The sequence below is a fragment of the Acomys minous genome (genome assembly GCF_964271855.1).
Source record: "Acomys minous genome assembly, chromosome: 8".
Lineage (NCBI taxonomy): Eukaryota > Metazoa > Chordata > Mammalia > Rodentia > Muridae > Acomys > Acomys minous.
The window spans coordinates 120,569,547-120,713,725 of NC_140489.1; the positions used below are offsets into that span (position 1 = coordinate 120,569,547).

Consider the following 144,179-nt stretch of genomic DNA (forward strand, 5'->3'; position numbering starts at 1 on the left):
AGACTCCTGTAGCAACTTGTATTCTACTTACTTTTTTTGAGATGAAGATTCTATCCACCAAAGATCAATTCTAAAGCAAGGTTTTTAACTGAAGCAGGAGCTCAGTAGGTAGTTCCTGGCTGCCCTGAAACTCACTCTGTAGCCCAGACTGGCCTTGAACTCATAGAGAGCCACCTGTCTCCTGAGTGCTGGGATTAAAGTTGTACACCACCACACCCAGCATGCTCTGTGTGCGTTTTAAATTCTAGCAAAGTCTGAGCAGCTAGTCTTGGGTGACAATATCTACTATTTGTTATTATTGTTATTTGTTCGTTTTCTGTTATATGTGTGTGTGTACATGTATATGTGAGTGTTCATGTATGCAGGGGTCAGAGGTCAACCTCAGGGGTTGTTTCTCTCTTTCTTTTTCTTTTCTTTTCTTTCTTTCTTTCTTTCTTTCTTTCTTTCTTTTTTGTTTTTGAAATAGAGTTTCTCTTTGTCATCTACTTTATATTGAAACTAGGTTCTCTCAGACAGGCATGGCAGTGGCACATGCTTTTAATCCTAGCACTCAGGGAGGCAGAGGCACATGGATCTCTGTGAATTCAAGGACAGACTGGTCTACAAAGCAAGTCCAGGACATCCAGGGCTACAGAGAAAAACCCTGTCTCAAAAAACACAAAACAAAAACAAAAAACAAAAAAAAGAAAGAAAGAAAAAGAAAAGAAAGAAAGAAAAAAGAAGAGGAGCAAAGAAACTCTCACTTGGCCTGGAATTTGCTGATTAAGCTTGGCTGTGAGGCCAGAAAGCCCTAGGGACCCATCTGTGTCCATCTCCCCAGCACTGAGATCACCACTCTTGACTTTTGACATGACTTCTGAGTTGCACTTGAGTCGTTGAGTTTGTGCAATACCCACTGACCTATCTTTCAGGCTTTTTTTTACTTGTTTTCTTGCTCTGTAATGGGTCTTACAATGTTGTCCAGATGAGCCTTACACTTCTGGGACTGCTCTCTTTCAGCACCATGGCACTGGGAGTGCAGGCGTGTGCCACGTGCCTAGCTCACACTCACTGTTTCAGCACACCATTTCTGCTAAAGGTTGTTTTGCTGAAACATGTAGTTTGAGAGTTAGTGTTACTATTGTCACAATCGCATAAACTTGCTCCTCTGTATCTTCATGAAAGGGGTAGCTAAGGCTGAGGAGCCAGATCCCCAAGTGTCCACACACTGTAACTGCCTACACCAAAGAGCAGATGCTAAGAATGTGCTGACAACAAAAAGGAGAATTACAAAGAATTTAGAGCTTTGGCTCTGCCTGCCTTTGAGAAATCTTCCCAGAGGACAAAGGGCACTCAGTTACCTTAAATAAACCTGGAGCCACTGTGAATGTAGGAAGAGAAGGAGCTCTGAACCCACTCACAAACACACAGGATACATATGCACATACGTATGCACTTATATGCAAATATATGTCTGTATTATATAAAATAGAATATTTTGCCAGCTGTGGTGCACATGTCTGCAATTCCAGCACGTGGGTGGTAGAGGCAGGAGGATCAGAGGGTCAAGATTGTCCTTGGCCATATAGTGAGCTCGAGGTCAGCCTGAGATACAAGAAATCCTGCCTTTAGAAAAGAAAAAGAAAGGAAATCTTACACATTTGAAGGAAGGCAACAGGGAGACACTGGGGCGAGCTGAAACTTCATCTGCCCCCACCTCACCACTTTGAAGAATTGAAGAAGGTGCTTCTCTCAAGGAAAGAACACCTAGAAAGATTTACACATGTGGGCCTGGCTTGAACTCTTCTCTCTTTTTCCTTTCTTTGCTTTCACTTGGCAGAACAGGCTTTTGCAAAAAGTAGTTTCCTTCTGGCTACTGTTAGAAAGTTAGAGCCTAGTAGTGGTGGCTCATGCCTTTAATCCCAGCACTAGGAAGCAGGGGCAAGCTGGTCTCTAAATGAGAGAGAATGAGAGAGAGAGAGAGAGAGAGAGAGAGAGAGAGAGAGAGAGAGAGAGAGAGTGAGTTAGACTCTGCAACAACAAAACAAACAAAATAAAACCATGAAAATATGAGATATAAGGGGATCCCTATATCTAAGGCTCAGGGGACATCACAGAAGAGAAGCCAACATGATTTGAAAAAGCCAGAGAACCAGGACACAATGCCTTCTATATATGTGACCCTGTGCCTGCTACAAACATGATACTGTCTCTTTTATATACGTGATGCTGTGCCTTCTATATATGTGACACTGTGCTTTCTATATATGTGACACTGTGCCTTCTATATATGTGATGCTGTGCCTTCTATATACACCAGCTACACCCATGAAATCTTAGCAATATGGTCACCTAATCAAGAGCTTCACAATGGCACCAGTAGACACGCCAACATAAATAGGGGAAATATCATGAGAATCCAATCCTAGATGCAAAGCAACAGGAAATTAATAATGGGAGGAGGAGGAGAGAGGGAGAGAGAGAGGGGACAGAGAGAGAGAGAGAGAGAGAGAGAGAGAGAGAGAGAGAGAGAGAGAGAGAGTTTATCATCTTAGGGCTCATAATTGGAAAATAAATAAAGACACCCAGGGTTTTTTTCTCATCCCAACTTCTGAAGTAGAAGTTTTGTAAGCACAGACTGGCTCATATCTATAGCCCCACAGGAATACGTTGCTCCTTTATAAATATTTATTGTTTGAATAAATAAACTGAAAGATTAATCAACTAAGTCAATAAATAGTGAAGGTTCTACTATTGGAAAGCATAGCTGTGATTGTTGCCTCATGGAAACTGATAGAGAGATCAAGTCTCCGGGCAGGAAGTAGTTGGGGGGTGATATCTAGTGCTTGGAAGGTGAACAGTGAGGTGATGCTGAGCTGCATCTAAAGCCTCTTAAAGAGCCCAGCTTCCTCACAGGTGCATGCCTGCAATTCCAAAACCCAGAGGCTGGGCAGAGCAATCAAGAGTCCAAGGCCAGACTAGGCCACCTAGTGAGGAACTGCCCCCAAATGGAGAAAAGAATTAATAGAAGTTAAGTAATTGCCACTTGCTTACTGCCTTCCAAGTAGACTCTTAGAGGTTAAGCATCGGCAAGATCTACCTATAAAAGTAGCATGCTGTCTTCCTTACGCATAGAAGAAAGACAAAAAACAACTTAAGATTTATTTCATTTGTATTTATGTATATGTATGTGTATTTATACGTGCATATGTGTGCAGTACCTATAGAGGCCAGCAGAGGGAATTTGATACCCTGAAGCTGTAGTTACAGTCAGAGGTGTGATCTGACTGAACGTTGGTCCCTGGAGAAGTCAAAGTGAGGCATTTGCCTTCACTCCCACCTGTGTGACATACACATTTGACTGTCTTTTTGCACAGGCTGCTGAGGCTCAGTGGCATCCATTACATCACTGAGAGTCGATGGAGCTCTAATTGTATTTCTTTTCTTTTCTTTTTTTTTTTGCTGGAATCCTTTTATGTAAAGATGCCCTCGTTTGCCATTTAGTAAGAAGGAGGGACAGCCACAGACTTTTTCCATTTATTAGTTTTCAAGTCAATGAATTAGTTGCCGAGCATCACCCAAAGAAGACCAAATTAAAAGAAACCAACAATAATAAATAAATACATGTAGGCATAGAAATCCTATGTATAACTTCGAACATATATATTTGAATTTAATTGAAAAGTTTAATCAAATCAATCACTAACTTTGAAGCTTAAATTGCAATTGTGTTATCTTTGGCCATTCAGGAGTCCAGGCTGGCCTCATGCTCACTATGTAGCCCAGGCTGGCCTCTTGCATCAGCCTTCTGAGTTTGAGGACCACAGAGGCCTCTTTAGGTTGGTTCATACCAAGCACTGGGTTAGATCTTGCACATCACAAAGATGGAGGGAAAAGAAAGGGCACAAAATAAGATGCTTAGAAGCATCCATCGTAAAACATAAAATAATAAATTTTAATTAAAGTTGTACTTCCAATTCATAGTCAACACTATAGAACACATGTTGGTTTTTAGCCAGAAGGCTAAGGCAAGAGGTTTATGAGTTCAAGAATAGCCTGGGCCTCACAGTAAGACCTTGACTGAGAAGTAACCAAAGACAAGGCAAGGAGATGGCTCAGTGAAGTGTGTTTGCTGTACCAGCCTGAGTTTATGCCTTGGAGCCCACATAGAAAGCTGAATGCAATGTTCTATTCCTATAATCCCAGCACTCCTACAGAGAGGTAGGAGACAGAAACAGGAGAATCAGATGGGAGCTCCTGGGCTAGCTAGCTTGCGCTATGCTAAACCTGGCAGAGTCTTTAAGAGGTCCTACCTCTTGAGATGTGACCCTCTCTTCCCCTTGGGATCATCCTCCCTGAGGATAAAATGGAGGGGGGGAGAGGTGGTTCAGACGTGATGACTTTCAGACACAGCTTCACTGACACAGCTTAACTTTATTCAAGGGAAATGAGAAATCTATGAGACAGGGGTGTCACCTGATAGGCGGCCACAGTGCGCTTTACTTGCATCTGGCAGCATGGTCTTATCATATAGGTGGAGACACAGCACCCACTTGTCCCATGAGAGTGGGAGAGTGTTTGCAGGGAACTGTGTCGAAGGTTATACTCCAGATACCGTTAGGCATCTGTGCCTAGAGACACTCTCCAAATAACATCAGGCAGAGACGAAGATGTCCTTGCTGAGAAAGGAAGGCATGGTGGACTGTGACCTTAAACAGAAGGGTCCTCCAGCACTGAGACGCAAAGAAGAGACCAGTCTTTGAAAGTTGTTCCCTGACTTCCACCTGCCTATGTTGGCACATTAGTGCACACACACATTCAAGCACATGTCCAAAAGCACACTCCCACACCCCCCTACACACACTTACATGCTCGCACATGCATGTGCACATGCCCACATACACAGACCCACACCAACACACATGGGTAAAGCTCTGGCCTCAGTCCCCACCACTGAAAACAAACATACAAACAAATAAGAACAACAAAGCCGGGTGTGGTGGTGCACGCCTTTAATCCCAGCACTCGGGAGGCAGAGGCAGGCAGATCGCTGTGAGTTCGAGGCCAGACTGGTCTACAAAGCAAGTCCAGGACAGTCAAGATAACATAGAGAAACTCTGTCTTGAAAAATCAGAAAGAAAGGAAAAAAGAACATCAAAAATGCCCTGGTTCTGAAGGGCAAAGGTTAAACTACACTGTCAAAGAATTATTGCTTAGCTTTTCTTGGTATATTTATATGTATGTGTGTGTGTGTGTGTGTGTGTGTGTGTGTGTGTGTGTGTGTGTGTTGCAGGCTCACAGACATACACATTTAACTCTGGAGGGGAGCCTTGGCTGGCCAATGTGTGACTGTGTAGAGACTAACCCACCCTAGCTCCCTCTGTCCTCACCACAGGCCTTGCCTGCTGCTGGAGTGGGAACAAAAGTCCCTGTTTCTCCCTTCACTCCCAGCTGCCTTTTCTGCTGTGTTCTCAAGTCCATTGGAGGGCCTTTGCTCACCTTTGCTCCTCACAAGAGCGAGGGAGCAAGGGAGCTGTCAGCTACTGTAGCTGTCAGTGGTCCTCAGCTGCTTGTGTGGCAGGCTTTGCGGGGTGGGGGTGGGGGTCTGGGTGGGGGTCGGGGAATCTAACCTAATCACCTAATTTTGTTGTAAATGGCTTTTGGTTTTGCTACTCAGTGGCTGTATCAGTTGGTATGTGGAGATTTGAAGAGATTAAAAAATTACATCACTGTTGCCAGAGACCCCAGCATCTTCCCAGCCCTAGTGATAAACTTTAGATGTGTGTTCCAAACGCACTAGATAGGAATTTGCCTACCATGCTCAAGCTTGTGGGTGATAGCTATGATACTGAAAAAGAAATACATATCACACCCCACAATGCATGGTCCTCACACCGTCCCACAGACAACAGGCTCCTGATACAGCGTGTGGCGAGCCAGATAGAGCCTGGTAGCCAGACCTCTGCCTAAACTCATAATAGTCAACAGGAGTTCTCAGAAATTAAGCACAACAACATCCTACTGTTTAGGAATTTTAAAATCCAACGTTTTCTTAAAGCGATAATATAATTAAATATTTAAATATAGTTATCTACCCCAGAATATTGCTCATTTAAATTAAAATAGATACAGAAAAAGCTCAAGAATAACCCCAGGCTTATGTCTTACTTGAGGATGAACAAATGATCAAATTTCTTTATCCGTTGTAGTCAAAATTAGATATTAATTTTAAAACAAGTACTTTTAAGAGCAAATTTGAAAATCAGCTCCAAGCAACATCCAATTCAACCAGTTGGTGACTAGTGTTTTGAGAGAGAGACAGAATATTTTAATGCAAATTTGTGCAAATTAACTAGGGAATAATCTCTCTGGCAAAATATTGAACTAATGAATGATTTTTTTTTTAAAGATGCAAGGGAAGTCTCTATAACAGCAAAAAGAACTAACTATAAGGCAAGTTGAAAATAACCAAAGCAAACAGGACATATCATTCATTAATAGAGTGCTTCATTGTCTTGCGGAGCCTGTAATGGAGAAAGGGACCAGGGCAGTCCGTGCACTTGGTAAAATCCAGCTCTTCTTTTTCTGGTTGAAAAGATGATTATAGAAAAGGCCTGCCAGGGATTGGAGGCCGTGCTGATTTATTGGCAATTAAACCTGCAGGATTTCTGCACTCTCCTCAAAACAAAGTCTCTGCAGCTATTCAGCCAGGATGATCACATGGGGGGGAGGGGGGGGCGGGGCAGGCGAGGGCGGGGCTGTCTGCTAAAAGCCAGAGTCTTTCTGTTGGTGTGCGACGACGGATACAATTGACTCGGCTGTGCTTAGAAAATGACTGCCATTTTCTGTGCAGATTCTTGCATCCTCTTCAAACCACCTCAGCCCAGCAAATTACCTTGTTAGTCAATTTAACAAGGCAGAATCAAACCAAGTGACAAATAACTCCGCGTGGAAGTGTAGGAGCGCCTGTAAAATGACAGGCCCGGCCTCCCTTAAATAAAATGAATGAATGGCCAAATTCATATAATCTGTTTCCCCACTTTGGCTTTTTCAAACGATGACTACTTTGAGCTGCCTTAGGAGTTGACACTCACTGAATTCAACAGCTTTTGTCCGTTCCATGTCTAGACAACCCAAATTCCTTAGATTAGCTGCTTAGAATGTGGGCATTCTATACACACTGATGGCCCTGTGGGTTTCCTCACGTCTTACAGAAAGGTGACAGGCAGGTTTACGTGTCACGATTGTGGAATCTTATAGACAACAGGCAAGTAAAGACGCCTATAGCAGCCCTTGCCTGTAGCCCTGGTACTGGGGAGTCTGAGGCTGGAGATTTGCTGTGAGCTCAAGGGCAGCTTGGGCTACATAACAAAAGAGAAGAGAAGAAATGAAAGCAGGAAGGAAAGAGAAGGATGCGAAGCCAAAAAGTAGGTCAGGTGGGATGCAGAAAGTGATGGGCAGCATCCTTGCTTGCCCAAGCCTGCCTGCCAGAACGGATCTACGTATTCCTGAATTAGTTTTCCTTAGAAACAGGACCGTGGCCGCTGTGCGCTGTGTGTGTCCTGCTGGACAGGACCATCTGTCTCAGACACAAGCTTGCTCCCAGCATCCCCCGCTTGCTTCCTTACCCCTCTGCTGGCTGTGTGGCTGCGGTCTCACTGAGCTGTGCATCCATTTACCCGTTATCTAAGCATTTACGGGTGTTTTGGTGCATGGTGGTTACAGCTGTAAGCCCTTTCTCTATAACATGTCTCTGCAGCGCTTAAATGGTTTTATTAATTGACACATTTTTAAATTAAAGCAATACATTTGCTTCTGGAAAACATCAAGGAATCTGAATGCACATGTAAGCCTAACAAATACTATTAAATATTTCACTGTGCATCTTTTTAATTTTTACTTCTATGCTTTTAAGTTGAAATGTTTCAGCCACATAAAATATTAGAGATTAATAAAAAAAAATTCCCTAGGCCCATTACCCAGTTTACAACACTACACAAGTTGATGGAACCCCTTTCGTCATTCTTTCTTCTTTATTTCTTGTGCTCTATGTGTGTGTTTGTGCGCATGCGTGTGTGTGTGTGTGTGTGTGTGTATGTGTGTGTGTGTGTGTGTGTGTGTGTGTGTGTGTGTGTGTCCATGCATGCACATGCACATTCTGCAGGTCTGGCAGTTGAATCTGGGGCCTCATGTATCCAGGCTACGTGCCCTGTTACTGAGCTTTACTCCCAGTCCTGTTTTGTTCAGCTTTTAGACTTAAAATAACTATATAGTCTCCTGCTTTTTTTTAAAGATAGGGTCTCACTCTGGGGCCCAGGCTGGCCAGGAACTCCCTGAAATCTTCCTATTCAGCCTGTTAAGTATAGGAATGAGTCGCCATATTTCCTAATTGTAATTTGCCCTTTTTGGTGATCGGAGAGGTATTAAAATGACTTTTTAAAAAAGTATAGTCTAAGCACAGAGGTTAAATAGGTTATGAAAATGAGAATACATATCTGAGAGTAAGGGGTTCTCAAGAGACTGGTTTGCTATTTGCTTCCGCTCCTTGTCATTTTTGGAATTATTTACTTTGAGTTCGTAGCTCTACTTCATTAAATTTCACTGTTGTAGATATTCTAAAGGGGTCATAATTTATTATTAATTCTTTTCTTAATTAATGTATTAATTCTGCCATGTATTACAGGTAGTTGTTAGAGACATGGCGACTGCCAAGCACAGTACCTCATACCTGTAATCCCTACCCTTGGCGAGCTGAGACAGGGGGATCCCAGCATGTCTGATGCCCAGGATCCTGGGTGGCATATTGAGTTCCAAGCTAGATGCAGGATGAGGTATTACTTCAAAAAGCCAACAAATAAGTAAAACAAAAACTTTCCCTTTGCACACATAAAGGTAAATTTCTTCAGAGTACACAGTTGAGAATAAAACTGACCAGGAAAAATTGTGAATTACTTGAATATTACAAAATGGCCTTTCAGTGTATGAGTTTACACTCTTTTTTTGTTTGTTTTTGTTTTTAACTTTTAGAGACTTTATTTTCCTTCCATTTCCCCTTTGCTCAGGTGTCTGCAGAGCAGCTCAGGGCCACTCAGTGGTGGCTCCAACCCACTCGGTGGCCTGTGCTGTGGGAGCTGCTGACCAGTCCTCAGTGGTTGGCTGGGAGCTCCAGGCCTCGGTAGGAAACTGCTGGATGGGTACAGAGGGCACCTGCACACCCTCAGACCAGTCTGCCACCTCTGGCTGCGCAGCGGTGAACTCAAGAGCTGGCGCAGTCCATTCGCCCTGGAATTCCTCCTTGGTCACAGCCTTCTCAGCAGCAGCCTGCTCCTCCTTCTCAATCTCCTCTGGGTCTCTGTAGATGTAAAGATCAGGCATAACCTCCCATGGGTGCTCACGGGAGATAGTGCCACCCACGCGGAGTACTTCCCGGGCCAGCATCCACCACATCAGACCCACTGAGTGAGCTCCCTTGTTGGTGCATGGGATGGCAATGTCCACATAGCGCAGAGGAGAATCCGTGTTGCACAGAGCGATGGTGAGCAGGTTGACATAAGAAGCCTCTGTGAGGGGCTTGTGATCAGCTCTGGAGTCAGTCACCACTAGAAGCCATGGCTCCCTGAAGGCTGCTTGGATCTGGTTGGTGAAGGTCCCAGGTGTGAAGCGACCAGCAATAGGAGTGGCTCCAGCGGCAGCAGCGAACTTCAGCACAGCTCGCTGGCCAGTGTTCCTGGAGGAGATGACGCTGACGTCAGCAGGGTTCTCAGTGGCAACAATAACAAGAGCTGCAAGCAACAGCTTCTTCCAGGTCCTCTTCAGATCTACGGTGTAGACACCATCACTGGTCCTTTTGTAGATGCACTGCTCCATCTGAAAGTCAAGGTTGGTGTCACCTAAGTGGGTTCCTGAGGCAAGGAATTTGAAGACATCCTCCTCCTTCATCTGCAGGACATCAAGGGCTCCGGACATTGTGTAAGCTTCCCTTTTAAGTTACGATGGGAATCAAGAACAACGCCGTATAGACCCGTCCCTGGGCAGCGCGGAAAGGCTAGTTTATACTCTTATCGGTAATGTTAGTGTAACAGATTTTTAGATAGATGGACAGACAGACAGACAGACAGTCGGACAGATCTAGGGATGCAGCTTAGGCACAAAGGGGCTGGTTGACCTGTGCTCGATCAGCTGTACCGCAAAGGAGGAGGAAGACATAGCCATGCCTGCAGCAACACTCGTTATGTACGGGATATGGGTGTCAGGGCTCAGCGTCCCCAAGTCCAGACGTCCCTGTTATCTTTCCATGGCCCACTTCCATACATTTAGTCCTTCAGACAGTCTTCACCGCCACCCCGTTGTGCTCATCGCCTTCCTTGGCTCTCCTGACCGCCCTTCACATCCCTGGGGTCTCCAGTGTTTCAGAAGGTCGTGTTCTAATTCTAAACCATGTCATCAGAGCCGTCGCCCCGTAGGCGCCTCCCAGAACCCAGCACCACGTGCATGCCGAGTTCATTGCTGATGAAGTGAGACATTTCCTTTCCCTCCCAAAGAGCAGCCAAGTCACGTCCTCATAGCATCTTCCCAGGAGCAGCTCTCCTCACCCATTTGGCAGTTACAGTGCAGATTCACATGTGAGGGCTAAAGTTATGCTTTAAGTTTTAGTTACGGTGCTTAAGAGATCTATAAAATACAAATGCCGCTAACCTGTAAGCCCCACTTGTCCCAGGACAGATAACTTCCTGGAATGCTAAGGGCTGTTCGTTTAAGATGATGAGCAGAGTGTTTTCACTTTTGTAAACAAGGTTGGCTGCTCCAGCTGCTCAGGATGTGCTTCATCGTGTGCAGGCAGGAAGTGCATCATCAGGACATAAGCTTGCCCCCATTGGATGAAGGCAAGTACATCAGGACGTAGGCTTGCCCCCATTGGATGAAGGCAAGTACATCAGGACGTAGGCTTGCCCCCATTGGTTGAAGGCAGGATGTACAGAACCGTGCGGCTTACACAAAACAGTCAGCCAGGTATTTGTTTTGAGACAGCCTCAAGAGGACCAGGCTGTCCTTGAACTTATTTTGTAGCTGAGGCTCACTTCGAACCCCTGATTCTCTTGCCTGCCTAATGTACCACCATGCCCGCCTTTACTTTTTTTCCCCCTAAAAATATTCTTGACACCAGGAAGATGACAGCAGTAAGATCGGTGTTGATGTCACTCTAAGTCGCTCCACATCAAGGTGGCAGAACTGCTTAGAAAGAGAGCCTGCTCGGTCTGAATCCTTCAACTGAAGAAGTTCTGGGAACACTTCAGCCGAGTGCTAAATGATCAAAGCAGGGCTAGCTTAGCTCCCTGCAGGCCTTAGGTGCCTTGAGAAACTAATCATTCACTGCGAAGTGCGAGATTCTGTTTAAATGTGGATTGATCCTTAGCGTGTGCGAGGACCATGCAAATGCCACCACCAGAGAGGCTAACCCGCTCGCGTCCGAGCAATTAATTCATTTCCAATCTTCTTGTATTAATACCACCTTGTTTCCCTTGTGTACACAAAGTGGTGTTTTTTGTTTTTTGTTTTAAATCAACCAAAAACTGTGCTGCTCTGCCAACAGGATTACCGGCTGCAAGACAACCCCCTAGTCAAATGTAAATTGTAGCCATATTAGTATGCTAATGAGCTAAGTGATAAACCGTGGGTCAAATTTTCCTTCCTCAGCTTAAATAGCCCTTGAAAAAGACCACTTTCTAAACGTTTGGGGAACCTAGGAGCAGCGGCAATTAAGGTTTATTATGTGAAAATTATCTGTTCAGCGATATGAAAAATTAATAAAGGGCCAAACTAAAGTGAGACACGGTTCTTCCTAACGAAATACAAATTGTGGAGACATGATGTAAAGGAGGCATATTTATTTACCCATGCTAAATTTGGAGTGAAGTCTTAAGAAATTCTTAAGTTGCGATTTAAAAAAAAAAATGTGGATTCGTTTTGTTTGAAGATTTAAACCAGAGCCAGGAAGGAAAACAGTTCAGAAAAGGTTGAAGGTTGAGCGGTTTGCACCGGAAGTGAACGTGTTTAGAGATCATCCGCTTTCTCTTAAGCACTACGGGAGCTTCCCATCACCTCCCACCTCCAAAGACGCAGCTCAGAGCCTTAAAGCCACTTCAGATTTACTGGCGTCTATCTCCCTGTGTTCCTATGATACATGCCTTAAAACTCCGACATGCAACTGTCAGGATAGCTCAGTGGGTAAGGTGCTGGCCACCACGCCTGAGGAACTGAGTTTGATCCCTGGGACCCAGAGGGTGCAAGTAGAAAATCAACTACCACATCCACAGCATGTTCTCTGACAGCCATTGTGGCGCACGCGCGCGCACACACCCACCCACATACCCACATGTATACATGCATATATGTTTATATTTAACTTAGAGAGAAGTCATTATTTTGAAGCGCTCAGCTCAGCTCAGCTCAGCTCAGCTCCTTGCTCAAAGGTCTGGTTTAAGAAAGTGAGGTAACCAGGTGTGATGGCACACGTCTTTAACCCCGGTACTCTGAAGGCAGAAACAGAAGGATCTCTGTGAGTTCGAGACCAGCCTGGTCTACATAGGCTAATCAGAGCTACATACTGAAACCCTGTCTCAAACAAAAACAAAAACAACCAAACAACAGCAATAAAAACTGGGCTAGAGACAGGTGGCGGGAGAAAGTCCGCAGGGTGGGGGAGAGCTCACGTGGATAGCTAGCTAGCTCTCCCTTCTTTGGTGTTCATGTCCACCTCTGCCCCGGCTGCCACTTCCGCGGGTTTTGTAACAGCTTCTGTTTGGCCTGATCCTTTGTTAGGTGTGAACAGAGATGATAGAATTTACCACCAAAGACAGTCTTGTCAGCCAGGCAGTGTGGCGCACGCCTTTAATTCCAGCAGAGGCAGGCGGATCTCTGTGAGTTGATGGCCAGCTTGGTCTACAAAGTGAGTCCAGGACAGCCAAGGCTACACAGAGAAACTCTGTCTCGAAACACACACACACACACACACACACACACACACACACACACACACACAAACACACACGGAACAAAAAAAAAGACAGCCTTGTCAGCCTTAGCTGCACAACAGTCACCTGGGGGACTTCATAAACAACTGGCTGGCTGGGTCCCATGGCAGACTCTAAATTTAATTAATTTATCAGTGTGGGCTGTTGCCAGGGCATAAGGATTTTTAAAGCTTTGCCGATGACTGTCACGTAGCAGATGCTGAGAACTAGTGTCCTAAGGGGTGCTGTGAGAGTTAGCAAAAGCAGAAGAGAGCCGGAGTGCTAGCTCACACCCATCCCAGCCCTCAGGAGACGGGGCCAGAGGACGCACAGTTTAGTTATGGGCTACATAACTAAAACAGAACACACACACACACACACACACACACACACACACACACACACACCACACCACACACTACACACCATACCACACCACACACACACACACCATACCACACACAAACCACACCACACACTACACACCAAACCACACCACACACAGACACACACACACCATACCACACACACACACACACACACACACACACACACACACACATATATACATACCACACCCATACATGCACATACTACACACACACACGCCACATCATATACACACACATGCACATATACATACACACCATACATATAACACATGCACATACACACAGCACATACACCACATATTACACACACAGCACACCATACCACACACACACACACCACACATACCCCCATACACAGACACGCATACCACACCACATACATACACACATACCAAACCACAGACACAAACACACACACACATACACACCACACATGCCCACACACACACATAACACACCACACACACACACACCACAACAATTACGTACACACACAGACACACACACCGCACACAAACAGAAAGGGAAAGCAGCTGCTAGGAAACAGGATAATGAAAACTAATAATAATAAAGCCTCATTCCCTTCATTCTCCAGCTAGTTTCCTAGTTATGTTCACACTTGCCTTGGCTCCTCGCAGGAAGCGAAAGATCAGAGGGAGACATTTGTTCAAAGATTTAGTTTCTTGTTACACTCATTTTGAAATAGTTTTAAGCTTACGGAAATATTGGGAGAACAATAGAAATAATCCACCTATACCTTTCACCTAAATTCAGGTTACATACATACATTCATACATACATATATACATTATACATACATTATGCATACATACATACATTATATATACAGACAGACAGACAGACATATGTATATAGTTTGCCATCCTTCCCTGTGCCCAATCAGAAGCCAATCCAGGATCCTGTATGCCAGACTCTGGTCCTACTTCTTCAAGTATTTTCTTTGTTTGTTTGTTTGTTTTTTGAGACAGGGTCTCTCTGTGTAGCCCTGGATGTCCTGGACTCACTTTGTAAACCAGGCTGGCCTCAACCTCACAGTGATCTGCCTGCCTCTGCCTCCTGAGTGCTGGAATTAAACCCGTGCGCCACCACACCCGGCCCTTCATCTATTTTCTTATCTGGTGTAATGCTATTTTGCATGACACTGACATTAAAAAATATATTGGCTCTATATCCTGGGCAGTTTTTATAAATATATGATCTAGTAGTTTTTAGTAAACTTATAGTCCATTATAGGCATTATAATCACGCCTCGACATGTCCACATGGCGACTGGAGAAATGGCCCAGTGCGTGACAACACTTGCAGCTTCCCCTGAGGACCCAAGCTCAGTTTTCAGCACTCACGATGGGTGGGTCTCAACCATATCTATCTCCAGGTCCATATCTAATTTCCTCTTCTGGGCTCTGCCAACATCTGCACTCATGTGATCACACACACACACACACACACACACACACACACACACACACACACACACACACTTAAAAATAAACTTAAAAAAAAAAACCCACCAGCCTCCCAATGCTCCTCCTTCCTCTGCTCCCATCCCATCTCCAGCCCTAAGAAGCAGCTGCCACTTCCTATATCTGTAGTTTTTCCATTTCCTCAAGATGCCAAATAAACGGAACTACAACATACTGTCTTTTATGTCTTACTTCTATTTATTTGTTTGTTTTGTTTTTGTTTTATTTTATTTTATTTTTTACTTTTATTTATTTATCTATTTATGTGCATTGGCGTGAACGTGTCAGGTCACCTGGAACTGGAATTAGACAGTTGCGAGCTGCCGTGTGGGGTCCTGGGAATTGAACCCTGGTCCTTTGGAAGATTGGACAGTGCTCTTAACCACCGAGCCATCTCTCCAGCCCTGTGTCTTACTTCTTTACTTAACCTAATATGTAGAGGTTCCTTCACTCGCAGCACATCTTTATAGTCCATCTGTTGTTGCCTAATATTCCCTCGGGAGGCCATAACACATTGGTGGGTGGCCCTCGGTGATCCTTACTGCCTAGCATTTGTGCTCTTGTGGAAGTTTTTCCATTGAGAGTGGGCTGAACTAAGTGCCTTGTCCCCAATGAATAGAATGTGGCAGAGGTCATAGGTGTGGGTGCATGTATGTCATCTCAGTACTTGGAAGTCAAGAAGGTAGTGTTGGGGCGGGGATCACAAATTTGAGACCTGCCTGGACCACACGGTGACACCCTCTGACAAAGGGTGTGTGTGTGTGTGTGTGTGTGTGTGTGTGTGTGTGTGTGTGTATGTGTGTGTGTGTAGTCTAGTCAGTAAAATGCTTGCACAGAAATGATAAAGAGAGAAGGGGGCATCCCTATTACCCACGTAAAAGCAGAGTGTGTCAGGAGGAACCTATAATATGGAGAGATAAAGACAGGAGGATGGCAGTGGGTCTAGCCTAACTGATGGGCCAGTGTGAGACAGTGTAAGGCGGAGGTCCAGCAAGATGGCTCAGTGGGTAGGGGAGCTTGCTGCCAAAGCTGGGCAACCTCAGTCCAGTTCCATCCCCAGGAGCCATGTGGTAAGGGGAGAAAACCGACTACCACAAGCTGTCCTCTGGCCTCCCCAAGTGTGTGCCAACGTAGAAACAATAGAGTGCTGCTCCCGAGATGAGGTCATAAAAAGCTGGGTAGCTGCTGGCCAGCATGGTGGCACACACCATAATCCTGACACTCAGGAGGAAGAGGCAAGAGGATCGTCACAAGTTTGAGACCAGCCTGGTCTGTATAGCACGTTCCAGGACATCTAGAGCTACACAGCAAGAGCCTATGAAAAAGAAAATAGACAAACTCAGTCTGGCTTCTATCTGGGGAGCTCTTCACTCTCATGTGGGATCCTTGGGACATGATATGAGCCATCCCTCAGAGAGTTTCCTGGCAGTAGCCAATGGGACCCTGGGCTTACATGTGCTGGAGCATCAAAGCACATTGGATGAAGCTGCAGCCTTGACCACTACTGTGTCTGTTGCTCAAGAGAGACCAAGCCAGTGGACTAAGCAGAGCAGGCCAGTCCCCATTGCTGTGAGCAGAGGGGGTGCTCTGCTCTGAGCAGTGGGTAAAGGGTGTTCCCTATTTGCTCCACTTCCTAGAAGATGGCCTTCCGATTGGTTCTGGGTTTGGCTCATGTGGATATTGTGACTTTCACATATATGTTTCAGAGGATTTCTGGAGCTGGCTCACCTGGCTGGCACTACCCTCACAGTTCAAATCGCAGCTTTCTCTTTCAACTGCTGGTTTCTATAAAGCATTTTCTTATCGTGTCAAATAAAATTGAATAGCCTATGCCCATTAGTAAAATGTAACATCAGAACACAATATGTTGGATAATCAGCCAAATTAATTAAATTTGACTTACCCAAACATTTAATAACATGTACAGCAGTGCAAACTCATTCTAAGAACATTTTAAAAGGTAAAAGATGGTTCTGGACACTACTCCAACTTCGAAGACATGGTGAACTCCTCAGAGTTGGTGTCAAGGTTAGCAAAGCTGGGGATGGGGAAAAGACTCACCACCTGAGGGTGCTGGCTGCTCTTCCCGAGGACCCAGGCTCAACTCCCAGCACCCACCGCGAGTGGCCCGCACCCTCCTGTGACTCCAGCTCTAGGGAATCCATCTTCTGGCCTCCGTGGGCACATGCACACGTGTGGCAGATGCACACACATATATATAAATAAAAATACATATTGTTAAAGATCAGTAAAACTGTTTGAGCCATCCAATGTATGGCTTAATTCTACTTAAGTAGTTCAATAAAGGAAAGGTACTCCCAACCCACATTGCTTCCTGGGTCTTCAAATCTTCTTCTTCAGATGCTGTTGTTTGTCCTTTTCTTTCTTAAACATTTTAATTATAGTTGTATCATATTGTGTACATGTATGTGTGTGTATGTTTGTGCGTGAGCCATAGGCAGACGTCTGGAGGCCAGAAAACAAGTTGCAGGAGTCAAGTCTCCCCTGCGTGGAGAGGGTGGGGAGCGGGGTGGGGGAGGGGGGGCGGGGGTAGGAAGGTGTATGCGCATGCGTACAATATAGAAGCCAGAGGGCAATTTGTGGGAATCGGTACTTTTCTTTCACTATGTGGGGCTGTAATAGTTTGAATGAGATGCCGCACAAGTCTGTAGCATTTGTCTACTTTATCCCCAGTTGATGGCTGTTTGGGGAGGTTTAAGAAGTGTGGCTTTGCTGAAGGAAGTAAGTCATGGGGCTGAGGGGGAGCTCTGAGCTTTCAACCGATGACCACAGCATTTCCAGTGTACTTACTGTTTCCTGTTCGTAGCGATGTGAGTTCTCGGCTGCCGGCTGCACCTTCGTCCATCTACTGTCGGCTACCTCTGTGCCACCATGACGGACATTAACCCTCGGGATAGTAAGCCCCAAACAACCCTTCCTTCCTTCTGTAAGGTGTTTTCATCACAGTGTTTTATCACAGCGAAAGAAAAATAAGGCCGAGCATAGTGGCTCACGCCTTTAATCCCAGCACTCGGGAGGCAGAGGCAGGCAGATTACTGTGAGTTCAAGGCCAGCCTGGTCTACAAAGTGAGTCCAGGACAGCTAAGCCTACTTAGAGAGACCTTGTCTCCAAAAACAAAAACAAAACAAACAAACAAACAAAAAAACAAAAGAAAGAAAGAAAGAAAGAAAGAAAACAAAGCCCCAGGACTCATATATTTGAATGTTTGGTCCACAGTTGGTAGAAGTGTTTTGGAAGCCTTAGAAGGTATGGCCTCTCTCTCTCTCTGCTTCCTGCCTGAGAATTGGATGTAAAATTTCAGCTTTTACTCTAGTACCATCCCTGCTTGCTGCTGTGCTCCCCGCCATGATGGTCATTGACTCACCCTCTGGAACTCTGAGGCCCAAATTAAACACTTTCTTCTGTAAGGTGCCTTGGCCACGGTGTCTCTTCCCAGTTACTAAGTCAGGTAGGTAGCTGGAGCATTAACCAGCTAAGCTATTGGGTTGGCTCTGCTTTTTGTTTTCAATGGACCTAAGCTTGCTTCCCACATGTATTGCTCTTTCCCTTCCCTTCCCTCCCCTTCCCTTCCCTTCCCTTCCCTTCCCTTCCCTCCCCTCCCCTCCCCTCCCCTCCCCTCCCGTCCTCTTCCCTTCCCTCCCCTCCCCTCCCCTCCCCTCCCCTCCCCTCCCCTCCCCTCCCCTCCCCTCCCCTCCCGTCCTCTTCCCTTCCCTTCCCTTCCCTCCCCTCCCCTCTCTTCCCCTCCCCTCCCCTCCCCTCCCGTCCTTTTCCCTTCCCTTCCCTTCCCTCCCCTCCCCTCTCTTCCCCTCCCCTCCCCTTCCCTCCCCTCCCCTTCCCTTCCCTTCCCTTCCCTTCCCTCCCCTCCCCCCTCCTCTCCCCTTCCCTCCCCTCCCCTCCCTTCTTCCCTTCCCTTCTCTTCCCTCCCCTCCCTTCCCTTCTCTTTCCTTCTTGTTCTTTCCTTTCCCTTCTTTCCTTGCTTCTTTCCATCCTCACATGTATAAAGGTGAATCTAAACTTTCTTCGTACTGAAATGGGTTTGAAACCGCTGGTTCGTATATGTTATTTGAACTTTCAGTGGGCATCCCCCGCAGTTGACCTTATTTCCCCATGCCACATAAGTAGGAAGTTAAAGGAAGTGAAAGAAGGGATCAAGGTTCTGCTTACAGAACAGACAGTTACAAGACATGGCTCAGAAAGCCTGGCTTGCAGCTCGCCGCCACACAAGGTGTTCTTCTGGTTTTGCCAGAATCCAGCTTAGTCTGCAGCCAGTCAAGCCAGAGGCCCAGAACGCTCACAGGGAGCTGCTCAGCACAACACAGACTCGCGGAATGAAAATGGGGAAGCTGGACCTCATCTTTTTTTCTTGTTCTTTGTTAGATCTTTGAACAGAGTTTTATTATGTAACACAAACTGGCCATAACTCACTGTGACCCTCCTGCCCCTGTCTCTCAAATGCCAAGACTTCAGGCATGTGCCACTACACCTAGCTATTGTAGGTTAAGCTTGCCTCTCAATCCTCTTACCTCAACTTTCCCAGTGTTCATATTATAGGCGTGTACTACCATGCCTGGTACTTTAGCTCAAAAATATAATTATCATGATATGTTTCTGTTCTTTTGTGTTGTTGTAGCAGAATACCAGACTGGGTTATTATCTATCTATCTATCTATCATCTATCTACCTATCTATCATCTATCTATCACCTGCCTACCTATCCATACTAGGTTTGAACTCAGGGCATCATGTATACAAGGAAAGCCCTTTATTTCTTACAGTTGGAGAGACTGGGCGTCCAGGCACCGGCTGCAGGTGTCTGATCCGGGGAGGGCCTACTTGAACATCTTCACATGGTGGAATGTATAAGGGTGACATAATCTCAATCCCACTAATGTAGGAGGAGTCCTCTCAGCCTAACCGCCTCCCAGACAGCCAGTCTTTGAAGAGCATCACATCGACAAGGCCTGCATTCTGGAGAGAACACATCCAACCTTGAGCGACACTCATGAAGGGTTTTCTGATGTGAATCAAACCGAGGTCTATTTTTTCTAAAGATTTGTTTATTTATTGTGTATACAGTCTTCTGCCTGCTTGTACAGCTAGCTGCACACCAGAAGAGGACACTATATCTCATTATAGATGGTTGTGAGCCACCATGTGGTTGCTGGGAATTGAACTCAGGACTGTTGGAAGAGCAGCCAGTGTTCTTAACCTCTGAGCTATTTCTCCAGGCCCTGAGGTCTATTTTTATAATAACACCAAATGAGTCCCTCTTGCACATCAAGCACCATTCAAAACCCTCACATGTGCCTCACGATTTAATTTAACCATAGCAAAAGCCATGAGATAAGCACTCCATCACAAGGCCACCACTATACACAGTTCTGGGGGTACCACTCATATAGTGATCTTTTATATTTTATTTTGCTGTTTTAGGCAGTGTCTCAGAATGTAGACAACTCTGGCCTCAATCATTCTTTCTTTTTTTTGGGGGGGGGGGGGAGTGGCAGTATTTTTCAAGACAGTGTTTCTCTTTGTAGCACTGGCTGCCCTGGAACTTACTCTATAGACCAGGCTGGCCTTGAACTCAGAGATCCACCTGCCTCTGCCTGCTGAGTGCTGACACTAAGGGTGTGCACCTCTACCCTTTGTGTCTATAGCTGCACCATGCTGAATGTCCACAATTTTAAGTAGCAGGTCCTTAGGTTTAATAGTTGGTATGGAAGTGAAAGGAGCTCAGCAATAGTCATCCCTGAAGGGCTGGAGAGATGGCTCAGGAGTGAAGTGCACTGAGTGTTCTTCCAGAGGTCCTGAGTTCAATTCCCAGCAACCATATGATGACTCACAACCATCTATAATGTAATCTGATGCCCTCTTCTGGCCCTCAGATGTACATGCAGACAGAGCACTATATACTTAATAAATAAATAAATCTTTAAAAAAAAAGAAATAATCAGTCCTGAGGAACTAGGAGAAGGGCATTTCAAAAGCAGGCCGACCAGGGCCTGCTGAGGTAGTGCTGCTATATTCTTAGCCTTGTAGTGGCTACTTTATAGTTATTTTAAATATTAGTTCATGTTTGTTTTATACTCTTGCTTTGTATAAAAATTTCTCAAAAGGAAAAAGATTTTTCACCTTGAGCTAATGTATCATCTAACATGTTCCAAGATGCCCAGCTACATAAAGCAGCTTTGTTCTAATAGTCTGTGTGTGTGTACATGTGTGCATACCTGGGATCTGAAAGTGCCCCATTCACATATCACTAAACTCTAGGGTTAGAAGAAGCCTGAGACTTTTCTTGTTGTCAGTTGAAGGTCTTCATTTTACAAAGGGAAAAGTGAGAGTTAACTCATAATCTTGGAATCTTCCCACCAAGCTATATCACATTCTTAACACAAAAGACAGTAATCATATTAACAAAAACTATGTACTTCAAAGATTCAATTATTTTAATGTTTATTTTGGTCTTAGAGGATCTGACTGCCTGTGTGCTGAAAATAAATTATGTTATGTAATGTAGCATTTATACACAAGCAGCATTTTATATCATCATTCTGTGATATCAAGAATTTTCAGAAGAGAGCCTTTCGCAATATAAAATGGAATTTTACTGGCAACTACTAAATTTTCTTCCCTGCTTATTAGTTTAAAACCATATATAATAAAGTGAGTTTAATCACTCGTTGGGTCTTCTGGTATGGGAAAAATGTTTCTCCTTTTCTAAACCCATTAAATGTAATTGAAGATTAATAATAAATATTGCATGTTGTAAAAATTGGCTTATTTCACTACTGAAAGGTCTCTCACTGTTTATGATGATGCGGTTTATTACCTAGCAGAAAAAAAAATAGAATAAAAAGTAGAATACCTACAAGCAGAACCAGCCACACAATTTGCAGGGCCCTTGCTTCAAAAGCAGGTAAGAGCCATGTGGGGTGGTATGTGCCTTTAATCCCAACACTCCGGTGGTACAGGCTGGCCAATCTCTATGAGTTTGAGGCCAGCCTGGTCTACAACGGAAACTCCAGGTCAACCAGTGCTACATAGCAAGACCCAATATAAAGACAAACGAAAAAGAGAAACATAGGAAAACAACAGAGAGAGGCCGAATATGATGCACATCATGTGTTGTCCCGGGCATGGGGCAGTTGACACAGGACTCTCAGAAATTTGAGTCCAGCCTAGAAATTTTATTAAGATGCTGTGTGAAGAGAACGTAACCTTGCCTTAGTCTAGGCCCAGGGTTGTAAGGCAGGTAGGTGCCTTTAATAAATCCCTAATAAAGTAGAGTCTTTAATGAATTAAAAAGCAACAAGCCTGCTTCAAAATAATATTTAAGGGTAGCTAGAGAGACTATTCCACTAGGAAAGTGCTTGCCTTTAAGCTTGAGGACTTTGCCTTTGATGGCCAGATCACACGGTAAAAAAAAAAAACAACAACAAAAAAAACCAAAAAAACAAAACAACAACAACAACAACAACAAAAAACCCAGAAAACAGAAAAGAGTGTGGTGTGGCAATCACTATTATGAGAATATTGGTTACATTCTAAGAGTCTGGAACTCTGCCTGGACCTCACAGTCAGAGCTGGTAATAGACCTTAAGATCGCCTAACTTGGGACTGATATCGTACTGTTTGTTTAACCTGCCTTTAGGAGAAGAATGCAACAACCAACTTTATTTGCCTTGGATTTCTCATGTTATCAGCTTTATAAACCTAAACTGATAGGTAGCTTTAATCTTAAATTGTGTAAGCTTCCGTATTCCTGACTCACAACTAATGCATGCATGCATGTATATACGTATGTATGTTATGAAAATAAAGTTGAAAACAGCAAATAGGGTAAAAGCAATCCTATATTATAGAAATTCACCATAAGAATTGAAAGCAGCGTAAGGATGTTGCTTGACAGTGCTGGGTTGTTTGTTATCACTTGCTTGTCAGTTGGAGTCAGTCAAGTTTCAAGCCTTGTAAAACTGTTAAAAGATTTCTGTAAAGTATAATCTGTCACTCCTTCCCCCATGTGACACTTTCTGTGCCTTTCGAGAAATACAGAACACAAGCCTTTTGTTTAGGACACAGACACAAGGAGCATAGGTTGACAAGACATCCTTCAGGCAGGCATAGGGAACATAGATTTAGATCCATACAATAGATGACAGCTAGGCCAGTTGGCGAGAAGGAAGACACCAGGAGAGAAGTAGGGAATTCTTGTGGGAAAGACTGAAAGCTTTGTCACAGGTAAACGCAGTCTTGGCGGGCTTTACCCTTTGGCACCCCATGGATACCTTGTGATAGACTGAGTGGAGCCAACCTGGGCCTGGAATTCAGGAAGCAGACCTGGGGACTCCACCTGGACTATTGTATTTCTAATCGACCCTCAATGGGAGAAGGAGACCCACCCTTAACACGTGACTCAGGCAGGTGGAGAGGAGAGAGCAGCAGCAGGTCCAGACCGGGCTTGAGTGCACGACCAGCACGCAGGCCAGAGACACCTAAGGACCCATCCCGTGGAAAGTTCACCCTTTTTTCCCTTTTGTGTAAGCTAGTTGAGTTGTATAATAAAGTTTAATTGTTAAGAAACAGCCTACAGGCCCGGTGTGGTGGCGCATTGTCCGGAGCCAGCCCAGGGTCATTCAAGGCTAAAAGAATCTACTGGCTGAGGCAAAATTCTGATGCCCCATTCCAAAGCTAAACTTCCTCATTTCAGCCTCTGCATAACTTCCTCATTTCAGCCTCTGCATAACCTCCTCCTTTCGACCTCTGCATAACCTCCTCCTTTCAACCTCTGCAGATGTTGTTTAGCCGGGTTGGCTCGGGACTTTCCAAGAGATAGTTAGCTAAAATAAGATAGGAATTGTTTCAAGATGAACCACAGGATGTCCCCCTGCTGAGACCACCTGGAGGCATTCTCAGACCCCTCCCCTACTGCTTGGCTCCTGCTTCCACCCCATATAAGCTTTTGCTTTTGATTCAATAAACAGACCTTGATAGGAGTTCTACTTGGTCTCGTCTCCTTCTTTCTCGTCCCATCTTTTCAGGTATGGCTCCCCTCGCGACCCCGTAATTACTGGTCCTGCTGGACGGGACAGCGCATGCCTTTAATCCCAGCACTCGGGAGGCAGAGGCAGGCGGATCGCTGTGAGTTCGAGGCCAGCCTGGTCTACAAAGTGAGTCCAGGATGGCCAAGGCTACACAGAGAAACCCTGTCTCGAAAAACCAAAAAAAAAAAAAAAAAAAGAAACAGCCTACAAATTCTAACTCAGGCTCGCCCTGGGTTAAACTACTCCGGGGGACGTGCTTTGCTTTATTTCTTTAATTCAACATGGATGTGTGTTGGTAACCCTGAGTTAATCACTAATGTATCTAAAGCACTGCAGTGTGGTAGTCAATGCCTATCGGTCCAGTGCTAGGGATGTTGAGGCAGGCAGATGTCTGGTGTTCAATATCCAGACAGCTTAACCTACTTATGAATTCCAAGCCAGTGAGAGACTGTATCAAAAAAAGAAAAAAGAAAAAGGTGGGTGGTATCTAAAGAATGACACCTCAAAGTTGTGGTCTGGCCTCTTTGCCATGTCTTTGCACATGTACCCACGTATAATAAACACACATGCATACACACACACACACAAAGTAAATAGAGAGTTGAAAAGGCTAGGACATAGCTGAGAGGCATGTGTGACGCCATGAAATGGGGCCCTGTGATGGCTAATCTTCATTGTTCACTTGACTAGATACAGAATCACCTAGGAGACACATCACTGGGTGTCACCTAGGAGACACATCACTGGGTGTCTACAGTATTTCCAGAGAAGTCTTGCTGATAAGGAAAGGACCCTCCCATGGGCTGAGTTCCAGGACTAAATAAAAATAGAAAAACATAAAAGTCTGACAAGTGCCATCCATGACTTAGTTAGGGTTACTATTGCTGTGATAAAAAAGAAAATAAAAAAATACCCATGACCTAAAGCAATTTCAGAAGGAGAGAGTTATTTGGCTTACACTTCCACGTCATAGTCCATTATTGAAGGAAGTCAAGGCAGAAACTCAAAACAGGTCAGGAGCTGATGCAGAGGTCATAGATGGTTGCTGCTTACTGGCTTGCTCCATATGACTTGCTCAGCTTGCTTTTCTTCTTCTTCTTCTTTTTTTTTTTTTCCCGTTTTTTGAGACAGGGTTTCTCTGTGTAGCCTTGGCCATCCTGGACTCACTTTATAGATCAGGCTGGCCTTGAACTCACATTGATCCGCCTGCCTCTGCCTCCCAAGTGCTGGGATTAAAGGCGTGCGCCCTTCTGTTATCGTAGACATGGGGGATGACCCTCCCGCCTCCAATAAGCCTTTATATCCTTCCCTGTCCAAGCTCTCTCTAGCGGATGGTGCCCCCACAGACCAGGGCCCTGCAACCCAGGCTTATCCTGTTGTTAAGACAGTCCCCACCTTGGATGATTTAAGCCCCTCTGAGGAAGCTACCTTAGAAGAAGAGGCCACCAAGTACCATAACCCAGATTGGCCGCCCCTTTCCTGCCTGTCCCCTTATCGGCCCCCTCCTTTTATTGCCCCCGCACTTCAGCCTCACCTTCTCAGTAAATCCTCCTTACATTTGGCTAAACGCAACTTAAAACTACAGATTCAAAACCTTAAAGAGGTTCTTACTCTTCAAAAGGAATACTCTGAACTTTCTATGGAGGTCCAATCCCTCCAAGATGCCCTCCGACAAGCTCTTCTACCGCCCGCCTCCATGACAGGGGCCACAATTCAGCGCCCCAAGGCCCCCTCTAAAAAATGCCCTATGCTAGCGTTTCCTGTGATGACCCGGCTTCAAGCCAATTCCAAAGAGTCTTCTGGCGCCGAGGCCTCTACTGAAGCTTCTCCGCCACAGGGTGACGAAACGGCCGGTGATCTAGATGATACTGATGGTCATGGCTCAGATGATGAGGAACAGGGGGGCTCTGACCCTTCCCCTTTGGACCCCAATCCAACTTTTAAGCCCCTAAAATTTATGATCCTAAAAGAACTCCATAGTGCGGTTAAAAACTATGGGCCTACCGCTCCCTTCACTCTTTCTCTGCTCCATTCTCTTGCCCCTGAGGGCTACCTCGTCCCAGGAGAGTGGCTCAAACTTGGTCAATCGGTCCTCCAGTGTGGACAATATTTACTCTGGAAAGCTGATTTCATGGGCCACTGTCAAGAAACGGCAAAAAATAATCAAAGAAAGTCCACTTCTTCCTGGACTTTCCATAAATTAACGGGGCAGGGCCACTATTCTTCAGAAACAAAGCAAGCGGCATTGTCTCCTGGGCTTCTTGCCCAAGTTAAAAATGCAACCTTGGGGTCATGGCCCGCTCTACCAGGGAAGGACTCTCTCACCATCCCGTTAACCAAATTAGTTCAGGGCCCTCATGAACCTTACAGTGATTTCATTGCACGTCTATTTGAGACCACAGAGAGGGTCTTGGGGACAGATGAATCTGAAAATAAGCTTTTAAAACAGCTTGCTTATGAAAATGCTAATGGTGCCTGTAAAACCGCCTTGCGCGGCCATATGAGGGGTAAAGATATTAATGATTATATCAGACTCTGTGCTGATGTTGACCCTTTGCCCATAAGGTATCCCAAAGTGTACATCTGGCAATAGGAGCCGCCCTCCAGGCGGCCCATTCTGGCCCCAGGACCTGTTTTCGCTGTAAGCAGAGCGGTCGTTTTGCTAGGCAATGCCCTGTCTTGGCTGGCACCACTGGTCTCCCCGACAAGGCGCCTTCGCCTACCTCGAGCGTTGCACCAGCAACTGTTTGCCCGCACTGTAAACATGGAAAACACTGGGCAAACCTTTGCCGTTCCAAAACCAATATTCAAGGTAATCCCTTGCCTCTACCACAGGGAAACGGATGGAGGGGCCAGCCCCGGGCCCCAAGACCCATACCTTTTTGTCCAGCCTTGGGGACACAGACAGGCTCGACGCAATCAGTCCCCCTGCAATCAGCCCACCTCCTCGCTCTGCCGAGCCACTGCAGAGAGCGCAGGACTGGACCTGTGTACCTCCACCGGCACAATATTGACCCCTGAAGACGGTGTCCAGGCCCTCCTACCGGGATATGTGGGCCTCCGCCCCAAGATATGTTCTTTCTTATTCTTGGCAGAGCCTCAACTACGCTCAAGGGTTTGACTGTTCACCCCTCCATCGTAGACAAAAAAATACTGGGGGAAATAAATGTATTGGTCAGTGCTCCCTCTGGCCCCGTGACCATTGCTAAGGGACAGAAACTGGCCCAAATCAGGTCTTACAGAACCAACGGTCTGATACTGATGCATGCCACCCAACAGCCACTGGTACACCCCATACCACCCTGTTTCAACCTACCGTACCTCCCAGTCCCTCACCTTCTATTAATATTATCCTGACCATGGTTAATGAATCCTGGTCTGCCCTGCACTCTGTTCGTCCCAACGTTGCAGATGATTGTTGGTTATGTTACCATGCTTCCTCCCCTTTTTATGAGGGCATTGCTATCCTTGGCAATCTTACCATTACTAATGACTCCTCCCTGGTTCGCTGGAACCCGGAGGCCAAGGGCCTGGGGCTCTGCATCAGGGGACCCAGGATGCGTTTACCCTCCATTATTTCCCCTTTGTGTAATCAGACCCTTGTGGTCAATGGTGGCTCCTCCTACCTGGTAGCCCCAAATGATACCTATTTGGCATGTTCCACTGGCCTAACCCGTTTATTGTGGTACAGCCCTTTCTACAACAATATGATTACTGTGTGCTTGTTGAGCTACTTCCTCAATTAACAGTTTATTCTACAGATGAATTTTTCAACTTCTGGACTCCTCCGGGTACACCGTCCAGAGTCAAACACGAGCCAATTACGGCCACAACCATCTCAGTTCTACTGGGACTCGGGGCTGTCGGAGCTGGAATGGGCATTTCCTCTTTAGTGATCTCCAATCAAAACTATCACCAGCTTAGTGCAGCCATAGATAAGGATATTGCTGAAATACAGGTTGCTATGGCAGCTTTAAAGGATTCGCTTTCCTCCCTTGCAGAAGTGGTACTGCAAAATAGGAGAGGGCTAGATTTGCTGTTTTTACAACAAGGGGGATTATGTGCAGCACTCAAAGAAGAATGCTGTTTCTATACTGATAAAACCGGGATCGTAGAAGATAGCATGAGGAAGGTCAGAGAAAGTCTAGAATATCGCAAGCAGGAGCGAGATAGAGCTGAATCCTGATATAAAAATTGGTTTTCTGCTTCCCCTCTTCTGACTACCCTCCTCCCTTCGCTGCTGGGACCTCTTATAGGGTTCTTGTTACTAATATCTTTTGGACCGTGGGCTTTCAGAAAGATTACTGACTTTGTCAAACGCCAGATAGACTCTGCCATACAGGGACCCACCCATGTGGAAGTTCATTACCACAGGCTCGAATGACTTGACCCCGAGGCTGTGCCACCCCTGATAACTCGGGTAAAAGTGGCCTCGACTTCAACAAGCTGAAACCTAAGGGCTTGAGTCGATTGTTCACTTGAGAGGGTGTGAGGCTAAGCACTGCAGGGAACCATGCCAGACACCTCGGTAGGTTCCTGAGGAGCACGCCTGACTGCATACAGGCTGATGCGCATAAAGGATGTTACTATCCTTTTCCTGTCCCCCGCAAATGTGTCTGGGAGGTTGGGGACATGTGTGACCTGAAAAAATGGCCACGCATTGACCTCTTAATGCAACGCCCATCTCGAGGGGGGGTCAGGTCTCTACTCCCCCCTCTCTCGTGTGCTCTCTCTCTCTCTCTCTCTCTCTCTCTCTCTCTCTCTCTCTGCTTCTGCTTAATAAAGAAGGGACAGATGTTCAGAGCCAATCCGGGGTCATTCAAGGCTAAAACAATCTACTGGCTTTGGAATGATACTGATGTCCCGTTCCAAAGCTAACTTCCTCCTTTCAGCCTCTGCATAACTTCCTCCTTTCAGCCTCTGCATAACTTCCTCCTTTCAGCCTCTGCATAACTTCCTCCTTTCACCCCCTACAGATGTTGTTTAGCAGGATAGTTCGGGACTTTCCAAGACATAGTATTCTGAGATAAACCACAGGATGTTCCCTTGATGGCATCATCTGGAGGCATTCTCGGCACCCCCTGCTGCTGCTTGGCTCCTGCCTCCACCCCATATAAGCTTTTGCTTTTGATTCAATAAACAGACCTTGATAGGAGCGCTACTTGGTCTCACCTCTCTCTTTCTCGTCCCGTCTCTCAGGTATGGCTCCCCTCGCGACCTCGTAATTATTGGTCCTGCTGGACAGGACGTGTGTGTGTGTGTGTGTGTGTGTGTGTGTGTGTGTGTGTGTGTGTATGGATGGATAGATAGATAGATAGATAGATAGATAGATAGATAGATAAAGGTATAGAGATAGATATCCTCTCAGTGTCTGTACTAGGATGTTCATCAGTTGGCAAAGACCATGCCTTTGCAAGAGGCACTTCCTCTTCTAGTCGACAAATACCGTGTGTTCTCTCAAAAGTCTATTTCAAGCTGACAAACACATTACACCTTCACACAAGTCTGTTTCAAATCCCACACTTGAGATCAAAACAAAAACATGTTTACATTCATTACATATCCCCTTTCTATTAAAAAAAACTATATACATAAGAGTAATTATGAGAATTATCAGGTAAAATTGTATTTTCAAGGTTTAGTCCATTTGTATTTGACAATTTTCAAAAAAAGTGTTCCACTATCTCTTCTGTCCTAGTGAACCCTATCCTAGTGCCCAAAGTTTCCTAAATCACTTTATCATAAATTACATTTATCAACCTAAAAACATGTCTTTATGTCTTAAACAACTAAAGCTGATCTAGCCTTCAATCCCATCAGAGACTTAAGAAGGAAGTACAGGCAAATAGCTTCCAAACATGTAGACATGACTTCCTGGACAATCACCAAAGATTTTTCTGTATCATTGGAGTGTCCGGTCTTCAGCCTACTGGCCCATAATATCTGACAAACTTTTCTGTGAAGCAGGAATTCTGAAGGACTGCCTACCTAGTCTCTGCAGAGTTGGACAGTCAATTTCTCAGTGTCATGCATGTCCACAGTTTGGAAAGGCAGTCTGCTATCAGCAGTAGAGATAAGGACAGTTTTTTGATCCAATGGCTATTTTGTCATGTTTGTTTCTTTGATGCCTATTGTCTTTACTGAGGTAGATTGGAGGTGCTACCATGAGCAGACATGTCTCTCTGTCAGAAAAGCCCTTTATTATTAAATGTCATATTCTGTAGATCTATGAAGTGTTTGAAGTATATATTTACTATAGTGCATAATCATATCTATCTATCTATCTATCTATCTATCACACCCCTCCTTTCATTTCCCAATAGCAAGAGAGTACCTCTTGTATTTGCAATCCCTGGATCAATGTTTTCCCTTCCCACAGTGGCTACAATATTCTTACAATTTTGGCATTTTGTCCCGTCCAGCAGGACCAGTAATTACGGGGTCGCGAGGGGAGCCATACCTGAAAAGATGGGACGAGAAAGAAGGAGACGAGACCAAGTAGAACTCCTATCAAGGTCTGTTTATTGAATCAAAAGCAAAAGCTTATATGGGGTGGAAGCAGGAGCCAAGCAGTAGGGGGTCTGAGAATGCCTCCAGGTGATCTCAGCAGGGGAACATCCTGTGGTTCATCTTGAAACAATTCCTATCTTACTTTAGCTAACTATCTCTTGGAAAGTCCCGAGCCAACCCGGCTAAACAACATCTGCAGAGGTCGAAAGGAGGAGGTTATGCAGAGGTCGAAAGGAGGAGGTTATGCAGAGGCTGAAATAAGGAAGTTATGCAGAGGCTGAAATAAGGAAGTTATGCAGAGGCTGAAATAAGGAAGTTATGCAGAGGCTGAAATAAGGAAGTTTAGCTTTGGAATGGGGCATCAGAATTTTGCCTCAGCCAGTAGATTCTTTTAGCCTTGAATGACCCTGGGCTGGCTCCGGACATCTGCCCCTTCTTTATTAAATAGAAGCAGAGAGAGAGAGGGGGGGGGGAGTAGAGGCCTGACCCTCCTGAAGATGGGCGTTGCGTTAAGAGGTCACTGCATGGCCATTTTTTCAGGTCACACATGTCCCCAACCTCCCAGACGCGTTTGCGGAGGACAGGAAAAGGATAGTAACATCCTTTATGCGCGTCAGCCTGTATGCAGTCAGGCCTGCTCCTCAGGAACCTACCGAGGTGTCTGGCATGGTTCCCTGCAGTGCTTAGCCTCGCACCCTCTCAAGTGAACAATCTACTGAAGCCCTTAGGTCTCAGCTTGTTGAAGTCGAGGCCACTTTTAGCCGCATTATCAAGGACGGCACAGTCTTCTGCCTCGGGGTCAGGTGGTTCGAGCCTGTGGTAATGAACTTCCACATGGGTGGGTCCCTGTATGGCAGAGTCTATTTGGCGTTTGACAAAGTCAGTAATCTTTCTGAAAGCCCACGGTCCAAAAGATATTAGTAACAAGAACCCTATAAGAGGTCCCAGCAACGAAGGGAGGAGGGTAGTCAGAAGAGGGGAAGCAGAAAACCAGTTTTTATACCAGGATTCAGCTCTATCTCGCTCCCGCTTGTGATTTTCTAGACTTTCTCTGACCTTCCTCATGCTATCTTCTACGATCCCAGTTTTATCGGTATAGAAACAGCATTCTTCTTTGAGTGCTGCGCATAATCCCCCTTGTTGTAAAAACAACAAATCTAGCCCTTTCCTATTTTGCAGTACCACTTCTGCAAGGGAGGAAAGCGAATCTTTTAAAGCTGACATAGCAACCTGTATTTTAGCAATATCCTTATCTATGGCTGCACTAAGCTGGTGATAGTTTTGATTGGAGATCACTAAAGATGAAATGCCCGTCCCGGCTCCAACAGCCCCGAGCCCCAGTAGAACCGCGATGGTTGCGGCTGTAATGGGCTCGCGTTTGACTCTGGATGGTGTACCCGGAGGAGTCCAGAAGTTGAGAAATTCATCTGTAGAATAAACTGTTAATCGAGGAAGTAGCTGAACAAGCACACAGTAATCATATTGTTGTAGGAAAGGCTGTACCACAATAAATGGGGTTAGGCCAGTGGAACATGCCAAATATGTATCATTTGGGGCTACCAGGTAGGTGGAGCCACCACTGACCTCAAGGGTCTGATTACACAGAGGAGAAATAATGGAGGGTAAACGCATCCTGGGTCCCCTGATGCAGAGCCCCAGGCCTGAGACTTGGGCCAGGGTCATGCCTTCCCTGGCCTCTGGGTTCCAGCGAACCAGGGAGGAGTCGTTAGTAGCAGTAAGATTGTCAAGGATAGCAACACCCTCATAAAAGGGTGGGGAAGCATGACAACATAACCAACAATCATCTGCAAGGTCGGGACGAACAGCGTGCAGGGCAGACCAGGATTCATTAACCATGATCAGGATAATATTAACAGAAGGTGAGGGGCCGGGAGGTACGGTGGGTTGAAACAAGGTGGTATGGGGTGTACCAGTGGCTGTTGGGTGGTGTGAATCAGACCGCAGGTTCTGTAAGACCTGATTTGGACCAATGGCCACCGGTTTTGAATTGGGAATGGTCTTGAGTAATTTAATTTTAAAAGTAAGGCCAGGATCATATCCAATTGTATATAACCTAAGTCCCCACTCTAGGCCTCGATTCTCCCATGTGGCTTTCTTTCCTTTGTCAGTGAAGGTAATCACAAGGGGGTTGCACCAATTACTACAGTCACGTGTGCCAGAGGGGTCAACTGTCTCTGGGAGATCCTTTCTTTTAACAGTTATATAATCCCAAGAAGATGAAGGTTTCCAATAGGTATCTCCCGTAGTCTCACATCCCCAAGCGGCACAGTAAAAGTCACTAGAGAAGCCGCATTTGTGACCAAGGGAGCGATCTCTGTGTCCCCCGGGACACACATATAAATGGGTATTTCTCCCAAAAAGTACCTGGGCACTTGTCCATCACATCCTGCTTGGACACCCTCAGGCCGAAGATCCAGTGGCTTATCTTGGGGCATATAATGGGAGGGGGTTCCCCAGGCCTCGCTGGCTCCCAAGGCCAGCATACATAAGTCCACTTCCTAAGTAAGCCACGGTGTTTGATGAGTGATAGAGGAAGGAGTTAACGATGTCCCTTTCCCCAAATAAGAATAGGGTCAGGACCCTGCCACCGGGAGGTGAATGGATCTTTCCATAAGGCTTGAACATAAGTCTGAGAGGTTGTACCATGCCATAAGTGATCCGCTGCTGATCTGTGATTTTTGTCTAGGGTAAGGAAATTTAAGACAAAAAGTGCATGGCACAGAAGGGTTTTGTTATTGCCCAATGTGGGGAAGAGTGTTCCCCCTGTACCTTGTAATTTCAGCAGCATATTTTTAAGCGTTTGGTGAGCTCGCTCGACAATTCCCTGTCCCTGCGGGTTGTAGGGAATGCCAGTAATATGTTTGATGTTTAATTGGGCACAAAATTGTTTAAAACTGGCGCTGGTATATCCAGGTCCATTGTCTGTTTTGATAGTTCTAGGCTGTCCCATGACAGAGAGGCAGGTCAGTACATGGTTGATCACATTTTTAGTGGCCTCTCCTGTTTGAAGGGAGGCGTAAAGAAAGCCACTATACGTATCAATGGTAACATGGACATATTTTTGTTTTCCAAAAGAGGCAACATGGGTAACGTCCATTTGCCACAATTCGCCTGGGACCAGTCCTCGAGGGTTGACCCCGAAGTGGGCTTCGGGGAGAAAAGTCAAACAACTCTTACAATTACGAACTATCTGTCTAGCCTGTTCTCTGGTAATTTTGAACCGCAACCTAAGGGTGTGGGCATTAAGATGGTGGAGCTCGTGGGCCTGTTGGGCTTGGGAAATTAGATCAGAGGGATAATCTTGAACCTGAATAGACCCGACCATCTGGGTGGCGGCATCGACTAACCGGTTTCCCTGGGCAAGAGGTCCAGGGAGTCCAGAATGAGCCCTAATATGTCCAACAAAAAAGGGTTTGGTGCACCGATGGATAAGGCTTTGTAATGCCGCAAATAATGGGGCAGCATTAGTGGTAGGTTTTATGTGAGGCACTGTTTCTAGCAAGGGGACCGAACAGGCAATGTAGGCGCTGTCGGTATATAGGTTAAAAGAATGGTCTGGGAGGGCTGTAAATACCTGTATTAAAGCATATAACTCAACTAGCTGTGCCGAAAGAAAAGGGGAAGACACACGAGTGGTTACTCCATCAATGGAATAAGCTGCTATACCATTAGAAGATCCATCCGTAAACACTAAATGAGCCTGGGAGATAGGGGACAATTTCATCCTTTTAGGGAAAATAATAGGCATTTTGTAAAGGAATTGAAGCAACCTATCGGGGGGATAATGGTTATCGATTTTGCCTTGAAAATCTATGCAATTAATGGCCCAGATATCAGAATTGATAAATAGCCAATTAATCTGAGCTGGGGTATAGGGGAGGATCAAAATGTCGGGGTCTTTTCCAAAGGTTTTTCTCGATTGTAAGCGGCCATCCTTTATGAGCTGGGCCACCAGAGATGGGTAGGTGGCAAGAACCTTAGACGATTCCGAAGGGAGGTGTACCCAGTAAAGGGGGGCGCCCTGCCAAAACACCCCCGTGGGCGTAAAAGGGGTGGGAAGGACAATGAATTGTAAGGGTTTAGTAGGGTCAAAAAAGGAGATAGTTTGGTTGTTAATGGCAGACTCAACACCAGCTAGGGCAGCCTGTAATTTAGGGGGTGTCAGAGGCCACTGGTCTACCCAGACAGGGGCATCACTTCTCCAAGAGATCTTATCTGCCTGGGGTGCAGGGGATACAGTGAAAAAACAATCCTTAAGTCTAATATAAGTTTAAAAACTTACATCTTTGTAAGAAAATTAGCTTATCAGCAGATCACGCTCTGTGGAGATCAGGTTGAAATTTAAGAGTTCTGTCTCTGTTAATCTCCAAGTGTTAGGATTAAAGGTGTGCACCACCATGCCCTGTCACAGAGATCTGCTTGTCTCTGTCTCCTGAGTGCTGGGATTAAAGGCATGTGCCACCGTGACTTGTTTAATTGTTTTATTCTAATTTTAGTAAAAAAAATTTTAAACATCTCAAACAAAAATTAATCAGGGAAACAAGAAAATTCTAAGTCCTAGGTAGTTAACTACATTCCCTAGCCTAGTTTAGAAATCTGTCAGCCTCCTAGTTCCGCCTCTCCAACTAGCCACATGTCTGTAGCCATCTCTGCTCTGTAGGAGTCAAGCCCACAGATAACTAGGAGCAGTGTCTGTAAAATTATCTGGCCCAAGGAAATATTAGCCCTGGACTTGTTTAGTTAGTTAGATCTAAGCTAGAAACTCTCAGCTGTAAATGTTTGTTTCCAAGGACAAAACTAGTTTATATCTCTTATTTGAGAATCTAAAAAATTTTAGAAATATTTCAAGTAAACATTAAGCAAATAAACAAGAAAATTATAAACACCTTGTAGCTAAGGAATTTGGAATTAACTCTATTTGCTAGACCAATTTGAAAAACTGTTAGTCACTTACAAGCAAAAAAATTAAGCAAGAAAATTCTAAGTTTTAGGCAATAAACTCTATTTCTTAGACCGTGCTTTTTCAACTTGTCACATGTTTGCAGCCATGCCTGTTCTGTAAGAGGCAAGCCCCACAGGCAGCCACTGTGTCTGGGTCCAGGCCCTGGAAAGGGCAGGCCTGCTCCTGCCTCAGAGGCAATACTCCTACTGTCTCATAGGCTGTGTGTGCCATGTTGTGCTGCACTGTTTTAGAAAATTGGCCAGCGAGTAAAGCTTAGCCCTCTTTCAAGACATAGAAAAATGAAACAATATTTTAAAAAGTAAACAAATTTACAAACATAGACATAAAATTTGACATGACGATTATAAAGCAATACCCGAGTTCCCTGTGTCCTGAAGGACTGTTTGAATCTCTGTAAGAAAAGCTAATGCTTACAAGGGCTTTTTTAACTCTAACTCCTCTTTCCCTGAGAAAAATTTTAAGGTGGCGAATAAATTACGCCTCCTTTGAGAGACTTTAACCCATCTTATTGACAGAGATGAACACCTACCTAAGTGCGGAGAGGTCCTGTGAGCGGCAGGCCCGCACCCGAGACGATCGGAGGTACTTTTGACCTCGGCGAGATACTTGACCGCGGCGTTTCTGAATTATTTCCCACGAAGGGTCTCTGTCGTGGTAGAGGGCTCGTACCTCGTGGCCACGTTGGGCGCCACTTGTCCCGCCCAGCAGGACCAGTAATTACGGGGTCGCGAGGGGAGCCATACCTGAAAAGATGGGATGAGAAAGAAGGAGACGAGACCAAGTAGAACTCCTATCAAGGTCTGTTTATTGAATCAAAAGCAAAAGCTTATATGGGGTGGAAGCAGGAGCCAAGCAGTAGGGGGTCTGAGAATGCCTCCAGGTGATCTCAGCAGGGGAACATCCTGTGGTTCATCTTGAAACAATTCCTATCTTACTTTAGCTAACTATCTCTTGGAAAGTCCCGAGCCAACCCGGCTAAACAACATCTGCAGAGGTCGAAAGGAGGAGGTTATGCAGAGGTCGAAAGGAGGAGGTTATGCAGAGGCTGAAATAAGGAAGTTATGCAGAGGCTGAAATAAGGAAGTTATGCAGAGGCTGAAATAAGGAAGTTTAGCTTTGGAATGGGGCATCAGAATTTTGCCTCAGCCAGTAGATTCTTTTAGCCTTGAATGACCCTGGGCTGGCTCCGGACAGCATTTCATTACCATCATGGCCTGAATCTCCTTATTCCCGTCTACAAGTACTGTTTTCTCCAGAGTTAAAGCACCTGTTATTTTGAGGTCCGAAGATTTTAAGCTTACAATTTCTTTGTAAATGGCCAATTTTACCACAATTAAAGCACCAAGTATTTTGATATCTGAGACTTCTAGCTACAGTTTATCCTATGATATTGGCTTAGTGCTCCTGGAAGCCAATATGAGCTGTCTCTCTTATATATTCTTCTAATGAGGCTCCTCATGCTTTTAATAGTCTAATTGCTCTCTTACACGGTCAGTATTTGCATTTTCATACATCGTGATCAGTGTCAATGCCTGTCTGGTCTCAGGATCTGGTATGGCTCTACCTAGAGCTAAACCTAATCTCTGTAAAACTTCTGTGAAGGCTTCTCCAGGGCCTTGAATTACCTTAGTAAATGAGGTGGTTGTTTTATCAACCATGCCCCAAGCTCTTAAGGCTGCAACACAGCATTGTTCAATTACTACATTTTCAGATTGGGTCTGTTCTCGAAAGTCAACATAATGCTCCTTATCAAGCAATTGATCTTTAACAGCATTTATCCCTCTTATTATAGTTCGTTGTTCTATTTTTGTGGCTTCATTTCTCCACCCCGATAACCACTGTGAACTGTTGACCAGCTTCTAACACAGCTGACACCAACCCCTTCCAATCTTGGGGAATAAGTTTATGCTGCATAGCCCATTTATTTAACATTTGTTTAATGGAAGATGAATGCATTTCCATACCATACAATAGACTCTTTAAAATGCTTTAAATCCAGCCTGTCTACTGGACACCATGCCATCTCATCATGAGCCTCACCATGATCATTAGCAGGGACATGTTGCACAAAGATTGGGAAAGCTGAGGGTGTCTGTGTAGCTCTAGAGAATTCCTAGCTCTAGAGAATTCCTCAAGCAGCACACTTACTCCCGAAGCCCTTTTAGCCTGCCCAGCTTCCTGTTCTTCTGGAACCCTTTTGACTTTTCCATCTTCTTCTACTTCCCCACTCCCTTCCACATGCAGGTGCTCTGAGCACCTAGCAAGTGGAGCAGGGTGGGACGACAAGACTCCCGTTTTTAGATATCTCCAAATCTGAACGCTTTCGTTCCTCCATTGATCAGTGGTGCTATTTGCTTTGCAACTGATTCCATCTATACCTGTAAGCTGTCTCGTTGTAGGACTAACTCTGAAATCTTTTCCAGAACTATATAATTTAGTGACACTTCCAGTTTTTACACCTCATCAGGCTTTCTTCCAATTGTTTTAAAAACCGGAATACAGGAAGAAGACAAAGCAGAGCCAGAAAATTCCCTCTGGGTACAAGGCAGCAAAGAACCCTGCGGCATCAGCTGTCATTTTGCTGACACCCTGAAACAGTATCTTTATACCTTCAAAACTTGTATTTTCCTCAATAGTATTAGAAATTAAGCTCTTTCTCTTCCTGCTCGGGCCATCTCCTGCAAGCATTCTGGAAGCCCTCCATCCTCTTCCTCCCTGGGCTCCTATTTGTACCCTCTCAGAGTCCACACAAGATGTCTTCCGGCTGGCAAAGATCACACTTCCTGCACAAGGAAGTTTCCAGATGACAAAGATATGTACCCTCTCATGAGGCTGTTATCAGCTGTGGACAAACTGGCACAGCTCCCATCCTTTACATGGTATTAAAACAAAAACCTGTTTACATAAAATAACCAAGTTTTTAAAGAAACCAAAACTTCCACATTTCTCCCTTTTTCTTAAAAGAAAAAAAAGCTTTTTCTCTAATATGAATAAGGCTTGCTATTGTTTTCTTGAAAGAAGATTATCAATGAATCAGACACTTTTTAGTTTGGTTGGTTGGTTGGCTTTTAGTTGTAGGTTTTTGTTTGTTTGTTTGTTTTTGTTTTTAAATTTTATTTATTTATTTATTTATTTATTTATTTATTATGTGTACAATGTTCTGCCTGCATGTACACTTGCGGGCCAGAAGAGGGCACCAGATCTCCTTCTAGATTGCTGTGACCCACCATGTGGGAATTGAACTCAGGACCTCAGGAAGAGCAGTCAGTGCTCTTAACCTCTGAGCCATCTCTCCAGGCCCTGTTTTTTTTTGTTTTTAATAACCTGGTAACTCACAACTGTCCTTTTCTGGAACGGCTGGTAATTGGTGCTGCTGAGCCTTGCTCTTGGACTCCAAAGCTGCTTCCTAATGGCAAGAGGTTACCCTATATGTCCCTTTTGATTTGCATTCACTACTCAAATGACCCCTTTTATCATAGCATCTGTAATCTCGAGGAAGTTTGGGCATTCTTGCCAAGAACTCAGTATTGCCCGAAATGGCTCCTTGTTTCTCTGCTGTAACATATCATATTTCTCAGAGTTAACGAACCTACCATGCTGAGCTCTGAGGCTTTTAGCGGGGTTTGGTCACAATTTCTTTTTAAATGACCAAATATACTGGAGTTGAAGCAGCAAGCATTTTGATGGCTATGGCTTTTGGTGGCTCCTGGGAAAACTAAAGGTGGTAATCTCGTAATCCAAGGCTGCTCCTCTGGCAGCTCAGTTCGCTCAAGATGGTAAAACCTTTTTTCTTGATTAACCTTTTTTCTTGAAATGGGCTGTTTCTCTTTAACCCTGTAACCTTGTATGGCCTTCTGTTCCTCCTGGTTCCCCACCCTGCCCAGGGGCTGTTGGAACTTGACACCAAAAGTGCTCAGAGTGGGACAGGGCAATAATTGCAGGAAACTCCAGCTATCAGTTACCAGCTGTTCTCCCATTATTGTCACACTTTTTGTACTCCAAGCACTTCAGCCTTTATCTGCAAACTCTCTAGCCGCACAGCCGACTCTGCAGTCCTGTCTAAAATGAGAGAATTGAGTGAACTTTCTGATTTTTTATTTTTTTCTCAAACCCTTGCATATCTATTTGCAACTTTTCCAATTGTTCAACCGTTCTCCCAACCTTTTTTAAAAAACAGAATGCAAGAAAACAATGAAGCAAAACCAGAGCACCCCCTTTGGCAGTGAGGTGGGGCAGAACCCACCAGTAGCAGCCACAGTAAACCTTCTGCTCATATCCTGAAACAGTATTTTCATTTTTCCATACCTTGCTGTCTCCTCTATTGCATTGGACCCCAGATTTTCCATTATTCCAAACCCTACACTTGGGCACTCCTTGTAAGCTTTGATCTTTTTAAACCTACTTTATTTAGGGTTCCCTTCTGCCTCTACCTCCCTTCTAACCCACTGACCCTAGATAGGAGAGGAAGAAGTTCAGCAGGAACAAGGGATGAAGACCTTTTTAGGCTCAGTTCCTTGGGATGATTCCACTCTTTGGCATCAAGATTCCAGTAGAAAAGCTAAGCAGCAAACTAGCAATCCAGTAAACACAATGGCAACCACAGCAGCAACCTCAGAATGTCCTCTGGGGCATTTCTTTCTAGGGGTGTCTGGAAGTGAGCAATATGATGTGATTCGATGCGATATAAAGCAAAGAAGGCAAGAGATATAGTCAATGCAAAGTGATTTCTCCTTGTTTGGGGGCTATTTTATGCCCTCCCAGAGTCCTGAAAGGATGTTTTTAGCTGATAAAAACCATGTCCCCACATGAGGTGGTTTCCAGTTGCAAAGATCATGCAACCTTACATGAGTCTGTATCCAGTGAGCTAATATCACATGTCCTCTCAAGAGGCAGTTTCACACCCCATACTTGGGATCAAAACAGAAACACGTTTACATCCACGTAATGGTAAATGATAGCTTGAGGAAATTGCTCCTGAGAGCCAATACCAGTTGTGTCTCTTATCCGTTCATCTATTGGGGGCTGTTTGTGCTTTTAGTGGTCTAATTACTGTCTTACATTTAGTATTTGTATTTTCAAACACCAAGGCCTCTATCAAGGCATCAGGATCTAATATGGCTTTATTCACAGCTGAAGCCAATCTCTCTAAAAGGTCTGTGAAGGCTTCTCCAGGGCCCTGTATTTTCTTAGAAAATGAGGTTGATCTTTTCCCTGCCTCAGCAACCATATCCCAAGGTCTTAAAGCTGCAATACGACGTTGTTCCATTACCACATTGTCAGATCAGATTTGTTCTTGTAGGTCAACATAACACCCTTCACCAGGCAGTTGACCTTTGACAGCATTTAGCCTCCTTGCTATAGTTAAGTGTTCTGTTTTCATGGCTTCCCACGATGATAATCACTGTAACTGCTGACCAGCTTCTAGCCCAGCTGTCACCAATCCCTTCCAATCTTGAGGAATAAGTCTATTTTGGATAGCCCAGTTACTTAATATTTGTATAACAAATGAGGAATGCGTCCATAGACAACAATAGACTCTTTAAAATGCTTTATATCTAACATTTCTTTTGGATGCCAAGTTTCCTCATCATAGTCATGGCCACCGTAATTAGCAGGCACGTGCTGCACAATTACTGGGGAAGTGAAGGTGCCTTTATCATCCCAGGAAGCTCCTCTGGACTTGCACTTTACTCAGTATAAACCCTTTATGACCTTGGGATAACCCTTTTGCCCTGTATAGTCTCCAGCTTTTCCCAGTCTTTTGTATCATCCAGGGACTGCTGGGCACCTGGCAGCAAAAGTCTGTGGAGCAAGACGGTAGCTATGGTTTTCAGTTACCATGTCTGAACAGTTTTTAAAAATCCCTTTACCCGTGGTGCTATTTGCTTCTCAAGTGTTTTGTTTGTTTGTTTGGTTGGTTGGTTGGCTTTGGTTTTTCAAGACAGGGTTTCTCTGTGTAGCCTTGCCTGTCCTAGACTTATTTTGTAGACCAGGCTGGCCTGGAACTCACCTGCCTCTGCCTCCTGAGTGCTGGGGTGTTTCAACCTCTATCTGTAAACTCTCTTTTTTGCACAGCCAACTCTGCAATCCTTTTTAAAATGAGAGAATGTGATACCAGAAGAACTAAAGTTGGATTTCAGGGTTACTGGGGCAAAGGTTAAGAAATAGGCCTACAGGAAATAATCTAGCCAGCTGCAAAGAGCAGCCTCACTAGAGATAGCGTTGCCTAGTGACTGACCCAAAGAGTCCCACCGGAGATAGAGTTGATAAGAGACCCAGTTTTATGGACACTTTCCTTCCTGCCCACTGGAGATAGGATTAATAAGAAAACAGACACTTCCCTGGACAAGGTAGTGAACAAAGAAAGCTAAGCAATCGGTGGTCTTGGCGCCTTTTTCTGTAGCTTGTCACTTTAGACATTAGACCTCTTTATGTTACCCAACCAGTAGATGCTTGCCAGGTTGGAACTCCCGTGCTTTGGGGCGCTGGGAGGGATAGGAACCTATAAATTTACCCTCAGCCCAGAGATTGAGGCTCTTTCTGGATACCACTGTGTTGGTAACCAGTCAGAGCTTGGCTCAAGTCGATTAAAGGTCCTCATGTGTATTGCATCAGTATAGAGTCCTGGTGGTTTTGGGGGTCTTGCGATCTGGGTACAACGAAAATTGGGTAACACTTACATTTTTTTAATTTCAGCCACTTTTTTTTCTCAGACCCCTCTAAATCCACCTGTAGCTTTTCTAATTGTTCAGTAATTCTTCCAATCTTAAAGCAAAACCAGGAAATCCCCTCTGGGAGCAAAGTGGGAGAAAACCCAGCAGCAGAAGCCACCATTTTGCTGACATTCTGAAACAGTATTCTCATGCATTCAGAACCTTATGTTTCCTCTACAGTATTAGAAACTAAGTTTCCCGTTATGCCTAAGCCACATATGGGTGTCACCTGTAGGCTTTGATTTTTAAAACCTATTTTATTTGGGATTCCTTAATGCCTTTATCTCCCTTCCAATCCACCAACCCTAGGTAGGAGAGAAAGAAGGGACAGGAGGTGGAGACCTTTTTAGATTCAGTTCCTTGGGACAATTTCACTGTTTATTGTCAGGATTCCAGCAGTCCAGATAAACAGCAACCAGCAACTGCAGAACAAATCAGCAGCAGCCTTTAAATCATTCTCGGGATTATTTCTCTCTAGGAACGTCTTGAAGTGATCTCTCTCCCTCCCTCCCTCTCTCTCTCCCTCTCCCCTCCCCCTATTTATACCCTCTCAGAATCCACACAAGGATGTTTTCTAGCTGGCAAAGACCATGTCCCCACCTCCACCCATAGCACAAGGCAGTTCCAAGCTGACAAAGATCACATGCCCTCTCATGTGGCTGATAAATGCAGTTTCACATCCCAAGCTTGGAATCAAAACAAAAACATGTTTACATAACATAACCAAAACTTCCAAAGAGGAGGGTCTTGTGCACTGTGTTTTCAGATGCTGATGTCTGTGCCCTGAGATCTGGTTACTGCCCTGCCACAGGCGGTGTTACGAATGTTGAACTATCTCCTATATCCTTGTAAGGTAAGGAATGTTCCCCAATTATTTCTGATTGCTTAATAAAGCTGCTGACAGCCTGGGCTAAGCAGAAGGAAGGTAGATGGAGAGAAAGCTCCTGGGTTTAGGGTCTGGGAAAGACCATGAAACAGGAGGAGGGAAAGGGGTGGAAGATGTAGCAGGAGAGAGGATGACGATGGAGAGGAAAAGGAGCCACCATGGGGTAACCAGGACTACATGGAAAAGAGCAGCTTGCTCTGGGGACTGCCCTGACGGAGCAGAAGCAGCCCAGAAGGAACATGTGCAACTATTTGGTATTTAAATGAGAATCAGACAAGCACTTAGAGGGTTGATATCTGTCTAGCTCTAGTGCTTTAAGGCTTATTATAAATCTAACAAGTTTCTGTGTCTTTTATTTGGAAAACAGAAGGTTTATGAGTAACTACGTTTAATTAATACATAGAATAATTAATTATTTTACATATTGGTGCTCAATGTGGGGCAATTAGAATTCAAGCTTAAAGCCTGAAAAGGCCCAGATGAAAGGCAGGGAAAAAGTCAGGCTAATCGTACAAGAGGCTTAGTCTCTTAAAAAAAAAAAAAAAAAAAAAAGAATGAAAGCAGACCAAATCCTCAGGCACACTAGAGAGTTAGGCCTAAAGCTGCGGGTGAAATGGAACACACTATGGCAGAAGGTGCTCGGATCTTGCGTAGTTTCATTTTAGTTGTTGTTGTCATAGAACCAGTTAAAATATATTCTGCAGTGACCCCGTTTTCCTGTGCCCTCTCTCAGAAAGTTCAATATAAAGCAGACTTAGGTAAGGCGAGAACTGAGAAGTGGAATGCTAAATTACAAGTAATAAGAATAGAGGAAGGAAGGAAAAAGACTCTTCCCAATAGAAAAAAAGAAAATTGGTGAGCTCTCTGGCCAAGAGATATCTGTCAGCTCTTTCTGCCAAGGGCCCACCAATATAGTACAGCAACAGCTAAATTCTGAGGAAGACAAGACAAGTAGCCCCAGGTGACTCGGCCTTGATGATTGTCTCAAATGCTGTTTCATCAAGGCTAGCTTCCAGGGCAGCTTCTAAAAAAGCTACTGACCCCCGATTGTCTTAATTCATCCCGCCTTGCAGACTGATCCAGTCAGGACTTCGCTTAAACCTGAACTCTCACAGCAGCCAGAGATTGGACAACAAATGTTACTGCTAGCTTTGTTGAACCATTTTTTTCCCCAATTTCCTTTGGGCCGCCCAAAAGGTATCCTATGCCCCAAATCAGTAGGAACTAATCTTAAAAAGGACAATTCCCATTCCCTTAGGTTGAGGTGGGTAGGTTTTGTTTGTTCTATTGGGTGATGGATGCTTGTTGTTATAAAGGGGTTAAGAAAAAGGGGGAATGTAGGAATAACATAGGAATAACAGGAGGAGAGGGTAGATTATTGGATCTACTCTTCAACTATAGAACTATTGTTATTCTCAAATATTTTTGATACACTGGTATAGAATTCTGTATATTGATATAAATTAAAGGTTTTCATTGATATAAATCTTTACATACTGATACAAAATTTAAGGTTATTTTTGTTACAACATAATTATGTTTCAATTCTTTTTTTTTTTTTAAGACAGGGTTTCTCTGTGTTAGAGTTGGCTGTCCTGGACTCGCTTTGTAGACCAGGCTGGCCTCGAACTCACAGCGATCCGCCTGCCTCTGCCTCCCGAGTGCTGGGATTAAAGGCGTGCGCCACCACGCCCGGCTTATGTTTCAATTCTTGTATAAGATATTGGACCTTTGCAATTCATTTAATTGTGCAATGTTTACTTTCAGTCCTTTCAATAGCTGTAATTAAAAACTGTTTAGAATAATTAAGTAATGCAAGTTAGCCGGGCATGGTGGCACATGCCTTTAATCCCAGCGCTCGGGAGGCAGAAGCAGGTGGGTCTCTATGAGTTTGAAGCCAGCCTGGGCTACAGAGTGAGTCCAGGATATCCAAGGCTACACAGAGAAACCAGTCTCATAAAAAACAAAACAAAACAAAACAAGTAATGCAAGTTAATGGTTAGTCAGTCAAACTCATGGTCATGTCAGACACTAGTCTAGTTTGTCACAGAAATATACATTCTAGGTTAAACAGATAGTAAATAGCTAGGAACCAGCAACGTTTGCCTGTTCAGGTTCACGATAGATAGATAGATAGATAGATAGATAGATAGATAGATAGATAGATAGATAATGTTAAACACTATGTAAATATATATATAGGTAGACAGGTAGTCTTCAAAAAGTTCAGAGACCTACAGAATATGACATTTAAAAACGTTTTATTATATTAAGGATTTTGGGCAATGAAATGTCAGCTTCTGGCAGCAACCCATTCAATTTGAAAGAAGACGGTGAACATCGAGGAATTTCCAGTAGGAGATGGTTTCAAAGGTGGCAAACTGGTCACCAAGATGCCCTTGCTTCACTGCAGACAGAATGCTGTCCAAATAGACAAAACTTGAATACTGAGAAGTCAACTGCCAAGCTCTGCCAAGACAGGATGAGCAAGTCCTTCATGGTTCCGGCTTCACAAACATGTCTGTCATTTATACTGGGCCAGAAGGTTAAAGATTGATGCTCGAACGTTATAGAGGGAATTTGGGTGACTGTCCAGGCAGCCAGCTGGCTGTCTATTTTTAATATTAAAAGCACCTTGCTTGCACCTCCCCTACATACTTAGGTAAAATTTCTTTCTTTCTGAAGTCTCTGATGAGGTTGGAGCCTAGATAATTATAGTCTTACCATTATGTTTAATTGTTTAGTATTTAAGAAGATATTTTTAGGAAAAAAAATTAGGTTGTTAAATACAAGCTGTGATAGAAAAATGATTTAGGTACAGAACTCTTAATTCATTAAGATAGCATAGACAATATAATACTTTCTTCTAAGTTGCCCATTGCATGTGAACTGGACATCGTGAATGTAAATCTTACCTAATAGTTCTCATAACTATTTAAAAATATTCTTATTTTATTGCATATCAGCTTATTATTGAAAAGGAAGGAGCCTTTTATTGAACTCAAAGGAGAAAATGTTGTCATAATGTTTTTACGGGCTGTGTACAGTTTACCCTTGTTCATTCAAATGCTGATTTCTTTTAATCTGGACATGGCATTGTGATGTTTATTCTAAATATCTCCTGTCTCAAGTTTGTGTAAACAGTTCCACCATGTGTTCTCTGTGCTGCCGATAAAACACCAGCCAGCCAATGCCGTGCAATACGGAGAATAGGGTGGGACGCCCTGGTCCAGTGAGGGGGTGGGGAAAGAGAAAGGGAATAAGAGATGGAGCCAAGAGGAAAGGACCAGTAGGCATCAGAAGGAGTGAACCAGACCTAGATGATGACTGAAAAGCAAGTATAATGTGGAAAATTTGGCTGGGAGGAAGGTATAATAGCTTGGAGGTTTAGGATGGAGTAATTATTGCTCAGTATTGTGCTCTAGGCTAGTTAAATAAATCAGAGTCTCCATGTATGATTACTTGGGCAAATAGCCGATTAAAGAGTAACTATACCATTACTAATAACCTTTCAACATTAATTATTAATAAGCATTCTATAGCAGGATGTTCCTTCAATTTTCTTGTATTGTTGAGACTTGCTGCGGTGGCTTGAATATGGATGGCCCCCATAGATTCTTGCATTTGAATGCTTGGCCCATAAAGAAATGGCGCTATTAGGAGATGTGGCCTTATTGGAGGAAGTGTGGCCTTGTTGGAGGACGTGTGGCCTTGTTGGAGGAAGTGTGGCCTTGTTGGAGGAAGTATGTCATTGTGGGGGTGGGCTTTGAGGTCTCCCATGCTCAAGCTCCGCCCAGTGTGAAATCCAGTCACCCCCTGGCTGCCTTCAGATCAAGATGTAGAACTTTCAGCTCCTTCTCCAGCACCATGTCTGTCTGCTTTCTGCCATGTTTGCCTCCGTGATGATTGCGGACTAAACCTCTGAACTGCAAGCCAGCTCCAATTAAATGTTTTCCTGAATAAGAGTTGCCTTGGACATCATATCTCTTCACAACAATGAAAGCCTAAGACACAGCTTTGGGTCTGAGAATGTCATCGCTCTTAGAGAAAGTTCCATGAGGTCTGAGAAGAAGATACATTCTTTTGTGTCTGGGTGAAATTCTCTGTAAATATCTGTTGGATCTATTTGGTTTATAACATTACTTAGTTCCAGCATCTCTCTGTTCAGTTTTTGTATAAATCACTCGTCTATTGGTGAAAATGGAGTGCTGAAGTCTCCTACTGTACGTGTGTGAGGATTACTATGTGGTTTAAGCTGCAGTGGTGCTTCTGCTTTTTTTTTTTTTTAAATGGACTTGGGTGCCCTTGTGTATATATTGTTTGATATTAAAATAGCTATACAAGCTTGCTTTTTAGGTCCATTTGTTTGGACCTAAAATTTTTTCCATCCTTTTATCCAGAGGTTATGTCTTTCCTTGATCTTAAGGTGTATTTCTTTTTCTTTCTTTCTTTCTTTATTTTTCTTTCAGTTTTTTAAGACAGGGTTTCTCTGTGTAGCCTAGGCTGTCCTGAACTCGCTTGGTAGACCAGGCTGGCCTCGAACTCACAGCAATCCACCTGCCTCTGCCTCCCAAGTCTGGGATTAAAGGCATGTGCCACCACTGCCTGGCTTAAGGTATATTTCTTGATGCAGCAGAAAATGGATCCTGCTCTTAAATACGTTCCGTCAGTCTATGTCTTTTTATTGGGGAATCAAAACTATTGGTGTTGAGAGATATCAATGAGCAGTGTTTATTGATTCTCGCTTTTGTGTTGTTGTTGTTATTGGTGGTGGTGATGGTGGTGTGTGTGTGTGTGTATCTGTGTGTGTGCATGTGTATATATCTGTGTGTGCATGTGCATCTGTGTATCTCTGTGTGTATATATGCATGTGCATATGTGTGGTGGTGGTGGTGGTGGTGGTGGTGTGTGTGTGGGTGTGTGTGTGTTTTGATTTGCTGGTCTGAGATTATTTGACCCTTAATTTTCTTGGGTCTGGTTAACCTCTTTAGGTTGGAATTTTCCTTCTAGTGCCTTATACAAGCCTGGATTTGTAGTTAGATAATACTTAAATTTTGTTTTATTATGGAATGTTTTACCATCTCTCTCTATAGTGATTGAAAGTTTCACTGGGTATAGTAGTCTGGGCTGGTATCTGTGGTTTTTCAGAGTCTATAGAACATCTGCCCAGGCCCTTCTTGTTTTTAGAGTCTCTATTGAGAAATAAAATGTTATTTTTACAGAGCTATATTTTATGTGTTATTTGGTCTTTTTCCTTTGCAGTTTTTAATATTCTTACTTTATTCTGTATGCTTTGTGTTTTGATTATTATGTGCCAAGGGGACTTTCATGTCTGGTTCAGTCTATTTGGTGCTTTGTATCCTTCCTGTATTCTGATGGGCAGCTCCTTTAGGTTGGAAAGTTTTTCTTCTATGATCTTGTTGAAAATATTTTCTGGGGGCTGGAAAGATGGCTCAGCGGTTAGGAGCACTGACTGCTCTTCCAGAGGCCCTGAGTTCAATTCCCAGCAACCACATGGTGGCTCACAACCATCTGTAATGAGATCTGATGCCCTCTTCTGGCCTGCAGGTGTACATGCAGGCAGAACATTGTATACATAATAAATAAATAAATCTTAAAAAAAAAGAAAGAAAGAAAGAAAATATTTTCTCTTCCTTTGACCTGGGTTTCTTCTCCTTTCTCTAGTCTTACTGTATCTTATATTTGGTCTTTTCATAATGTTCCAGATTTCCTAGATGTTTTATGTCAGAATTTTAACATTTTGTTAGACCTAGTATCCTTTTTTTTTTTCTATTGTGTCTTCAGTGTCTATTGAAGTGTTTTATTCTACTGTTTGTATTTTCATGGATTTGTTTTTCTTTCTTTCTTCCTTTCTTTTTTCCTTTCTCTTTTGTTTTTTAAGACAGGGTTTCTCTGTGTAGCCCTGGCTGTTCTAGTCTTGTTTTGTAGACCAGGCTGTCCTTGAACACAGAGATCCCCCTGCCTCTTCCTCTACCTCCTGAGTGCTGAGATTAAAGGCCTGTGCCACCACACCCAGCTCCTCATAGATTTCCTTAAAGGATTTATTCATTTCCTCTTCAAGGACATCTATCCTATTCATAAAGACTATTTCACGGTCTTTTTCTTGTGCATCAGCTATGTCGCAGTACCTGGGCCTGTTGTGGTAGGTTGCTGGGCTCTAGAGGAGACATATTGTCCTGCCTGACATTGATTGTGTTTTTTGCTGCTATCACGGCATCTGAATTTGGGAAGATTGTGATTCAAGGTGCTGATATCTGGTCTTCTCTTTGTGGGGTGGGTGTTTCCTCTTTCTTTTCCTTTTTTTTAAAATTGTTGTTGTTGTTGTTTGTTTGTTTGTTTCCTGAGACAGGGTTTCTCTGTGTACCCTTGGCTGTCCTGGACTCACTTTGTAGACCAGGCTGGCCTCGAACTCACAGTGATCCACCTGCCTCTGCCTCCCAAGTGCTGGGATTACAGGCGTGGACCATCATGCCCGGCTTCTTCCTTGGTTTCTGTTGCCCTCTCTGGTTCTTAGGTGGTGTGGTGGCTGTGTGCTGCCTGGTAAGGGATTCTGGGATCCTGATAAGTGTGGCCCCTAGGAGATCTGGGTAAAATACATTTTTAGGTGTTGGCAGCTGACACTTAGGAACGGAATGGGCTAGGAGGCAGCACTGAGCAGGCCTATAGGAGGGAAGAGAGGCAGGTGCTCCAGCAAGACCTGCCTGGTCTCCCTAGGAATTGGGGGGGGGGGGGTAAGAATTTGCTTAATGAAAGTAAAATATTTATTGAAAATAAGAAGATGTGATAGTTCATTTTTGTCAACCTGACACAAATAGACTCACCTGGAACGAGGAAATCTCAGTAGAAGATTTTTCTTCATCTTTTTACCTATAGGACATTTTCTGAATTTCAGTTCATGTAAGAGAGCCCACCATGCTGTTGGTAGTGCCAACCTTGGGCCAGCGAGCTTTAAGAAGTGTGGCCAAGTAAACCTCATGAAGCAAGCCAGTAGGCAGCATTCTTCTGTTTGCTTTTGCTTTAAGCTTCTATCTGAGGCTCCTGTCTCAGCTTCCCTCCGTGGTGACTGTCATCTGGCATGCCTGGTGTTTATTACAGTAACAGAGAAGCAGGCTAGAAGGGGCCTCCACATTTCTTTTGTTTTTGTAACTTGTTTACATGAAAGGAAAACATATATTGCAATTAAGAAGCCAAAGGGAAGCTACCTATGAACACAAAAATGCAATGCAACTGAAGAGAACAGGACTGTCTTAGTTAGGGTCACTATTGCTAAAGTGAAACACCTTGGCCAAAGCAATTTGGGGAGGAAAGGGGTTATTTGACTTACACTTCCATATTGTTGTTCATAATCCAAGAAGGCAAGAACGGAACTCAAACAGGGAAGGAACCTGGGCTGGAGATGATGCCATGGAGAGGTGCTGCTTACTAGCTTGCTCCCATGGCTTGCTCAGCCTGCTTTCTCATAGAACCCAAAACCACCAGGCCAGAGACGGCACCACCCACTATGGGCTTAACCCTCCTTCACCAATCACTGATTAGGAGAATGCCCTGCAGCTGGATCTTATGGAGGCATTTTCTCAATTGAGGCTCCTCCTCTCAGATGATTTAGTCCCTGTCAAGTTGTCATAAAACTCTCCAGCATAAGGACCCAACCTCTTATGCAAAAGACTAAGACCTTCACCTGCAACCTCTGCCCATTGCTTAGGATGCACATTGTGGTCCCAGGGCCTGTCCAGCTCTCCTGGAGGTACACTTTGTTCCCAAACATTTCTGAAGCCTCTCTCCTATCCTTCCTAGGAACCCTTTCTTTTTCTATTTTGTTCTCAAGATTTTACTCATTTATTGGAGAAACCAATTAATCTCAACAAGATTATCTATGAGAAGAGGCCCCTCCCAAACTCTTCCTTCCTCATTTGACATTTACACATTCAAAGGAGCTTTCGGGAAGCCAGTGATCTCTCCAACCCAGGGAGAATGTCCATTTCTGTCACTTTATGATCTCCCTTGTTTACTGAATACATCCTTTTTAGTGAGTCTGACACCCCAAACTTCTTCTTTTCTTTTTTTTAATTATATCTGCCTTGGCAAGCTTCCTTTTTTGACCCACACCAACCTTGAAGAACAAATCAAAACATACTCAAATCCCTTCAAAAGAAACTGTGCCTTTCAAATCTTTATAAGCAAAGTCCATTTTACTGGATAGTTTGTAAGGGAGCCAAGAAGAGCTGTAAGCCACACCCCAACACACACAACACCTTTGATGCTCCCGTGTCTGCTTTTCTTTTCCTGGCTCCAGCAGAGAGGTGGGGTGGGCAGGCAGGCTCAACAATTTCCCACAGAGGGAGAGGCTAGAATCCTACTCTCTGAAAGTCATCCCTACTCTCCCCTGTCTTTGCTGCTAATAGCTTCAGTGTAGGCTTCTGGCTGGGACCATCATCAGCTCTCCATCAGTACAGCAGCCAGTGCAGTCCTAAAGCTAGGGCATATTTGCCATATAAGCTTGGTCTGACTGGAAGTGGTGGCACACGCCTGTAGTTATGGCACTCTGGAAGCTTGGGAAATGGCGATTGTTTTGAGCTCAAAGCCAGGATGGCACACATAGCAAAACCTTGATGAGACGCGCGCGAGCGCACGCGCGTGCGCGCGCGCACACACACACACACAGAAGAAAGGAGGGAGGGAGGGAGAGAAGGAAGGAGGGAGGGAGAGAGACTGGTTGGGTTGGGTGGGTTTGGTGGGTTGGAGATAGAACATTTGCTTAGCATGCTTCAGGCCCTGGGTTCTGCTCCCCAGCCTCTCTCATACTCAACTCCGTGCACACATCAGGTGTGGCCGAAGACTGGAAAAGGAACGGAAATGGCCTATGTATTATGATGTATAAGAAACATGGACTCTTGGATGGGAAAACGTTGAACTAGAGTTGTATTCAGAAGGAAGTTTTGTTTTGCTTGCTTTTGGTTTTGATAGCATAGAAAGGAAATTGAACAAAACGGGAGGCAGAGTGCTGGCCATGGTAGCAAGTGCCTTTACCCCACATGTGAAAGGCAGGAGTAAGAGAATCTCAAATTCAAAGTCTAAATATCAAGACTTTGTTCAAAGTAAATATAAATAAACACTTTTGCCAGTATGTATGTCTATGTGAGAGTGTCAGATCTTGGAGTTACAGAGAGTTGTGAGCTGCCGTGTGGGTGCTGGGATTTGAACCTGGGTCCTCTAGAAGAGCAGTCAGTGTGCCCTTAACCACTGAGCTGTCTCTCCAGCCCCATAAATAAATACTGTTAAAAAGATAGAACGGATGGAGAATGCGTAACTCTTGCAGTAATTTGCATTGTTAAATGAGTCAGTTTGGTTTAGTCTTTATCCAGATAAGACACTACCATAATTATATACAAAAGTCTAATCAAAGAAAAGATTAACTAATTCAATCAGAATCAATATTTGTTGAATGTGTATTATGTACCAACAGCATTCCTGGTGGTTAGAATACATGAGGGAAGAAAACAAAGGCTGCTGCCCCTTGAGGATTAATTCTTAATGGAGGAGACAGACTTAACCAAAGTACAATGAGTAAGCCATTGTCGTGATGCTATGGGGAAGGTAAGCACAGGAGGGGAGGACTAGAGATCCTGCGATGGGGCACGGGGCTGTGTGTGGCTTCAGATAAGGAGGCCAAGGCAAGGCTCACTGAGCAGGCAGCCTTCGAGCAAAGGCTTTAGTGGAGATAAGACCATTAGCTGAGCAGGTTTCTTGGGCAAGGACGTTCCAAACAGCGGGCAAAGGTCTGTAAGCTGAGTATACCTGGTGTTTGCTAAGGAAAAAGGAGTACAGTGCGGGTAAGGAGAAGGAGTGAGATCATGTGAGGCTTCGTGAACTATTGTAAAGATAAGGGCACTCTCCGGGCGGTGGTGGCGCACGGCTTTAATCCCAGCACTTGGGAGGCAGAGGCGGGCGGATCGCTGTGAGTTCGAGGCCAGCCTGGTCTACAAAGTGAGTCCAGGACAGTCAAGGCTACACAGATAAACCCTGTCTCAAAAAACCAAACCCTCCCCCCCCAAAAAGGGAGGGTCACTTTTCTGAGTGGCCTCAATGGGAGCCATTGAGGAATTTAAGGCGAGGAATGGCATGAAATGATAAATGTTAGGCACTGGGCTTTGTCTGCAACGTTGGGAAACCACTGCCCGAGGCACGCCTTTATTCCTAGCTCTTGAGAAGCAGAGGCAGGCAGGTCTCTGACTTCAGGGCTTGCCCATGCAGGCCAGGGCTGCACAGTGACTCCCTATCTCAAAATAACACCAATGAAATACACACAAAGAAATGGCAAGTGCTGCCTAGAGCGTGTCTAGAAGGACTTTAAGGCGACTATTTAAATTGATCTCTTTAGGGACCACTGTGGCTTTGACCAGGGTGGTACTGCAGGCACGGATTCTAGACACATTGGTAGGTAAAGAGGAAGGAAACCGGGAAGAGCCTTTAAGGTGCAGGGCTTGTGCATATGCAAGGAGAGCAGCCAAGTGGTTGCCCATGGTTACTGGAAAATCCCCGCTGCCAAAGCACCATGAACACAGCTGTGGGCTCTCTGAGAGCCATGAGTTTAACTTTGGGAGCTGGGATGCCAGGCAGGCTCGACCGCTGAAGAGCCCTTAGCCAGGGGTTTCCAGGCGCCTTGTCTATGCCCAAGACGAATCAGGAAAAACAGACAAGGAGTGAGGACTGAGGAGACCGGTGCAGAAAGGCAAGCGAGAAGGCCGGGCTCCCGGCTCAGCTGGCTTTTATGGGTTTTATGGTGGGGGCAAGGTAGAAGTTGAGGTAACCTATATTAGGGTTGGTCATGTTGGGGCACAGTTAGTTGCAGGCCTCGCCCGGAAGGAGTCCGTCAACCTTAGGCATGCTCTCTCAGCACTGCTAGAGTCACTTATCCGCTCAAGGGAGAGGTCACATGGGCTGCAGGACTAGCTCCTGATCCACCTCGGGCCTCGCCCTTTCTGCCTGAGGAGGGCTAGGTCCTGTCCTGTCGCAACACCACAGAGGAGTGGATTCACAAGCGATTATAGAATGCAACAGAAAAGCCCGCTAATCCTCACTGCCTGCGCTGACTGTGTGTGTGTGTGCATGCTTGGTCCGGATTGTTTGTTTGAGGGCGGTGTCCCCGGTAGCCCAGTCTGGCCTTCAACTTCCTGTGTAGCCAAGGATGGCTCTGAACTTCTGATTCTCTTACTCCATTTCCCAAGTACTGGGGTTACGGGGCACGTGTCACCATGCCAGGTTTATGCAGTGTCGGGATGGAGCTGTGTACATGCAAGGCAAAAAAAAAAAAAAAAAAAAAAGCATATCCTACCAACTGCAGCCCCAGCCCAGATTTGCCGCTTTTGTTATCAGCCAAATATATAGTTTTGCTTTCCTTTGTTCTTTTCTGGGACCATGCTGCAAATGCAGAGGTCAGAGGATGGTTTGCAAGCATCAGGCTCCTCCATCCTATGGATTTTGGGGAATTGAGCTCAGGCTATCAGCCTTGGCCCAGAAGACATTTGCTTGCTGAGCCATCTGGATGCCCCTGGTTGGGTTTTTTTTTTGAGACAAGGTCTCACCTAGGCTAGGCTGGCCTTTAACTTGCTACTTAGAAGATGCTCTAGAACTTCTGAAATTCCTGATTTTTGTGTCATAAATGCTGAGGTTACTTTAATTTTTAATTGTTTTTTTTTTTAAATTTTAAAAAGAACTTTAGCTAGGCATGGTGGCTCATGCTTGTAAAGCCAGCACTGGGAGGCTGGGGAAGGAGGGTTACGCAGAATCTGAAGCAAGCTTGGGCTACAAGAGTAAATTTCAAGTCACTAAGGGTACAGTATGAGACCTTGTCTCAGGAAACTTAAAAAGGGCAGGGGTGGGTGTGGGTGGGTAAGGGCTGGTGAGAAAGTGGTAAAAGTGCTAGCCACCCTTCTGTGTGAGCCTAACACCTCAAACTTCTATCTCCAAGGCTCACAAAAAGGGGAAGAAGTGAGCCAGCTCCACAGTTGTCCTCTGACCTCTGACCTCCTCAGGAACACACTGACAAACACACATAAACACATAGTGATAAAATAAAATAAAATAAAATAAAAACCCACTACAACAATAGACTAGTTAATTAATGAAAGTGGAGAAGGAGAAAGAGAGATTTACACAGGGATTTTCAAGTGTCAAGCTGTCCCAGCTGCCATGGCGAAGGGCTCAGGAGTGTGGTAGCCTGGACCCCGTTTCTTTTCTTTTCTTTTTTTTTTTCCTTTCTCTATATTTTTTCCTCTCAGGCTGTGGATTGAAACCAAGGTCTCCACACCCTAAGCAAGTTCTCTAACCTAGCCCTGGAGTCTGACCAGTTACATTAGTTTTGCTCCGTGTGTTACAGTTTTCAAACTGTGTTTGTGGAGGAACACACATGGGAATGCCTGGGCTACAAAGTACTCCCGTTTCCATCATGCAAGATTTCATTTGAAAATAAAAACAATTTTAGGAAAAAGGAAAAAGAAAAAAGACTCATTCAAGGATCATGAATCCAAACAACAGCTTCCGTTCAGAGGCAAAACCACTGTGTGCCTCAGGGCTGCTTACCGGTTAGTGTCTCACAAAGGCTCTCTGCTCGGCCAGCTGCAGGCAAGCCTACACACTTTCTCCCAAGCTCACTCACTCCTGTAATGTAAACTTTTAGCAAACAACTCCACCAAGTGAGTTTAGGAAGGACCCTCTGCCTTCCTTGGCGTCCTCGTCCTCGTCCTTGTCTCCCACTGTCCCCTAGGCTGATGTCTGTGACCTTGTCTGTCTTCAGCAAAAATGATGCTGGCTCAGTATAGCCTGAACCCTCCCTTATCCCTGAGGTTTTCTCTTAGGAATTTTCCATCTTCTGACCTCTGCCCTGCTATGTATTCCCCTCCACCCCACCCCCTACCCCCCACTCCCCACCCCCCGGCCAGCCTTCTGTTTGGAATTGAACCTATCCTCTGTCCCCTACTGCAAAGTGACACTGCGGTGGTTCTTGCCACCTACTGTGATAGCTCCAAATAAAGTCTGCCTCTCTATACTGCAGTAACAAATTTTGTTCAGGGTCAGCAAGATGGCTCAGCTGGGGAAGGCCGGCCCCAGGCACTGAGACTGACTACCGGACTCCAAGCCTCTCCGGAACCAATCCACATGGCGGAAGAAGCGACTCCCACCAGCTGTTCTCTGACCTCCACCAGTACCTTGTGGCGTTTATAGCCCCCTCCGCCAGACATAAATATATTTTTATCGTATTGATTTTGTTTTCTGTTACAGAATTAGCCATGAGATTTTTGCTATTGTTGTTGTTTTGTTTTTCGAGACAGTGTAGCCCTTGCTGTCACGGAACTCGCTCTGTAGACCAGGCTGGCCTCGAACTCACAAAGATCCACCTACTTCTGCCTCCCGAGTGCTGCTGGGATTAAAGCCGTGCGCTACCACACCCAGCTTAATGAAGATTCTTATTCAGTAGCCTGGAGCAGGAGCTAAGATTATACATTTCCAGTAAACTTCTTGGTACCAAAGCAGCTGAGTATTCTCAGCCAACCTTGAATAGCATTATCTTTTCTATGCACCCAACCAACTTTTGTTCCCCAGGCTGCGGCTGGATCCAGAGTTTCACTCTGTGGCTCATGTCGGCCATGGTGAGGCTTCTACCTCAACCTCCCAAGTGCTGAGTGCTAAGATTATAAGCATGAGCCACCACATCCAGCCATGTAGATTTTTTAAAAAATTGTGTGCATGCATTTTTGCATGTATGTGTGCTCATGGGGTTGGAGGCATTGGATGCCCCTGGAGCTGGAGTTGCTGTCACCTGGCATGGATTCTGTGAACAGAATTTAGGTCCTCTGCAAGAGCAGCCAATGCTTTTAACCACTGAGCCATCATTTCTCAGGTCCCTAAACAGACATTTTAATGAAATATTTTCCCCACAATAGTTTTATATCAGCCAAAATAATGAGTTCTAGACCCCATTGTGACTCCCTAGTCGGAAGTCTCAGGCTCTCTTACCATCTGTCTGTCTCATTCCCCTTGTCTATCTCTGTCTCTCTAAGTAACATTTAAACTTGTGGGCACTTAAGGACACTTCAAGTGTGTGGCAAAATGTATGCCTTGCCTTAGTTCTTCTCTGCAAGAACCAACTACAGAGGGCTGGCAAAATCTGCTAGGAGTGAATTATTTAAAAGTGGTAGAATGACAAGTTCCCCTAAATTTAGCATATTAATAAACTTCTCAACATTACACTCTCAGGAGGGGGGGGGTTGGTCTGGTGCTATGTATTCTGATGCTAATAACTGCACCCCAAGATCTGTTGCCGCCCAGAGGACCACATTCTCACATGCACCTGTCCTTGTTGTGTAAACCTTGCTCTACCTATTTTAAAGTTGATTGGATAGTGGCTCCGGCCTTTAATCCCAGCACTCGGGAGGCAGAGGCAGGCCGATGGCTGTGAGTTGGAGGCCAGCCTGGTCTACAAAGTGAGTCCAGGACAGCCAAGGCTACACAGAGAAACCCTGTCTCGAACCCCCCCCCCCAAAAGTTGATTGGATAATAAAAATGATGAAGCCTAGGACTTGGCAGAAGAAAGGGAGGGGAAGCTGAGGTTCCCAGGCTTGGGGCTCGAGAGAGCACAAGACGGTGAAAGAGGACATAGCCTGATGGAGCAGGCCCAGCCCAGAAAACACGACTTATTGTCAAGTAACGTGGGTAGCGTAGCTCAGAGAGAGAGCTAACTAGCTTAGAGGGTTGAAATCTGCCCAGCTCCTGTGCTTTAAGCTTGTGAAACAAATCACAGTCTCTCTGTGTCTATTATTTTGGAAGCTAGCGGGCCTAAAGAAAACTGTTGCTTTACTAATTAGCATCTGGCATTACACCCTTCCACCCTTTATGTAAAAAAAAAAAACAAACCTCAGCTCATACTTGGGATTTTTCTTTTGCATGTCAGAACTTTCCTACAGCTTCTTTCTCAAAACCCTTCCCAAGCAGCCTTTCCCCGGGCACTATCCTTTTTCTGGAGAGTGGAGCTGACTGTTCTTACAAATTGTTCTGTCACTTCCATACTTGTGCTGTGACACATGTGTCCCCGCTGTCACCCCAAAGCAAATAAAAATGGAAAAACTTTAAATTTTGTTTTGTTTTGTTTTGTTTTTTTGGAGACAGGGTCTCTCTGTGTAGCCTTGGCTGTCCTGGACTGTCTTTGTAGACCAGGCTGGCCTCGAACTCACAAGGATCCACCTGCCTCTGCCTCCTCTGCCTACCGAGTGCTGGGATTTAAAGGTATGCACTGCCACTCCTGGCTCGTAAAAACATTTTTTAACTTAATTTGCAGGAAACAGGACAATAGTCTATCAGTATGTCAACACTACAGCAGTCTGATTTCAACTCCCCGTGGACCTTGAGACCCAGCCAGGTAATGGCCGTTGGTTGCTCAGCAGACGGCAGAAATGGAGTGCCAGCTCTGCTATGTGGGGCAGCTTTATTAGGCCACGTGGAAGCAGATAAGTGAGCAAAGGAACCCGTGCACAAGAGTGAAACAAGCTCACAAGGAAATGGCGAGCCTAGCCTGCCGAGCAGAGGGGAGAGGCGGGTTCTTGCAGCGCCTGCTGAGCTTCCTGGCTGGCTCTCCACGTAATCCCTGCCTATTTTTATATCAAGCATCTCGTACGTAGCCAATCGGCTTGCATTTCTGTTTCTTGCCACCTGATAACTTGAGCAACCTTTCCTAGCCAACTTTCCAAATGGCTGGCAGTTTTCTGCTGGAAACAGCCAGGTGTCTGCACCCTTTGACTTTGCTGGGTGTGCTTCCTGTCTCGAGTTTATCTCATAGCCCCCCCCCGCGCCCCACCCCCACCCCCACCCCAGCCAGCGCCCTCTGTTTCCAGTACTTCTTTCTTTCTCTCTCTTTTTTGTTTCTTTAAGAAGCATAGTTGGCGATTTCGGGTTAAAAAGATATTTTTGTATAAGCTTAACTAGGAAGGTTAGGATGGGAAGAGATGGTTGGAAGAAAGCAAGATGGGGCTGGAGCTCAGTGGTTAAGGCGTTTGCTGCTCTTCTAGAGGACCGAGTTTGACTCCCTGCTTACAGCGGTCTTACGTAACTCCCCATCTATGGTTCCAATGTCCATGTCTGTTCTCTGTGGATCCCAGGCAATCACGGAGTGCACAGACACACACAAAGGCATAACACCCATATGCATAAAATTAAAACATTTAAAATGAAGAAAACAGTATATATTCAAGTGCTGGTATGGGCTCCTTAAGCAGGAAATAACCTCTGATGCGTGTCTCTGTTTCTGGATAGCCTTAATTTTACATTAACACAGCTATTACAAATTTGCTTTCTTCCCTTCTCTTTTCCTTTTCGTCTAGATTTTTTTTTTTAAAAATACAAACCTTGTTGGTTTTTTTTTTTTTTAAGATTGTAATGATCTGACTTTATTTTACACTATGTAGGGGGCACAAAGCAATCCTCTTTAATAAAGTTGACAATTAGCTTCACTTAGAACATTTTAACAATGCACATTAAAAAAAGTATTCATCTTACAAATTGTTCTGCAATCCAAATTTACAACAGCTTGGAAAACAACATTTAGAAAACAAAAGCCAATGTAAAAAGACAGATTAAAACAACTACAACAGTACAGGTTTGATATGGCTCAGATTTTACAGCTTTCTTACTGCATCATCTATGTCAGAGATCTGTTCCTTCAGCTGGCTCCACTGCTCCATGTTTAAGGAAATACCTTTTCTCCCTGGTTTCATTTCACCTTCTGAGTCCATCCAATACTCTCTAATATCAATTAGAATTTTTCCTTTAAAGTCCCGTACACTGACGTATCTCATTTTCCCAATCTGAAACATGTTGTCATCTCTGCTGCTGCTGCTCTGCTTGAAAGATGCCAGAGCTCTTGAAGTCTCACCAGGCTACACTTCTTCACAGGTTTTTCTGGAACAACTTGCTTTGTCCTCTTTAACTTTTTTTCAACTTCGCTGTCAGAATCACTGCCTGAAGAGCTTGAAGAAGTAAGTTCCTTTGATTTAGGCATTGCTTCGCTCCTGCCATCCAACAGCCGCTAGGTCGCTCGCTCGCTCACTCCGGACTCCCTTGTTGGGTTTTTTGTTTGTTTGTTTGTTTGTTTGTTTAAATATAAGACTTCTTATGTTGTAGGCTAGGCTGGTTTCAAACTCTCAATCCTCCTGGCACAACTTCCTGGGTTTACAGAGGCTTTATAGGGTTGCCCCAGTTTAGAGCTCTGTTTTTGATACTATTGCATGAGTTTATCTTTTCTATCAAATGGGTGTGCACGTTTGGGTGTGTATGTGTGTGCATGGACACATACATGTGTGTGTGTGTGTAAGAGAAAGAGAGAGAGACAGAGAGACAGAGAGAGGTGTATGATGTGTGTATGTGGAATGTGTGTGCATATAGTGTGTGTATGTGGTTTGTGAGTGTTTGTGTGTATGTGTGCAGTGTATGTGGTGAATGTATGTAATGTGTGTATGTAGGATGTGTGTGTATGTATGATGTGTGTGTATGTAGTATGTGTTTGTGTGTGTGTTTGTGTGTATGTATGCAGTGTATGTGTTGTGTGTGGTGAATGTATGTAATGTGTGTATGTATGATGTATGTAGTATGTGTGTGTGTGTGTGTGTGTGTGTGTACATGATGAGATTCAGCTGTCTCCTCTATATTTTGCCTTATTCCCTTGAGTTCTCTGAGTTCCAGGCCATGGTCTAAAGAACAAGTTCCAGGGAAGCCAGGGATATACAGAGAAATCCTTGAACAACCAAAAAGAAGAAGAACTAGAAGAGGAAGAAGATATGGAGGAGGAGGAAGAGGAGGAGGAAGAGGAGGAAAAAGATTGCGGCTGGCTATGGTGGTGCATACCTGTAATCCTAATACTTTGGAGATAGAGGCAGAAGGCTCAAGAATTCAAGGTCATCCTTGGCTACAAAAGAGTTTAGCTATACAAGACCATGTCAAATAAGACAAGAAAGAAAGAAAGAAAAAAAAAAGCACATTAAGAATGGTGGCACACACCTTTAATCCCAGCACTTGGGAAGTAGAGCCAGGTAGATCTTTGTAAATTCAAGGCCAGCCTGGCCTACAAAGTGAGACCAGGACAGCCAAGACTACACAGAAAAGCCCTGTCTTGAAAAACCAACCAACCAACCAACCAACCAACCAAAACAAACAAAACAAAACAAAGCCTTTTGCTGGCCATTCTAACATTTTAGCCCAAGTGGCACGCCGTACTTTGGAGGACTGTTTTATCCCACTCTTAGGACAGCTATTGCTTTTATACATGTACTACCGCTACTTTGTCTGTGCCACAAGCTGCTCTAAGAAATTGGACTACAACAAGCGGAATGACACAGTCAAGGTTCCTGTTGCTAAAAGTCACAGAGTCTGTATTTTTTTTTTAATCAGATCACCTTATCAAAATGCTTTTAGAATTATTTTATCCTTGATGTAATGGCTTGGGTTGAATCCAATAGCGATATGTGACGCTAAACACACTATAGATGTAAGTAGCTATATTTTTATTTCTCCTTTTCAGCCTGAATATGATGACATTTGTTATTTATTTACTTAAAATACTTTATATATTTGAATGTTTGTCTGCACATGCACTATTTGTGTACCTGGTGCCCTCGGAGGTCAAACAAGGACATCAGCTCCTTTGGAACTGGAGTTACAGGTAGTTGTGAGTCACCATGTAGGTGCTGGGAACTGAACCCAGCTCCTCTGCAAGATTAGCAAGTGCTCCTAACCACTGAGTCATCGCTCCATTTTATTTGGTTTCTTTCTCTTTCTCTTTCTCTTTCTCTTTCTCTTTCTCTTTCTCTTTGTCTTTTTGAGATAGGATCTCACAACTTAGCCTTTGGCTGGTCTGGACCTTACTATGTAAACCAGGCTGGCCTCAAACTCACAGAGATCTGTCTCGCTCTGCCTCCCGAGTGCTGACATTAAAGGCATGCCCCACCATGCTTGGTACCCTTGTTTATTTTTGAGGCATGGTTGAATTCTGTATTCTAGGCTAGTGTGGGACATGTTAGGTAGACAGGCTGTCCTGTAACTTGGAGCATTCCTCTGAGCTTGCCACCACGATTGCCTATTTTAAAACCAGCATATTTTCTATTGTGTTTGTTTTCCAGTAAAACTTATTACTGAGTAAGCTCCTTTAAAGTTGTTCTATAGTTGTTTCCTCCAAGATAAAATGTTCCATTTTGGAGAAAAGCTCATAAAGATGCAGGATGTCTTAAAGGGAAGCTAAACATGTCTTCCATCCCATGGGGAAGCTTGTTAAGATGGGCAAGTGGACAAAGGCTTCAGGAAGTTCCTGAAATTGGCCAGATTTACTAGGCTCCTCCCAGGTCAAGCATATATAAGCCCTAACGACTGCTGGGAGGAACCATCAGACCAAACAAGCTGCCTAGAATCTGCTTAGAGATAAGCCGAACCGCCTGGAGAAAGCAGAGCCCAACTGATCTGCCTAGGAAGGGCTATCTCCAATGAGCTGAGCCACCTGGAGAGGCTGTGCCCAGGTTCCCAGCTGTCGTGAGTTGTCACTCATGCTGGAGTGGACTTTTGGTGATGTTACTCTTTGAGTCACTTCTGTTCCAGCAAGTAACCCCACGAGTGCTTGTGCATGCATGCACACACACACACACACACACACACACACACACACACACTGCATGCTAAAACACATTGGTTCAGTAATCTGATGGTCTGTATTTGTTCCGCACTTGGGGTGAGTGGGCATTTATTTCTGTCTCCCCAGGCAAGGATCACACAACAGAAATGTTCTGGAGAAAGACGAAAGCTGCGCCAGAAACCTTGAAGCCTAAAGCTCTTCTTTGTTTAATGAGTCAACGTCCTGCTCTTTTAGACGGCTCATTCTTGTAAACTCAAGGAGAAAGCTGTTTCCTCGAGCTTCTCGGGCGAAGGTTGGATAAATGTGCCCTGTCCTCCTGGGGATCGATCAGTCACTGCAGAGGAGAGTTAACGGATGGAGATGCAGAAGATTCACTGCTTGACCTTGGACCCGGTAAATTTTTTTCCTCAGTTTATTTACTCTATGGTGGCCTGACACCTGGGAAGATTTATCTCTGAACTGCCACCCAGGTTTCAAAGTCTATGATTCTTCTAGAGTTCAGGAAGAGCAGTTAACTACCCGAGTTTAAAATAGATGCAGTGATGAGCGGAAAAGAGAACTATACAGTGTTGTGAAAATTTTGGTCTCTAAAAATTCAGTTACGTGCCGGGCATGGTGGTGCATACCTTTAATCCCAGCACTTGGGAGGCAGATGCAGGTGGATCTCTGTGAGTTTGAGATCCTAGCCTGGTCTACAAAAGCCAGTCAAGGACAGCTAAGGCTACACAGAGAAACCTCGTTTAAAAAAACAAAACAAAACAAAACAACAACAAAAAAGAACAACAACAACACAAACCCCTCAGTTACGTGCGTTTCCGTGCTCCTGCTAATCAGCGAGCAGGCACAGTCTCAACATGCAGAACGGTGCTGGTGAGTTCGTGGGCCTGTACGTGGCCGCAGAAATGCTTGAAGAGCATGCGTCCATCCATATGAATATGGCCGAGGTTGACAGGGTCACAGGCCAGTTTAAAACCTATGCTGTCTGCGGGGCCATTCGCAGGATGGGCAAGTCCAATGATTGCATTCTCTGTTTGGCTGAAGCTGATGGACTTGTCTCCAAGAACTTTTGATCAGAAGAGATGGAGAATATTTGTCATAAATAAATGAGAAAGTAGCCAGGTGTGGTGGCGCACACCTTTAGTCCCAGCACTCAGGAGGTAGAGGCAGGAGGATCTCTGTGAGTTCGAGGCCAGCCTGGTCAACAAAGTGAGTTCAGGACAGCCAAGGCTACACAGAGAAACCGTGTCTCAAGAGAGAGGGGGGGTGGAGAGAAAGAAAACAAAACAAAAAACCCCGAAAATTCAGTTATGTTATGTGAATTTTGTTTTGTTTTGTTTTGTTTTTCAAGACAGGGTTTCTTTGTGTAGCCTTGGCTGTCCTCAACTCGCATTGTACACCAGGCTGGCCTCGCACTCACAGGCACCCTCCTGCCTCTGCTTCCTGAGTGCTGGGATTAAAAGCGTGCGCTACCACCGCCCAGGGTGAATATGTTTTGTTTTAATCCCAGGTATGGGATATGGGGCTGTTTCAGTTTGTCCACAGCGATTAGATTGTCTCATGTACTAGCAGGGGTGTGATGTTTGCCAGCTCCAGATAATTCAATTCTGAGGACTCTGCTAGAGCCCAGAGAGGGACTGGGGTACTCCAAAGAAGAAGGTGGCCCCTGCTCTCCCTGCTGCCGCCCACACTGCTGCTTGTTAGTCCTGCTGCTGTGTTTGCTGTTGTGTTTGCTATTGCTGTTTTGCTTGGACTGCTGGATATCCTGATGGCCAAGATTTAATTTGCCCCTAGGAACTAGATGACCCTAATCAACAGGAAGTAGTCTAAAGAGACTTACACTCCCTTTCCCCTCTAACCTTCTATCTCTCCTGGTGATTGATGTTGGGAGGGAGGTAGAGGTATAAGAACCCAAATGAAGTAGCTGAAAAAAATTCACCAACAAGTGGCACCAGGCAAAAGAGGAAACTTGGTTTTGTTTGCTTGTTTGGTTGGTTTTGTTTTGCTTTTCGGGACAAGGTTTCTTTGTGTAGCACTGCCTGGGGAAACTTGGTTTTTAATGCCGTAGAGGAGAAAGCAGGGTCCCAAGGAATGGTTGCTGAGGTCAGCACAGCGTTTATTGTGGCTGCTGCTGCTGTGTTCTCTTCTGCTTTACTCTTAGAGGGCATTTTCTATTTCTTCTTCTCCATCTTCTTCCTGTATTCTATTTAAAAAAAAAAAAAGGTTGGGAGAATGGCTGAACAATTGGGAAAGGGGGAAAAAAAGAAAGAAAGAGAGAGAGAGAAAGAAAGAAAGAAAGAAAGAAAGAAAGAAAGAAAGAAAGAAAAGAAAATCAGAAAGGCAAATAGAGGTTATGGGTAGAGGTTGAAACTCTTGGAAAGCAAAAAGTGCCAGAGAGGGGAGAACAAGGGTCCAGACCTAGTCACTGAGAGCGGGAGCTTCCTGAAGGATGAAAGAGGAAAACAGAGTGGGCTAGAAGACAGATCACAGCCCCTGGGTGGAGCGGGGAACCGTACAGGGCAAAAAGGGCTAAAGAGAACAGTCTTCTTCAAGAGAAAGGGTTAATCTGGAGCCGACTGAGCCAAACAGAGGGGCATCCTGGGCCTGGGAGATCTCCACCCTTAGCTTTCCCAGCAGCCATCAGAAGCCTCAGATATCAAGATGCCCAGTGCTTCAAGTGTGGGAAATGCGATCATTTGAAAAGACATTGTAACTCATGCACGTCACTAGCACTGGGGGCTCGGGAGAGGGAATGAAGGCCAGAGTTCAGAGAAGGACTGGGGCACTCTGGAAAAGAAGGGGGCTGCTGCTGCTTCATGCTGCTGCTGTTGCTGGTTTGCTGGACTGCTGCATATCCTGACTACCAAGATTGGACTCACCCCATGGAACTGACAACCCTAACCAGCAGGAAGTAGTCTAAAGAGACCTTTGCCCCATTTTCCCTTTAACCCTCTGTCCCGCCTATTTGGTGTTTGGGGATGGCGGGGCGTTGTAAGGGATTAGTGTGGATAAGGGCTGGAAGGGAGGTAGCGGTTTAAGAACCCAAATACAGTAGTGTAAAAAAAACAAAACAAAACCGCCAACAATACAGAATATATGGTTCACTCTACATATCAAATAATGTCTGTATCTGTCGCAGAGGCACTGATGTTGTGGTATTAAGTAGTGTAGGTTTTTGAAGAAGTGGACATAGAAATGGAAAGATTTAATTTCCATGTTTCTAATGACAACAGTAAACTTAAGTCATAGTTTGCCTTTTTTGTTTTATTGGGCTTTTGTTATTGTTGTTTTTTTTATTTTTGAGACAGGGTTTCTCTGTGTAGCCTTGGCTGTCCTGGATTGACCTTGTAGACCAGGGTGGCCTCGAACTCACAGAGATCCACCTGCCTCTGCCTCCTGGGTGCTGGGATCAAAGGCGTGTGCCACCACTGCCTGGCTCATAGTTTTGTTTCTTACCATATACTTGATAGGAAAAAAAAAAACCCTTTCTTTTACTAAATTTAACTCCCCATGTAGATGGCCTTAAACACTTGACTGTCCTCTGTCCACCTTCTAAGTTCTGGGATTTCAAGTGTGAGGCACTACGCCCTGCTTTCTCTCTGAGACAGAAGCGCCCTATGAAGCACAGGCTGACCTCGGCAGCATGGCCGTCCTCCAGCGTCACTCTACCCACAGTGATGGAATGTAAACCTGCACCACCAAGGGCAGCTAGATAGGCTGCTTTTCTAGGCTTTGGTTTCCTTATCTGTAAAGTGGAATTTCTTAAAGTATAGAGTTGGCAGATTCACCAAAACTTGAAAGAACCAGGAAGCACATCCAAAGGGTATGTCCATAATACCAAAAATTATTCTACACTTGTCTGAAACTCAGATTTAACTGAGCACTCCCGTTTTATCTAGCAGCACTGTACCCGTAAAGGCAATACATGTACAATACATGCAAAGTCCAAAGCAATTAGTGAGGGCTCTGTACATTTTTTGTTTTCGTTTTTATTACTTATTTTTATTTATGAGACAGTCCCACAGTAAATGTTAACTTTTGTAAAAATTGGATCCGATTCCAAAGTCCATTTCCTCTCCTCAAACATGTGTCCAGTGCACTTCAGTCAGCGGGGGCAGCGGTATTTTCAATAAAGCTGTAAGGTCTATACAGCACTTGCAAAGCCTGACCTACGGTGGCCAGCCTTAGGGAAGGCGATGAACCCGGGGCCGTGCCCCGGCACACGCGTCGCGGGCGGACACTCTCGCGTCCCGCGCCAGCCCGGCCACTCAGCAGCCGCGCCGCGCCACAGCCGCCCTCCCATAGGTCCTTCCGGGGACAGGCGAGGTCTTTTCATTTTCCCGCCTGCTCTGCCCGCACCGTCCCTCCGCGTCCCTGCCTAGCCATCCGAGCCCGCCCCGCCCTTCCGGACGCCACCACCCCTTCCCTCCCCATCCCCCCCCCCTCCCCGCCTTCGGGGCAGCCCGGAGGGGCAGCCACCGCCCTGGTAGGAGGCGGGACGGAAGGAGGGGCGGGGCCAAGCGCCTTGGCGCCGCGTTGCCATGGTAGCGGGGCGGGGAGGAGGGGGAGGAAGCGGGCGAGCGAGCGGGCGGGAGGGGGATGTGGTGCTGCGGCGGCCGCCACCGCAGCTGCCGCTGCCTGCTCGCGGCTGGGTGTCCCGGAGGCGGCTGCTGGGAGCCTCGGGAGCAGCTGCGGTGCTCTGCCATCTTGTGTCTGGCCCGGCCCGGCTCAGCCCTCGCCTCCCCCGCGCGGCGGCTGCGCTGACGGTGAGTCCCGGGGCCGAGCGGCGCGGAGGCAGCGCGTGCGGCCGGCGCTGGGCGTGGGGCGCGGAGGCGGCTTGTCCCGTGACGCCCCGGGACATTTCTGTCCCGTGAAGAATCGGCTCCCGGCGCGGGGGTGTTCCCGGCGCGCGGCCCGGGCGGAGCGTGGGCTCCCGGGGGTGTGGAACTGAGGCGAGCGCGGCCCCGTGAAGAGTTAGGAGTTTCTCCCGAGGTAATGACCGTCCGGAGGGGACGTCGCGCGGCCCGAGCCACAGTGGGCGAGCCCAGAGGGTGGCCGGGCGGGCTTGGCGGAAACCTGCGGCCGGGGAGTTGCTCTGGGCGCTCGGGGAGCCCGCGCCACGTCGCCGCTCGGGCTCCGATCGGAGAGGGTCGCGCGCGGCGTGGAGTCCTGGTCCGGTCCGAGCGGGTTGGTGGGCCCGGAGGAGTAGCGCCCAGGAGGCGCCGCGCGCGACCCGCGTGAACTTTGGGCGCGGGGCCCGGATGTGGCGCGGCGGACCCCGGCTCACCCCCACCCTCCCGGGCTCCCCGGGCCGGCGCCCCCCGAGGGTGGCTGACCGGGTGGGTTGGGGAGCGGTGCAATATGGGCACTTCCTGTTCGCCATCTCATTTGGGGCCGAGGTTACTTCTGCCCTTCGGCCCTCGCCCCCGCCGCCGGGAGAGGTGCTCGGTTGGCCGGCGGCCTGGAGCTCCGGGAGCGGGCTGACCCGTGTGCAGTGGCCGGCGGCCTGGAGCAGGGTGGCCGGTGGAAGAAGGGGGAGGCAGTCCATGTGCGAGGTGCTTGGTCGGTCTTTACTCCAAACTCCGCCCCCGGTTACCCGCTTGCAGAATGCCTCCGTTCCCACCGCACCTCCCGGGAGTGAGAGTCGGGGTAGCTATTTCATTGGGAAACCGCAATCTTGAGATCTTCTTGCATTTCGTTTCTGCTTTTAAAGCTTTTCCTTTTCACCTTACGGGAGGTTCGGCGGGGGCAGGCAAGGAGTCGTAAGTGCAGAGAAAATGACAGACTTTTTTTTTCCCCTACTCGCAACTCCTATGTGAGCGGTTAATTATTTCCAGGTTAGTTGGTGCTCTTTCTCCTGTCTTCTGATTGTGACAGCCACGTGGCCGGCTAAGTGCAATAGAGTGCTCTAGTGGCCAGAAGCTTGAGGCTTCTCCCGTAGCCTAATAGTCTTGGGTTAAGTAACAGACTTGTCTTAGTGCTCTCTGATATGGGGAAGTGGAAAAGCTGAACCGATCGTGTCTAGCTGTTTCACTTTAATCTTATGATAGCTTTCCTTTCCATTTCTGGTAAGGTGTATGTTGCCATTTTTGCAGTCCTGCAACTGTGATTATTCATCTTAAAATTTCAGCAGTATCTCAAAGAGTAACCAGGAGTAGAGCGGTTTCTTCATCGAATTGCCAGACTCTTAAACATCGTTTGAATTTAAAACCATTAACGAGCGATTCTAATGAATCTTAAATGATTACATTCTAACGTTGTTTTGGGTTTGTGAAAAAACTCATTTCCCCTTTTAACATAGATAAGCAATCAAAATATCTTTAGGAGTAGGTGTTAGTCTGACTTGTATGCAGTCAAATTTGAACACAATTCATCCTAAGTGGAAAATTACTATTTATAATGTATAAAAGTGAAAGGGAAAATAATTAAAGTTACAAAGTAAACTTCTGGAGAGTGAAGTTTTACAATGTGTACTTCTAGATTACCAGTGCATTATGCATCACCTTTTTTGATTGCTTTAGCAAATTTGATTTGTTTCTGTTATACTTTAGTTTCGAATGATTGGGAAACCATAGAAAAGAAACACCTTAGGTTTGTAAAGAGTTGTGGAGAGAAATTATTACCACGTTGTTTACTGGAAATCCAACTATTCTCTTAATTGGTTGTTCGGAGTGAAGTTAATGAAGGTATTGAAGAGAGATGCGTTCTGTAGAAAAGAAACTGAAGAGAAGTGAACTGGAAGGCTGCAAACATGTTGAAAAGATAGGACTTACATCAATTTGGTGATAAGATCTAATGGCAAAATGAAACTTAAAAGTAGTGTGTGTGTGTGTGTGTGTGTGTGTGTGTGTGTGTGTTGAGAAGGTTCTCACTATGTAGTCCTGGCAGGCTTTGAAATTGGAATGACTCTCCTGCCTCTGCATCTTTGTTGTTTTGTGACAAGATCTTGCTATGCAGACCTGGCGGTTCTGGAACTTACGATGTAGATCAGGCTGGCCTGCAACTCCCAGAGAACCACTTTGCCTTACATCATGAATGCAGGAATTGTAGTGTGCCCCACTGTAGGTGGCTCGCCTGTGGTTTTGTTTTGATTGTTCGAGACAGGATCTTAAATAGCTAAGGCTAGCCTTGTGTGTAGATGAGCACAAATTTAAACTCCTGATCCACCTACCTGCCTCTGTCTCCCAAGAGGTATACACCACCACACTGGCTTATATATGTTTCCTTGCTATTGTTTCAACAACTCAAAAAATAGTTATTTTTTAAACACTATTTTTATTCTTTAAGAATTTATTTACTGAAGAATTTATTCACACCGGCCATGGTGGTGCACACCTTTAATTCTAGCCCTCGGGAAGCAGAGGCAGGCGGATTGATGTGAGTTCGAGGCCAGCCTGGTCTACAAAGTGAGCCCAGGACAGCCAAGGCTACACAGAGAAAAACCAAAAAAAAAAAAAAAGAAAGAAAGAAAAAGAATTTATTCACAGAGACCTTGGAAACCTCCTCTCCGACCCCCCCCCCTCACTCTCATACAGTGAGATGCCTTAGATCCACCTGTACCTCTGTACCCACCGAAATTAATGTCCCCCCCCCCTTTCTCTTTAACCAAGAATGGTAATCTTTATTGTCCTTTTTTTTCATTGTTGATGCTTTTAGATTGTATAATTTAATAGCTGGGTTTTATGTAAATGCAAAATGGCCTTCCAAAAATAGCTTCTAGAGCTCAGGGCCTTAGGTTGGAGTTTCCAACAGACGATACAGGAGTTAAGCTGTGATAAAGGGAGGAACGGCAAGGCAGTAAGTCAAGAGGGGAAGTGTAGGTAGAGGCTTCTTGGGAAAAGAAAGCTGTTGCTTTCTAAAGGGGACTTCCGTGCTTCCTCCATCCACTCCTGTAGACAGTGTCATCCAGATGGCCCTCCCCGCCCCACACCCCTTCCCCTTTTGAGACAGGGTTTCTCTGTGTAGCCTTGGCTGTCCTGGAGCTTGCTTTGTAGACCAGGCTGGCCTCGAACTCAGAGATCCACCTGCCTCTGCCACCTGAGTGCTGGGATTAAAGGAGCGTGCCACTACTGCACTGCCTTTTTAAATCAAGCAAGAATGAGACTTTTTTTTTCTTTAACTTTCTAGTCTTCTTCCATCTTGATCTTTCACGGTCCTACAGAAACTTAACTTATGCCTCAGTGTGGTACTAAAAGTTAGGTTTATGTTGACAGTACCTATTTATCTGTTGGAAATACAGTTGGATACTCCAGCATAAAGCCTGGCTGAAATACTGATTGTTCTGTGCACCTTGGCATCATAGACTTTCCGAATCATCTTTACTTTCAAAGTTCTTTTCCTTCTGTAACAACATGTAGTTCCTCCAGGCGGTAACAGTCTCTTTTGCCTCTTTGATTTAACAACAACAACAAAAAAGAATACTTAACCATGTGCTAAGCTCTATTATAAGAGCACTGAATGATACTGAACCAGAGGAATTCCTTCATTTCTATTCTTTTAGGTTTTGTGGCCCTAATTACAATATATGTCCTTAACCACTTATTAGAGCTTTATTTTAGATATGTGTTTTCTGCCTAATCTGAATAAAGAAGTAGGGTTTATGGCGCGAGGTGTGAAGTGAATAGAAAGGTCTGTCTTTGTGAGTAAAGGCGGGAGAAGAACGTAGGAAATTAAATGTGGTCTCATTTCCTTCAGGATGAGTTAGAGAATGGTATGAAATCCTCTTTTGAGGAAGATTCATTTGGCTGCAGTGTGGCGCCACATTTGGGGAGTGGGAGGAACTGGAAACAGCACTTTTGAAGGAAATAATGGCGGAATGAATGAAGTCAGGGACGGTGTTTATTGCCAGGACCACGGTGAGCTCAGTCATCCAAATGCAGATGAGGGAGATGTCCTGAGAACATGGCCTGTAGGGATGGCCATGGGGTCCGAACAGCGCAGCGGGGACAGTGAGTGGCATGGATTTTTATAAGAGCTTGCAGTGTTGAGAACTAAGAATATTGCTTTGGAAGCTAGAACGCAGTGGGCATGGAGGGTTGTGATGGGTAGTGTAGACTTGTATCTGATACTTCCAGTTCCACTACAGCAGACTGTCTTGCCACCATGGCAACATGGAGGGTTGTGATGGGTAGTGTAGACTTGTATCTGATACTTCCAGGTCCACTACAGCAGACTGTCTTGCCACCATGGCAACATGGAGGGTTGTGATGGGTAGTGTAGACTTGTATCTGATACTTCCAGGTCCACTACAGCCGACTGTCTTGCCACCACAGACCAAAAGAACACTTATCCCCATTTAGTTTTTTGTTTTTTTGTTTTTTTGTTTTTTTGTTTTTTTTGTTTTGTTTTTTGTTTGTTTGTTTTTCGAGACAGGGTCTCTCTGTGTAGCCTTGTCTGTCCTGGACTCACTTTGTAGACCAGGCTGGCCTCGAACTCACAGCGATCCGCCTGCCTCTGCCTCCCGAGTGCTGGGATTAGAGGCGTGAGCCACCACGCCCGGCTCCTCATTTAGTTTTTATTTAAACAAACTTTATTTTAGAATAGTTTCCGCATTCGCAGAAGCAGTTTCTCTGATTAACTTCTTACTTATTCAGGTACATTGTCACAGTTGAGAAAACACAATTCCACACGGGCATAGTGGTGCACACCTGTGATCCCAGCACCCAGGGAAGTGGACAAGCTCTGAGTTCGAGGTCAGCCTTGTCTACGAAGCAAGTCCAGGACAGCCAAGAAACCCTGTCTTGAAAAACAAAAAAAGAAAGAAAACAAGATTTTTATATTACTGTTAATTAGACATGTCATTCGGATTTCCCTGATTTTTCTCTGATGTCCCTTTTTATGTCATAACTGCAGTTTCTCAGACTTACCTTTTGATGACATGAAAGCTTTAAGACCTAACCAGAACTTTTATAGTGTCCCTCAGACGAGTCTTACCCGATGTTTTACTCAGGTTGAGACTTGGTTTGCGCCTTTAGGGAGGAGAACAACTCGTAGTATATTGAAGGTACATGCCAACATACGACGAACGGATAACCATCATGCGTCATGATCTCCGATGGCCGGATTTTCCACCTCTTACCCATGTCTGCATACCAAGTCAGCGCACCAAGCCCATGCTCACGGGCTTTGACCCAATTTTGATGCATTTTTTTTTCCTGTTATATAAAACAACGAACAAACAAACCTGGGCAATACATCTACTGTACTTAGGTACTAAGACTGGAGTTGTGAGCAAAAGAGACATTTTTATACCCTGGGCAGTATGCTTGATTTAATCGTAAAGTAGGATTTATTGCCCTACTGTGTGTTTTGATTTCATGAGCATTTATAAATATGAAGTTACCAAAGCCCTAAAAGTCTTGTAAGCTACTGTCATACAAGTTTAGTAATTAGTCCCTTTGCTTATCAACACAGGCTTTCTTTCTTCCTAAGTAGTTATAGTCTAATAAGTTGCCAGAATTGTTTAGTAATTGTTGTCAGCTGTCTTCATAGCTCTGGTGTGTGTGTGTGTGTGTGTGTGTGTGTGTGTGTGTGTGTGTGTGTGTGTGTGTGTGTAGCTGAGGCTGGCCTCTTGATCCTCCTGCCTCTATATCCTGAGTCCTGGGATATAGGCCTCACGCAAGGTGAGAGGTTTTTTTTCTTTTTTTAAGATTTATTTATTTTATTTATTGCATATGAGTGCTTTATCTGCAGAAGAGGGCATCAGATTACATCATAGATGGTTGTGAGCCACCATGTGGTTGCTGGGAGTTGAACTCAGGACCTCTGGAAGAGCAGGCGGCGCGCTTAACCACTGAGCCATCTCTCCAGCCCCAGATGAGAGTTTTCATGTGTTAAGAAAACAAGAATTTTCTTGGCTTTTATGTTTTTTAAATTTTATGTGTATGTGTGTGCCTGAATACATGAATGTACATCACACGTGTGCAAGTGTCCGAGGAGGCCAGAAGAGGGTGTTGGGACACCTGGACCTGGAGGTACAGGTAATGGCGAGTTGCCTGGTGTGGATGCTGGGAATTAACCTGCTCCTCTGCAAGGTTAGCAGCAGGAACCTGCTCTCCATCCAGCAGACTTCTGCCTTTCTGATAGGCTGTCTCCTGATAAGATCACTTAGTTCTTTCAGCACTCAGACAGAAGCCTGTCTTATTTGTTTGAAATTGATGTGTGAAAATACATATATAGGAAAACACACTGAAAAGAACGGGAGTGCATGCACAGGTAGAGGAGGTCAGGACACCTTGTGGGGGTTGGTTTTCAAGAATCAGGATGTAGCAGGTGCTTTCCCCTGATGAGCTATCTTGCTGGCCCTCCTTTTTATTGTTTCAGGCAAGCTCTTATATATCCAGACTGGCCTCAAAATATGTTTAGCCCGGGCTGGTCTCAAACTACTGAGTCTCCTGATTTATTTAGCTTTCTGAATCTTGGCATCACAGGCTTGGAGCATCAAGTCTGGTTTTCAATTTTTGTATAAATTGTATGAGTACTCTTAAGTTGTGGTTTCACTGAACAGAATTTAATAGTAGATTTTACACTGATAAGGTACTAATAGAATTTTTTGTTGTTTTGTTTTTGAGACTGGCTAGATAGCCCCGGCTGGCCTGGAACTCACAGAGATCCTTCTGCCTCTGCCTCCTAAGTACTAGGACTAAAAGTATGTACTACCAGTGGCTAATACAGTTATTTTGAATTTTACGCATAATCTTAGAGGTAAGGGATTTTAGGAAACTATAAAAACATACCTTTGTGATTTATGTTAAAAGAAGAAATACGAAGAAAAATGGGAAGAAGTTTCTTTTAAATTAAGATTTTTGCTACACTATGGTTTATATTGATTGCATCTTCATCCTTAAAAGTTAAATTGAAAGATTTCCCCTCAGCCGGATGGTGGCGGCGGTGGCACACGCCTTTAATCCAGGCAGAGGCAGACAGATTGTTGTGAGTTCAAGTCTAGCCTGCTCTACATAGCAAGTCCAGGACAGCCAAGGCTACACAGAGAAACCCTGTCTCGAAAAACCAAGAAGAAAGAAAGAATCCTGCCCCCCTCCCAAGTTAGAGTACAGATCCTTTGGATCTGGATTTACAGGTGGCTGTGAGTCACCTGACATGGTATTTTCTGGAAGAGTAAATGAGCTCTTAACTGCTGAACCAGTTGGAAATACTCCTTTCTTTTGTGCTGATTGAATATTTACTAATAATCATATCAATAGTCGCTACCTCTTATTCATTGTTTATTGTATCCTGGCATGGTATTGTGCTATTAGATACATGCATATATAATTCTAAGCAACAACCCTGCAGGAAATACTGTATTTTTCTACATTTAAGAAACAAATAATGAGAACTTATATAAATAAAGTGCTGATTGGGTATTTGAACACATCTGTCATAGTTAAAATCAGTGTTCTTTGTAGTACAGTCTGGGGTCTTAAGAAAATGGGCCATTTGTCAGGGTGAATGCTTACATATTGATCTGTTCCAAGCAGGAAGAGTAAAGGATGCTCCATAGAGAAGCCGTTATTCAGATGAACGTCAGTTTCTTTGTTACTTGCAGCAGTCCGCCTGCCTCTGCCTCCCGAGTGCTGGGATTACAGGCATGTGCCACTACCTGGGCTGTTCTTGTAAATTCTTGTAGTCTCTTTGCATGAGCTTTCATTTTTGGATTTTCTTCTTTTCCCTTTTATTTTGTATTCTTGAGCTCTTCCACTTCATCTAAGCTCTTCTGAGTTCTCTGATTCCTTTCTACTGCTATTTTCCTTTATGGCTTGTATGATTTTTAAAAAATACTCATTTATTTATTATATATACAGTGTTTTGCCTGCATGTACACCTGCAGGCCAGAAGAAGGCATCAGGTCACATTATAGATGGTTGTGAGCCACCATATGGTTGCTGGGAATTGAACTTACGACCTTTGGAGGAGCAGTCAGTGCCCTTAACCTCTGAGCCATCTCTCCAACCCTGTTTTTTTTTTTTTAAAGCTCATTTTGAAGTTGCTCATTTATTTTATGTTATTGCCCAAGGAAGCCAGAAGAGGGCATTGGATCCTGAGACTGGAGTTACAAATGATTGTTAACCACCTATGGGTTCTGGGAATTGAACCCTGTCCTCTGCAAGAGTAGCCAGTGAGCATCTGTCCCGGCCCTCTTTGGTTCTTTTGTTTGTGTTTTGTTTTGTTTTGAGACAGAGTTTCACTCTTGCCATAGCTGGCCTAGAACTTTCAGCCAGCATTCTACCATTGCCTTCCTAGTGCTGGGACATAAAGTGGTGCTGTACCAAACCAGCTTTCTGAGTATATTTTTCAAGTAGGTTTTATTACCTAAAAGGGTATAATTTTACTCTTTTGTTTTGTTTTGCTGTTTTTCAAGACAGGGTTTTTCTATGTAGCCTTGACTGTACTGGATTCACTTTGTAGACCAGGCCGGCCTCAAACTCACAAAGATACACCTATCGCTGCCTCCCAGAGTGCTTAGATTACAGGCGTGCCCCACGGCACTTGCCTTTCTGTTCAGCTTTATTTCCATTCCCAATATTATATACTAAATGTGGTTTTGTCCTGGAAGAGAGCTCCAAGAGTCCAGACAGGCCAGCCAGAGAAAGGCATGGAAGCCACCACTCCATCCCATCTTGTGGCCTGGGCAGGTCTGGAGACACTGACCCACCTGCTGTGATGGGCAGACGTATAATGGAGAGATGGAAAAGATGGAGTGCATAGTGGAGAGATGGAAGAAAAAGCAAGGCCCGGGGGTTCCGGTGAGCTGACCAACTCAGCTCCCACCTAGGCCCAGACACAGGGCTTTGAGTTGGCTCATCCCAACACCTGCCCCGTCTGTGAACTGCTGGAGCATGTGAAGGGGCCAGTCCTGCAGATGCAAAGCCGCAGGATCTCCATGACACAGGGCAACAACAGGGTGTCACAGACGAGTCCCCGCGAGGAGCCAGTGTTGATAGTGTGCAGAAGCCAGAGGCCTGGGACTAGACCAGTGATGCATAGCAGTGAACATTTGCAAGGAAAGATGTGTGAACAGAAGGCTCACTTTGTGACACACTACAGCTTCTACCGCAAGATTTCTTCTCTTTTTAAAAATCTTGCTTTCTTTTGGTGGGGTGGTTGCAATAACAGAAGGGTGGGTATGAAGGGACAGAGAGATGGGTGGGATTGGGGAGCTGATATGAAATTCACAGAGAATCAACAAGTTAACAGACAGGAGCGCCCAGCTGTGCAGGCCTTGCTTTGGGTGTCTGGTGCTGGCCTGCTATTGGAGTACTGTTAGCTTCTGTTGACAGCTGGTGCCTCTGGGGCTCCCTGAGGAGTGCTGCTGGCTGGTCAGCTGCTGTTCACAGCCCCACCAGCATCTCTCTTACACACTCTTATTTAGACAGTATAGAAAACAAGGCTGTGGCCGTTATTTCAGTCCTTGTTTCTTGGGTTTTGTTGTATTCTATGAGTTGATGAGTTTGAGGATCAGTTTTCTAGTTGCTTTTTGTTATTTTTTGTTGTTGTTGCTGCTGGTGGTGATGGTGAGGATTGAAACCAGGGCCTTTAACACTGAGCCACATCCCCAGCCGTAGTTGCTGTCTTTATGTGATGATCATGAGGAATCAAAATTATGTATTGTAGCTGCTATGTTGCAATAATCCTCTCTAGGATCTTTTTTCTTTTTCTTTTTCTGGCTTTTCGAGACAGGGTCTTTCTGTGTAGCCTTGGCTGCCCTGGACTCACTTTGTGGACCAGGCTGGCCTTGAACTCACAGAGATCCACCTGCCTCTGCCTCCCAAGTGCTGGGATTAAAGGCTTGCGCCACCACACCTGGCTTCTAGGATCATTTTAACTTTTGTAAGGATCACATTATTTTGCCTTAAAATTTTGGTGAATCCTTTTTTCCCCTAAAATTATTACTAATTAAATTTTACAGTAATTTACATGTCAAAAAGCGGTTCCCCCCCCCCCCTTTCTGTTTCTTTTTAGTTAAGCTAGCATTTAAAGATCTAGTAAAGGTTCTTTGGAAGCGTGAGGTGACCCTAGGATTATTTGTTGGAGATACTTCCTTGGTTGACATTCTTAACTAGTACTGTGTAGCTAGCCTCATGGTATAGAGTTAGGTACACTCTAGACTTACAGAGAAATAACTGGATTTAAATAGCTCAACACTGATGCGCTACTGTTTGGGGAACTTTTGGGTTTTTTTATTTAGAGATGATTTAATTCAGACATGTTTGCACATACTCGTAGATACTTGAGATGGTGAGGCAGGAAGACCACATGTCCAGGAGTTGGAAGCCACCCAGTCAGAACAGTGTAGTGAGATCTTGTCTTAAAGTAAATAACGGAGGGCCGAAAGATGGCTCAATGATTAAGAGCACTTACTACTACTACAGAGAGCCCAAGTTTAATTCCCAGCACCCACCTCCAGTGTAGCATAGCTGCCTGTAATTTCTAATGCAGGGATCTGATGCCTCAGGCCTCCATCCATGTCAGTATACATGCACATACTCACACAGAGGCATAATTACAAATGAGATAACATCTTTAAGAATAAATAAAAGATAGTTTGGAAATGAATTAGATTATCAGAAAGCTAGTGGAGAGTTCCTTTGTTTTATTTTGCTCTTGCTGTTACTGTTGTTTGTGTTTGGGTTCTTTGTTTAATATTGTTCTGTTTTCTTCGAGACAGCATTTCTCTGTGTAGTGCTGGCTGTCCTGGAACTTACTCTATATGTAAGGCTGGCTTTGAACTCAGAGATCTGCCTGTCGCTACTTTCCAAGTGCTGGGATTAAAGGCATGTACCACCACTGCCTGGCTTTAGAATTCATTTAATTAAAAGAAAAAAACATTTTATGTGTACGTTTTTGAGAGTGTGCACATGTCTGTGCGTTCCTGCAGAGGCCGGAGAGGGGTGTAAGATGTCCTGGGGCTGGAGTCACACATGACATGGGTGTCCTAAGAGCAGCCTGTGCTCTCAACTACTAAGTTCTCTTTATAGTAAGTTCTCTCAATGGAGAGGTCTTTTTATGTTCAGAAGAACAAAGAGGTTAAATTGTATAAAGTGAAGATTACTTAACATGTCAGATGCTTCACACACACACACACACACACACACACACTCCAGCTGTCTATACCCAGTTGTGGCATCAGTCTTCTGGATTCTGTCCCCCGTGCCACAATTGAAAAAAAGGGAATATAGACTTTTTTTAGACATAGATTCTATTAAGAGTCATGGTACCGAGGGAATGTGAGGAGGAGGGATGGGCTTTCCCCAGGGGGCAGGGGGATCTAAAGTGACCTGGCTCGGAAGGAAAGTCCCTTTACCCCAGAGCTATTTTGGGAGGGCCCAGTTCTATTTGAAAGTAATATGTCCCAATGCCCTATCTTACCTGTTTTTCCTTCTATCTTTTTTCTTAATTTTTGTTTGTGATAAAATTTTCCAAGTGTTATAGCAGCACAGTTCTGTGGTAGAGCACTTGTCTCCTAAGGTCAGGGCTCTGACAAAATAAAGTAAAAGCATAAGAACCCTTGACCAGAATATGTTGTCTTAACGGAGAACAAAATATTAGCAAGTGTCATCACAAGGCAGAGCGGGGATTAGCAGCACGCGTTATGTTCTATACTTGGACGGCAAAGTGCTCAGTGAATACTGTAGAGATTTTCAGTTGTGACTGTTGCTTCACAGCTGATTAACATGTCTCTGTTTAACTGAGACACAGCTGAGAGTCACATAACTTGGGTATGCTTTTCCCTCTGTGCTTCTCACCTGGCTGGACAGCAAGGCAAAGGCGGGTTATATCTCAGGGATTATGCTTACGGATTTTGAGTCTATTGTTTCCAGTTTTCTTTCTCTGGATAGCAATTTGTTTGATTTCCTCTGAATTAAGCACCTTATAGGGTATAGAAGGTTAGAGTTTATAAATAATCCAGTGTCTATTTTTTGAACTACTTACACTAACAACCACTAGAGAAATATAGTAAAAGTTGGGATAGGGGTCTGGCGGTGGTGGCTCACATCTTTAACCCCAGCACTTGGGAGGCAGAGGCAGGCAGATCTCTGAGTTCGAGACCAGCCTGGTCTACAAAGTGAGTTCAGGACAGTCAGAACTACACAAAGAAACCTTGTCTTGAAAAACCTAAAACAAAACAAAACAACAACAACAAAAGAGGAAGAAGAAAGTAGTTGTTAGGGTAGGACTTTTTAAGGAGGACCTGCCATTGTTAGGCTTCTGTGATAGATGTGGATATGTGTACTGGTCTCTACATGCCAAAGGAGAGTGTTGGATATCACATACTATTGTTTCCTGCCTTATTGAGTCATTCTGTGACTCACAGGCTGCTCCACACAGTCCTGAGGTTATAGGCATGTGTGGCCATACCAGGCCTTTTTACTTAAAAGCTAGGGATTTGAACTCAGGTCTTCATGCTTGCATAGTCTCCATTCTTTCCTGCTGAGCCATCTCCCCAGCACTGTGACTCATGTAGCCCAGGCTGGCCTTCAACCACTATCTTGCCTCTACTTGAGTGCCACAGGTATGTCTACGATGCCCAACTGTTAGGCTGGGGCCTTGAAAGGTAGTGTCTCAGTTAGGGTTCTACTGCTGTGAAGAGACACCATGACCATGGCAGCTCTTATAAAGGACACATTTATTGGGGCTGGCTTGCAGTTTTGTTTTTGTTTTTTGTTTTCTTTTTCTTTTTTTGGTTTTTCAAGACAAGAGTTTCTCTGTGTAGCCTTGGCTGTCCTGGACTCATTATGTAGACCCGGCTGGCCTAGAACTCACAGAGATCCTGTCTTGCTTGCCTCTGTCTCTCTGAGTGCTGGGATAACAGGCATGCACCACCACGCCTGGCTTGGTTTATAGTTTCAGACGTTTACTCCATTATCATGGCAGGAAGCATGGCACACACAGGCAGACACGGTGCTGGAGAAGGACTGAGAATTGTACATCTTTGTCTGAAGGCAGCAGGAGTGTAGCTTTAGACCTCCAGCGCCTGCCTGCACAGCGGCGCTCCCTGTAGCAAGGCACACCCAACAGCGCCACTCCCTATGGCCAAGCATTCAAACAAGTAAATCTGGGGGGAGGGGGCGCCAAACCTGTGTAAATCACCACAGTCCCCTCCCTCCCTTAGCCTCAGGCCGACTCTTCAGACAAGGGTAAAACGCAGCCACATTCTTTACTAAAACATCACAAGAATGGCCCCTAGGACACAGCTAAGATTCTAGCATCCTACGTTGTTCTGCCTCAGACTGCTTCACTTGGTCCTCAGAGCCGCTTCCAGGACAGCGTCAAGGGGAGCTGCTGATCCCGCCTGGGCTAGCCATTCAGACTGTCCCAAACAGGACTTTGATGAGCCTGAAAAGTTTCAGCATGAGACTAGAGTATCTTGTGTCAGTGTGTCAGCATCTTCCAGGATGAATCCTGTCAGGTTCCATCCAGTGTCACTGGTGTCTTATTCTTTTGTTCTGAAATCATATTTTCTCACAAATAGTGTACAGTCCTAAAATTGTAAATGCATGAGATGTGCAGGATGCATCAGTTAAGGTTGGCTCTCTGCTCTTTGTATGAGCAGAAGAGTGACGCCTGTCTTCCTTCGAGCCAGTCTGGATTTGTGTATTACTGTAAACTAATTTTATCTATGCCATTTAATGGAATGGCATGATAAGATTTGAAGCTTTTTTTTTTTTTTTTTTTTTGCTTTTTCTAGACAGGGTTTCTTTGTGTAACAACTCTGGCTGTCCTGGACTCACTTTGTAGACCAGGCTGGCCTCGAACTCACAGTGATCCATCTGCCTCTGCCTCCCAAGGTGTGTGCCACCATGCCTGGCAAGTTTTGAGGATTTTGTAGCCAACAAGAGTTATTGGCTGATGTATAGTTGAAGTTCTTGCTGGAGACATTATATGTCCCAGCCAATTTCTTCCCATGTGGAGGGATCAGCAAATTGTGTTACTTATGCTGTTTGGTCTTCTGATTTCTTTCTTCTCGTGTGTGGTCGAGACGTTCAGGGGCCCTTCCTTTGTCACGTCTATCTCATCCTTACTATTTTGGATAAAATCCAAAGCCTTTTTCTTTTTTCTGTTAACAGAAACATAAGGCCCCTCTCCCAAAATAGCAAAGCTTTTGTTGTCTAGTTTGAAGCCATCATAAATATAGAATGATCTAGTTCAGCAGTCTAATTCTTATCCTGGTCTGCTATATTTTGATTTCTCTCAAAGGTATGAATAATATTATCATTGAATATACAAACATCTTTATGTTGACAAATCAGAACAAGAGTGTATAGAGTTAAAATATACTCTTTTATGGATATAATTATATTTTTATTGAGAAAGGGTTTCTTTGTATAGCCTGGGTTGCCCTGGATTTGTTCTGTAGATAAGGCTGGTGTTGAGTTCATAAGCAATCTATTATCCTTTCTTCCCAAGTATTGGGATCAAAGGCATGTATTTAATCAATTAAATTATTTTAATAAAATTATAAATTATTTTTGTGCTAGTCTGAGTACCTATCAGTTCCCTTGGAAGTCCATACCAAGAAGACCAGTAGTCTGCTCAGTGCGTAAATTAGTTGTTCATTTTGTACTAGTCTGAGTTCCTCAAGTTCCATCCTGTGTATAGACCCAAACTAGGCTGTTGTCTCTAAGATGTTTTCCCAGGAGCCACTCTGTGAGCTGAGCAGGGGTTGTTCCTGTCAGCTCTGTGTTTATCAGTTGTTCGATCCTCCCTCTTCAGCGCCATCTTGTGAGAGCCCATTGAGAATAGCTTCCATGTCTGTGAGGTCTGTGGAAGCATGTGTACCATGGTAGTGTGTATGCAGCAGGGCAAGGCTGCGCTGCCTCCACACGTGCACACACCTTTCCAGCAGCTAAAGTTTGAGAAGAGGCTTGTGTCTCCTGGGCAGGTGTTGGGTAGGACCCTGCAGCAGGCTGCCTGTGCCGAAGAGTCTCTCTTAAAGAGATGCTTCGGAGACTCATTTTTGACCTGGGAGTTTTTAAACTTTAAGCTTGGGTTTTAATTGCCGTTAAGCCGTGGTAAAATAAGATTTGTAAGGGTGTGACTAGCATGAAATCCATAATTAGACAAAAGGGGGGAATTGTTATGGGATGGTCTGATGCTTTGTATTTAATTAGTTGCTTTCCCCTTGAGATTCTTTTTGTTCAATGAGCAGACCCTCACATATACCAAAGGGATGCTATATAACCTTGCCTGAATACCTGGGTGGGGCAGAAGTGAGGTAGGCAGAGTGAAGGTGTGAGGGCTTGGAGGACAGAGGATCGTGGGAGAGGAGAGGAGGAGGAGGCAGAGTCACCCTGGAGTAGTGTGAACAAATAGCACATGGCCAGGAGCAGCCTGCTCTGAGTATCCGTGATGGAGGAAAGCTGCACAGATGAGAAACAGGTGAGTATTTATGGAATATTGAATGAGAAGTAGCCCAGCGAGGAATAATTAAAGCAGGGGGGATGGAATGTGGGCCTTGGAGGTAAAGATAGTGGAGGAGGTTGGTTTCTGCCCAGCCCCAGAGTTTCAGGCATATTAAAATCTAACAGGTGTCTGTGTCTTTTTTTTTTTTTTTTTTGTATGATAGTGGAATAAATAGTAACCACTACAATTACATATACAGCAAAAGCCTCTTGAGCAGGGCCCCCACAGTTCAAATGACCCTTAGTACTGTCCTCCACATTTCTTCTAGTGTGGCCTGTTAAGCCCTACTTAAAGCTTTCCACTGCTTTCCTAATCCAAAGTCCCTAAACCCACAATCCTCCAAACAAAAGTATTTTCTGGCCTATTGTAGCAATACCCCACTCCTGGTACCAACTTCCGTCTTAGGGTTTCCATTGCTATGAAGAGACATCATGACCAACACTATTTTTTTTTTTAAGACAACTCTTATAAAGGACAACATTTAATTGGGGCTGGCTTATAGTTCAGAGACTTATTTAATCTGTTATCATCATGGCGGGAACCATGAGAGCCTGCAGGTAGACATGGTGCTGGAAGATCCAAGAATTTACATCTTGATCCAAAGGCAACAGGAGACGGAATGTATTGCACACTGATCCTAGCTTGCACATCTAAGACCTCAAAGCTCACCTCCACAGTGACACACTTCAGGGCCACTCCCTGTGGCCAGGCACGCACACACATGAATCTGTGGGGCCATTCCTGTTCAAACCATCACAGGGGGAAGTAGATAATCCTGATGTTAAGAGTTGTAGTTGCAAGGGTACATAAAAGTGACCAAGTAACTACTTTAATATAGTTTGAATTTATTTCGGGTAGAGAGAGGAGCATCATCCTAAGGGTGTAATACTGAGTTTTATATATGGATGACAGCAAGTACTTTCCCCATCCTTGTGCACTGACGAAGCAGTGAAAGCAGATGGCACCGGGACAGAACTGAGTCTGGGCTCTGTAGTGGCACTCAGTGAGTCACATGCCATTTGATCTCCCCGTTTCCATACATAAGTTAGAGCGCAGTGAAAGTAAATATCCGATACAGTTGTTACAAAGCTCATGGGTTAGCTTTAGAAAAGATTTTTGAATGATACTTATCATCAATACGCATGCTGTTCTACTCTATTAAAACTAAATCATACTGTTTCTCAGATACCAAATGACATGATAGCAGAACCTTGGTTCATCATACAGCAAACATTAGAGCAGCAAACAAAACACAGCTGTGCCTTTATGGAAACTTGAGTCTGCTTAAGCCATTTCCAGTGTGGCAGTTTTTTATTTAATTGTGGGAGAGTAGCAGAAGGCCTCTGCCTAGCCTGGATGTTAGACCATGCTTACAGTTTTTAAGCTGAAATGTAAACCAGAAGTAGCAGTTACTAGAGTTAGGTGTGCTCTAAACAATTTAAAGCACAGAAATGCAAGAAAATCTTATTTGGGGACATATTATCAGAGTTCCTGTGTGCTGGAGTTTCCATTTAGATATACTACATTTTTAGTGGTCTAGGTTAAACACTAGAGTAAATTAGTCCCATAATTTATTTATTTATTTTAATTAATTTATTATGTATACAGTGTTCTGCCTGCATGTGCACCTACAGGCCAGAAGAGGGCAGCAGATCTCATAGATGGCTGTGAGCCACTATGTGGTTGCTGGGAATTGAACTCAGGACCCTTGGAAAAACAGTCAGTGCTCTTAACCTCTAAGCCATCTCTCTAGCACTAGTCCCATAATTTAAATAATAGTGAACATTTTCAAATTGTTTTGTTTTCAATTTAAAAAAAGAAAAGAAGCATCCACTTTGTTGGGTGGCAGGTACTTTTCATTCAGTTGGGTTTTTGTGGTAAACATTTAGAAATGTTTATTTTGTTGTTGTTGTTGTTGTTTGTTTTTTGTTTTGCTTTTTCAAGATAGGGTTTGTCAGTGTAGCCTTTGCTGTCCTAGACTCACTTGATAGACCAGGCTGGCCTCAAACTCACAGAGATCCACCTGCCTCTGCCTGAAGCCAGAGTTAAAGCAGTTGTAAGCTGCCCACTATGGGCGCTGGGGTCAGAGTCAGCTGTCTAGAAGAGCGTTATAACTGCTGAGCTATCTCCCTGGTACCATGATGCTACTGTTGGCTTTGTGAGACAGGGTCTCTGCATGTACCACCAACTAGCCTGAAACTCACAGAGATCCACCCACCTTGTTTTCTGAGTCTTGAGGTTTAAAGAGATTAAAGGTATGTATGTACCACCGGATCCTTGTGGTATTTTTTTGAAGTCATTATTTATAGGTAAATCACGGATTTCTTGTAATTAAATGTTGTGGGTTTCCCCCTCTAAATAGATCTTAATAGTGTTTATGGCTCTTAATGTTTGTATTTTAAGAACATTTTATTTCATTTTTGTTTTTTTCAACACAGGGTTTCTCTGTGTAACTGCTCTTGCTGTCCTGGAACTTGCTCTGTAGGCCAGGCTGGCCTCAAACTCAGAGGCTGTCTCCCAAGTGCTGGGATTAAAAGCGTGCACCCTCTTGCCCAGTCTTTGGAACATTTTTTTTAAAACCAGTTTTACTTTAAGCTGGGCAGTGGTGGTATGCGCCTTTAGTCCCAGCACTTGGGAGGCAGAGGTGGGCAGATCTTTGTGAGTTGAGTTCAAGGCCAGCCGTCTACATAGTGAGTCCAGGACAGCCAAGGCTACACAGAGAAACCCTGCCTTGAGAAATGCGTGCATGCATACATATATACATACACTTTATGTGTGTGGGTGTTCTATCTACATGTATGTCTGTGTAACATGTGTACCTGATACCAACTGGAGTTACACATGCAGTCAGGTGTGTCCTCTGGAAGAGCAGCAAGTGCTCTTAACTACAGAGCCATCTCTAGTGCCTATACTTTAGGAATAATTATTACCATACTGATGCCTAACAGTTTCTCATTTTTTTTTTATAGCCTTGAAACTAGCTTTGGAAGTCATTAAGTACATAAACTTCACTAGTAAAATCTACCCTTGGCTTCAAAGAATGCGACAACCTATAGACAAATAAATACATGTATTCTTTCAGTATTCCCAGATTTTAAACTAAACTTTAGTGTGAAAAGCTGGCTGTTCAGTAAAACTTAAACCAATTAGTTAAAGAGATGACCAGGACATGAACAAGAGGCAGGTAACACTATGATGTACAACATCAGTTAACAATTGGGTGAATGTCACTGAAAAGAGTAATCAGCTGTGTCGACATCAAGGTACTTATTAGAAGGAAAAGCATTGCCATATTCACATGCAGCCATCTCACATTCCTGGGTTTTGAAGCATTCAGGCTGCTGTTCCCCAGTTTTAGCAAGGATATTTTAACTAAAGTCCCACTTAGTGCCTTGACACAAACCCCAGATGGTTTAAACAAAAGTCAAGGAGTGGTTCAAAAGTCCAAGCAGGCAGGATGTCTGTCTGACTGTCTGTCTGTCTCTGTCTCTTATTGTTTATGTTTTTTATACAGAAAATAACAAGTTGGCTTGCTGTTTACTTGTTAGAAGTATTTCGTGTTTTACCTTATCGAATATTATATCATTGTAGCTTCCCCAAGAAACCAACAACTGTCCTATGCTTTTAGATTTATGCTGGAAAAATGTATAGGGATATCATATTGTGTACAAATTATTTACATAGATGTAGAATATATATTCAAGGTTACAAAGTGTATCTGGGAGAGTTAAGGAGTTAGGAGAAAGAAAAGTAGATTTAGACAGAAGCTGCCATACTGATATTTTTTTCTGTTTAATTTTAGTGGATTCTGCTTTTAGCACTGTTAAAAGGTCTACCCTCATTTCAGAAGCAGTTTCTCCAGGAGAACTCTGTCTCCTTCTCTTAACTAGAAAATGCAACTGCACACTGTGCCACCTAGATCTCACCAAGGCAGTTTCATCTCTAAGAGACGGCAGCTCCTTGGTTCTCCTAGGTATATGGCATCATGTAGCATTGTGGTCAGATGGACATCTTTTTGCAGTTAAATTTGGGATTTAAAAGATTTCACTTATTCTATGCGTATATATGTATACCTTTGTGTGTGTGTGTCTCCACACATTCAGGAGTCTGAGAAGATCAAAGCCATTGGATCCCCTGTAACTGGATCTACAGGGGGTTGTGAGCTGCCTTGTGGGTACTGTGATCCAGGAGCAGTAAATGCTCTCAACCACTAAGCTATCTCTTCAGCTGTTACATTTGGGATTTTAAATGTATCTTCAAATCTCAAATTTGGATGTTATGGAGTGAGTTCTATTTATAATGGAGAGCCTACTATAATGCTGGGCTGGAGAGATGACTTAGAGGTTAAGGGCACTGGCTGCTTTTTTAAAGGTCCCTGAGTTCAATTTCCAGCAACCACATGTGGCTCTCAACTCTCTGTAATGAGATCTGGTGCCCTCTTCTGTTCTGCAGATGTACATGCAGGCAGAACACTATATACAATAAATTGTTTGTAGATACAATGTTAAAACCCTAGGAAGAGCTGGGGCATCTTATGCTTTCTGCCACAGGCACTGTTCTGTTGCTGTGAAAAGACACCATGAGCAAGGCAACTTATATAAGAGAAAAGAATTACTTGGGATTTGTCTTAGACAGTTTCATGATCAGGAGGTGGGGGCAGTCAAGAGATCCTCCAGCCTGTGCCAGCTAAGTGCTGGGGTACAGGTGTGTGCCATCATTTCCAGCCATAAGTGTCATAATAGATGGATTTTGTAACTTGAGAAAAATTCCGAAAAAAGACAGTAGATGCTAAGGAGTTCAATATGAAGGAATATAATTCTGTACATTTTGAAATAGCTGTTTTCATTATACCATATATTGTATTTGTTGCTTTATCTTTTGTTAATGAGAATGGTAATAATAATAAGTAAAAGCTCAACCTTTATTTCTAAATTTCTTAGTGTTTTTTGTTGTTGTTGTTGTTGTTGTTTTGTTTTGTTTTTAGACAGGGTTTCTCTGTGTAGTCTTGGCTGTCCTGGACTCACTTTGTAGACCAGGCTGGCCTCGAACTCACATCAATTCGCTTGCCTCTACCTCACGAGTATTGGGATTAAAGGGTGTACTACCAGGCCTGCCTTAGGTTGTCTTTTTTTAAAGACTTATTTGTAAAAAATATTTTAAACTTACTTATTTTTATTTCATGTGTGTTGGTGGTGTGCCTTCATGTATGTCTGTGTAAGAGTGTCAGATCCTCCAGAACTGGAATTACAGCATTGTGGTGCTGTGGTACCATGGGGGTACTGGGAATTGCACTTGGGTCCTCTGGAACAGCAGCCACCGCTCTTAACTGTGGAGCCATCTCTCCAGCCTTAAAAACTCTTAAAGGTGGTTGTAAGCCACTATGTGGCTCTTTTTACAGAATTCTTTTATGCCTGAAAATGTTGGTGCTAGAAACAATTGACAGTCAGGAATTTTATTTTTTACATTAATAACAAAATACTAAAAAGGTTTAAGAAATACATTGTTTTAAGTTGCTTAAATCCCACGGACCGGAAGAAGGGTTCTATTAAGTGATCCTGTTGACTGCCAGAGCCCAACCATAAATACAGTGCATGAAACAAGCAGAATAAGAAAGTAAAAATGCTGCATCGTGAGGAAGGTGGGAACCTTAAGAGTAGATCTTTATAATTTCAAAACAAAAAGTATCTCTGTTGATGAATTGATTCGTGTTATAGAAAAAAGCCTTTTGTGCTACGATAGGCTGTTCTAACCATGTAAGAGGTGGCTTTTGTGTAGGCCTGGAGTTTTCTAACCATGAATCTATGAGTTGCTCTGTGTGTGTGTGTGTGTGTGTGTGTGTGTGTGTGTGTGTGTGTGTGTGTTGTAACTACTATACGTAAAAATAGTCTAGCACAGCATTTTTCTCAAGAACCTCGCACAAGCTTAACCTGTAAAAATAAATATATTAAAGAAAACCTGGAAAGACTAACAAAGGTCAGCATTATAAACGGCTGTAAAACACACTTCCGTCTAGGTTTTACAAGTTGTTTTATTTCAGTTACTGTTTTTAGGAAAGTCAGTTTTAGTGGCTATTGAATAGCAGACTGAATCGGTAACTGCACATTCTCCATGGCAGGACGTGCAAGTTAGTAGCTTCCCAGCTTTAATAATTCTTTGGCTATTTGTGGAGATGGAGAAGGAAATGGGAAGGTTGTAGATGGACATGATACAATTTATATTGTTTAGACGGAAATAGATGGTGACTTTGATTAGTAATAGTTATGCTTATATATACCACGGGCTGTGCCGCATAGTGTGTGACACGTTTGTTCTGCTTGTCGTTGCCTTGATCGCTAGTGAAGTTAAATATTGTCGCACGTATTTTTTTCTATTGACATTTATTTCTGCTGTGGCAGAGTCAGTGCTTGGATAGGGAATGATTGTTAGTACTCTAAAATGATCGTTTAAAACAGTTGTTTTTGCTTGAAAATACTGTCAGTCTTGAAATAAGAAAATGTCAGCCTTCAGTGTCATCTTGAGGTTTCCACTCTGCCTGCTATGTACCTCCTGTAACACTAAAGCATATTTGCTACCACTTATATACCATCCCCAGATAATGGTCTTTTAAATGGTTAAGCCAAATGGTCATATCAACATAGTAATATGCCAGCATCGTAGCAAGTTTAAAGTATGGACACTACATAATAGTGTGAACACCAGTCATCGTGTTTATGAACCAAAGAAGGACCTAATAAAGGAATTTCTATAAACTTGAACTTCAGAAGAAAACCATATATGCCCCCTCTAAATAAATTTCTGAGAATATTTAGTCAAGAGATTTTTGAGTACCTGTTACATTAATGCTACCTGTAGCAGAGGAGTCACAGCTTGTACCCCCTAAATTTGATAACAGGTTCATTAAATATTAAGACAGATACAGGGCAGAGAGGAGACAAACTTAGACTTGGAGCTTAACTATTAAGTAGAAATGTATGAACTCATTTACTTATTTTTCTTTCCGAATTATCTTTGTAAATGAAATTGTAAATTGACTTTATCTTGTTCGTGGTTATAGTTTTAAGAGTGAGAGAGGAAGTTTAAGGCCAGCCTGGTCTACAGAGCGAGTTCCAGGAGAGCCAGGGCTACACAGAAAAACCCTGTCTTAAAAGACAAGAATGAGAGATGAGTGCTAATGTCAAATTCAAGGTGACAAACACCTGGGGGAGGTGGAGGGAGACTGGTTGGGGGAGGGGGCGCTCCAGCACAAGCCTGTAATTCAAGAACTCAAATCTGAAGTTCAGGGTTATACTTGTGTACATAGAATTTGAGACCCTGTCTTTTTGCTTTTAAGTTTGCATACATTCTGGCTTTGAATAAGCAGAATTTATTTAGTATTTTAGCAGCCTTGTTTTTGAGATGTTTTTAGGAAAACTCCTTTTATCTTTGTGCATTTTTGGCTTTATCACTTGTGTGAATGCAGGAAAGTCAAGCACTCATTGGTGATGTTTATAACTGTTACATGCTATATTGTGTCTAGAGTTTTGGTTCTGAGTTTGCTTCCATGGGTATTCACTCTGGTGGGGTTTCATTTGTTTGTTTTTTGTTTTTCAGGTTTTGTTGTTGTTGTTTGTTTGTTTTGGCTTTTCGAGACAGGGTCTCTCTGTGTAGCCCTGGCTGTCCTGGACTTGTTTTGTAGACCAGGCTGACCTTGAACTCACAGTGATCCGCCTGCCTCTGCCTCCTGAGTGCTGAGACTAAAGGCGTGTGCCACTCTGTTTTCACATATTTGCCAGGATGCTTCGCCTGAGTCCTTTTCCTCATCTATAAAGTAAGGTTCATAATGGTCTCATCTTTAATTGATGGCTAACTGACACATAGCATATAGCAAGATGGTGTCTGGCCTCAAAATATTGGCTGATGTTATCACTAATTGAGAAATTTAATTATAGCTTCCACTATCCAAATAGATAAGTGACATAGTTCTTGACGTGGCCTGTTAGCTGTGCTCTAAGCAAGTGAAGCTCTGCTGGTGCTTCTTCCCTTCCTGGTTAACTAAGCACCAGCGGGTAGAACAGGTTGAAGACATCGTCATGTAAACTGGCAGGTGTTGTGTTTTTTTTTGGGGGGGGGGGGTTTGTTTGTATTTTTAATGGCAGTTCAAACTTCCTATAACAGGACATGTTGAGAGTGAGATGATTCTGAGTTCAGGGTTAAATAAAATACTAATTGTTTTTGTTTTTAAGGAAACAGCAAGTTTATACTGAATTTAACTTAGCTGATAATGAATTTAGGAAATAAGAAATGTTATTTTGGTGAACTTGTAGAAGAAATAAAGAATGGTAGTTTCCAGAGACTGTAGCAGCAGGGAGGGGGAGGGGTGCTAGTCAGAGGGTGCAAAGGTGCAGGCTCCCAGGTGGGTAAGTTCTAGTTCTCTACTGCTACCACAGAGAGAAACAGGTGTGTGAGGCGATTTGCCTTAGTTATGTTGACCTTCTTGGTGTGTGTGTGTGTGTGTGTGTGTGTGTGTGTGTGTGTGTGTGTGTGTGTTTATGCTGCACCCGGGTTTCATTACATCATTGCATAGTCCTGGCTAATTTAGAACTCACCATGTAGACCAAACAGGCCTTGAACCTTGAGTTCTCATCTTGCTCTGCCTTCTGAATAATGAGGTTATAGGAATGCATCATTGTGTCCCTTATTAGTCTGTTTTAATCATTCCACAATGTATATATATATATGTGCAACTTTATATAACTATTCTTTCTTTCAATTAAAAACAATTTGGAAAGAAATGTTTCTCCTTAGGTATGATACATAAAAACAACTGGCTTGTTTTATTTTAATTTTATACACATTCATACACATGAATGTGTTTGAATGCTTTGCTCACATGTATGTATATGCAACTTGTGCCTTTTATCCAGGGAAGTTGGAAGAGGGCATTGGGTTTTTTAGAGCTGGAGTTACGGATGATTGTGAGTTGCCATGCGAGTGCTGAGAATTTTTTTTACCCAGGTCTTCTACAGGAGCAGCAAGTGCTCCCTTACTTAGCCATCTCTCTAGGCATAGAATTTTTTAAAAAATGGTAAGTATTTAAGATCTGAAGATTTACTTGGAATTAGAATTATTGTGTAAACATTGTTTTAAATTTGAGTATTTTAAAGAGTGAGCAGTATGTATGATTACAGTAAAACATAGATACTTAGGCTAAATTAAATTCATGATATAATCTGTTCATTAAGTTTATTTATGTATGAAAACAGCTAAATAATATATGTCACCATGCAGCTGTGGAGGTCCAAAGCTAATGATTGGACATTTGTTCTCCTATCTGATGGGTTCTGGGAGTTGAACTCAAGTTGTCTATCTGGAACAAACACTGTTTATCCATCGTGCTATCTCACCAGCTCTACTGTGTTTAATAATAGCTACTACTGGTTATTGTAAACCGGAAACTTTACTATTTGAGCTATATTGTTTAATTTTGCTACTATCACCCGTACAGCCGATGCAGTAAAGTTATGTTTTATTTATTGTTTCAAATAATATAAAGCAAGTGCTTCTTTGTATGCATTATTACTGTCACAACTATATTGTATTTAAATATTATTTGGGGAGCTGGGTGTGGTGGCACACACCTTTATTCCCAGCACTCAGGAGACAGAGGCAGGAGGATCACTTGAGTTTGAGGACAGCCTGGTCTACATAGTGAATTCTAGGACAGCCAGAACTATAAAGAGAGATCTTGCTTCAAATAAGACCCCAGATATGCATATTTGTTCATTTATTTGTTTATGGCATAATTAATTGCATTTTTCTTGATTGGGATATATGTATGTAAATGTTTATTTGCTTCTTCCAGAGTTTAAGGTTTATATTAATTGATGATTTGTTTTTTATTGCAGAACTATACGAGTAAATGGGTCCAGTAATTGGAATGACTCCAGATAAGAGAGCTGAGACCCCTGGAGCTGAGAAGGTTGCAGGACTGAGTCAAATTTACAAAATGGGGAGCTTGCCTGAAGCTGGGGACGCTGCTAGGCCAAAGGCCACGCTGGTGGGCACTGACGCAGCGGACGATGAGCTAACAAACTTGAACTGGCTTCATGAGAGCAGTAATCTGCTCACAAACCTCAGGCTTGGCAGTGCAGGTCTTCCGATGGTCAGCCCACTGTATGACATAGAGGGAGATGACATGCCGTCCTTTGAACCGTTGTGCTACCAGAACCCAGAAAAGCAATCAGAAACGTCAAAGCCCCCGTACTCCTTTAGTCTTCTCATTTATATGGCAATTGAACACTCTCCAAATAAGTGCTTGCCTGTCAAAGAAATTTATAGCTGGATTCTGGATCGATTCCCGTACTTTGCCACCGCACCTACAGGCTGGAAGAATTCTGTTCGGCATAATCTATCCCTGAATAAATGTTTTCAGAAAGTGGAAAGAAGCCACGGCAAGGTCAGTGCTTACAAACATTTCTCTGTGTGGAGGGGGAATTAATGTAGGTCCTTTAAAATACAGGAAAACTAAGAGAAACAGCTAAGTCTATAGTTTGTGGTTAATTATCTCTTTATTTGCTTTAATTAATGATGCTTTAAAAGGTGAGCCTACAGACAAGCATTCCACCACAGTGCTCAACCCAGACCATCTTAGTTGCTTCTTTGTTTTTTGAGGGGGTGTGTGCCTCGTTCTTAAAAGATAGATAGATAGATAGATAGATAGATAGATAGATAGATAGATAGATAGCTAGCTAGCTAGCTAGCTTTGGTTGTTTGAAACAGGGTTTCTCTGTGTAGCCCTGGCTGTCCTAGAACTCACTCTGTAGACCAGGCTGGTCTACAATTCACAGAGATCCACCTGCCTCTACCTCTGCTTGGGATTAAGGGCGCACCACCACCTGAAAGATTTTATTTATTATTAGTTGTATATGTGTTTCTGGGTTTGTTCATAATTACAGTGTCTTCAGAAGCCACAATAGGATGTCAGATTCCCTAGAGCTAGAGTAAAAGAAAGGCATTTGTGAACCGCCTCATGTGGCTACCAGAACCACCGGCCATCTCTAGCCCCATTGAGTAGATCCCCTGGTCCTGATTTCTCCAACTGTATTAGTGTGTGTGTGTGTGTGTGTGTGTGTGTGTGTGTGTGTGTGTGTATCCTATTTACTCAGTATAATCTACTTCATAATGAATGTGTAGCTTATTTACATCAAAGGAGATGACAAGAATTATTTTTATTTTTTCTCTGTTCTGTTTTTTAAAATTTGCTTTTAAAATGTGCTTAAAAATAGGAAAGGTTTTCTGTAGCTATAGGAAGTATATAAAGGCAGTATTATATTTTGTAGGGATGAGAAATGTAAGCAGGTAAAGTGGAAAGGTCCAATGAATGTTGTGAAGGCTAGTGAATGTCATAAGTTTCCTAAGGCATCAGTTTTGAGGTAAAGGGTGTGATAAGATTTTCCTTTATTTGTGAATGATAGTGCATTGTTGTCCTAAACATGTCTAGATTCTTTGTCAAAAGAGAATTACACTTAGTACCACATGTGGGTATAGTTATAATAAAGATGTAAGATTTGAACAGTTGATAAGTAATACTTGCCTCATGTCTAAATCAGTTGACTTATTTTGATATTGTATTATAAGGTAAGAATCGCTTTAGAAATTCATTTTTCCTTGATTTGCAAAATACATAAAACTACATTCATACTTAGCTGGATTTTTTTTTAACACCATAAACTTTTTAAAAAATGTTTTTCCGATACAGCGTTTCTCTGTGTAGCCCTGGCTGTCCTGGAACTCACTCTGTAGATATCTGTAGACACTCACTCACATATATCCTCCTGTTCTGCTCCCAGTGCTGGAATTAAAGGTGTGTGCTACCAATCTCCAGCCTCCTTACTATTGACATTTGAAACATTTTGAATAGCTTTGTTTCACTTTTGTCTTTTAAGTTTCGTGCTTCCTTGTGTGATCTCAAGCATATCCATGGCTTCACACAGCATCCGGATGCTAAGACTCTCAAGTCTCCTAAAGACCAGACCTAATTTCAACTAATTGTTTAATCTAGAGTTATATTAGCTGAACATTATTGCCCCTCAGCCGACATCCCAAAAGGAGAAAGCCTTCTTCCCTACAGTCTCAAAAACCCTCAGACGGAGTGTCTCTCCCTTCTGCTTCCTGTACGTCTCTCTGTCCATCCTCCTCGCTGCCTCACTCTGGGTTTTTTCCTATGTTCACTTCCTGTCGACGGGTTGCTTGCTCTGCCTCTTGACAGAGGATTAACTTTATTTAGTCAAGCAGAAAGCTCTTGGATTAAAGATGTGTGCTGGGACTGAAGCAGACCATAACTAGAAACAGGTTTTTCCAGTAAACAGCACAGTCTCAGGGTTCATCGTGTGAGCAAAGTGAGTTCTAGGACAGCAAGGCTGCACAGAGAAACCACAGACAGCGATGTAGAAGGCAAGAACGTCATATAGTAGTAGTGTGTCTCCTCTGAACTTATTATTTAAAACTTTTATTAAGATCAAGCTTTGTAATTTAGCCCTTAATATACTCCTTTCTACAAAACCTTTAAAACCATCCTTACAGCTTTAAAATTCGTGACAGTAAGTGGGAGAATGCATATTTTGTTTTCCGCCAGAATCCAGACTCTTATAGGCAGATTTTATTTTAAAATGATATTTATAAAACTTGTATCATTTTGTGTTTTATCATCTAAACAATATTTAAGAATTCTTTTTACAGACTCTAAAATATAGATAAGCAAATACACAGTTTTATCTTTTGTTACTGCTGGCTCATGAGCAGACCCAGTGAAAGGAAGTGCTGCCATGGCGACTCGGGCCAGACTGTTATGTGACACTATCCTCGGGTACTTTAGTGCCTGAAACTGCAAGTTCTCAGTTTTTACAATTTGCTCTTTCAAGGAAACAGCTTTTTTTTTTTAAACTGTGGTCAAAAACAATTTTCAAACTTCTTACTATAGAATTTGAAAACAAAACTTGAACCAAACACAGTGTGTAGGAGATACTCTGGAATACCAGGGTAGATTCTGGGTAGTTACTGATAAAATTGTGTTGGTCAGTGTATGAAAAATTACTTATGCTTATGAAACCCAATTGAAACAAATGATGTATGTTAACATTTAGTTTTTTGTCAAAACATGTCTGTCATTTTGTCTAACTTAACAAAGTTGGCTTTTATCACTATCTAAAACTCCATTTGCAAATCTTAACCTTTCTTGGAAAAACTTGACAGTTGCTTGTTTTTTTGTTATTTTTGTCCATTAGTTTTGGGGACAGGGTGTCACAGAAAATTATCTGCGCCAAGTGTGCTGTAATCCAAGTCCTTGGGAAGTGGAGGGAGGAGAATGGTCTTAACTTCAAGGCAGCCCGCTCTACACAGAGTTCTGTCCCAGTCAGTGCTGACCATGAGGAAGATGGAGGACAGCAACACACTAGTGTTCACTGTGGATGTCCAGGCTAACCAGCACCAGGTCAAACAGGCTGTGAAGAGGCTCGGTGCCATTGATGTGGCCAAAGCCAACACCCTGATAATACCTGACCGAGAAGAAGGCGTGTGCTCGCTGCCTCCTCATTATGATGCTCTGGGTGTTGCCGGCAAGATTGGGACTGAGCCCAGCTGGCTAGTTCTAAATAGACACTGTTTGCACCATAACAAAAGGAAAAAACTGTTCTGTTCAGCTGGCTGTGCTGACACACACCTGTAATCCCAGCACTGAGGAGGCAGAGGCAGGTGGATCTCTGTGAGTTCGAGACCAGCCTGGTCTACAATGTGAGTCCAGGACAGCCAAGGCTACACAGAGAAACCCTGCCTCGAAATACCCAAAACCACCACCAACACTGTTCTTTGGACTTTCCCAGACACACAGCTTTCCCTCACCGTTAGTCTTACCCCTTACTGTTGATCACCTAACTCTTTAAAATGTAGTTTTGTTCTTATTGTTATTATTATTATTAATACCTTTCCTTCTACCAGCATTCAGTAAACATTCTAGGCCAATCTCAAAATAACTAGTTGATGTTCATTTATTTTGAACTGTATCACTTGGCTATAAATTATTTGAATCTCATTACAACTCACTGAAGTGACTTTGGAGCTATATTTTATAGGTAAAATGTAAGAGGTTTGACTCTCAGATTCAATGATTTTCATTGAATTTTCCATTTTCATATGACCAGTGAGTAAGTAGTAATGAATTTCTTGGGTGTTTTAAGATTTTTTTAAAAAAATTATATATTATGTGTGTGAGTATGCATACCTGTGTGCAGTGCCAACAGGCTGAAGTGGTGTGAGCACCCTTGGAACTGGAGCTGTGTGTGCTTGGCGCCTCCTGGTGTGCGTGCTAGGAGCCAAGCCCAGGCCCTCTGCAAGCGCTGACTGCTGGGCCATCTCTCCAGCCTCCCAGATCCTAGTTCTTAAACTTACTGAACAGTAGCTCATCATGCCATTTTATAAAAATAAAATAATATTCAAAGATAAGAGATCTCACGTGTATATTAATATTGCTGTGACAAAAAATGTAGAAAATGGAAGCAATGTGAAGATAATTGCATTAAACCTTGTCACATGCGATTTTATACAAGGAAGGAGTAGGGGGAAAGGAAATAACCAAATTTAATTGTTTTTCAAAGAATGGTTAATGTGGTTGTAAAGTAAAACTTAACTTTTATAATTTTTGCAATATAAAAAGCATAGTGTCAGCGAGGTGGCTCAGAAGGTAAAGGCACTTGCTACCGAGGCTGAGAGACCTGACTCTGAGTTCTTAGATCCAGGCAGTAAAAGGAGAGAGCTGACTCAGGCAAGTTTTCCTCCCACTCCTCCACTCTTGGCGTGTCGGTCTCCTCATAGATAAATAGATAAATTCTAAGCCTGGGTATAAATAAGTTTGGTATCTTTCATCTTGTGATTAGAGCAAGTTTTATGTAATTTTTGGTGACTGCAATCAGTTGTGTACAGCAGGCTCACTTGCACGTTTTAGGAGGTGGGGAGCAGGAATGGGTGTTGCAGCAGATGCTGGGCAGGCGCGGTACCACTGGGCTGCGCCCCCAGCTTGCTTCCACTTTGGTATACACTCAGCAGGTGGGAGGGTTTCTCCCCTGCGCTTCCTGAGCAGCGAGTTCATACTCACTCTTGCACCCTCTCTTCTAGGTTAATGGAAAAGGTTCCTTGTGGTGCGTTGATCCAGAGTATAAGCCCAGCCTGGTGCAGGCCTTGAAGAAGCAGCCCTTTTCCTCTGCACAAACGTAAGGGCCTTTGTGTGATTCAGATTTATATTGGGAGCTGGAGAAAACAAAGTTGTAGGGCCTTGTTTTATTTCTGTGTTTATTTAATTGTATAACTAAGGTATTTTCTTCTTGGTTAATTGCTCTTTTTCTAGAAAATAATGCTTTGAAGGTTTTTATGTTTTCTGAAAAATGTTTTTATAATGTATTTTCTTACAACTTCCCCTAGCTTTAGTTTTCTTCACTTTCTTATATTTAACTCTTGCCATTATATGACATCCTTAAATCCGATTTTATTTCTTTTTCCTATGGAATCCTTAAGAATCTTAAGATTCAGCCAGCTGTGGTGGTACATACCTTTAATCCCAGCCTCACTGAGGCAGAGGCAGGATGCAAGAGTCCAAGGCCAGCCTGGGGTACAAAGCAAATCCAGGACAGCCAGGGCTACACAGAGAAACCCTGTCTTGAAAAACAAACAAAAAAAACTTCAAAATTCTATTATGTACATTCATTTGTGTTAGATAGTCCTTGATGCTTAATGTTTTTTCAAAAGTCTGAAAGATCAGTTTTACATTTTCAAAAACATACATAGGGATAAAATTAAAATGAAATCACATTTTAACAAATTCAGAGTTTCCTAGCTGGGCGGTGGTGGTGCAAGCCTTTAATCCCAGCACTTGGGAAGCAGAGGCAGGCGGATTGCTGTGAGTTCGAGGCCAGCCTGGTCTACAAAGTGAGTCCAGGACAGCCAAGGCTACACAGAGAACCTCTGTCTCAAAAAACAAAACAAAACAAAACCAAAAAAAAATTGAGAAGATCCTACTGTGGTTCATTTGAATTCTTGAATCATTATTTAACGGGAAGTTATAGTGGAATGTAGTAATAAATAAATGATCAGGGAAGTAAAATTGAAATGTCAGCAGCATCACCTCTTGGACATTATATGTCATTGTAAGAGGAACCAGCCGGTAATGTAACAATATTTTTAAAGAATGAAATGAAACAAAAATTTTTAAAGAAATGGAGACAGGTATAGTGTTGCATACTTTTAATCCTAGGACTCAAGACGGCTTTCTCTGAATTAAAGGTTAGCCTAAAGTACATAGTGAAACCCTGTCTCAAAAGAAAAAAGAAAAGAAAAAAATCAAGCCTTTGCTCATCTGCTAATTAATAATTTGGAGCTAAGCCAGGTATGGTGGCGCACACCTTTAATCCCAGCACTCAGGAGGCAGAGGCAGGTGGATCTCTGTGAGTTTCAGGACAGCCAGGACTGTTACACAAAGAAACCCTGTCTCAAAAAACAAAACAGTAGTGGTAGTGGTAGTAAATTTGGAAGAATAATAATAAAAAGGAAATATCTTTAGTGTTCACTTTCAGGACTTATTTAACTATGCCCCTAACTAAAGGCAAATGGGACAATGGCACTGTCCTTTGTAAGCAGTCACAAATCACGTTTCACTGCCTTTATGCTATATATTCACATTTGTCTCCTTAGCAATTTTACATTTTTAAAATAACAGCATGGGGGTTATTACTTGCTGGCTTTAAAATATTAATAAAATGAAACATTTTGTTGTTCCTTCTGACATGTTTTTGTGTGACCTTCCTGTAATTTTTAAGTATGAGAAAAAAGAGCGAGGTGTATGTAAAATCTGTGAGTAGGAAATGAGCTTTTAATAACATTTAAAAAGATTATTCTCTACTACCACAAATAGAATCCCCTCCTCCCAAAAAAGTTTTAATGTTTGTACTAAAAAAACCCTGGAAACTTTACTCTGTGGTATTTTATATAGAATTTTTCTTAAACATTGTTTTGGTAAATTCTTAGTGTTAAGCTAATAACTTGTTGGCATTATGCTAAACTTAAATATTTAATATAAAACCAAATTCTCTCTCTCACACACACACACAGTTAAAGGCATTTAAAGTGCATTTTTATGTAGCTGGTACAAAAATACTATGTTAGAAGCTTTTTCTGTCTTACAAATGAAGAAATTAAGAGAAAGTATTTTCTTAACAGTGACCAAATGATGATTTTTAATCTTGACCTTTGTGCACTTTGGACCGTAGTAGACTCTTTCTAAACTGAGTGCTATTAGCAAAGAAAACGGGGTGGAAATTACTTGTGGTTTTCATTGTACATATAAGCATTTGTTACTAGGTTCTATAGAAAAATGAAATAAGATTTTACAAGCACATCTATCTTCCCTTCCTGTTTTTAGTGGTTCTCTCTCGCCTCACTACTTAAGCTCTGTTCTCAAGCAAAGTCAAGTGCAAACTCTTAAAGGTATGTATAAAAAGCATCCTCTTGGCTAAAATTCAGGAGTTTAAATTCTTCTAATTATAAAAGATTTAAGGAATTAATTTCTAAAGAGAAAGTAAAAGTCATCTTTTATCAATATTTGGTATGATGTATATGCCCATGTGTTTGTCCAGTGACTCATAATGTCTAGAAAGTTTGTTCCTCTTCATTGCTGTTATGTATAGTTCTCCTTGAAAGTGGCATTTACTTTCTTAGTAATACTACCTACCATTGGAGTTACTTTTACTTATTATTATGTGGCCCATGATAATGTTACATTTATGAAGTGGTTGAAGAAGAAAAAAGTAAAACTAACAATGATATTTTGAGAGATAGTATCTTTTACAGCAGTAATATTAGCTGTAACAGAGACCTATACATTACTCCTTTGATTTTGCCAACTGGCTTATCATAAAATGCTTATGACCCTTTCCTAAAGAATTTTTGCCATCCCTTATTGTTGAAAGTTATTTTTTATAAAACATTGTATATTTGTCTTATTTCTTAACCTAGCTATCACACAAATAATTGAGACTCTTTTATAATACAAGGCTTTACAACACAATCTTGAGTAGTTTAAGTCTGTTCTTCCAGCAAACACCCCATCAATGTGTGCACTCTGTAGCTTTCCTTGGCTCCATCTCCCTCCTCTTTATCTTTCTTGGGCATCTACCAGTGGCCGAATCCCTATTTCCTCCCCTAACTCCTCCTTCCCTGGCTGACAGGAAGTCCAGCCCTATTCTCTCCCCCGCTCATTGATTGGCTGTAAACAGTTTTTATTGACATATCAGGGGGGAAATTGGGGACCATAGTTTACACAACACTTGGACAGTAAATTCTCAGAACAAAGCTTGTAGTTACACATGGGTACAGAAATCAGCATTTAAACTACTCAATAACCTTATGCCTACACTTCCCCCTTTTAGTCTAATAAAAAGCCCCTTTCCCCTCTCTTTTTTAATGTATTATGTATACAGTGTAGTGCTTGCATGTACACCTGCAGGATCGAAGAGGGCATCAGATCTCATTAGAGATGGTTGTGAGCCACCATGTGGTAGCTGGGAATTAAACTCTGGATCTTTGAAAGAGTAGCCAGTATTCTTAACCTCTGAGCCATCTCTCCAGTCCCAAAAGGCTCCCTTTCTTACAGTAACAAACTCTATATAACAATTAGAAAAATTATTAGGTAAGACTTAACATTTGTTTATTTGGCAATCCTTGGATAACGTATTTTACTGTGCCAATTTCTATCCTAAATAATTTAACTCTGAGGCTATATCTTTTTTTAAAAGAGTTATTTATTATGTATATAATGCACATTAGATCACATTATAGATGGTTGTGAGCCACCATGTGGCTGCTGGGAATTGAAGTCAGGACCTCTGGAAGAGCCGTGCTCTTACAGCTGAACCATCTTTCAAGCCCAGACTATAACTATCTAGTCTTCAACTCTGTCAGAGACCTTAGAAGAAATAAATATTACTTAAACATGTAGGAAGCGCTGGCAAGCAGCTTTCAAAAGTATAGAAACGACAGAGGTATTTGGCTGCCTGGACAGTCCCCGAAATTCCTCCATAACATTGGAGCATCATCTTCATTCTGGCCGAGGATATTTGACAGGCTTTTCTGTGAAGCAGGACTTGCCTACCTTGTCCTTACAAAGCTCGGCAGTCAACTCTCCTACATGCAGTTTGTCCTCTTTGGGCAGTATCTATCTGTAATTGATACAAGGACATTTTCTCACCCAGTGGCTGGATTGCCACATATGAAGCCTTTGATGCTCTGAAGTAGAACAGGGGTGCTGCCAGGAGCAGACCTGCCTCATGTCAGAAATGCCTTGAATTAATAAAATCTTTAAGTGCCATGTTATATAGATCTCTGAGGTTTTTGAAGACCATTTCCCTCTGTATCTCATTTGAATTGTTTGTTTCTAGCAATTTTTATTTGCCAATCTAGAAAACATTTGTGTAATTAACTAAAATGATATCTTACAGGACCACGAGTCTGCTTGTCTTGACTGCTAATTTGCATTTCCTAAGTATCCTAAAGAGCTGGCAATAGCAGCTTTCAAAAAGACTAGACACTGCAGTTTTAACAGTTACATAGGTACAATGTTATACCAGTATAAGATTTCAGGCTTATTAATGCTTTTTGGTCTAAAAGTAGATTCAATAATCTACCTTTTTAACTTTAACTGTTCTTATATCCAGCCCCTTTAAAACAATAACAAACAACTGTCACCCATACAGTGATCAAAACCATCCACCCCCTCCATGGGAATGGTACATAGATTTTTTTTTTTGGATGTGATATTGTCCAGTCTTAAAACTGGCTGAAACATTTGCTGTCCAGTCTTTGAATGCTGAGGAAGTCCAGAGCTTAACTGGAGTCCGACTGGAACAGTCTATGATGCTGGGTTATCTAGATAGCCGTTTTGAAATTGTCCTAGATGAAGATTTTCAAGGAACCGTTGCCACTAAGGCCTTCTGTGAGGCAGGATTGCCTGGGCTGCTTGTCTTGTCTTTTTGGTGTTTGGTCCTCTTGCTCTGCAAAATTTATAAACTTTGAAACGTATTTTTGTGTTAATATATGTATGGGCTGTGTACTGAGCACAGTTCAGTTAAAGAATTTTTTATGCCATTTAAAAGAATAGCATGATAAGTCCTGAGGAATTTGTAGTCAAAGATTTATTGGCCTTGCATAGCTGAAGACCTGGCTGGAGACATTCTCATGTCTCAGTCATCTCAGAGCTTTACCTGTCCTGCTTGGTCTTCTTGATTTCTTTGGTTCTGTCTGCAGCCAAGACTTTCAGGAGATCTTCCCCCTGTCAAATTTGATTTCCATCAGTTTGGATGGAATATATAGCCTTTTGTTTTCTGTTGCGACAAGAGTATATTCCCTTCCCCAACACATTTCCTATCTTCCATTTTGGAATTAGGACCTTTATATGCTGATTTAATTCAGCAGTACTTTCTAAAATTCAGTGTATCTTATCAGGTGTGCTATTTGTTTCATTTAAAAAATTTAAAATCAGGGCTGGACATGTGGCACATATCTTTAATCTCAGCACTCAGGAGGCAGAGGCAGGGAGATGTGAGTTCGAGGCCAGCCTGGTCTACAAAGCGAGTCCAGGACAGCCAAGGCGACACAGAGAAAAACCCTGTCTCCACAAAACAAACAAACAAACAAAAAAAAAAAAGAAAGAAAGAAAGAAAAAGAAAAAAACACAACAAATTAAAATCAATGTAATATTTAATCTATTTCAGGGAGATATGATATTCTTCTTCTGTTTTATGACCATCTTTTAAAAATTATTGTTAGATATCATAATTGTTTGACATATAGGATTATAAGTTATATCTGTGATAGTTTTCATGTCATAATGCTTTTTTTTTAAGTTGTATTCCAATGGATACACATGCTGAAGCACTGTGATCCCCAATTGCAAAGACATTTCCAAGACAGTCACCGTCTCTAGCAAGCGTGTAACCTCAGAACCATGCTCTCCACAGTTTAAGGCAAGGCCTGTGGAATTCTGAATATGAACCTATGGCATGGGGCATATATATGGTGCATATGCATTTTTTAGCTTTCCAGTCTCTTCAAAGTGGAGCACATAGGCCATTGTATGACCTTGCTCCAAGGCAGCACCAAACAGGATCTGCGTTTTTACTTTAACATATAGACCTTCATCCAGTAATTGAGCCTTGACAGTGCACACATAGTGTCTAGTCTGACCATGCTGGCCTATTGCCAAAGACTTTCTAGCCAGCTCCTCAGTGGCCTGCCATTCTGCGCTTTCTTCAGGCCTTTGTGGATTCTCTTCAGGAACCACCTCTTGTGGTGTTACTGTAAGTTCCAGATTGGGTTTCTCTGAAGGTTCTCCTGCTCCAACTTTTATTCTGTGGCCTTCCATTTAGTGTCTAACTTCTCAGTCTCTCTCCAAGTCTGTCTTATCCTGATCTCTCCCAGAGAGTACATACAAAACTATAATCGTCACTGAAAAAATTATTTGTATGCTAAGAAACACAAACTCAAATGGAATCCAGAAGCATGTGTTACTGTGTCTTCCATCTTTATCAGCAAAGAAAATTTCTTTACCCTCAAAACCTCTACCTAAGGACTTTATTTTTTTGTTTGTTTGTTTTGGTTTTTGTTTTGTTTTGTTTTTTGAGACAGGGTTTCTCTGTGTAGCCTTGGCTGTCCTAGACTCTCTTTGTAGACCAGGCTGGCCTCAAACTCAAAGAAATCCGCCTGCCTCTGCCTCCCAAGTGCTGGGATTAAAGGCATGCACACCACTGCCCAGCTGGACTTTATTTTCTTAGACCAAGCTTTCCCTCTAGACCTTACCCGTTCAGATGCATGAGGCTTCTCTGTCTGTCTTTGGCTCCTGGTTACAGAGAGAAGCTTTTTTTTTCTTCTGCCACCCTTATAGATCGTGACCCCTCCCCTACTCTGGGAAGTTATTGTGTCCACCAAGTATTTGCTCTTCTGGCCAGCGGGAGTCAGGCCAGCAAGAGCCCCTTCTCAAAGGGATTTGGCTTCCTGCCTTGGCTGGGAAGAAAAGTCTGGCTTTGAGAAGCTTGCTTAGAACAACACCACCTCCCTCTCCCGTCTTCTCTCCGCTCCCCCATCCTCCAGGAAACTGCCTCTCCAGGGTTGTTTTGTTTTTGTTTTTATTTGTTTGTTTTTTCAAGACAGGGTCTCTCTGTGTAGCCTTGGCTGTCTTGGACTGGCTTTGTAAACCAGGTTGGCCTCAAACTCACATAGATCCGCCTGCCTCTGCCTCCCGAGTGCTGGGACAGGCTTTGTTTGTTTATTTATTTAATTATTTTGTTTTGTTGAGACAGGGTCTCTCTGTGTAGTCTTGACTGTCCTGGGCTCACTTTGTAGACCAGGCTGGCCTCGAACTCACATCAATCCCCTTGCCTCTGCCTCCCAAGTGCTGGAGTTAAAGGTGTGTGCCACCACCACCTGGCTGGGACAGGGTTTGTAAAGTATCAGTTTTAGTTTTAGCTAAAAGGATAGTTTTTCTGCAGCAGCTGCAGGCCTTGCTGCTCTGAGGGGTGTGTCTGATCAGGAAGTGGTGAGCTCCTGCCTTAGGAACTGCGCTTCCTCTTTTTTAACAGAACCAAGAAACATCTCTGTAGTTTTATTTTCTACAAAAATTCTTGCTAGATTACTGTGAATTCTGCCCTTCGTATTCCATTTGCTGAAGTTTTTATACAGTAGCATTTGTTTCTCTTTCTTAACCCAGCTATCATACAAATAATTGAGAGTCTTTTATAGTACAAGACCTCACAACACAATATGAGCAGTTGAAGTCTGGTCTTAGCCCTCTGTGCTAGTTTGTCTTCCTCCCAGCAGTGGTAGGTAGCACTTCCTGGCTCGCCTGGGCTCCAGCTCCCTCCTCCTCCTGTGCTGGCAGGAAGTCCAGCCTTATTCTCTCCCCTGGTCATCCATTGGCTGTAAACTGCTTTATTGACATCAGGGGGACAATTGGGGAGCACAATTTACACAACATTCAACAATAAATTCTCAGAACAAAGCTTGCAACCAGACATGGGGGTGGGTTACAGAAATCATTTAAACTGCATAATAACCTTATGCTTACAGCTTAGATTAAGATATAGTTTAGAATGTTTTTTATAGTTTAACCCTGAAGGGCTTTAATATGGACTAATAACGTGACTTCTTTAGGGTTTTTTGTTTGTTTTGTTTTTGAGACAGGGTTTCTCTGTGTAGCCCTGGTTGTACTGGACGCAGTTTGTGGACCAGGCTGGCCTCGAACTTCCTGAGATCTGCCTGCCCCTGCCTCCCGAATGCTGGGATTAAAGGCGTGCGCCACCACACCCGGCTTTTTAATGGCGTTTTTTATACTTAGTGCCTCCTTCTGCCTTTGTCACCCAGCCCCACCTAACTCTTCCATTGCCAGTGTTCTACTTTTCTTTTTTCTATCTTTTGTTGTTGTTGTTGTTTGTTTGTTTGTTTGAGGCAGTCTTTCTATGTGGCCCTGGCTGGCCTGAAATTTAGGTAGACCAGGCTGGCCCCAAATTCACAGAGCTCCACCAGCTTCTGCCTCCGGAGAAGTGGGATTGAAGAGTGGTCACCACAGCCTGCTCATCCACCCTTTGTGTTGATACCACGTGTGTTTATTATCCTCGCTGTCCCTCTTCCCCTTTTCACAGGGCCTCTACCAGTAGCCAGGCATCTGCCCTCCTCAGTACTCAACGTACATAAAAACCAGAAGCTAAGCTCCACGAACGGATGTAACATTCTCTGTTTTGTCTTTCTGAGCCAGGGCTACCTCACTTGATATAGTATTTTCCACTTCCATCTATTTTTCTCAAGTTGCATAATTTCATTTTCTTTTACTTCTGACTGAAATTCTGTTGTATACATTTTCATTATCCATTCATCTGTTAGTGGACAGGTAGCTGAGTGTGTGTGTAATCAGCGCAGACTTGTGGGGAGGACTGTGCAGATGTGATTGGTGGCTTCATGGAGGTAGACAAAGGAAGCAGAGGCATACTGTATGCCGTGTAAGGGACACGAACTGCTTCTTTTAGGCATAAAAATGAGTAGTCGGTGTTTTTTTGCAGTGCTTGCAGCAGCATCACATTAAATCCTTTGGTTGTATATTCTACACCTGAAAAAAAAAGGCTGGGCGGTGGTGGCTCATGTCTTTAGCTGCCCCCCCCCCCCTTTTTGCGGGGAGTGGGGGTGGGGGTGGTCCGAGACAGGGTTTCTCTGTGTAGACTTAGCTGTCCTGGACTCTCTTTGTAGACCAGGCTTTCCTTGAACTCACAGTGATCCACCTGCCTCTACCTCCCGAGTGCTGGGACTAAAGGTGTGCACCACAGCGCCCAGCTGGCTCATGTCTTTAATCCCAGCACTCAAAACGCAAAAGCAGGCAGATCTCTGTGAGTTGGAGGACAGTGTGGTCTGCATAGTAAGTTCCACAACAGCCAGGGCTGCACAGAGAAACCCTCTCTTAGGAAAAAAAGAAATAAGGAAGGAAAGTAAACTTTGAAGTTGCTTTCTCGGTGTCACAGAGCTGGTAGATGGCACAGAGGGCTTCAGATCAGGAGTTAGAAGCAGTGGCCTGTGCTCCTACAAGATGGAGGCATTGCAGTCTCAAATCATCATGTGAAAATAGCAGTTTATGTTTTACAAAGGTCACTTGTGCATCGTGTTGGGCTCTAGTTTTAACACTTGTCCCATCATAGAATCACTTTCCTGATTGATGGCTTAGTAGACAGTAAGACAGAGAGAGGGTAGTTATGGGACTTCAGAAGGATATAACCAACCAGACGGCGAGCCTAGCATTGCTGAGCTACACCTGGTGCTGAGGAACGCAAATGAGCTCGTTGCAGTTACCACGTGTCAGTGTTTGTTACACCAGAAGACTTAGGGTACCGCACATAAAGATACAGTTCGGCAGTTGATGCTCATGTTAATGGTAAGTGAACATCTAAGTACAAACTATGACTGCAGATTAGCATATTTTAAAAATTAAACCAATGGACCAGATGGATTAAAATATTGGTAGTTGTAATGAATTTGCTGCCTTACTTAAAGATTCTAAGAGACAGAATGAAGGCGTAGCAGTCTGGTTATTTTTTGCAATTCCCAGTCTAATCCTGGATGCTTACTGAATATTAAGGCGTTCTAACCCTTGAACACTTGTATTCGAGAGGCCCATCACTGAAGTACAAGTCCTACCTGATCCTTAGGGAGCCCTCTGTTTATTTCTTTGAAATAAGGTGCTATAGTGAGATGTATCTGAGCTTACTGTCAAACCCAGGGTGGCAGTGCTGCTGCTCTGGTTGGTGGTTTACATCCTTAATCTCCAGGACTCAGGAGCTGGAGTCAGCCTGGGGTACACAGACATTTGTCCCCCAAACAAGTAGCACCAAAACCCCAGTAACATTGCCTACCGTAAGAGAATTTGCACTCATGTAGGGGAGCAAACAAGTCAGTATCTTAAAGGTTCATTGTCTATATTAACATAGAGTAAACTAAAGCAACTGAATTGGGAAACTTTGTAGTGTCATAAAGATATAATGGATACAAATTTCATATCTAGCTCCTGTTTTAAGTTCATCTTTTAAGCTATGGTTTACAGTCATTGCTTATACCATTTCACTGTTTCTTCGAACTAGTATCACCAAGAGGAAGACGAGCTTATCAAGTGTGGCTGTGGTAGCCAGAGTCCTTTAGATGCCACATTAATTTGTATGTGGTATATACACAAGGTCAGAGGACAGCTTGCGGGAGCTGCTGCTCTCCTTCCCACGTGGAGTCCTGTGACCTGATTCTGACCGTCAGACTTGGCAGCAAGCACCGTCACCTTCTGTGCAGTCTCACAGCCCCTAACTTGTGCTTTGTTTGTTTTCTAAGACAGGGTTTCTCTATGTAACCTTAGCTGTCCTGGACCTGCTTTGTTTTTTGTTTTTGTTTTTGTTTTTTCTCCAAAACAAGGTCTATGTAGCCCTGGCTGTTCTGAACTCACTTTGTAGACCAGGCTGTCCTTGAATTCATAGAGATCCACCTGTTTCTGCCTCCCGAGTGCTGGGGTTGAAGGTGTGCTCCGCCACGCCTGGCCTGGATTTGCTTTGTAGACCAGGCTGGCCTTGAACCCATAGAGATCCACTTGCCTCTGCCTCTCTGAGTGCTGGGATTAAATGTGCCCACCACCATGTCTGGCTTCATATTTGTGCATTTTTGAGACACTATTTCTCATTGTATCCCAGGCTAGTCCGGAATTTATGACTCTTTTTATTTTCTCTTATTTATTTATATTTTAATGTATTCACTTTATAACCCAATTGTAGCCCCTCTCTTGTCTCCTCTTGTTCCCACCCTCCCTCCCCCTTCCCCTCCCCCTTCCCCTCCCCCTTCCCCTCCCCTACCATCCTACCCCAGCTATCAAGTCTCTTCAGGACTTCCTGCATCCTCCTCATCTGTGGCCTAGCATGGACACCCAGCAGGGGGAAGTGATGAATGAGCAGGCAACAAAGTCCATGTCAGAAACAGCCCCTGTTCCCCACATGAGGAGACCCACATGGAGACTGAGCTGCCTCTTGACAACATCTGAGCATAGGGTCTAGGTCCTCGCCGTGCATGGTCCTAGGTTGGTGCATCAGATTCTGCAGGCCCCCGTGGACCTAGATTTGTTGGCTCTATTGGTCTCCTTGTGGAGCTCCTGTCCCCTCTGGTCCTTCTATTCCCCAATTCCCCCATTAGACTCCCTGCACTCTGCCCAAATGTTTGGCTGTGAGTCTCAGCATCTGCTTTGATCCCCTGCTGGGTGCAGTCTTTCAGAGGACCTCTGTGGTAGGCTCCTGTCCTGTTCCCTCTCTTCAACCACTTCTGGTGTCTTTGTTTGTCCTTCTGAAGGAGAACTTAGGTCTGTGTACTGTAGTGTGGTTATCCTGCATTATGTCGCTAATATCCACCATGTGTGTCTTTCCGGGTCTGGGTTACCTCACTCAGGACAATTGTTTCTAGTTCCATTCATTTCCCTGCAAATTTCACAATTTCTTTGTTTTTAATAGCTGAGTACTAGTCCATTGTGTAAATGTACCACAGTTTCTTTACCCATTCCTCAGTTGAGGGACATCTAGGTTGTTTCCAGGTTCTGGCTGTTACAAATAAAACTGCTATGAGTGTAGTTGGGCAAATGTCCTTGTTGTATGGTGGAGCATCTTTCAGGTAGATGCCCAGGAGTGGTACAGCTGGGTCTTGAGGTATCTCTGTTCCCATTGTTGGGATTCATGATCCTCCTGCCCCTGTTCAATACCCAGCTTGAGGTTGTGCAGTGCCACACACCTTAATTCTAAACTCCAGAGGCAGAGAGCCTAGGTGACATAGTGATGCCGGTCTCCAGTCAAAGAAACAAGCAAGCATGGAAACAAAATGTTTAGTACTGAGGCTGGAGAGAGAAGAAAGAGCTCAACCGATAAGATGCTTCCTTACGAAGACCTGAGCCTGAGCCCCAGAACCCACGTGAAAAAGCCAGGTGCTTATAATTCCACTGCTAGGGCGGTGGAGGCAGGGCCACCAGGGCTGCCCTGCCAGCTGGGCTAGCCTACTTGGCAAGTTCCAATCCAGTGAAACACTCAGTCTCAAAAAAATACCCCAAAACAAAACCCAAGGTATCCAATGGCCTTAAATGGCCTCTGCAGGCATCAGACACACGAGTGGTGCACAGGCATACATGTAGGCAAAATACCCATACACATAAAATAAAAATTATCAATAATATTGTTTTGTACTTTGACTATATTTATGGGTTTGGGAGCTTTTTTTCCATTTGGAAAAAAAAACAAAAAATCCACGCCTTCAAAAAAAATTAGATATTGAAAAATTAGATGGAGTCACTCTAATGAATCTTAAGGAGGTAAGGCTCAATGTGCCTTAAATTCTTTGTGTTAACGTATAAATGTGGGTTATACAGTGGAGAGACACAGTCTTTCCTGAGAATCTATTCACGATGAGTTTTGAAAATGACAGGCACATGGGATTCCAGTATCTTCTAATAAAATTAACAGGGTTAGCCGGGCGTGGTGGTGCACACCTTTAATCCCAGCACTTGGGAGGCAGAGGCAGGTGGATCACTGTGAGTTTGAGGCCAGGCCGGTCTACAGAGTGAGTCCTGGACAGCAAGGCTACACAAATTCTGTCTCAAAAACAAAAAATAAAAATAATAAAAATAATAAACAGGGTTATTTGTTATGTCAGCTCTAAATAATAATTATTTGATTTTTGAGTGTGTTGAACTCTTACTATATCAAAACTGTGATTCTAACGTTAATATAGTGGTATATACAAAGTAGCTTTTACATACAAATATGTCAAGATGATTGCGTTTGTATTTTGATGAGCCTCCTAAATTTCTATAACAAAGCTACACAATGAGTGTCAGCAACAAAAAAGATGACTTGGCTTCTACACATATGTGCATACACACCAACACAGAGGTGAACATGTATGTATGTATGTATGTATGTATGTATGTATGTACTTGCCCATAAAACCCTGTAGTGCTCATGGGCATGTGTATAAGTGTGACTGAGCATCAGTATTTTTGATTCTATAGAACTATTTAGCATCTATAAGTTCAGATCATAAAGTGACCGGTTACATATATTTTAATCTTGCAACTATTGTAATTAATGTATAACTATAAGATGGTATCCAAGGTAAAATGCTAAAACACAGTATTATGATGCATTCTAGCTAATTTAAAGGTAGCCCTCGATACAGTTCATACGTTCTCATTCATTGCGAATGAAAAAAGGCGTTTTTGCTGTCGCTTGCATTTTATTGTCTTTGACATAATACCCTTGGTTTTTTTTTTTTTTTCCAAGACAGGGTTTCTCTGTGTAGCTTTGACTATCTTGGACTCACTTTGTAGACCAGGATGACCTCAAACTCACAGTGATTCACCTGCCTCTGCCCCCCAAGTGCTGGGATTAAAGGCATGTGCCACCACCTCCCGGCTTCATGATCTTAAAGCAAAGCACACATTGCAACTAAGATGAATAATGTGAGCTGGGATATACTTTACTGGTAGACTGCTTTTCCAGTGTGTGGGAATTCTGTCCCTGCACACAGAAACTGGGAATAGAGGTGCGTGCCTGGAATCCCAGTACTTGAGAGACTAAAGCTAGGGGACCCAGAGTTCAGTGTCATTTTCAGCTAGATGAGACTCTGTTTCAAAATAGGGCATCTCCCTCCCTCCCCCCCCCCCTCTCTGTGTGTGTGTGTGTGTGTGTGTGTTGTTTTGTTTTGAGGCAGCCTCTCACTAAGTAGCTGTGTCTGGCCTGGAGCTCGCTATGTAGCACAGGTTGGCTTTATCTGTTTGCTTGCGAGCCCATCCTTTAGTGGCTGAACCGTCTCTCTAGCTGCAGATTAGATTTGAACTCAGACATCTGCTTCTGCTTCCTGAGAGCTGGGATTAAAGGTGCATAACAAGACTCTGGGACACCAAAGTCCTGATACTGATAGTTTTTTGAATGTGTACAATACTTATAAAAGCCTCATGAAGAATAATAATGCTACCATTCTTTTCCATTTTCAGAATCTGATATTGATGCTGCCACCGCAATGATACTTCTAAATACGTCAATAGAACAAGAGATTTTAGAATGTAAGTAATCATCCTTTTCTTTTTAAGATAAACTTTATAAGTGCCTTTTCACACTAATGGTTTAAAATATAAGATGACTAAATGTCATAACATAGTTACTTCTTTCTCACTAAAGTGTGTTTTAATCTAAATGACTCAGTTTCTAGTCTGTTTATAGGAACATTTGAAAAAATGAAGGTAATGCTCTGAGAAAGGTTTGTGTTGATCAAGAAATGTGGGGAGGGGGCTGGAGAGATGGCTCAGTGGTTAAGAGCACTGCCTGCTTTTCCAAAGGACCCGGGTTCAATTCCCAGCACCCACATGGCAGCTCACAACTGTCTGTAACTCCAAAATTTGATACCCACACACCAATGCACATAAATTAAATAAAATATTTAAAAAAAAAAAAAAAAGAAATGTGGGGAGGAAAAGCTTTTCATAAGTAAACTTGATGAACTAAAAATAAAGATAAAAGCTACAAATAAACACTGGGAAGATATTTGAGCTGGTGAGAAGCTCTGTGAGTAAAGGCGCTTGCCACCAGCTGGTCCCTAGTTCAGTCCCGGGGCCTGTGCGTCAAGGGGAGAACTGATTCTCACTGACTTCCGTAGAGTGCACACACACATACACAACACCATGTTTAAAAGATTGTTCAAAATTTGGAATAGGACTGTTTAGATATAAATTGCAAAGTCCATAAGGAAAGGATGTACAAATTTAATTAAGGTTATGACAAAGAATATCCTTGAGAAAAACAGAATAGCACGAAGGCGTGTGGTGCTGAGCCCCTGTCTGTGCGCTTAGCATCTGGGGAGCGGGGGAGGAGCTCAGGAGCATTGTGCTGGATAACAAGCTTGAGACCAGCCTGGGATGCTGAGGGGTTCAACATCTCTTATAAGGCTTGCCTAACATGTGCGAGTCCCTGGGCTCACTTGACCCCAGTACCACAAAAAGTGAGTTAGGAGAGATGATGCAGAATACTGGGAAAACTCTTTAACTGTGTGTGATAGGCAGATCACAACATGGTCCAACAAATAAGAAATGATCAAACAAGCCGGGCATAGTGGCACACCTTTAATCCCAGGACTTAGGAGGCAGAGGCAGGCAGATCATTGGGAATTTGAGGCCAGCCTGGTGTACAAAATGAGTCCAGGAGAGCCAGGGCTACACAGAGAAACCCTGTCTCAAAAAAAAAAAAAGAAGAAGAAGAAGAAGAAGCAAATGAAATATGAAAGTAGATTTTTTTTTCATACACTATGACACATTTACCCTTTTACTGAGAACTTCTGTTTCTTGCTGTCCCTCCTAGAGTGTGTGTGTGTGTGTGTGTGTGTGTGTGTGTGTGTGTGTAGGGTATTCAATAAATTTCATTACTGCAGGATTATTTGTACTAGTGTTGTACTAGTGCAAACTTGGGAACAATGTAAATGCTTTGCAAATAGTTGAAAGTATCTCCCCTCTCCCATAAGACAGGGTTTCTCTGTGTAGCCTTGGCTGTCCTGGATTCCCTTTGTAGACCAGGCTGGCCTCGAACTCACAGAGATCCTCCTGCCTCTGCTCCCCTGAGTGCTGGGATTAAAGGCGTGCACCACCACTCCCAGCTTCAAAGTAACTTTTAGGTTCCGTGGGAAGGTCAGGCTATTTTCAAATGGTTTTTAAACGTTTCAAACTAATGATTATGAATAAAATAACATATAGGGGAAAGTGTATAAAACCACTAATTCTAAGCTTCCCCCCCCCCCCCCGTTTTTCGAGACATAGTCTCTCTGTGTATCCTTGGCTGTCCTGGACTCGCTTTGTAGACCAGGCTGGCCTCGAACTTACAGCAATCTGCCTGCCTCTGCCTCCTGAGTGCTGGGATTAAAGGCAAGTGCCACCATTCCCAGCCAAATTCTAAGCTCTTATTACTCAAAAGTGAGAGTTTTCAGGGCTCTGTTTTGGTAGTCAGATACCTCTGATTTGTTGATACAAGTTGTGTTTCCCACAGGTGAGAAGCCCTTGTCTCTGACGCCGTCGCTGCAGAAGAAGAGAAGTTACGGCAGTGCCTTCAGTGCCCCCAGTGCTGTGCGGCTGCAGGAGAGCCATTCCCCAGCCTCCAGCATCGATCCAAAGGCAGACCACAATTACAGCGCCAGCAGCTTGGCGGCCCAGCGCTGCGCATCCAGGGCTAGCGTGTCTTCCCTGTCTTCTGTGGATGAAGTGTATGAATTCATCCCAAAGAGCAGCCATGCAGGCAGTGACGGCAGCGAGGGCTTCCACAGTGAGGAGGACACAGAGGATGAGGAGGACCCTCTTGGCGACAGTGGCTATGCACCACCAGCTCACGAGGACAGCACTTGCAAAGGACAGCCAGGCAAAAAGATTCGAAAACAGTCATGTCAAGAAATTGATGAGGAGCTCAAAGAAGCAGCTGGGTCGCTGCTCCACCTCGCTGGGATCCGTACCTGCCTTGGTTCTCTGATAAGTACTGCAAAGGCACAGAGTCAAAAACACCGAAAAAAGTAGAAATCCTTATTAGTGTAAAGTTATTTAAAGTGTGGCAATACTCTCTACTTAGCTCTTTACCAGGGATGTGAGCCATAACAGACCTCTGTAGCTGGAGGGTAGTAGGGAAGGATGCCACTTGGTTCTTTCTAAATATTTTTTTGTTGCTTTCTTGTTTTTTTAGGTTTTTTTGTTGTTGTTTAATTAAACAGTTACTCTTAGGATCATGCCTAATTATAAATCTGACATAAAGCCCCACACACAACATAATTTCTGTGAATAAGTATCTCCCAGATTTGGAAAATTTCGTATAAAATTCTCAGCCTCTGCCTTAATTTATAGGGGGAAAAACTTTTGTAAATTGGTAATAAATTGGTAACTCAATATTTTGAATTTTCTTCCCACCCTGTAATTATTTGTAGTTATCAATGTAGCTAAGCATATGCTGGCATCTTTCTACTTGTTTTCAGTTATTCTCTGCTGCAGCATGAGCGTGGCCATGTATGAATTGGAGAGTCTGGATGCCTAGAAGGTTCTCTGGTATGTGGAGAGTAGGAGCTCTAAGGTTTCAGAAAGGCCATTTGGCCATGCGGCTCAAGACTTCAGTCCCTACTGCAATAGTGTCTTTGAAATGTCGTTACCTCACAGTTATGCACAGCGTCACTGCGGCCTTTCCCCTTTCCCAGAGTGCTTGCAAGTGTTTTTAAGTTTTAGCTGCTAGCTGTCTTTGTTAAGTAAAAATTGTCCAGAGTGAAGACACAGACAGTGTGTTGTGAAAGAACATTCATCTTGACACACTTGTACAAGAAGAGAATCTTTCTTTCTTTTTGTATCTAAACGTGGTGTAATGAAGATACATTATGGCATCGTAAGTAAAGATAGGCCATTGAGGGCACAACTTTCCAAGAGTTGTATAAATTAAAATTTTATGTGTAATGAATTAAAGTTAAAACATTTAGTAGGGCCAGGGCTACATACAGAGAAACCCTGTCTCAAAAAACAGAAAAACAAAACATTTAATAGAAAACTGTAGAGATAAATATCTTCAGGGATTTCAGAATACATATAAAATTAGATCTTACATAAAACTTTTGAAAAGGCAATGTAATACCTATATGTGCCATTAATCCATGCTAAAAGATTTTATATTACTATTTCAAAAGTGTATTGGTTATGATATTTTAAGTATTTGAGTAAAACTGCTCACATGAGACAGTTTTCATATCCCTTATAGTTTGACTATAGTGTTGAGAACAGGGATACTAATACTATAACTCATATATATGTGTGTATTTTTTACAGTGTGGTGGGAGAGACTTTGGGAAAGTTTGGTCTTGTTTTATGATACATCCTGTATCCTAGACCTTTGCATTTTTCTCACTTCTATGCATATATACACTTGCTGTGTACACACATACACAGGCTCAGTTTCTTGCTGTCAAATGTTTTTATGACAATAAAGCATTTTCTTGGCTTTTTTTTTTTTAAGAGAGAAATGTTTTTATTTTTACCTCTAAATTTTTATTTGGGTAAAACTTGCCAAATGAGAAGAAAAACAAAAGCATGTTTGCTAATTGGCAACACTTTAAGCTATAACAGCATTGACACACTCCTGTTTCTGTGTGTGTTGTAATTGACTCTGGATAGTCGCAGTAATGGAATTGGTGCTAGTAACATATAGACCTTTTTCTTTTATTGACAATGCAGGGTAAAGAATTTGGAATTCTTCTAAGGCATAAATGCTTTCTCTCCAGAAAATAGCTAAATGCAGTTAGTCTTTTATTGCATACAGCAAATAAAACACCAAATAGAGGTTTGGTTTTAGCATGACACAAATCACAGAGATTACAGCGTTCTGTTGGACAGCACAGTATTTTGAGGCTAATCAGCACAGCCCTCTGGGTGGGCCGTGCGCTGTCCAGGGAGCAGGTCCATTGTGTTCTGAAGCTCTCTGCACGAGTGTTTCTCTGAGTCCCTATGCAGTGGGCAGGCGCCTTGTTCTCAGCTCCAAGAGAGACTTCTTCAGAGTGGCAGCAACTTAAGTTCCTTTCTCCCCCGCCTCAACAGCAAAGCTCCCTAACAGTTTGCGCTTAGTTCTCTTACAGAATTCAGTGTTTCAGTCTTCATTTGCTGCTGTGTCCAGGCATCCATCTCAAGGGGGAAGCCTTTGTAATGTTGGTCCCTTATGGTGTTCTTAGAGACTATGCCTCTGCTTGGTGTACTCAGATAGCGTAGCTTGGAACGATCCAGTTAAGGAAGTCATCCCAGTAAGCAACAAGCTTTGTGTAATAAACACAGTGTGGAAATCCAGGGACAGGTACATGTCTCAATATATTAAAACCGGTTTTAGCTAAAGTTCACTTTGTCTTACATCAAGATAAAAATTTTGTTGCCAACTCCATTTTTAATGGGTTCCTAGTAAACGTTGTGTTTTAGCACTGCTATCTTTATTTTCTACACCACCAAGAGAATTGGTGTTTCTCACATACATCTTTAAAATTTGTTTGTGCAATATATGACTAAATTAGTTAATTTTTTGTTTTCAAATTCAGAATGAAAACATTGCCTACATCAGTAGAAAAGCAAGGGGTGTGTCACCCCTTTGCACCCCGGAGCCTTTCCTGGTTTCATAGCCAGCACAGCTTCTCAACTCAGATTCTTTTGTATATTGTAAAGTTTACCATCTATTTGCTTTTGCTGTTCTCTGAGGCATTATGTAAAGGGTTACACTAGATGGTCAGTTAAATACATGTTGTTGGCGCAGTTCATGGCCAGAGCCAATGTTAAGGGAATGCTTGTGTCTTGTAGACTGGGAGGCCTTTCACAGCAGCCTAGGTTCCAAGTAACTGGGCTTCACAAAGCCTGAAGACTGTTGTCTCAGAATGGACAACAGCTTAGCACCCTTGAAAAATTATATGAAGCAACTTTTGAGGCTTTCTGGTTTACATATATGTCATAGTTTTTTTTTTCCTTTCTTATTTTGAAATGTTTTAAGTTTTGATTAAAGTTTACTCCAATGTGTTAATGATGTAGTCAAATATTTATTGAAAGGCAAAATGAGAATATTTTAATGTTATACCTGCCATTTTCAAGATCCTTCTTTACATCTAACTGCCAGTGCCATTGTCAAACTTGTTTTCAAAATTGTTGCACTTTTTTTAATTAAACAAAGTGCTTGATTTTAAAGTATTATGTTGCCATCATATAGTGTATAAAATGTATAATTGCCAATTCATTGTAACTATTATTTATTTTTAAACAAAAGTATAAGAATACCTTTTGATTAAAGAAAATTGTTATTAAATTGTTTCCTCTTTTCTGATGTAGCATAAAAACTTGTGAGTTTAACTGCCAATAGATGACCAGCCAGCCACAAGGGAACTACTTCTCAGTTGCCAGTCTTTACTCATAGTAGAAACAACTTACAAACATTTAGTTTTTGTATCTAATCCTGACTATTCAAATGTTTATAAAGTTTATTTTTACCAAAGAGATGCAATTCATTATGATAAAGTTGAAGAATAAATGTCGTTTTATAACATTTTCGTGCTTTCTCTTATTTTTATTTGAGTTTTCATTTCAAGTGTTTTTTAAATATTTTAAATTTTCATTTATTTGTGGGGGGGTAGAAATTACTAAATGATTATATATCTATATGGAAAAACAATATGGACATTTCTCAAAAAGTTAAATAGAAGGTTATTGTGTGATGAAGTGTGTGTCTCTGTACACATTCACAAGAGTATGTCCAGGAGGAGTTTGTCAAGATGTCTGTACAACCATGATGGAGTGAAAGGTGCCCTCCACCAGCCTGATCACTCCATGTGGCTCTTCTCTGGTTCTCTCTGCTGTCCCCTCCCCAGTTGCTCCCAGTCCGCTTGGTAAATATCTTCATGGCCAGGCACTGAAATCCCCAGGCTTCACAGTAACACCAACGTTGACAGATCGCCTTGTAGAACCAGACCCAGGCTGCTGTCCTGGGCCAGATCCCCTGCTCTTCAGGAATGCCTTTGTTTCTCTTTCCTGTGAAATCACACAATTTCTGTTGGCAACTTGAAGACAGACTTGGGGGATGTTACTTTTCCTGCTCTTCTGAATATGACTGCATTGTGCCCGTAATTGTTGCTCCTCTCCAAGGTGCACTAGATGAGTGGCTAGACCTCGCCCCTGAGAGTCGCAGAACCAGGGCTTCTGCCTGAAGACACAGCTAACATTGGCAGCAAGAGTAGTCACCAGAGCCAAGGCTAGACAGCACGTCCTCCATCAGCAGATAAGTGAACGGGGGAAAATAGGAAACACGCAGCAAAATGTTCCTCTTTAAAAGGAAATGTGACGTGTTACAACTGGGGAAAAGCTTGAGGAAGTCATGCTAAGTTGAGTAAACAAGCTATAGCATAAAATACTGACTAGTTCACCTAGGTGATGTACCTATAACAGTAAAACAGTTGCCCTAGCAACATGGGTGTAGAGGAGCAGACTTGTATAATACGCTCAGAGCTCGAGCTCTGCAAAATGAGAGTAGTTCTGGAAGTTGGCTACACAACAGTGGATGTTCCTAATGCTACTGAATAATAATATTTAAAATGACCAAATTAGTAAATTTGACATACATTTTACCATAATTTAAAGTTTTTTTTAAAAATGCAATAGTAACCCTTGGGGAAAAAATGGAGGAAAAATAAATACAATCTATTAAGATTAAGGCTGTGAGTCCAACAATATGACACTGGAAAAAGCAAAACTAATGTAAGGTGGCTGAGGGAGGGAACGAAGTGTTAGTGTCCGTGAGCCAGTCTCATGTAAACAGTTGAGTAACTTGCCAGTGAGGATCAGAGGCAAATCTCCTACTCCCAAGACTACCAATTGAACTGTGGGTAATGGAAGCAGAGCCCACAGCTTCCTATGTGGTTGTGCCCAATTACTTTCCTGCCAAGCCTTTGCTGGGACAGGGCTGGGAGTCAACATCTTACAGTGTGGGAATCCCATGGCTCTGCTTTCACACAGGCCGTATTCTTAGCACCAACTATTGATGTGAATAAACACGGGCTCTGCGTCTGCGCTCTTCTTCCCCAAGGCCGTAATCTAATCATGAAAAGTAACCAGCTATGCTTGGTGAAACAGCCTGTAAGCCTAATTTGGAAGGCCAATGCAGGGGACGATAAACTCAAGGTCTACCCAGGCTACTGAGTACGCTCAAGACGCAGGCCGTCTCAAAGTGCTTACCCAGCATGGGCCCCTGGTTCAAGTCCCATTATAAAAGGAGAGACTGAAAGGGGAAAGGGGGCTGAGAAGGTAGAGGGAGGGAAAAGGAAAGCTAACCTGGTTTTTGTAAGGACACATGAAGCCATTCTCAAAAGAACACATCATCACATCTGCATCGTGTCTTAGTTCTAAGTTGCTGTGATAAGACGCATGTGTATCTTAGGGGTTTCTATTGCTGTGAAGAGGGCACCATAGCCGTGGCAACTCTTGCAAAGGACACATTCAGTTTGGGCTGGCTTACATTTTAAGAGGTCCAGTCCATTATTATCATGGGAGGAGAGCGAGGGGGGGTGGGGAACATGGCAGCAAGCATACAGACATGGAGCTGGAGAAGGAGCTGAGAGTTCTATATCCAGATCAGCAAGCTGACCATCCTTCCGGGTGTGTCTTGAGCCTAAAAGAGACCTCAAAGCCCGCCTCCACAGACACACGTCCTCCAACAAGGCCACACCTCTTAGTAGTACCACCCTCTAGGGGGCTATGGGGCACATTACATTCAGACTACTACAATGAGGAAGGCAGCTTACAAGGAGAAAGTTTATTTGGGACTTAACAGTTTCACAGGGTTCAATGCTGGTGGAGCGCAGGCAAGGTGGCTGGAACAGCTGACAGCTCACAGCTTGATCTGCAGTGGAAAAGCTGCCTGCAGTGGCATACCTTCTTCAACACGGCCACACCTCCTAAACCTCCACCATCACTGCCACCAACTGGGGGCCATGCTTTCAAACACGAGTTTATGGGGATCGTAGCAACAGGTGAAGGATTTTTTTTTTCGAGACAGGGTTTCTCTGTGTAGCCTTGGCTATCCTGGATTCACTTTGTAGACCAGGCTGGCCTCGAACTCACAGAGATCCGCCTGCCTCTGCCTTCCCAAGTGCTGGGATTAAAGGCGTGCGCCACCACGCCCGGCCAGGTGTGGGATTTTTTAAGGAGACAAATCCAGCCCTTTGTAGCATAAGAGAAACCAGAAGGGCAGTTATGGAGGGCCAGGGCCTGAGGAGTACAGGAGAGCGAGAGAATGAAACACACACAATGAAGAAAGCTTTATTTACTCATTTTCAATTTTCTAAGATTTACTTATTACTATTTTTTTAATGGGTGTTTTGCCTACATGTATGTCTGTGCACCACGTGCATGCATTGCCCCAGGATGCCAGAAGAAGCCTTCAGAACTCCTGTCACGGAAGCTGCACACGGTTGAGAATTGCCGTGTGGGGGCCTCGAACTCGCATCCTAGCTGCTGAGCGTCTCTCCAGTGCTGCTTCCCTCATTTCCAGATGTATTTTATTTTGTGTACAGGTGTTTTGTCTGCATGTATGAAGGTGCACCACACGCATGCCCCGTGCCCATGGGGATCAGAAGAGTGTCAGAAAAATTTATATAATTTCCTTTAAGAGTTCAGATTGGGGCTGGGTGTGGTGGCGCGCGCCTTTAATCCCAGCACTCAGAAGGCAGAGGCAGGTGTATCCATGTGAGTTTGAGGACAGCCTGGTCTACAAAATGAGTCTAGGACAACCAAGGCTACACAGAGAAAACCTGTCTAAAAAAAAAAAGAAGAAGAAGAAAAAGAAAGACTTCAGATTGGGCCAGGCAGTGGTGGCCCATGCCTTTAATCCCAGCACTCCCGTTGGCAAAGGCAGGCAGTGAGTGTGAGGCTAGCCTGGAAAAGGAGCTAAGGACGGATGTGACACCTCTCTGCTTCCGGGAACTGAGCCCTGGTTCTCTGGAGGACAGCGGAGCTCTTAACTTCTGTGCCATCTCTCCAGCTCCCCCACAACACAAAGACTTATTGTTTATTTATGTGTGTGTATATGTTTCTATGTACAAATGTGTATGCGGTGCTCACTGCAGGTCAGACAAGGAGGTTGGATTCCCCTGGAATGAGTTACAGGCGTTTCGTGAGCTGGTAATTCTGTAAGTGTGGGGATCTGAACCACGGTCCTAAATGAACAGGAAATGCTTTTTTGCTTGTTTGTTTGATTTGGTTTGGTTTGGGCTTGGGTTTGGTTTGGTTTGGTTTTGAGACAGGGTTTTTCTGTGTAGCCCTGGCTGTCCTAGAACTCACTCTCTAAACCAGGCTAGCCTCAAACTCACTGCCTGCTTCTGCCAACAGGAGTGCTGGGATTAAAGACGTGGGCCACCATTGCCTGGCCCAATCTGAACTCTTTCTTTCTTTCTTTCTTTCTTTCTTTCTTTTTTAAGACAGGTTTTCTCTGTGTAGCCTTGGCTGTCCTAGACTCACTTTGTAGACCAGGCTGGCCTCGAGCTCACATCGATCCGCCTGCCTCTGCCTTCTGAGTGCTGGGATTAAAGGCGTGTGCCACCACACCCAGCCCCAATCTGAACTCTTAAAGGAAATTATATGAATTTTTTTCTGAAAGTGCTTAATAATTCAAAATATAGGTATATTCCTGTGACTTGGTTTCAGTGTAAATAGTCTTTCCCTCTTTTTAGATGAATGCCCTCAGGAGATGTATGAGCAACTTTAATTCGCATTAAGAAAAGGCTGGTGATTCAAGCAAGAAATAACGACGCTCAGCTCCTTGCAGCCAGCCTTGGGGAGAGGCAGCTTGTCCTCTCAGGTTTCAGCTAACGCACGCACATCAATATTAGTGGATGTTATAATCAGGGCCATATAAAATCCATTTCCACGTTCTCCCCGGGCCCTCTCTCTCTCTCTCTCTCTCTCTCTCTCTCTCTCTCTCTCTCTCTCTCTCATTGCTTTTCGGCAGGATCACAAAAAGGAATTCGCTCTCTTCAGTTTCCCTGGGGGTCTGCCTTTGTTACAGCCCAACTAAGCTGCCTATGGAGTGGGTAGCTTTTGAAATAGAGCATTAATTGGAAGCAATTATCCAATTATACCAGCAGTGACAATGCTGTATACTAAATATTTACCAGGAAAAGAGAGCATTTAACAGAGGGTTTGATTCAGCAGCCAGGCACAGTGAGGCTGCAAGCAACCCTGCCATTGCACGGAGGGCGCCTTCAATGGCTGAAACAGTTAAGAGTGTCCATGGTGTAAACTGCAGAATAAAACAACCACTGTGAGGCTTGGTTCTCAGAGCTGCGCCGATAGGTGCCATGTCAATTGCAAAGGTAACCAAAGAGGTGTAGTTATTACCTAAATTGTGTGAGATTCCTCCGACAGCTTGCTTTTAAAAGTAGGTAGGCTTTGAACGTTAATCACCATTTTTCCTCCGTGTCCCTCCTTCGATGCCTCCCATGTGTGCCCTGAGCTGTATTCTGAAGCCGTCCTCGAGGTGGATGCTTTGGAAGCAGCTCAGGCACTTCTCCGATGAGCAGCAAGGACAGCTGCCTCACGCAGAGTTCAGCGCTTGCAGCCCGGGGTGTGATGATTTGCTGTCTGTGATCTGCAGCTTCCTGAGGACTGGCCAAGTCCCTGGCAGGGAAGGTTTTGGCTGGGCTGCTAACATTGATTAAATGGATGTGAAAAGAATCCACACGGTGTCAAGGAATAGTTTTATGGGCACAAATCCATCAGCGACACCTACAAAACTAGTGCCCCAATAAATGGAGACTGTCCATTGAATTTGTTAATTCGGTGTGAAAGACACTAAAACAAAAGAAACAACACGTTGCTACCAACTCTTGGGTCATCTTATGGGGGCTGTCTTGACAAAGCGATGTACTTCCTTCTCCTGCTATGATGTCACCTTTGTCCAATCATAACCTTCCTTAGGAGAGTAGGGGATAACTCTGGAGGCAAGGTGAGTGACAGCAGAAAGCCACGCAGCAGTCACTAGGCAACAAGAGCCAGTCTTCAGTGGATGAGAATTCCAAAGCGGTTAACCCTTGTGCAGGCTGGCTTCTTGATGCGGAACTGCTGGGGATCTCAGGACAACTGATTCTTTCCACAGCTCTGCTTCTCCATGCAACATGGGGAACGCCCTCCCAGACTGAAATGGTGGCTGGAAGGAAGTGGACATTTTTCAAAACATTTATTTATTCATTCATTCATTCATTCATTCATTCATGCATGCATGCATGCAAGAGTGGCCGTGTAAACCAGCTAGGACCTCCGTGGTGTTTTCCGATGGCCCTTCAGTCGTTCTGCGCAAGCAGCCTGCACCAAGGCACATCACAAACAGGAGTGTCACTGAGATCAGACCGCGCTACCTCAATAAGACACTACTTAGAGCAGTGTGCAGAAGCAAAGGCGTGTCTGTCCAGTGCATTGATTTCACCATGAGAGGAGGTCAGGGAACATGTGTAAGAGCTGCCCCCACTGCACCCTATTGCCCCTCCCCCCCACAATAAACCCTCCTTTGTCTAGTGCGTCACCCATTTTGCAGCTAGGAAACTGAAAGCTGAGTAAGTCCCCAGTTTATTAAAAGGTATAGTGGGCGTGGTGGCCCACACCTTTAATCTCAGCACTTGGGAGGCAGAGACAGGCAGATTTGTGAGTTCGAGGCCAGCCTGGTCTACAAAGTGAGTCCAGGACATCCAGGGCTTCACAGAGAAACCCTGTCTCAAACAAACAAACGAAAACAAAAAATTTTAAACGCCATATTCTGCCAATCTCTGGAGTGTTTGAGGACCGCATGTCTAGTTACTTTCTGCTTAACTTTGAAAACATGTACATGAATGAAACGGGATACAGAGCAGAGGCCTGGAAGCAACTCCGTTCTGAAGGAAACAGGCTCTTCTCAGCACTCCAGGGCAGAAAGCAATTGTGTGTTGAGCATCTGCTCCCTCTGGTGATGCACAGGCTGCCAGGGACACGTCCCTCCACACCCCAGGACACACGTTAGTACAACGGCCCCTCTCTCCCCACATTCCCAGACTCCCCTTACATCGCTGGTACACAGGGTGAGCAACACAGCAGGTAACACACAGCAGTGAACCTGAGCAGCACTCCTCCAGGCATTGGCACAATCCGTATTCACTTCTTTGAATGACTGCTGTCAGAGTGAGGCGCTGGACCACTGCCGTCTCGGTTCTATTCACTTGAGATGGCATGGGGCTCAGGAGGTTGAGGTTTGGGATTGAGGTTGGGGTTGTCTTCAACAACGTTTGCTATCCTCAGATTTGCTTTGAATTCGGATCTAGTCAGAACAGATCATCATGAGGGACAGCCAAAACAGAAGCTCACACACCTTGAGGCTAAGCATCTGAAAAATTGCCTCCTCCCCCACTTCCATTCCTTCCTCCCTCCCTCTCTTTCTTCTCTCTCTCTCTTTCTCCCTCCCTCCCTCTTTCTTCTCTCTCTCTCTCTTTCCCTCCCTCTCTCTTCTCTCTCTCTCTCTCTCTCTCTCTCTCTCTTAAAATATTTATCTGGTTTTATGCATGTCAGTGTTTTGCCTTGTGTATAGCTGTGCACCATGCATGCGTGCCTGGGGCCCCGGGAAGCCAGAAGAGGGTGTTGGATGCCTAGAACTGGAGCCATAGAGCGTAAGTTGCCATGCAGGTAGAGGAGGCCACACCTGCTCTAGAAGAGCGCCCAGTGCTCCTAACTGCTGGGCCATCTCTCCAGCCCGTGCCTGAGGCCTGTGTGTTGTGTCGGATCAGCATTTTTAGTTGTTGCTGTTCCCAGGCACTGTCAGTGGGTGAAGCAATGCCATCTGGGGCACCAGCTGCCGGTCCATTATCCCCTCGCACTTACTTGCTACAGAACCCAATGTTATTGAAGTCAGCAATGCCTCAACTGAATACCACATTTCCAGGCTGACTGTGACAACATTAAGGGCATTTTGGACATTCTGGAAGGAAGGAAGCTTACATATTTTTTGTCTCAATGAATGAAAATACTATCTTACGTTAAGTAAATATAGAATAGAATATCCTTTTATGTTCAGATGGATTTAAATACAACAGTGACAGAAAAATGTTTATAATTAACTGTGCCTTGAATTTAACACACATACACACGTGAGTATAGTCTTAGATTTTTTTTTTAAAACTACTTTATTTAGGATTCTTAAACGTTTTCACCACCCTGCCAACCCACTGACCCAAGGTAGGGGAGGAAGAAGGTTAGTAGGAAAAGGGGGCTGTGGACCATTTTAGATGTAGTTCCTTGGGGCAAGTCCAGTCTTTGTCAGCAGGGTACCAGCAAACAGCAAACAACAGCAGTGGCAGCACAACTCAGGGCAGACAGCAAGACTCCACTGAATCAGCACAAGTCAGTAGAAGTGGCAAGACTCAGCCAGGGCCATGAAAACTTCTCTGGAACATTTCTCTATACAAACTGAAGTGTAGCAAAGAGAAGACCAGTGAAGCGATGTGGATGGTTGCAGAGAGTAGCGATGCAAAGGCTTTGTCTCTTTGTCTGCGGGCTTCCGTTTATCCCTTCTCAGAGTCCACACAAGGATGCTTACTGGCTGGCAAAAAAACACACCCCTCGCACGAGACAGCTTCCAGCAAAACACCATGGGCTTTCTCATGAGTCTGTTTTCGGCTAATAAAGATCACCAGTCTGTTTTCAGTGGTGGGAAATCATTCCCACATCCCATACTTGGGACCAAAACAAAAAAACATATTCACATGACAGAACTGAGTTTTTAAAGAAACCAGAAACTTCCACTTCACATAAGATGTGTGTGTGTGTGTGTGTGTGTATACCTACATATATATCACCATATAAACATCACCATATATGCATAAGCATAATAATTTATGTATGGTAACAGATGTGTAATTTTCTGGGAATTTGACTTTTATATAAAACAAAGACATCTTGGATTTTGTTTTTTGGAACTTAATTAGAATTTTTTCTCTACCCACAAAGTGACATCTCCATTGGCTGTGCTTACTGGTTCCCATATAACACTCTTACATTAATCTCTTTGGAGTTGCCCATTCGGGGCAAATCCTTCATCATATCTTCTAGGGTAGCACACACGAGAAACATTTTACTGGATTGGAAACTGTCACCCAGCCGGGCATGGTGGCACACACCTTTAATCCCAGCACTCGGGAGGCAGAGGCAGGTGGATCGCTGTGAGTTCGAGGCCAGCCTGGTCTACAAAGTGAGTCCAGGACAGGCAAGGCTACACAGAGAAACCCTGTCTCAAAACAAAAAACAAAAAAACAAACCCAAACAAACAAAAAAAGGAATTGCCACCCCTTTTATTTGCCTTTTGGTCTTTCCAATGAGGCATTTTCCAGTTCTGAGATGGATCACATGGGTAGGTTGTATTGTTTATGCTTTTCATCTTAGGGTCATATCTGCTCCATGCATTTAGGTGCAGAGAGAGCGTTGGTTTTGACCATGCTTGTGGTCCTGGCTGCTACAGAGAAGGTACCACAGCCCTTGCCTGCCTCATGGTGCTAGAAGAGAGAAACAACTGACAAGTGAGAGCTGAGAGCCTGGGGTCTCTACCACAGAGCCAAACAGGCCTGATTTGCACATTCATCTGTGACAAGCATAGTTTGGGGCTTTGACCCAGAAGATGCCTCATCGGCAAGGTCATATGAGAGCTAATTCTCTCATGGTCTTTCTCTACTCTCTTCCTGCACCTCAGTGAATCCATGGACACCGACAGAGGACAGCACTTTATCGACGTGGGAAGAAGGGAGGGCGACCAGGGACTCCGAAAGCGAAGAGATGGTGAGGCAGCCTCTTTGGTTATCTGGGGCAGGGGGAGCGCATGCTCCGGGCCACTGAAAGACCTTCAAGGCAGAATTATCAACCTTGCCTTTCGCCTTGGTCAACCCACTGGAACGGCTGAATTCATGGCGCCCTCGATCTCCTTAATTGGAGCAGATAATTGGCGAGCTGGCTCTGCGCACAGGAAATGTGTTCAGATGAGTTTGGCAAAGCAGAGCAGGAAGAATGAGGACCACCTGATTTCATCTTGTGCCAAGGAGGGCAGCACAAAGAGGCAGTGTCTCCCATGTGGCCTGGCACCAGCACAGCATGGGGCTAGAGAGTGCTGTAAGCCAGGGTCTTGTTCCCCTTCAGAAACCTCGGCACGCAGAACCAGAGCGATGGGCTAGGCAGACGAAGGCCAGAAGCCACAGCGGCAGACTCTTGGCTGAAGCTGCTTCCTTGCTTTGAGCGTACCAGTTAACCTCTTGGTGTCGGCTTCTTCATCTAAACTGATCCACGGGGACGGACTCCCCAAACGTGTTAAAATATTGCCATACTCTTCCAACCAACCCACAAACGTTGCTTGCATGTCTATGCAGTGACACGAATGCCAAGGTCTGTGTCCACAGACTGTTTCTGAACTCCGAAGGAGAGAGTCAAATAAACAAATTAGAATCCGTGCTTGCAGGGCTTCACGAACCTTCCATTTCTCCATTAAACCACCACTGTTTCCTGCTGCTCAGGTTGGGACACATAGCGAGAGGGTTTAGCGCTCTGCCCAATTTCTTTCAGAGAAACTGGACGGTGACTGTCTGGAGATGGCCGTTGCTCGGGCAACAGAAATGCAACACCAGCAAAGATGTCCTTTTCTGAGGATGCAGTGAGTAACGTGTGCCTGGTAATCAATCTGGTGATGGACCGGGGCACAGTTCCCGCTTCTTTTTGAAAAACCCTTGGAAAACCCTTTTTGTGAACTGTGGTCTTTGCTCTATGACCTGAGGCAAAGTGCTTTTTTGGAAGGCGCTCCAGGTAGAAGTTAGAGTTCCTCTCTCTGGGCTGGCAGGAACAACAGAGAAGCTTCTGGTAGGACACAGGTAAAGCAGACTTCTAGGAAAGAGAGCTAAGGAGCCCTCTTGGGTCAGGAGCTCAAGAGAAGGGTAGACTGGGTAGGAAGAACTTCACACAGAGAAAGAGATTTCTAAAGAGCTACTCCTTTAGTTGCAGATCAGGCTTGGAAATAGATTTTTTTTCAAGACAGGGTTTCTCTGTGTTAGCCTTGGCCATCCTGTACTCACTTTGTAGACCAGGCTGGCCTCAAACTCACAGCGATCCGCCCGCCTCTGCCTCCCGAGTGCTGGGATTAAAGGTGTGCGCCACCACGCCCGGCGGAAATAGATATTTTTATATAGTACTGAAAATTGTTACTCAACTAAGCTAGCAGGCTCCTACCACAGTTTATGCCTCATGTGTAGTTATTGGTAAAACTATTAGATAAATTAAATGGTAACACAATAATATAATTTGGAAAAAACCAGTTTCCTGGTGTAATACAATCCGTGGTGCACAGGGAAGCATAGTTACACTGAAACTGAACTCAGAGGGCTTGTCACCTCTTCCAAGAAGATGGGTTCTGTAGACAGGCTACCTGTATAGCTTAAGGGCCTAGGGTAGGCTCTGCCGTGGTCGCCGCCATACAGAGAGCACAGAGAGGTCATTTGGGCTTTTAGCCACTGCTGGTCCTGGATGTGGGAGCTTGGGGGAGCCTCTGCCTATAAGGGTCACTTAGACTATTAGCTATCTCCAGTTCTGCTTGTGGGATCTCGGGGAGCCCCTGGCTATTAGGGTCATTTAGATTACTAGTTAGCCACTCCAGTCCTGGTTGTGGGAGCTTGATATGGCCTGGCCCAACAGACAGCGCACATCAGCAGGCTGCTAGTCAATGCAGTTCTCAGCTTTCTGGATGGAAGAACAGGCTTTTCATCTTCCCCAAGGGAAAGAATCCTGTGTGCCTAACATTCCTGGTTTGGCTAGAGACTGATGGATGCTCGGGCTTTGGTGCAGTGCTCCCAACCGAGGACACCTCATGGGTGTGGAGCCTCTCCTACCTTGTGGGTCCTGGAGATTAAGCCAAGCTTGTCAGTCATGCTTGGCAGTAAGCTCCTTTCCCCCAGAGCGATCTCCTAGCCCCATTTCTGTCATTTGAAAACAAGATCTTCCTGAATAGCTGTGGCTGGTCCAGAATGCCTGATTGTCTTGCCTTGGTCTCCAGTGCCGGAGTGACAGAAGGGCACCGTCCATGCCCAGATGGAGTTGTTTGTGGAGGATTTCCTCCAAGAGCCCTGCTGGTGGGATGAGACGTGCAGAACCCAGACCACTCTACTTCCTGCAAGACTTTCCCAGCATGCTATTGGACAAAGGCAAGAGACTGGGCTGGGTGACTCCTGGCCAGACTTTGCCTCCCTGTTCAGTGACATAGCAACTGAGGCATTTTGTAAATGAGGTTCTTAAAGGAAATCTTAGGACAAATTGCCCAGGCACTCAGAGTGCCCATTTGTAACTTACATTGCTATTATCATTATTATGTTGCTTTAAGGGCAGGTTTTGTTTATCATGCTCTTCTGGCAGTCACTCAAATGATCGTTTTCTGTTAGCCACGCCCTTTGGCTTGGATCTATCCATCCAGGAACATTATCATCCATTCCCAAATGCTTAACTGCAGATAGGCATTTACACTTTTCTCTTTAAGCTTGTTTGTTGTATATAGCTCAGCCTAAATTACAGAAACTGCAATCTTATAAAAGCTAAGTGGAATGGAACCTGTAAAATGTATTTTGCAAGTAAATAAGATGTAAAAAAAAAAAGCATCAAATTTTTCCACAGAGGGAAAAAAGTCACTGGGCTGTTGTGGGATTCCTATAAGAATAGTGACCCCTTGGTGCCTACCTGGCACCTGATAAAAGAAAATCACTATAAACAAGTTTGTACCTCCAGAAACAGGCACACCTTCAAAGACACACACTCAGTGCAGTCACCTTCTTCTGGGACCATTTCAGAGTCCAGCTGTGAGAGGGAAGGACGGCTGTTCACTTCCGAGTCTGAGGATGAAAGTTGTTGGTTTATTGGTAAGGGTCATATGAACCCAGTAATGTCCCAGAGGATCCAGCCTTGGACTGGCACTGCTAGCTCAATGTCCAGAACAAAATTTATAAGTATGAAGATGACGCAGAGCTCCATTTGGTTGGGTCACTTCTGTCTACTGTGGTGCAGGCAAGCTTGGCAGCCACATTCCTTTGTTATTTATCCCGCAAAACACCTTCACGACTGGCTCCATCTTCCCAGATTGCCTTTCTATTCACTGTCACCAAAACTTCCCCTTAACCTTGGAGCATCGCTGAATAGCTCTGCCGAGAAACCCAGGTGGATTCAGTTGGCGTGATCCGAATCTGTCCACTATGGTGGCTCATTTCTGAGACTAGCCTGTCCCGTTGGCGCCACAGCTGGATTTCCCTGGATTAACTTGGCCTTCTGTCCCCACCATTTCTTTTAGTCCCAGCCCTCAGCAAGGCTGCCAGTGTGCCTGTCAGTGCTCTACCCAGAGCCTCTCTGAGCAGCAGAAGTGGGAACTGACCCCTCACAGTCGCTCCTTGGCTTGTGCTTGGCGATGTTATACTGGCGTCTTGTGGAATAAGCCTATGCTGCATGCCAGTGCCTTGTTTTCTGCTTTGAACTCACGTTTCCCAGTAGCTGGCGCTCCCACAATTAAAAGCCAACGTTTCTCAGAACAGCAGACAAGTCTTTGTAAGATCCCAGAAGGCCTGGGACTGCCTGCTCATACCCCCTGCTTCCCTCTTCCTTGCTCTGGCCACAGGAGACCTGCTGCTCTCCAAATATGCTGCACAGCTACATCTGGGACACACCTCCCCAGGCACCTCATCCTGGAAGTCACTGTTCAAGTGTCACTCCTCCTTTCCCAACCCCTCTGACCCTCTTCGCTTTTCTACTGCCAACAGAATTCTGACCTAGTGCAGCCCACACCCCAGGAATGTCACCTCCAGTAAGGGCACCTGCTTGACTTCCTCTTCCGGCCACATGCCATAGCTCAACACAGTAAGCATGCACCGAGTGACTGCGTGGCCAGACCAGTGCCCATCTCCTTTGTAAACTTCTGAAACTTGCCTCTTAACATCTCTCCATCACAGAGGCCTAGGGTCTGTGCCTCTCTTAGCACGCGGCTGCCTCTGAAGATGAATCTGTGTTTAATGCTTTTCTGTTGTAGCTTAACTGGCTTCTCACTACCTCCCCCCCACCCCCTCCCGCCCACTGTGTCTGTATATGAATTCTTCAGCACCCACCTCAATGCCCAGCGAACATGACAGCCAGAATTTAATTATGTTGATACCTTTCCTCAGCCGAAGGCCCCTCACGACGGCACTCTTAGGATGGCCAAAGGGGGCAGAGATCAGGAGCTTTGTAGAGGGATCAACCTACTGGGTGTGGAACAAAAGATGGTGGCCTCGTACTGCTTTTGGTCTGTCTGCCCCGACACAGGTGCTCCCTGCTCCCAATCCTGTCCAAAGCACCCAGGACAAAGAAAGGATTGTGTCCTGCAGAGGAAGGTGACTTGTCTCCTTTCCAACCGTCACGTGAGGACAAAGGGACCACACCCTAAATCAGACGCAAGGGAGTGCAAGGTGTCCCAACACGTCTTGTAGAAGGACTTAGTAAGTTTCCAGTTACTAATTTGCCTAACCTGTTCTGCTCAAATAAGCTAATTGTTTCCTGAAAAAGACTCACGGTTAGTGGGATGAAGTCACAAAAGACATGTCTAAACAACTGCTACCGGTGGTTATAGACGTGCTCCAGGACTGGTAGGCAGTTACTCAGTTGTCACCTCAAGTGGCCGCAAAACAAATTCGGTGATGGCGCGCCCCCTGGTGGCAAAATGAGGTTATACCAGGCACAAAGCTGAGAAAGCCAATGGAATTGAAAATTCAAAATAGAAAATAATACCTGGGGGTGGAGGAGGGTGTAAGAAGCTTCTCGTCGGAACATTTGTGGTTATTTCCTAACCACTAACAACCTTATGGCCCGGTCCAGTTAACAGAATATTATTGCTATTTTTTTCCTGATTGTAGCCCCCTCCGTCTTCTCTTCCCGGTCTCACACTCCTCCCCTCTTCCCTTTATCCCCCCTCTCCTGCTTGTCAGAAAAGGAAAGCCCCCTACCAACCGACCCCAGCACATCAAGTCTATCAGGACTGAGCGCGTCCATGTCAGAGACAGCCTCTGCTCCTCTTACTAGGGGACCCACATGAAGCCCGAGCTGTCCCATGGGCTGCATCTGTGCAGGGCGCTTAGGTCCAGTCCATGCAAGGTCCTTGGTTGGAGCTTGAGTCTCCGAAAGCCCCTGTGTCCCCTCCAGGTCCTTCGAGTCTTCCCCCCACTAATCACAATTTTTTTTTTCCGGACAGAGTTTCTCTGTAGAGCTCTAGAATCACTTTTTAGACAAGGCTGGCCTCGAACTCACAGCGATCTGCCTGCCTCTGACTCCCTGAGTGCTGGGATTAAAGGCATGCACCACCACACCCTGCATATTCTTAATAATACTCTGTTAACTGGACTGGGCCATCAGGTGGTTAGTGGTCGCATGAGTGGCTCCCACCTACCATCCTTAGATGGTGGAGTCAGGATTCAAGGCTAGTCTTGACTTCTACAGCAAGGGTGTGGCTTTTAATAATGAAATATGAATAATCTGCCCAAAGCAGAAGCATAGGCAAGGTCTCTATCCCCTGCACAAGTATTGTGACCCACATGTTATGTTGCTTTACCTTGAGGTGATGAGATACATCCTTAGAATAGAGGAAATTTTTATAGAGTCACCTGCCATTGTCACATTTAGTACTTACAATTCCTTAGAGTGGTCCATAGGCCGTTGTGCTCTGCTCCCCTTAAGATTTTCTTCAAAACGCTTTTCAGTTGTTTATGTTTTGTTTGTTTGGGTTTTCTTTTTGGTTTCTTGAGACAGGGTTTCTCTGTGTAGTCCTGGCTGTCCTGGACTCACTTTGTAAATCAGGCTGGCCTCGAACTAACAGTGATCTGCCTGCCTCTGCCTCATGACTGCTGGGCTCAAAGGTGTGTGCCACTACCACCCAGCTCAGTTTATGGATTCCAGAAGTCCACACAACACTGGGTTGCTATGCCTCTTAGCTCTCTCTCTCTCTCTCTCTCTCTCTCTCTCTCTCTCTCTCTCTCTTCCTCCTCCTCCTCTCCTTTCTTCTTTTAGCCATCCTTCTCTCTCTTAAACAGAACACCACTACATACATTGAAATGCCCAGCCAGGGGCTTACAACACAGCTCAGCAGGTACTTGCTGCCCAGCCTGACAAACCTGCGTTCCATCACCAGGGAGCCACATGGTGGGAGGAGAGAAACATCTCATGTGCGAGGTCCTCAGGTCTCCACTTGAGTGCCCATGGCACATGCACATGCTCACACACACACCCCTCACACACACATAAATAAATGGTTAAAGAAATGGGTAGTCATTAAGCACACAGTTGAGTGAATTTTGACACGTGCATGGCAACTAACCTGAGTTCTTCCCGGGCTAGAGAACACGTCTATTGCGTCACAAAGTGGCCCCCCTGTACCTTGGAGTGGACGCTGTTCTTGTTTTCTTCTGCTGTGGGTGTCTTCCCTGTTCTAAATCCCATGTTAAACAGGTAAGTACAGAATGCTGTGTATTGCTTGTCACACTCCACACAGTGTTTTGAGTTTCCCCCACCTTGTGGCTCCTTCTCCTTGACTGCTGCATTGTATTCCAGGTCACAGATATCACAGCTTGTGCCTACTTCCACTGCTTGGCATGTATACTGTTTCTAGTGGGGCTGTTATAATATAAATCAAACTGTCCTGGCTTTGCATGTGCCTGTCTTTGTGTGTGTGGGTGTGCGTTTGTATGTGTGCATGTGCATCCAAATGTGTGTGTACATTTTGTTTTAGTGTAACAAAGCATCTGTGTGCTTTTGCATCTTTTTGAGGACATATGTTCTGAAGGAGAGATAAACCTGTGTTTTAGGATCCCAAGTGCGGGATTGGAATGGTCTCGTGAGAGAACTGGTGAGGTTAATTCACTAGAAGAGCAACCACCTTGTGCAGGAGCTTAATTGTTGCCAGCTGAAAAGATCCTGTGAACAGACTCTGGGAGGAGATATATAAATGAGCCCAGAACTGGAGGCGGGGCCTTTTGGAGACTTGGGATAGTTTTAGCTGTTCATCGCTCCACTTTGAGATGTTTCTAGAGAGAACTGCTCGAGGGGAAGGCTTCAGGGCTCTGGCTCCTGCTGAAGTTCTGGGCTCTGGTTACTCTAGGTTCCAGCAGATGAAATCCTGCAGATTGTGCCAGGAGAATCGTTCCTCAGAACTGATATCTTTACGGTTTTGTTATTTTGTCCATTAATCCTTATTTCTTATTGCTTTGGCTAGTCGGGTTATAAGTGATGCATGCTCGGTGACTAAGTTGTTAATAAAATATATTGGTAAAGAGAACTGAGCCAGTGTTCTATTGCTGTGAAAAGACACCATGACCACAGAAACTCTTAATTGGAAAACATTTAACTGGGGTTAGCTTATAGTTCAGAGGCAGATAGTCCATCTTTGTCATGGCAGGAAGCATGGGCACGCAGGCAGACATGGTGCTGGAGAAGGAGCTGAGAGTTCTACATACAGAGGGACAGACAGGAGAAAGAGAGTGGGACCCTGGCCTTGGCTTTAGCATCTGAGACCTCAAAGCCCATCCCTGGTGACACACTTCCTCCAGAAAGGCCACACCTCCAATAATGCCACACCCCATGAGTCTGTGGAGGCCATTTTCACTTCAGTCCACCATGGTGCCCTGGTTGCTGCTCTTTGGTTCAGATACAGAGTCATAAGCAGATTGCTGGAATGCTACCCCATCCTGCTCAACACCCTGTTCCCTAGTAGACCTGTCAGCTAGTGGTTTCAGATGACCTTAGCCTTCAGTCAATGGTACTGTTAAAAATTACAAAGCAGTGGTTTTTAAAAAACAAACAACAAGCCAGGCAGTGGTGGCGGCGCACGACTTTAATCCTAGTACTTAGGAGGCAGAGGCAGGTAGATCTCTGTGAGTTTGAGACCAGCCTGGTCTACATAGTAAGTTCTAGGACAGCCAGGGCTACACAGAGAAACCTTGTCTCAAAAACCAAAATCAAAACCGACTAAACAAACCGAAACTAAAAATCCAAACTAAAATGTCGCGGACATGGAGACAAGTCATAGAGGCTTTGCTTGACAAAGTTCCAAAGATCTCTGGCTGATCACCAATGCCTTTAAAAATTATGTATGGTTTTGTTTAGAAATATGCTATTTCTCCTAAAACTGTTTTTTTTTTTCCTCCTTATTTCTTAGCCCTAAGGAAATTTATACAGGGAAAGCTTTTTTCCCGTAGAGAATGTTGAGAGAAGGCATCTGGCCAAAGGCTTGAGACAATGATAGTTTTTTTGCTCTGACTGTGAGGACCCAAGCAGCAACTGCAGGAATGAAAGTTAAGACCTTGAAATAACAGTGCCTGGCTAGATACAGTTAACTGTAGAAATGTTTCTTTAGAATCTTCTTTGAGAGCAATAGAAGGTGGCCTTGGAATGTCATGCTTTACAGATAGTTTATAATAGAGGACCCCTTGGCGGTTAGCCTAGGCTTAGATAGCACACCTCTTGGTTTGGGACTGGAGGTAGGTCAAGTTTTTTCGTTATTAGAGAACATTTATCTCATACTATGTTGCTATGACAATCATGTAAACACAATGGCTTTACCCCAGGGGAATTTATGAATAAACTTTCCAACTATTGTTTAAGAAATAATAATCAGGTTATACTGATCATTGCTTGGGAATTCATTGATTTTTTTGCTGTACGTTTTATTGTAGGTTATACAGAACTGTTTGTGTTTCCTTGTTAGACTGTTCGATTGCTCTGTTGATTTTTGAATGCCCTATTGATTGTAAAAGATGAGAAAAATTATGATGTAATCTGTAATGAAAAAAATTAAACTTCACTTTAATAAAGTGTTGGGGTTGGCCCATGGACATAGTTGGACAATCAGACAGCAGGCAAGCAAGAAGTTAGTTAGTTAGACAGAGGGCGGGACAAACAAGTAACATTGTGAGAGAGTAAGCTAGAGTGAGATGGGGAACAGCAGGGAGGCAAATAGATAGGTGGGGAACAAGCAAGCAAGGAGACAGAAAGATGGGTAACAGTGTACAAATTAGACAGATAGATGATAGATAGTTAATTATGTAGACAATTAGGTAGATAGATGATAGATAGATAGATGATAAATAATTAGATAGATAGATAGGTAGATAGAAAGATAATCAGACAGAAAGACAGTAAGAAATTAAGTGAGCAGGGAGCAAGGAGTCAGTCAGACAGCACGCAAGACAGAGACAGAGACAGACAGATAGAGAGCCAGATAGAAAAGTTCTCCTAGGCTTTAAGACCTTCAGCTTGCACCACATATGCCTGAGTCTCTGAGTATTTCTTTTCCCTCCACTCCTGAGCTTCTCCTCAACAACTAGTTCCTCTATCTAGTTGTTCAGCCAACGGTCGGTTTCCCTTAACCAGCCGTTCACCGCCTGCTCAATTCTCTCTACCGCGGATGCACCTCCCTTCTCTCCTGTTCGCCGTGCCCAGAGCTGGTCTTGGGGAGTGGCCCCAAAACAAAGAAACTACCACCCTTTCTGGCTCTGCATAGAGAAACTTCCTTTCTTGACTTCTTGGCATATAGGGAAGGCAGGAAGGTACTTGACTGTCCTTGATTGCTAGTGAAAGCATTTTTTTAAGTGATGTACTTATTTCCATGTGTTTGAGTGTTTTGCCTGCATGTATACCATGTACCAGATCCCCTAGAACTAGAAGCCTAGCTATGTCTGAGTCACCATGTGAGTGCTGGGAACACAGCCTGAGTTCTGTGCAAGAACAGCTAGTGCTCTTAAACACTGAGCCACCTTACAGCCCTGGGGTTTACTGGGTTACTTATAGGAGCATGGGTGAAGCCTTTATGGGAACAGAAATGACTCAAAGACAGTGGTAACACCAGAACCCATACAGGTGGAACCTAAAACCCTGGAGCTCAGTGCACAACTTGCAGGCAGCTCCACAGTGAGGAGTGTCTTTTTAAGTAGTTCTGCTGGTCTGGGAGTGTCTCCCATTAGCTCCTAGTGATTTTGTATGCTTGAGGAGAGAGGAACCCAGTGTTAGTGGTCAGCTTCAGGGACTTCCTAAAGCCTTTGAGTTGTTTGCTTCCTGAGCTTAACAGAACTTCCCTGAAGGATGCAGTGTTTCACATCCCTTTAGAACAGTGGTTCTCAACCTTCCTAATGCTGCACTCACTCTTTAAGACAGTTCCTCAGTTGTGGTGACCCTCAACCGTAAAATTATTTTCCTTGTTACTTCATAACTCTAATTTTGCTACTCTTATGAGTCAAAATGTAAATATCCATGTTTCCCTGTGGTCTTAGGAAACTCCTGTAAAAGCGCCATTTGCCCCCAAAGGGCTCGTGACACACAGGTGGAAAACCATTGCTTTACAACAGCTTGTGTTAACAAAATTCCCTGCAAGATTTACCTGGGAGGAAGTCGCCTACACACCAACTTCCTTGTGGAAAATCCTAGTTCACTGTAAATAGTGCTGAAGAGTTTTTCCAGTGCAAGGACATCTTGACCGCTGAGAGCCAGGGAACACCACACACAGGCACAAACCTCACACAAGAGATTTATTGGGAGGAACAGAAGGGTGGCAGCCTCTGAACAGGAAGAGAGACAGCAGTGGGTTGAGCAGAGGGGCACGGCTTTTATAGGGTCCTTGGGGCATGCGCAGTGGGGTAGTAGAAAAATAAAGGAGCATTGCTTGACTGTTAACAATACATCATGGGGGCAAGGATTTCAAAGTCCCAGGTTTAGGGACAGGCCAGGGCAGGGTGGCTTCCCACTGGTCTACATTGTGTCCTCTAATTTTAAAAAGTGGTTGCATTTAGCAAATGGCTTGTGCAGTTTTTGAAAGTCTAACAGTTAGTGCTCATAAGCCTGGTTGATGATGCACAATGCAGTTTATACCAGTTCCAGTATCCAGCCGGGGGTTTCTGGAGGATGTGCCTGGGATGACCCTCTGAGCCAGGAGTTGTGACCACCCCAGGACACAGGAAAAGAGAGGAGCTGGGTGGGACATTATGAGTTATTCCCTTACCTCAGCTATTGCAAATATTTGTTTTTTACTAGTGTGACAAATTATCCCCCAAATTACTAGCTTGAAGCTATGCAAGTTTATTATCCTGTTTCTGTGGGTGAGAGGTTACTAAGGACTAACTCTTACTAGGCTAGAAGGACTGTCACCAGCAGCGTTCTTTCTGTTTACCAGCTCTAGAGGTCGCCCACATTCCTCGGCTTGTGGCCTCCCTCCTCTGCCCACAAAGTTAGTTGTGTTGGGCTAAGTGCTTTTTAATACTGTCACCTCTTGTTCTCTGTGTGAAAGCTAATTAGCTACTGTAGTTCTGTCTGTATTCTTAATCTTCACTTTGCCATTGTCAATGGGACTTCTGGAAAGAAGCTGTAAATCAGCAGAGACCGATCGGCAGATCAGAACTGCAGTGATGTGGGAGGTTTGAACTGCAGGCCCCAGATGCTAATGATCTTGTTTCGGGCTAGCTTTACAACACCCTCCCTGCCCTCCACAACGATTCCTTGCCAGCTTCTGTGTTGGAACTAAGATCCTGTGGCTAATAGATAAAAGACTTTTATAATCCACCATCTTAGCAGACTACTAAATTCCACCAACCCAAAAGCTAAGAATGTCACAGATAACACCTGAGGCCTGTAGGGGAGATTCTCCCATCCTGTTGTACCCAGCAATGCCTTTTAAAATTGAATTAATAAAAAAAAATTGAATTAAATTTTGACTTTCTTTGTCCTATTAGTATAAAGACATCATGAAACTGCTTCTACATTGGAACATGGAATTTGAGGTAACTTAAATCTTTGTTCCCATAGCTTCTCAAGTTTGGCTCTCGAATAAACTATCACTTATTTTCTTTAAGGTGAGAGCAGATTTTGTTTGTTTGTTTGTTTGTTTTTTACATCGACACCATGTAACCCTGACTTAGCCACAGGCAGCAGGGGTAGAGTGCAGAGTTTATCACCCACACAGGTTGCTCTGAGAGGCCTTTAGAGAAGATGATCAGAGCTGGGAGGTAAGATGCCGGGGGGAATCCCACAAAACCTGCTGATCTGCCAGGAGTAGTCAGCTGGTGGAAGGAAGCTGTCTTGGATGGTTTTATGCCAGCTTGACATAGGCTAGAGTCATCCGAGAGGAAGGAGCCTCAGCTCAGCGATGCCCCCATAGGACCGGGCTGTATTTTATTCTAAGTGCCCTGGGGAATCGGGGTTCTTTTAGGTAAGACTGATGCTTTGAAAGATCTTCCTATAGCTGGGTGGTGGCACACATCTTTAACCTCAGCACTCAGGAGGCAGAGGCAGGCAGATCTCAAGGCCAACCTAGGCTACGGAATGAGCTCCAGGTCAGCTAGGGCTAAACAGAGAAACTCTGTCTCAAAAAAAAAAAACAAAAAACAACAACAACAAAAAAAAAAAACCCAGAAGGACAGAAAAACAAAAACCAACCAAGCAAACAAGACTGTTCTGTGGCCAGCCAGATGGTCCAGTGGGAATTGCTTGCTACCAAGGCTGATGGCCTAAGTTTGATCCCTGGGACCCACATAATAGAAGAAAAAAAAATGACCCTGAAAGGTATTGTCTGATCTTCATACACAGAACACATGCACACACACACACACACATACACACATACATAAACACATACACATAACACACATGCAGACATACATACATACATACATATACACACATACACACACACATATGCATTCACACATACATACACACACAAAACACATGTAAACACACATATATATGCATATATATATATATACACAACATATATACACATATATACACGCTGTGGTACACATGTGCGCCCCCCATAAGTAAGTACATAAATAATGTAAAATAACTTGTTATTAAAAGGTCTGCCTGGTACCATATGAGAAAGACTTGTACTTGGGTAAGAATTGCAAGCAGGGGCAGAACACTGGAGAAGCCTTTTCAGATGTGTAACAAGAGATGATAATGAAGATGGAAAAATCCAGCTGTGGGCAGACTTGGGTCCTGTTTATGGATGGAGTTGGGTCTTCTATGAAACTCTCGGCCATAGAAATACACAAACTGCATACAATGCATCCTTTTCCTTTCTTTAAAAAACTATTTACTCATTTACTTGTGACATGTGGGGGGGGGCATGCACAGACGTAGTGACAATGTGGAGATCTGAGGACAACATTTTGGGTGTCCGGTTTTCTCCTCCAGCCAAGGCAAAGTCTCCCTTGAACCTTCAGTGCACAGCATGTGCACTCTAGGCCAGTTGCCTTGCCATCATGGGTTTGTTCCCCCACACTCAGCTACTAACAACAGTTGAAATGGGCTCCTGGATCCAAATCTAGGCCATCAGGCTTGCAAAAAAAGTGTTTCAGCCTCTGGGCCATCACCCCAGCCAGTTGGTTCTTTTTTCTGTGTGATTATCTTTCCTTTTCTTAGAGAAGAGGGAAGATAGTTGTTTTTGTTTGTTTGTTTGTTTTTGTTTCTTTTCCAGAGACAGGACTTCTCTGTGTAGCCTTGGCTGCCTTGGACTCACTTTGTAGGCCAGGCTAGCCTCAGACTCACAAAGATCCATCTGCCTCTGCCTTCCAGGTGCTGGGATTAAAGGTGTGTGCCATCACGCCAGCAAATCCACTTTTATTCTATGAAGCTGGAGGGAAAGGAAGGAGAGCAGCCTCGAGTGACGGAGGGCAGATGGGGACACAGATTGGCTTTTTTTGCAGCAGGGTCAGTGGCCTCTGATGAGACCTCAGGATTGGTTCTCATGATGGAGCTGTGGAGGGAGGCCATAGGAGCCTGACGTCAGAGAGACAGAGACCTGTGTCCTGTTGCACGGGCAGAAAGTAAGAAGTGCAGTTCACAGAGAGGCAAGGAAAGGAACAAAGCAAGATAACAGCAAGTACAGGAAAAGGTGCTTAGCAAGAGCCATTAGAGACATGCAAATTAAGACTAGATGGAGATACAGCTTTTTAATAATTAGGACAAATGGGACAAGAAACAGATAATGGTGCATGCTCATGAGGATTCACAGAATAAAAGTATTGTGCGATCCACAGGAAAACACCACGGAAAACAGGAGGGTGGGTCCTGAAAAGCTGAAACAGAAAGTTACCACATGAGTGAGAAATGCATTTCTGGGTATCTCTTTAACAGGGCAGAAACAGGGACTCATTGGCAACAGATAATTCGTGCATCTGTATTCACAGATGCATCATTTGCAACTTATCTAAGTGGAAACAAACCTGATACTCATTACTGGAGGAATAAACTATATGTGTATATAATTTATTTTATTTTGCCGTACTAGGGCATGGAGAAGATGAGGCAGGAGTATTCTGAGTTCAAGGCTACCCTGGGCTACATAGTGAGACACTGCCTCAGTAACAAACAGCTGGGCAGGGAGAGTGTGATACACATACAAGGCCCAGCAGCTGGTTTCCTTCATTCCTTCCTTGCTGTGTTCTGAATGCCTGGGTGAGGGAGGTGCTTTGAAGTCTGAATGAAGTTCTTGTTTTTCAGACACGGGCAAACATGGGAACCTTCCTAAGACAACCCAGGTGGGTCCTACTCTACCATGAAATAGCATTCAGCCAGAGGCTCAGTGTTTCTCGGATTGTCTGTAAACCAAATGGCATAATTTCTTGTCCACATCATGGTTCTGCAGTGTTCTCAGTCTACACTCTATAGAGGAATGTGAGCCACCATGTGCCTGCTGGGAATTGAACTCAGGACCTTTGGAAGAGCAAGCCGAGCCATCTCTCCAGCCCGGGAAATGTTAATTTAGAATATGGCTGCTCTGGCAAGAAATCACATCCACGAGCCAGGCGTGGTGGCGCACGCCTTTAATCCCAGCACTCGGGAGGCAGAGGCAGGCGGATTGCTGTGAGTTCGAGGCCAGCCTGGTCTACAGAGCGAGTCCAGGACAGCCAAGGCTACACAGAGAAACCCTGTCTCGAAAAACCAAAAAAAAAAAAAAAAAAAAAAAGAAAAGAAAAAAAGAAAAAAAGAAAAAAAGAAAAAGAAATCACATCCAAAGACCTTCTAGGTCTGTGTGATTCAGCTGGAATTAAAAAAAAAAAAATCAATAAACAAACAAACAGCCTTTAACCCAGGAGACAGAGGCAAACAGATCTGAATTCAAGGCCAGCCTGGTATAGAGCAAGTTTCAGGTAAAGAAAACCTTAGGTCCAGGAGCCTTTAATCCCAAACAATGAAGTAAAGTTAGTTTGTAGGAGGAAGCACCAGTGTTTGAAAGTGGTGTCTAATTGAGTGGCAGAACATGTGACAAATCAAAGAATAGGATAAGCCCACCTGTCATGGGAAGAGAGAGGGAAGGGGAACTACTTAAGGTGCAGTACAGAGAGCAGAGGAGGCAGTTTTACCAGGACAGTAATGGAGAGAGAGATTTCAGAGAGAGAACTCAGGTGAAGACTGAGTGAGCCAGAGAATGAGAAGGAGCCAGAAGATGAGAGTAGATATGTTTTATAAATTGCTACAAATATTAACTAACAAACAGTATCACTCCTGGGGAAAATACAGAAGTTCTTGAGGGTGTCTGGCCACATTTTCCTTAACCCACTACACATAACCACGTTTTAAGCGTACTTTGGCTCGTTATTTGATGCATATTTTTGCTTTATTAATATCAAACCAGTGGTCAACCGCACTCTGTTTTTGATGTTTTGAGGCAGGGTTTCTCTGTGTAGCCCTGGCTGTCCTGGAACTCTGTGTGGGCCAGGCTGGCTTCACACACTCAGAGCTGGGCCTGCCCCAGCCTCCCAAGTGCTGGGATTAAAGGCGTGTGCCACCATGTTCAGCAATAGCATTCTGGATTTAAGACTAACAATGCTTATCGCTCACTTCTGTCTTTATTACACCAG

General features: G+C 44.0%; 2 protein-coding genes and 1 pseudogene across 4 annotated transcripts; 1 reads left to right on the forward strand and 2 right to left on the reverse strand.

The window, feature by feature from the left end:
* Positions 1-9,034: 9,034 nt before the first annotated feature.
* On the reverse strand, positions 9,035-10,025 carry LOC311603578 (small ribosomal subunit protein uS2-like). Its single transcript, XM_084792543.1, has one exon. It carries the CDS (start codon positions 9,943-9,945, stop codon positions 9,058-9,060), a length of 888 nt encoding a protein of 295 aa, XP_084648669.1. The 5' UTR covers positions 9,946-10,025; the 3' UTR covers positions 9,035-9,057.
* Positions 10,026-59,437: 49,412 nt separating this feature from the next.
* On the reverse strand, positions 59,438-60,164 carry LOC311603010 (activated RNA polymerase II transcriptional coactivator p15-like; annotated as a pseudogene). The gene has a single exon. The product of its transcript is annotated as an activated RNA polymerase II transcriptional coactivator p15-like (transcript).
* A 7,020-nt stretch (positions 60,165-67,184) lies between these two features.
* FOXN2 (forkhead box N2) lies at positions 67,185-118,786 on the forward strand. 2 transcript variants are annotated; one of them, XM_084791927.1, is made up of 6 exons: positions 67,185-67,468; positions 92,990-93,540; positions 98,250-98,344; positions 100,546-100,610; positions 112,714-112,782; positions 114,749-118,786. In XM_084791927.1, the coding sequence occupies exons 2-6, from the start codon at positions 93,004-93,006 to the stop codon at positions 115,264-115,266; spliced, it is 1,284 nt and encodes a 427-aa protein (XP_084648053.1). In that variant the 5' UTR covers positions 67,185-67,468; positions 92,990-93,003; the 3' UTR covers positions 115,267-118,786. The 2 variants fall into 2 exon arrangements, with proteins under 2 accessions (XP_084648053.1, XP_084648052.1); XM_084791926.1 differs by lacking the exon at positions 67,185-67,468 and adding an exon at positions 67,479-67,694.
* Positions 118,787-144,179: the final 25,393 nt, after the last annotated feature.

Excerpts from the sequence above, each read along its gene's own strand:
- LOC311603578 (XM_084792543.1), bottom strand. The coding sequence starts at position 9,945 with ATGTCCGGAGCCCTTGATGTCCTGCAGATGAAGGAGGAGGATGTCTTC.
- FOXN2 (XM_084791927.1), top strand. The coding sequence starts at position 93,004 with ATGGGTCCAGTAATTGGAATGACTCCAGATAAGAGAGCTGAGACCCCT. Across the intron at positions 100,611-112,713 it reads TCAAGTGCAAACTCTTAAAG|AATCTGATATTGATGCTGCC; the intron begins GTATGTATAAAA and ends TTCCATTTTCAG. Across the intron at positions 112,783-114,748 it reads AGAACAAGAGATTTTAGAAT|GTGAGAAGCCCTTGTCTCTG; the intron begins GTAAGTAATCAT and ends TGTTTCCCACAG.